Consider the following 144,179-nt stretch of genomic DNA (forward strand, 5'->3'; position numbering starts at 1 on the left):
ATACCCAAGAGATGCCCTAACATACTACAAAAGCATTTGTTCAACTATGTTCATAGCAGCATTATTTGTAATAGCCAGAACCTGGAAACAACCTAGGTGCCCCTCAATAGAAGAATGGTTAAAAAGGGTGTGGAACATATACACATTAGAGCTTTACTCAGCGGTAAAATACAATGACATCTTGAATTTTGCATGCAAATAGATGGAAATAGAAAACGCTTTACTGAGTGAGGTAAGCCAGACCCAAAAAGAGGAATATGGTATGTATTCACTCATAAGTGGATTCTAACCATAATTAAAGGTCTTTGAGCCTATTATTCGTGGTCCTAGAGAAGCTAAATAAGAAGGTGAACCTGATGAAAATCATGTAGCTATCCTCCTGGAGATTGGAAATAGACAAGAGTCCCAGGTAACCTCGGGTGCATGGGGGGGGGTGGGAGGGTTGTTGGAAGGGGAGAGGGTTAGAGAGAAGGGAGTAGGGGAGGAATGGGGAAAGCTCGGTGAACTGGGGATGGGGGGGGAGGGAGGAAGGATGGATATGGGATCAGGGAAGAATATATTTCAACTAAGGGAGTCATTTTAGGGTTTACAGGAGACTTGTTTATAAATGGGATCCCAGGTCCAAGGAGAGATCCCCCAGATTGTTCTCTAGACAGAGGAGATGGTGCCTGAACCGGCCTTGGCCCATAACCATACTGATGAATATTTTGCTTATCACCATAGAACCTTCATCTGGCGATGGATGGAGATAGAGACAGAGACCCACATTGGAACACTGGACTTAACTTCCTAGGTCCAAATGAGAAGCAGAAGGAAAGAGAACGTGAGCAAAGAAGGCAAGACCAGAGGGAACCTTCATCCGACGATGGATGGCGAAACAGACGGAGACCCACATTGAAGCACCGGACTGAGCCCCCCAAGGTCCAAATGAGGAGCAGAAGGAGGAAGAAAATGAAAAAGAAAATCAGGACTGCGAGGGATGCGATCACCCACTGAAACAAGGGGATGGATCTAATGAGAGTTTACCAAGGCCCGTTGGACTGGGACTGAACGAGGACACAATCCAACCAGATTCTCTGAATGTGGCCGGATTCTCTCTAAATGTGGCTGGCCCGGAGTCTTTCTGAAAAGCCATTGACAATGACACTGGGACTTGTTTCCTCTGCATATACTGGATTTTGGGGCTCCAGTCTGTCTGGACACTCACCTTCCTGGACCTGGAGGGAGGGGGGAGGAACTTGAACTTCCCACAGGGCAGGAAACCCTGACTGCTCTTAGGGATGGAGAGGGAGGAGGAGAGGGAGTGGGGGGAGAGGGAGGGTGTTGGGAGGAGGGGCGGAAATGGAAACTTTTATAATTTAATAAAATTACTTTCTAAAAAAAATAAAATAAATCATGCTGGACTGAGAAAAAAGAGGTAAATTATTTAAAAAATAAAGCAAAGTCTTTAAAGAGACAGAGTAAACTTGTAGAAAAAGTAATAGAGTAAGAAAAATAAGCAATGCAAAGATGGAAAATACACAGAGAGTCTGGATTACATATAGTATTGTGTTTTCTATGAATTTTTGACTGTGAATGAGCTAATACAAAGAGACATTTCACTGTACAGACTGTTAAACTAAAACCACACTATATACTCTAAAGGTATATTGACTTCTAAGTTTGGGTCTAAAGATATGTTGCCTTATAAAAGAAGTTCTTCTTTTGTTTCTACAGAGGATGAGAACTTGTGGAATCCTTCCAGACTAATGTGGTTTAATGGACCAAGACCCCTGAAAGGTCACCCTGAACACCCCTCAAAATTTACTTCACCCAATAAACAGCAGGAAGCAGTTTGGAGAGCACTAAGCCTATATTCACAAATATTGTTTATAAATGTTTGTTTACATTTAAAGGGGGATATGCTATAGACATGAATAATTTGTATTGGTATTGATCTTTGTATGTTGATACACATTTAAGATCAATTTTGTTATACAATGTATATGTGTTTCTGATCTCACTTAAGGTATTGTGTTTCTCCAGCTTATTTTAAAATGTAATGTATAATTAAGAAGTATAGGTTAATAGATAACAATCTATAATAGTCAAGCTTGTAGTCCTGTTAGTTAGGTTTTCTAGGTATATAGAGATATATTTCAGCTAGATAGGGATTCTTCAAATCTTTCAAAAACCTTCAGAAGAAGACATTTATTAGGACTTTTCATGACAGTGAGACACATCTTTTCCTGGCAGCACCAACTACTTCAAGAGGATGATGGGCATCAAAGAGGCTGCTCATAAAGTTTGCTAGCCATTTGGGCAAGAAACTGCTCTTACCTGGACTGCCTGATGCTGTGCTGTATGAACTTGACATACAGGACCCACGTGGACATGCTCAATCCTTCTGGGTTCTTGTTTCATGAAAGAGTCTGCTAGACATTCTGCAGGACACAGAAAAATGTGACAGACAAACTGCCAATATAGGTGGAACTGTCTTTGAAATGTCCTGCTTCATGGAAAAGTCTGCTGGATACTATGGGCCTGTAGGCTGAAGATGATGTTCCAACAATACAGAAGAACTTTGGGTGACTGTCCAGGCAGCAAGATGTCTCTGTCAATTCTAGAGTTTTGGAAGTTGCTTACAGTGTACTTCCTGTTTACTTAGGTAAAATTATATCCTTCTGGAGTCTTTGATGGAATTGAAGAATAGATAGTCATAATTATAGTTTTCTTTAGTTATAATAAAAGATAAAGTAGATATAAATATTGTAACTATAATTCTTGCTTGATACCTGTTTTGTTATATGTAATTTTACTATGTTAAATCCTTCCTATTTATTTGAACAAAAAAAGGAAAATAGTGTGGGAAGTCCTTCTGTCTATCTGTTGCATTTATTGGTTAATGAATAAGGAAGTTATATTGGCCAGTGATTTAGCAGAATAGAGCTAGGTGGGGAAAACTAAACTGAATGCTGGGAGAAAGAAGGCAGAGTCAAGAGAGAAGCCATGTAGCCCCACTGGAGACAGATGCCAGATCTTTAGCTGGTAAGCCACAGGCTCATTGCAATACACAGATTAAGGGAGATGGGTTAATTTAAGATATAAGTTAGCCAGAAATACACTTTAGCTATTGGTAAAACATTATTGCAAATAATGTGGTTTCTGTGTGGTCATTTTGGGGCTGAGCAGTTAGGAACAAACAAGTGACCTTCTTACAACAGGAATTGGGCAGGTGTAATTAGTGTGACTTTTTGTGTGCTGAGTACCTAAGTGAAGTTGAGTTTAAAGGTAATGGACTGAATTGTTTGTCAGAGAAATGCTCAAGATAGGACAGTGTTCAGATTGATGCTGAAGAAGCAGCTATAATTGATGTTGTTGGAGTCAGTATGGCCTTGTTGAAGGAAGTGTGCCACTGTGTGGCGGGTTTTGAAGTTTCCTATGCTCAGGATACTTCCCAGGTTATCAGTTAACTTCCTGTTGCCTACAAGATGTAGGACTCTTGGCTACATCTCCAGTACGATGTCTGCTTGCATACTGCCATGCTACCCTCATAATGATAATGGACTGAACCTCTGAAACTTTAAGCAAGCCCCCAATTAAATGTTTTCTTTATAAGAGTTGCCATTGCCATGGTATCTTTTCATAGCAACAGAACCACTAACTTATACAATAAGCCATAATATGACACTGTGGACTAAAATAATCCATTATTCTCCTATGTGATTTTGCTGTTTTTCAGAATATTTTATAAAAGGAACTCAGAAAGAACCAAGATGAATACTAACATGATGTGTACAGAAAAGCTAAAATGCTCTCCTTAAAAAAAAATTGCTAAAAGTTAAATGTGATGGTTCATCCCAATAAGTGTAGGTCTTGGGAGGTTGAAGAATATGTCATGAATTTGAGGCCAGAATCACCTAATGAGACTTGTCTCAACAAAGCAGAACAAACAACCATATAGAAGTCTTCATATCTCTGACAAAAACAGTTTTTATTGTGAATGGCTTGACAGTGTTAAAAGCATGTTAAGCATGGTTCTTGATCTTTGAACTCTCTATTGACCAGCACTAGACACACTAAAGCTCTATCTGTCCAGTCTGCATTCAGCTGTTTGCAACAGAAAATCACTAATAACAGCTTACTACAATGAGGTTGTGTTTTTTTGTTTGTTTGTTTTTGTTTTATTTTCTGTTTTGTTTTGTTTTGGTGGTGGTGGTGGTGGTATGTGTGTATGTTAAAAGTTGTTGAGAAAAATGGAAGGTGGCACCTAAATGATGCCATTAGAGTCTAGTTTGTTCAAATGAATTGTGCCAGCTTTCATCTCCATGCTGGTTGACCCATCGTCACAAAATAACTACTTCAGTGCCAGCTACTCAGCCTCATTCCAAATGGAAGGAAGAAGGAAGTGGATAGTGCTAGAGATGTGGTTATGAAATCTCATAACAGCTTTGAGACCCTCTTCATTAGGGCTCTTCTTTTTGTTTGCAACACTGTCAGTTCAAATGGCTTTCCTAATGTGGCCAAGTACATTACAGTTAGAACAAGTCCCTTAGTCACCAGGTTGATGTCATTCCTGTTACACACACAACTTTCTGGAAACTAGGGTTGTCTTGTGGAATAACAGTAACAGCAGGAGACCTGGACACAAACTGGAGAAGAAAGGCTAGGAAGGACTGGGTGAGACTCACAGGAACCAGATAACGGACACAGGCTGAGAAGGTGTGGTCCTCTTCTATGGCCCCATCCTTCGAACCCCTCAAACCTCTCAGCTTCTTAAGAGCAGAAGAGCAGAGCATTGAGATGTGGGGAGACAGTGTTGCACTCACCGTTCAGTGACTGTCTGTGGTGGTAAAGACAGATGGGATGGTGTGCGTGAGAGAGGGAAGTGAGAGATTAAGGAACAGGGCAGTTTGACTGGCTTAGAAGGCTGAGATTCTTGGCATCAAGTTTCTCAACTTTGTAAACAGTATCCAAATATCGAGACAAATGCACAGGTCTCAGCTGACATCCTGTTATTATATAACAGAAGGGAAAGGCCATGGTTATTATGAAATTACATAGGAGCCAGTGCTCTAACCAGTAGCAAGCAGATGAAGTACATGCGGTCTCACCAAGACAGACTCTGAATTTTTGTTAGCAAAATATTTGGGTCATGGATCTAAGCAGGATGAGTCTGTGCTGGGTAGTTTTACAGACTTTCTGCTTGAAAAGAATGCTGAACCACATCCCACTCCGTAACAGCAGATGGCCTCAGCATGCCTTCATGCTTGGTCAGATGTTATTAATCTATGACCAAAAGAGCAGGTGGCAAGAAGAGCCCGCACCATTTCCCTCTGAAGTCACTGAACTTCAGAGAAGCATGACTTGTCTAGACATGCTAGAGTTCCCATTGTACTTATTTTTAATAATTATACTTTTTAAGCAAATTGGGAAAATGGGACTGACATTTTCTCTCCATTTTTCTTGCTTCGATGAAATATTCCATTGAGTATGTGAGTGATCAGCCACTTAAATACTCACTGGACAAAAGTAATTCTAAAATAGGGCATTAACTCCAGATTTAAGGAAAAATTCATTAAACCTGAGTAGTTCATTATCATGAAATGCATTTGATTATATTTTATAGCTTGAATCTGAGTTTCCCCAGTAACAAAGCGTTCAGCCGAGTGCTTTTCAGATTACATTGCATTATGAATGTAAATTATTCTACGCCAAAGGCCATTTGCTTCCTGCTCACTTCCATTTGGTTCTGGGATGCTATCCACTCTAAGATGGTGCTGGTGGGTCAGCACCTCTGCGAGTACCCCTGGAGAGAAGTTTCTAACAGGCATCATCAGTTCACAGAAGCCAGCAAATACTAGCCCAACAAATTAAATCCTTAAATGTATTACCTGCAGTTATTTAAATGCCACAGTTAGACACTATCCAGCATTGCCCAAATAGCTTTCTCTTTATATTATTACTTGTATTAGTGAAAGCCATTTAAAAATAAAATCCCATTTCCATTTATCTTTGTGTTTATATTGTTTTTCTAGCCTGGGAAGAAAAGAACGGAGGAAAAAAGCCCTCTAATCCCTTTACAAATGAAAATTGCCTTCTTGTGTTCTCAACTAATTTAATCTAAATTGTTAACTCTGCAGAAGGTGGGTTCTGAGGGGAGGCATCTCCTCCCCAGGGCTAGGGCAATAGCAGGTTTATCTTACTTTGGCATCTGGTGCCCTAATTCATGAGGACTCCAAAACTCTGCACTTGCAGCTCCCAGCTCCCAGCGAGCTGCAGGCACCTTTATGCAATAAATTCTGCAGTGGCAAAGCAATAAGATAGTAAGCTCAATCCCATGGAGTGCCCAAGATAAATGCCGAGTTATGACATAAACCGTCAGGAACTGGAGAGGAGCAGCTGTCTGCTATCACGGGACTGCCTGAAGTTGACGCTTGAGAGGCGGGAGGAAGAGACGGAGAGAGGAAAACCTCATTTGGCCCCTCAGACAGAGAGAAAAGACAGCATTTCACAGCAACCACTCTGAATAACTAGGAGAAGGGTCCTCCATGTGAATGGTGCCCAAACTCTGCTTAAGTGTGTGTACCAGACTCGCGTCTATAAAAATATACACATCGATATTAAGGCTTTACATTTGAAGCAAAATATTGGATGGTCTGAAATGTCCCACTTCAAGGTCTGGTTCTTCCTTTTGTTCCACTTTTAGATCTGTTTCTTCATGTTGTATCACAGAAAGGCCACCACTCAGTTCCCACCTTCAGGTAGAGTAGCATCATATTTAGAATTTAGAAACAAGGTACAGACAGGCATTTTAAACATCACACACACACACACCTGATGTGGGGAATTAGTTCTCTGCCAATCTTCTTTCTTAAGCTGAGCCCAGGATACAGACAATTGGAAAACCCCATTTTACCAGATGGTGGGAGACAGATTCCATTGTCATTTGCTTTCTCGTTTCAGTTGGACTGAAGGAGGACACATGGAGGTCATTGCTAATGCTTTTCCTAATTCCAGATCTTGAGTGAAGCATTCTAGACCAGTTATTTCTGCCAGAATGTTTCATTGCCCTCACAAAACTTCTGCCAGAGTAAAGCTGGTTGACAACTCGTGGTTAAGAGCCCTAGGAAGCTCCATTCTAACAGCAATTACAGTATCTACTAAATATAATTTACAGAGCACCACAGAGAGCATGCATGAAGGTGAACAGTTTGGATGCTTCCGCCTCCTGTAGGCAAGATAAACAACTTATCAGTGTGCTTGATGAATCCAACAAAAATACCGAGTTCTTGGCCAATACTGCAGCAGCCTGGAAGTGAGATAAGAAGATACTCAATATATGAAGCCAGCATCTGCTGTTTTGCTTTCTAAGGCAGGCCCCATTCACCTTAGATCTCAATGCAGTCATTGTCTGGTATGATGGCCTCACTCTGGCCTGTTACAGGATGCTTATATTTAAAGAAGTTTCAGCAAAAAAAAAAAAAAATTGCAGGAGCTGATGCAGTTCTTGTTCATTCGCAGTGGACCCCGTGATGGAGAGCACACCCACTGCTAACATGTGAAGGGCAAGGCTGGAAATATTATGTGACATGGCTCCTGGTCATCAGATCTGCTAAAGCCCCTGATACTTAAGTCTAGGAAGTCATATTGGATGCGAATTTAAGATCCTTGACACAGTTACATCTATGAAAAGTGGACAATACCCAGAAGTCAGTTGTCTGGAGTAAACCAGTTGGATGACAAATGGTACTACATTCATGCAGGGTGCTTCACCACCCTTTCCTCTGAGGTCTCCTCTGTTCCTGACCCTGTGTTAGACTGAAAATGGGCTCTCAGCCGTCTACCACCATGTGAGTCTCTGGGATTAGTACATGTGACTTTGTTTGCAAACAATGTCCCGATAGATTAAATTAGAGTTTAAGAAGAGTTGAATTTCGGTTATCTAGATGAAACACAATCCCAATAGCAGATGCCTCTAAAACAGAGACTTATAATTCACCATCCATATTCATATACTAAAATAATAACCCTAAGGTAATGGCTACTAAGAACTTGGTCTTCAGGAAGGAATTGTGTCATGGAAATGGAGTCTGCAGGAATAGAATGATCATCCATAGGAGCCTAAGAAAAAAAAACATAGATGTCTTTTCTGGGAGTCAAATGATGGCATATTGAAAAGACAACTTCCTGTGTACCAGAAAGGTCTTACCAGACATTGAGCCTGCTAATACTTAGATGTTCTGACTTCCAGAATGGAAGGAATGGTGTGGTTTAAGCCAACAATGTTTCATAGCTTGTTAAAGCAGCCACAACTAACAGATGGGGAGCAGGAGAAAACACGTAGAGGAAAAGATGACATTGATCACAGAGGCAGATACCAAAAGTTTGTGTAGTCAAGGAATGTTCAAAGAGGCAAAATACACATCTTAGTTAGGGTTACTACCACTGTAATAAAACACCATGACCAAAAGTAAGTTAGGGAGGAAAGGAGTTATTTGGCTCACATTTTCACATCATAGTCCATCACTTTAAGACATAGAGACAGAAAGTCAAATAGAGCAGGAGCCTGGAGGCAGGAGCCAATGCAGAGGTCATAGAGATGGGATGCTTGCTGTTCATGGCTTGCTCAGCTTGGTTTTTTATAGAACCTAGATCCATCAGCCTAGGTATGGAACCACCCAAAATGCTCTGGGTCCTCCACTATCAATCACTAATTAAGAAAATCTGCTACAGCTGGATTTTATGGAGGCATTTTTCTCAATAGATGTTTCCTCCTTTCAGATGACTCTAGTTTGTGTCGACATAAAACTAGCAAGGACAGCAGAACCTGAAGACACAAGGAGAGGCCCTGAAGACATCTAATTTTTGTCCCAGGGAAGCTATTTTAGATTTAGCCTAGAGAACTGTGAAAGTATTTGCTGTTTTAAACCAAGTAGTTTGTTGCAATTTTTTACATAATTCACATGAAATTAATACGCTCCCAAAGTTCATCAGTGTTAGACATCACAACTTAATAACAACTGCCTGCCGTTCAAGGTCAATAACATTCCTGTTGACCATTGTGTTCTGATTTCTTCCCCAAGACACATACCATAAAAGTTGTGCTTTACCCCTTCCTTTCAAATTCACATCAAAGTAAATCACTGATTATATAAACAAGAGGCTGGGGTACAAGTCCTGATAATTGAGCAGCAGTCAGTGATTATACTTACTTACTGTCTTGTGTTATTTATCTAATTGTGTGGACTATGCTTATACATTGTAAAATAAAAAGGTTGTATTTTTAATTGAATATTTCATAGATGCATAGAATATGTTTTGATCAAACCCACCATCATCCCTTCCCCTCTAACTCCTCCACTACCCACTCCACCACTTTTTCCAACCTTTTCTTCCCAACTTTATCTTTTTTAAAATATTTATTTATTTATCTATTTATTTATTTGGTTTGGGTTTTTTTTGAGACAGAGTTTCTTTGTGTAGCCCTGACTGTCTTGGAACTCACTCTTTAGACCAGACTGGCCTAGAACTCAGATAACCACTTGCCTCTGGCTCCTGAGTGTTGGTATTAAAGGTGTGAGCCACCAGTACCTTGCTATCTGTTTGCTTTTAAATATACTGAGTTCATTTAACACTTCCAGCATGCACATAGGGGTAGGACCATCTATTGGAGCGTGAGTAGCCTCTCAGGGACAACATATTTCAAGAAAATGACTCCTATCCTCCCCAACGGCCATCAACTGTGAATAACTCCTCAACTAAGGGTGAGAATTCATGATCCCCTCCTCCATCCACACTGAGATTATGATAGGTCTAATCTTGTTCAGGTCTTGTACATGCAGTCATGGCAGCTATGAGTTCATATGAGCAACAGACATGTCATGTCCATAAATGATGGATTTTGTCTCTTCTGAGACTTTCATTCCCTATTCTACAATCATCTTTGAGCTTGTGGGGAAGGTATGTGATATAGATATCCCATTTGGGGATGAGCATTCCATAAACTCTTATTCTCTGCATGTTGACTAGTTTATTAATTATATTAATTGTCTTATGTTGCAAAAAGAAGCTTCTAAGATGAGGATTGAGAGAGATGCACTAATTTATGAGTATAAAGTTAAGTACCTGGAAGTAATTTAATGTCATATTAATTTAGTAGAATAATACCTGCTAAATGTAATTTTACTATGTTAAAGCCTTCCTTTTTGTTTAAACAGAAAAGAGGAAATGGTGTAGGAGATCCTTCTGTCTATGTGTTGCTTTCACTGGTTAATAAAGAAACTACCTTTGCCTGTTGATAGGGAAGAATTTAGGTAGGTGGGGGAAACTGGACTGAATGCTGGGAGGAAGAAGGGCAGAGTCAGAGAGACACCATGAATCTGCTGAAGACAGACACTGGGAATTTTACCCGGTAAGCCACTGCCATGTGACAATATACAGATTAATAGAAATGGGTTAAATCAAGATGTGAGAGTTAGCCAATAAGAGGCTAGAGCTAATGGGCCAAGCAGTGATTTAATTAATACAATTTCTGTGTGGTTATTTTAGGATTAAGCTAGCTGGGTGACTGGGATGAACAAGTGGGCCCTGCTTGCAACAGTAGTAGATTATTTCCTGGAGTCTATGACCTACCCAGCCATGAGTTGTTTGCCCAGTTAACAGTACTAGGCATGAATTTTGTCTTGTGGAGTAGACATTAAATCCAATCAGAAAATAGCTGATAATTCCAATAGCATTTGTGCCACCATTGCACCAGTGAGCATATCCTGACACCAAAGTTGTTACTGTAGTTCACAGAGCTAACAGCTGAGTAAGACTGTTGACTACTTCCCACTCCATACAGAATGCACAGACTCATCCAGTGCTGTGAAAGTTAGCCATCAGAAATGAAGCTTCCAGGTCAGTCCCAGGTTGATTTCTCCATGTCTTACAACTCATGTGTGTGGTGTATTCAGCAATAGATTCTTGTCATCCCATTCGAAAGAGCAACCATAACCATAGCAAAAGTCTATAATGTTTTTGAAGCTTTATTTGGCACCTCAGTGATCAACAACTTAAAAAGAGGTAACTTATACCTGACACCAGGTGTTTTGTTGGAAGAATCATTGCCTCTACTTTAGGTTAAACTACATGTGCTCCTTTTATCTCCTTTTCTCTTCTTACTGCTCTAGCTAAGGCTTCAAGCACTATATTTAACAGGAATTGAGAGTGTATTTGGTTGTTTTACTCTTTACTGTTTTGGGGGGTCCATTACCCAACTCCCAGATAAATCACACACAGAGGTGTATACTTTCTTGTAAATGCCCAGTCTTAGCTTGGTTTGTTTCTTGTCAGCTTTTCTTAACTTTTGCCTCTGGGCTTTTTCCTTTCTCTTATTTCTGAATAGCTTACTTTCACTCTTACTCCATGACTGGCTGGGTGATTAGGTGTTGACAGAGGTTTCTGTCCCACCCAGTCCCACAGATATTCAGTCCCCCCCCCAGAAAAAAAGCACACAGAGGTCTACATTAATTATAAACTGTTTGGCCTAGTAGTTCAGGCTTTTTTATTAACTAATTCTTACAACTTGAATTAACCCATAATTCTTGTCTGTGTTAGTCTCGTGGCTTGATACATTTATCAGTGAGGCATTCTCATCTTGCTTCCTCTGCATCTGGGTGATGACTGCATACAGAGCCTTTCCTCTTCTCAGAATTCTCCTGTTCTGATCACCCCAACTATACTTCCTGCCTGGCTACTGGCCAATCAGCATTTTATTAAAGTAATACAAGTGACAAATCTTTACAGGGTACAAGACCATTGTCCCACAGTAATTAGGTGGCTGGCTCCTTCTTTTTTCATTCCTCTTTTTGTTCCTCCTGCCAGTCCCACCTATCCTTTCTCCTGACTTGTTATTGGCCATTCAGTTCTTTATTAGACCAATCGGGTGTTTTAGACAGGTAAAGTAACACAACTCCACAGAATCAAATAATTGTAACATAAGAGAATGCAGCACATCTTTGCATCATTAAAGAAATATTCTACAGTATAAGTAAATGTAACACATCTAAAAATAATATTCCACAACTGTAGAGTATCTTAGTTACTTTTCTATTGTTGGAATAAGACGTCATGAGCAAGGTCACCTATAAAAGAGAGTTTATTTGAGGCTTCCAGTTTCAGAGGGTGAGAACCCCATGGACACCATGGCTGGTAACACTGGACCAGAAATATAGGCATGGTGCTCGAACTATAGCTGAGAATTTACGTCTTCAGACATAACCAGGAAGCAGAGAAAGAGTACTGACTAGAAATGGCTTGGAATTTTGAAACCTCAAAACTAGCCTCCACTAACACATCTTCTCCAACTAGACCATACCCCCTAATCTCAAACAGTTCTACCAACTGAGGATCAAGTACTCAATTATATGAGTCTTCAAACCACCACAGAGAACACAGCATTCTTGTCTTTTTCCTGATCAGAATGTAAATGACCTGAATTTTCATCCACTTAGTGCAAGGTTGTCTGTGAACTTGGTGTATATTACTTGTATTGTGTTGAGATATGTTCTCTGTCTATCTAGTCTTCCCAGGACCCTTATCAAGATGAAATATTTAATTTTAACAATAGCCTTTTCTGAATTTAGTGAGATAATCATGTAGTTTCTTTCCTTCCACCTGTTTATATGGTAGATTATGTTTACTGACTTATATTTGCTGAACCATCCCTGCATCTCTGAGATGGAGCTGACTTGATCATGGTGGGTAATTTTTTTGATGTGCTCTTCAATTTAAAAATCTCGATAAAATAGCTGCAAACAAAACTGAAGAGCGCATCAAAAAAATTACCCACCACAGTGAATAAAGAAAATTGTAGACCTATTATCCTAATTATTCACTGTGTCTTTAAAAGGTTTGTGTATCAATATAACTGGCATCATAAAGAGAATTTTGAAACGTATATTATTCTTCTATCTTATAAAATAGTTTGAGAAGCATACATTTTACTTTCTCTTTAATGATCTGGAAAAATTCTCTAACATATCCATCTGGGCTTGACTGATTTTCAGTCAGGAGTTTTTTTATTTTTGTTTCACATGTTTGCTAATAATGGATCAGTTTTAATTTTTCACATTTCACATTTTCTTAACTTTGCTATGTCATATGCACTAAGAAATTCATCTATTCATTTTAAGTTTTCTTATTTAATAAAGTAAAGGCTTTAATGTTTACCCTTGTAATCATTTACATTTCATAGGTGTCTTTTATAGTGTTTCCTAATTCTTCTCTAAATTTGTTAATTTAAATTTTGTTTGTCCTCTTTGTTAACTCGGCTAAAAGTTCATCAGTCTTGTTAACCACTGCAAAAAACTAAGACTTCATTTCATTGAATTGTTGCATTTTTTCTTTTTCATTTACACTTCATTAATTTCTGATCTTTTTCAGATATTGTTTATTCTTATATTCCCAAAGCATTAAAACACATCACTAAGATGTTTATTTGGATCTCTCTAAATATTTTTATGTTGGCATTTAGAGCAATAAACTTTCCTCTTAGGTATATCCCATCAACTTTGATATGTTGTCTTTTCACTTTTATTCAATTCTAATACATTTTTTTGAAAGTAATTTTATTAAATTATAAAAGTTTCCATTTACGCCCCTCCTCCCACCACCCTCCCACTCCCCCCACTCCCTCTCCTCCTCCCTCTCCATCCCTAAGAGCAATCAGGGTTTCCTGCCCTGTGGGAAGTTCAAGTTCCTCCCCCCTCCCTCCATTAAAAATTACATTTTTAATTTCCTACTTTTTGTTTATCTTCAGTGACCTGTTCATCATTCAGTAGTCTATTCTTCAGTTTCTGTGTCTGTATGTTTTCTGAGGTTTCTGTTGCTGTTGATATCATCTTATCAGATAAGATACAAGGGTTTATTTAAGTTTTCTTGTATATATTGAGAGCTTTCTGACCCAGTGTGAGGTCTGCTTTAGCGAAGGTCCTATGGGCTGCTGAGAAGACTGTACTTGAAAATGTTTGGGTGGAATATATTGTAGGTATTAGTTGTATCCACTTGATATATGATGTCTTTTAGTTCTATAATTTCTCCTCATTTTCTGACTTGATAATGTGTCCATTGCTGAAAATAAAGTATTCAAGTCACCTATTTTTTATGTGTTGGGGTTAATCTGTTGCTCTATGTCTAGAAGCACTGATTTTATGAACCTGGGTATACCCGTTTGGTGCATGTATGTTTAGAATTGTAATTATGTTGATTAGTATGAAGTGACCTCATCTCTTTTGATTACTTCTGGTTTGCAGTCTACATTGTCTATTGGAATACCAATTCCTGCTTGTGTATAAGATATTTGATTACACTATGTAATAAAATGTTATTGTGATTGTTTTAATAAAAAGTTAAATGTCCAAGTCCAATAGCTAAGCAGGAGGGACAGCAGAGACTTCTAGGGACAGAGAGGTCTGGGAGAAGAAGAAAGGTGGGTCACCAGTAAGACACATAGGGGGCAAGACATGTACGAGGAGAAGTAAATGCTACAAACCATATGGCAACATGTAGGTGAATAGAAATGGGTTAATTTAAGTTATAATAGCTAGTGCGACAACTCTAAGTTATAGGCTGAGCTTCCATAATTAACAAGAAGTCACCAGGTCATTTTGTGTGAACTGGCGGCTCAAAGAAAAATCTACATATAAGCTTGTTTCCTGGTTCCACTTACTTAGAATAGCTTTGCCCGTCCTTTCACTCTGAGGCAGTGTCTATCTTTTGCGGTGAGTTGTGTTTCTTGAAGGCAGCGGAATGGTGGATTCTATATTTTTTTAACCGAGTCCATGTTTTTTGACTGAGTCATTCCGACCATTGATAACTTTCTTACTGAAAGGTATGGATTGTCCCTGTGATTTTGTTGATTCTACAGTTGGATGCATTTATCCTTTTCTGCAGTCGTTAGTATTCTATTCAGCAGTCTGTGTAAGGCTGAACCATAATCCACCTACTTGTCAGTTGGGATAGCCCATCGCCTCTCTCCCACTTTATCCAATCAGTGCCCCACAGTGCTCGGCAGCCATTCGCTGCTGCAGCCATCATGTCTCTTCGGTGTCTGCAATAGGCATCCTCTCAGGTGATCAGATCTAATTGCCACTCCTCATCACCTGTGGCCTTAGGAGAGCCCTGCAATACCACTGTGGTTGGGCTCTTCTCAGAACAGGAAAAGATAATCCCAACATGACCCCACACACACACACTCAGTGTTCTGGGGTTTATTTTAAGTACTGTGAGTGTCTGGTGCACATAAGCACTCATAAGCACGTGTCACTATTGTTATTGTTGCTATAGGAAGGTATTTAGCCAGAGAGCTTTCCACACCTCCCACAGGAATTATGTGAGAACATCTGGATTTTATTTATATCACACTAGAGGATCCACATTTCCACTGTAACCTTTCCAGCTGCACTGTGGGGTTATTCAGTTGTCACTGGCTCAGCCTCACAGAATGACAGAAATCAGCAAGCTCCTAGATCACAAGCCAGGCCAAGCAAAATCTCCAACCACATTCTTTCATCCCTCACCTTCCACTTCTTCCTCCCTCCATCTTTCCAGACCTATTTTCAGTTTGGGGTTTTTTTTTCCTCTTTCCTTACTGTCTTCCGACCCAGGGTCACATCTCCCAGAGTCCAGCTTTGTAGGTTGGTCTGCTGTGGTGGACAGAGCTGAAGAGAACATACTAGCAAGGAGATGTGAACAGAAAAGATTTCAAAACCACCTCATTCCTTGCCTTAGTTTACAATCTTAAAACAAACAAACAGAAGAAAAACCATATGTGTCAGTAATGAGAGTTAGCTCCACTGGGAAGGCCAGAGCAGGAGAGGGCAGGAATCTAGCACTTCACTCAAGGAACGACCTCCTCAAGGAGAAACCTGTTCTCTTTTACAGTTAGAAACTGAGCTCTCATCCAAGGTTAACAATGGAGAAAGCTCAGCTGGGAAAATCCCGTGTAGGAGGATGGATCGCTTAAAACTGAACAAATCAAGAAACACGGCACCATATAAGCATCAGACTGAAGTCCTCACAAACATTTTCTACAGGGAATGCCAGCTTACAGAACTCAGGACCAAAACACATTTGACTAAACAGAGACAAAAAAAAGGGCCACCGACTCAGCAGAGACTTCCTGTGATCTACCGTAGCACATTCTTAAGTCCAAGATCTTCCTGCTCTACACCGAGTCAATATCTGGGAGCAAAGTCTGAGGTCTTGAAAGTTAGGAGATGTGCCCAGGACACTCTACTAAAAAAAATCAACAGTCTCATCCAGAGAACGCATAAATGTAGTGGTCCACACCTCGGAAGGATGGCTCTGCCTCGCGGTGAGAAGCCTCTGCTCACACAGCGCACCATCTCCCAAGCAGACATCAGACACGGGTGCGAGCTGCACTGGCCCTGGTAGTAGCAATGCCACCACACGACGTTATCTCACATGGCAGAGGCTTTGTGTGTGTCCATTTGATGATAAAAACTCACGCAGGCTGGGAGTCAGGAAGGATCCTTTGGCGTCTCTGAGGGCGCTGCCCTTCTCTGCCTCCAAGGTCAGCAGAAGGCATTCAGTGGAAGAGGCAGGCCTAACTCATTAAAGTCATTGGTGTTTCCTAAATGTAAATGGTCGCGTTACAGATGATGAGAAGAAAAAACTCTGGGAGCATGTGGAAATTCACTAAAAGAAAAAAATCACCCTGAATTTGTAACCTTGTAAGTAAATAAAAATAATGATGCCTGTCCCTAATGTGTGAGACCAAAAAAAAAAAAAAAATGGTACCAGCTTACTTGATTATATGCAGTTACAGTGTAAAAGTGGGAAGTGACGGGATCCTGTCCATTTAGACTAGGAAGAGCTATTGTAGAGCACTTCATCCAGGCCATCTAGATTTCCCCTTCCAGCCATCCGTGCTCCTCTCCCAACACTCATTCCATAGACAAAGATCAAATGAAGCAACTTAGCCTAAGAAAAATTAAGTTCCTCTTTATAGATTATATATTAAAATATTGTAACTGAAAGTCAATTTTCATTCAAAACAAAATCAAAAGGGCCAAAGAAATTCTTCAGTAAATGATAAACTAAAACATTATTTTGTGATATAAGATGAAGCATCTAATATATAAAGAATTGCTTACCAGTCAATGAAAACGTCAAGCACCCCAATGATTAAGAAAGTGGCAGTTTATAATTACATTTATTTATTCATTTAAAATTGTTTATGGGGGCAGGTCTTGTGTAGCTTGTCATGGTGTATTTTGAGAACACTTGAAGAAGGTGATTCTCTTCTTCCTCTGTGTCTGTCCAGGGGGTTGAACTCTGCTCCCTGGAGTTGTTGGCAAGTGTTTTTACAAGCTGAGCCATCTTGGTAGTTCTAAGTGGCATATTTTTCAATTCCTAAGAATTCTTGGTAAACTCTCACTCTAACTTTAAAGAAAAGAAATGTAATTTGAGGCAACAAGATCCATGCTTACTCATTGACAAAATGTTTAAAAGGTTACTTACTATTCAGGGATGTGGGAGGCTGGAGAAGGGAGTCCTTATGGGTTCTGCTGTACTCATACCAGTTTCTGAACATCAGTCTATCAATATGCCGAAAGCCTTGGAGCATGTGTCCTTTACTGTGCTACAAAACTGAAGAAGAATTGGTCTAAATGCTCACAAGTAGGGGTGAGAAAAATACATTTCTGCACTTGTATTAATTGAGGATGACCTGGTCATGCTGCAACTAGTGTAGACTGGTCCTTGAAAACTGAGTGGGTCACAAGGGAATAAACAAGAAACAAACACACTTACCAAAAAGCTGGGATCAAATGGGAGGTGCTCTCTCCGATGGGGCAGCACCAGCTGTAGCAAGCCAGGCTGGAGCCTCACGTTGCAGTCATCCAGGAGAAGGAAGCTGTGGCTGCTGGTTTCTGCACGTACTGCCAACATTGGCACTAGGACCAGAGGGAGGCTGTGCCACCTTGCTGAGCATTACCCAGACTGGGGAAGACATTGGCTTTTCCGTGAATTTGAGGCATCTGGATCCTCGTGTCAAATAATACACCGTCCTTCAAGGTTTCCTCCACTCCACACACAACGAGCTACATGATAACATAAATTTAAGGCCACAAAAAAATGTTGATAAAGTATCAAGTGGTAGAAAAACTGCTACAGCATAATTTAATAACAAAACTGAAATCCTTGTAAATAAAACACTGTGACAGCAACGTCATGGTTAATTTCCATCATTATTTTCTGTTTCAAAACTTTTGACAATGAATAGGTATTAGCTAAACATATAATGTATCTGATTTACATGAAGAAGTGTCCGCTGGGATAAATCTGACTTGTCAGTGTGGAGGAGGAAATGTCTATATTGAAGAAGTTTTCAGTGCCTCGTCCCTCACCCCCAGGATTTCTTCTTTAAGCCTTCCAACAGGCAGCTTCTACTCACTAAATGCCACTCCTATGAAAATAGAACAAATGATGAAAATAAAGCAAGCCACCAAGCCAAACTAACAGGGATTTCTTACCAGTCAGGAGAACACATCAGGGGTTCTTTCCACTCTTAAGCATCCCTTTGTGACTTGCGCTACTGAAGCAGGGTCACTGGTCTAAAAGCTGTTAGTGCCTGATTAATTAGTAATCAGGACAGGGTTGATGGTTTTTCTTCTTCAGAGCCAGTAATTATCATTCTTGACACAGAATTCAACATTTGGTAAGCAGCAGACACACCGCTGTCACCATTATTTTCTGCTCCGTGCTCCAAATCTATTTAAAGGCTATAGTTGGAAAGAACCCTTGCAGAGATGACGTTACCCTCAGCAGCCCCTTCCTGGACTCCTTTATATGACTGTTTCCTTGTATTCTCTGGGGATGTGGCTGACTACAGGAAAGAGCAGAGAACGGAGGGATGCAAGTATGTGGCTCTGACAGGTTAAAAACTCATCTGTGGTTACACAAAAGGAAAGAGAGGGACTATGAAGGGCTATTGTGTTATAAAGAAAGATTGCACATGCTAGCATGGAAACATTTAAAGAATTGACCTCCACCTTTTCAATTTTGAGCAGTGTGTCTGCAAAGAAACATATGTACACAATGGTCTAAAGCTGCGGTCTATCTAGGACCCATTAATAAAAGCTACTGTATGGAAAACACTTGTAATAACAACTTCCCCGTCATACAAGTTTGGCAAGTGAGTAAGCAAATTGCAACTACCCATGTTTCCATTCTCAATGCTAGAGGTTACCAAGCACACAAAGAAATCAGTGAATGGGTAAATGAACAAGTGAACGAGATGACAACGACAGTACAAGCTATCTCACAACCTGAGATGATTCAGCTGTGTATCCCTGAATACACACCGCAGACGCTGTCCTGTGGGAGCAAGAAGGCATGAATATCCCTGGCCCTGGTACGTTCCCACAGTGAGGGGTCATTCCCATCAGAGACCCACAACTTAAGACCAACCAGAGGTCTTAATGAGCCTGGGTTCATAATGCCTTCCAAGTCAACATTCGATCAGAAAAGCTTGATTGGCACCAAGGCAGAGTGACTTCTGCAATGCTACTGGCCATGTACCTACAGATATCACCTGAAACGTAACTGATTTTTAAGACTATTGTAGACATGTCAAACTTCATACCTAATACATGACAGTTTCCCACTTCTTCATAAGTTAATATGTTAAGAAAAAAAGCTAACTTGCATAAGCTTGGCTTGTACTTTTCAGACTTTTTTCCAAGAGATCATGTTTTAAAATGTGAATGAATCATTAAAAAGATCTTTACAATTATAATAAAATTATAATGAAAAATATTAACTGCTTGAATTTTAAAATATAAGATAGATATATTGTTAAACTAGTAGTACTGTTATAGACAGACTTTTCTACACACTGGGTCCTTTCAATGGAAAACGAATTTGGAAACAGGCTGTGACAGTCCACACCAGCATCCTAGCGCTCAGGAGGCTGAGGCTGAGGCTGAGGCTCAAATGGTAAACTTGTGACCATCCTGGGCTACATACTAAAACCTTGTCTCCACTGAAGCTCAGTTTAAGAATTGAGTCAATACTATGCACAGCTCAATATTTAGGAGTAAAATAGATTGACATCCGCCACCTACTTTGAAACGCATAATAAAAATAAGCGAGTCACTGGAAGGACACAGGACGGGTACATGAGATGTTTGACAAAGCCAAGTAGGATACTTATCAAGATGACAACAGTAGAATTTACATGTTACATATATGATTTTTCCCTAGGATTCTTCAACTTTTCTGTGTAACTTTAAATTTTCACATTAACATGTTATGAAAAATATGTCTGACCAGCCTTTGCACTGAGTGATTAGTTTCATCAGCTCTCATCCTCTCAAAAGTCATGTTTCATCAGGTACAGCTTTCATGTCTGCATTCATCACTTTCTCCATACTGGATCTTTTTACCTTTTCCCATGAAAATAGTGTGTGCATTCTGGGTTGGAGAGGGAAGATATATATGTGTTTGATGGAAAGAGAAATAATTTTAGTTAGACTTAAGAGAGAGATTTGTACTACTCACAGTTTGCAGACTGCAGAAGCCTAACTCGCTCTGACTTAAGCCAAATAGAGAACTCAGTTCAGTTCTCTCAAAGTCCAGCTATAGCAGTAGGGAGGTTCAAGCTTGATTAGATCCAAGAGCTCTAATGAGTTTGTCAATAGTCTACTTTCTTTATTTCTCTGTGCTTCTTGCATTATGCTGCTATTTTTAAGCTATCCTAAGAACATTTGAGAAGCAATTATGTGAATGGTAAGTTCACAGCATCAGGGTATATATTAATTGTTGAATCCTATTTTTAAAAATTCTATCTCTAAGTCTGTGACCCATTCTGACAACCATACTATTACTCACCAAACAATTCAAAAGGTTCCTGACAAGAGCTTCCCTTTCTTTCTCCTTGTTGCCTCACTCTGAGGTTCTCTGAAGTTTTGGACTCATTCTCACCACTAGCCTAGCACTCATTGTGCAAAAGTAACCAGTGACTTTCATATGAATGAAGGTGGAAGGTGGAAGAGGCCTTCCATTGCCATCTCACACACTCTCTTTGCAGCTTTTGACAACACTGACCATTCACTTCTCCCCTCTGAACAGCGGATTAGCTTAAAATATTTGACTTGAGAGATAATCTCTAGTAGCTTAAGTGAGGAAGTTAAAAATAGGAGACGAGGATGAGAGAGATGCCATAAAATACATTAATCAATGATGTGGGATATTCTTCTGTATATGTGTTGATTTTATTGGTTAATGAATAAAGGTGTTTTGGCTGATGGGTTAGCAGAGCAAAGCCAGAAGGAAACTCCAAAGAGAATTGTAGAGAGAGAGAGTAGGCGGAGTTAAAAAGACGCCATGTAGCTGTAGAAGGAGACAGACACTGGAAAATCTTACCCGGTAAGCCACAGCCTCGTGGTGAAACACAGATTAATAGAAATGGGCTAATTTAAGATATAAGAGTTATCCAGGAATATGCCAAAGCTATTGGTCAAGCAGTATTGTAATTAATACAGTTTCTGTGTAATTGTTCAGTTCTGAACAGCTAGGAGAAGAATGAGCAGTCTCCTCTTACAAATCAATAGGACCCTCTTCAGCTTCCAGATGGCTCAGGCTCTTAATGTGACACCTTAAAGCTCCCCATGCCCCCACCTTGCTTAGCTTCAGCAGTAGTTCCCACCATTTAACCCTTATATGCCTTTCTTGTCACTTTGTACCCTCCTCTCTACCTGCAATTGGGGACTCTGGTATTCAGTGACTATGTCATTCACCACTGGGCCCAGCTGCTTCTCCTCCTCCTACAGCATAATGAACAAATTTTTAGATTGGTACCATTTACTATTATTATATCAACATGAACTTTTCCCTTTCCCATCACTCATGAAAGACTACAAGGACCTAAAAGTTAAATACCATTCAATATTCCATAAGCACTTAATAAGAGTGAAGTTAAAATACTAAGGTACCATTATACATATCTTCCAACTTAAGCACACAGAATTAACTCTATGTAGTCATGGAGAATGAGGACAAGTCACAAAAGCTTTTGTTAAGGAATGGTGGAAGGAGGAGAAGCATAGAAGTCTGTTTCACTCAGCATACTGGTAAGCTAGTTCTGGCTGAGTGCCCCAGGCATAAGTTCCTGGATCCAGAGAAGAAAAGAGAGGCCAGATAGCCCATGCATGTTCCTTGGTGAAATGCAAGGGTTTCCAGAATCAAGAATTGACTTCTGTTGCTAAGCTAAAGATCTCCCTTTATCACGAGGTGCTGGGAGTTCACTGTGCTATTGCTCTTTCCTGCCTTAGCCAGCTATAAACTCACACCAGAAAATCAGTTACTTGAGGTCACACCTTCAGAATCTCAAAATAATTATAAGTAAACATATTTTAAACATTTATCATCTATGCATTCAACTAATGTTTTTTAATGTTTTAATAATAAAACATATATGAATAAATATGAAATTGTAAAAGGATGTGGATCAGTGTCCCATCAAATAGCATTCTATGTAGTGGAAATACTCTGTAGTCCTGTTATCAAGTGTTGTCTTCCAAACCTTAAATGTGGCTATTGATTCCGAAGACTAGATTTTTTTTTTATTTTCTATAGTTAGAGTTTAGTTGAATTTAAGAATCTATGTGTGGCTAGTTAGCAATGTATTAGCACAGGATAGTTAGAAAAAAACTATTTCCTTTTGTTCTGCAATTGATTTCTTTTGCTCAGAAAAGTCTACTCCTAAGAGACTTTTAATCATCTTCCTGACCATATTCTACACACTTACAGTATCTATGTTACCTACATGCACAAACAGTAATAACCAAGCTGCAGGATACACTTCGAAACTAATTTACTTTTTAAAATTTAGTTTTGTATCTTCATCTCTAAGTATAGGATGACCCCACAAAAGAAAATGTTGAAGTATACATCTGAATGTGTCATTTTTACATGAATGTTTTGAATGATATAACATTTTCCTGGGAAAGGAATTGTAATGAATGTCTAGAAGGTCCCAGGTCATTCATATATCCTTTGATTCTTTAGAAGGTGAAGAAACTCAGGAAATAACTATTCTAGCTTGGAAGGTTTAGTACAGCAAAAGGAAGCATACCAGTTAGTAAGAGAAAGATACCCATGCATGTGGGTCTTCTTCCTCCCATCTGAAAGCACATGCAGTTTGCGCTTCTGTTCAATGTTCCCGCCCAAGGTAATGTACTAGAAACTTTGGACTCAAACGTCAATCTAGGTAGTCCCTGTCAGGCAACCATCAAAATTCCAAATGAAGGAAGTTCTGTTCCCAAGTGAGAGGACAACTTTATCACTTAGAGGAAGTTTCCTAACAGTACAGGGAGTCATTTACCAGCCAGCTCCTAAATAACAGCAAGGCAGCAGCCGATATATTGATATAGATATATAGATATAGATAAATAATATAGCAATATAGGCTTGCTATACAAACTCCTTTAGTGCACAGATACTCTTGTGACGTTTTTCACATGTGCAAGCAAAGGTACTAGATACCTAGATGAGGAAATGCAGCTATTAAAAGTTAAGAAAGGTGCAAAGTGATTCTTTGGGACAACATTGCCCTGCCTTTATTATTCTAAGATTTTCAGAGATATAGTGGCTCAGGCCTGCAGTCGCAGCACTGGAGAGGCTGAGGCAGATGGATTACCATGAGCTCCAAGTCAGCAGCCTTCAGCACATAGTAGATTCCAGATAAGCCTGAGTTACGGAATGAGACCCTTTCTCAATATATCAATCAATAATAAATGTTCAGAATCTTAATCTGAGGTTCAGATCAAATTAATTCTAATATTTACATCTGGGGGAGAGCAGAGGTGGCGGGGAGCTGGGAGGAGCACAGGGAGGAGAAACTATGGTTGGGATGTATTGTATGAGAGAAGAATCTATTTTCAATTAAAAGAGAAAGAATGGGAGGGAGGGAGAGAAAGAAAGAGAGAGGGGGGCAGATGGATTACCATGAGCTCCAGGTCAGCAGCCTTCAGTACATAGTAGATTCCACATAAGCCTGAGTTACAGAATGAGACCCTTTCTCAATATATCAATCAATAATAAATGTTCAGAATCTTAATCTGAGGTTCAGATCAAATTAATTCTAATATTTACATCTGGGGGAGAGCAGAGGTGGCGGGGAGCTGGGAGGAGCACAGGGAGGAGAAACTATGGTTGGGATGTATTGTATGAGAGAAGAATCTATTTTCAATTAAAAGAGAAAGAATGGGAGGGAGGGAGAGAAAGAAAGAGAGAGGGGGGAAGGAAGAAGGGAGAGAGAGAGGAAAAAAGGAAGGAAGGAAGGAAGGAAGGAAGAAGGAAGGACAGAAGGAAAGAAAAAAGAAAGAAAGAAAGAAAGAAAGAAAGAAAGAAAGAAAGAAAGAAAGAAGGAAAGAAAGAAAGAAAGAAAGAAAGAAACATTTTGTCTGTGGTATATCTGCTAACTTAGGCTTCTCAGAGATCCTAAGCTCCTAAGAACCAAAAGGTAGGGTCTGGTCCACATTCAAAACCTGTGAGATAATACAGCTAAGATGCTGAAGAACTGGAGAAAAGCTTGAATTCTGTGAATAGAGGGACTCTATTAATTGTCAACTGTACTGGAACTTTTACCTCTTCATCCAGCAATCCCTCCCTTTGAAGAGTAGGATGTAAAGGTTTCTGACTCCCAGAAATGGCTTGAAAGCAGCCTAATTGTGTTTTACATAAGTTTATATTCTATCAAAATAGTGACATAGCAATAATCTGAGTGTTCATTTTCCTTCAAATGGTAGGAAGTAGAAAATAAGTGGAAATGTTGCACAGCCTTCAAAATAGACAGGTCCCCAAGTTGTACAAATAATGATATGTAAAACAAAGAAAACGAGAGTTGGCTGTAAGTACACAAGGATTTTTCAGGTTATGCAAATTGAATTTCTTTTTAAAATTGCTTTTCTTGAAGAATGCTTGTTAGAATAAGTGTATTCAAGCTTTGTTGTTGACTTTGAAATGCATAGAGATCTTCATTTGAAAAGAAAAAATGGCCATTCTCCCCTTCAGGTTGCAATATCTTTTCATCTGAAGTCTTCTTATTTAGTTCAAGGACCAGGTGCTGCAACAAACAAGGATTAAACCTTTCCATGAAAATACAATAGTTACTTAAAAGATATTGGCCTGGAAACAGTGTGCTCCGCTCAGCCATCTTGCAAGATCTAAATATAAAGCTGGGTCAGCCTCTTCAGGTCACTAAATAGAACTGTTGGCAAAGGCAGACAATTACTCTTTGTGCTGGCTACCCCCTGAATATTTTCACCACCTGTTTTCACGTCTGACCTCTCCAGTCGTTTCAAGCAGTTCACAAAGGGAAGAAGAAGAAAACCTGGCAAGCCCATATGCCAAACTAAATCATATCCAGAAGACCTAGAATGCCTTCTGAATCCAAAAAAAAGGACCTGTAATTAGTGATTAAAACTGGGAGTATTTTGTTTCCAATCTAACCTTACACTCCGCTCTGCTTTATCCATTCTAACACTTAATGTGATGCAATACAGCTCTAACATGTGAGAAATATACTAACAATTATCATGGCAAATGTGCTCCTCAATTTATGTATGGTTTGCCTCATCTATTTAGTGAGCAATTTTTCTTTGAAATGAGATGAGACTTCCGTCTTTCCTGGTTAACTATCAAAAATCTGAGAAATATTTCATCATGTAGAAATTGCGAGATAGATTAAAAATGAGAAGTAATGTTAACTAGTGTTGCTATTTCTGACACATTTCAGCAGAAATAATGCTATTTCAGGAAATGGTGTTCAAGCGGGGAAAACAGAACTGGGCTCACTAAATTACTGAAAGATTTAAAAGCTATAAGGTAGGTAACATTAGATTACAAATGTGCCTACCATGAATTAACCTAAATGTCTACCAAATAAGGAGCTCCTAATTTGCTTAATGGAAATTGACAGACTATAAACAGACAGTTCATTTTTTCATAGAAAATTCTGACCAGAAGCATTGTTTAAAGACCCCTTGTAAGAACTTCAATTAACACTTGTAGATACACTCTCAAGGAGAGAAAGCAGACCTTCCCACTCCTTAACCGTGCAGCGTGCATACTGAATTCTTTTCTAAATGTATCCCACATAGGGAAAGAAAAAACTATAACTTTCTGGCAGAGAAAGCTGACAGGCACTACCTTAGTCAGATATCAAGGTCAATGTGAAAAGCCATAAATCATGTTGACAATGTAGGCCCTCGATACAACATGATGGGAATGGCAGTTCTCCTCTGGAGAGTCTCCAAAATCCATAACCCCAGTGCAACCATGGGAATACAGCAGAGAAATCCCAACAGAGGGGTCCCCTGCAAAATTCCTAACTAGTATTCCTCAAAACTACTACATTAATCACGGTGATAAAGCATAAAAAATTGTCACAGCCAAAAAGATCCTAAGATTATATGATCAAATGCAATGATTTAGTTCACCAAATTAATAAAAATATTAGAAAGTCTTAAGTATTTCTATAATATATTATATACTATTATACACTATATTATTTTACAATAAAATATTAAATGTTATTTACAGTAATAAAATAATAAATTTATGTTATAATAAAAATAATTAAAACGCATTATATATATGAATGTATATATGATAAAAGAACTAAGGTTTACTAGTGGTTAAAGCTAGAAGAGAACTTTGATAGTTTAGCTTTGCCTATGAAGCAACCATAAATAAAGGAAACATGTTGATAGCAGCCTGTCAGGAATCGGGCACTGAGTTAATTAAAGGTGGGGCATTCAGTGAAAGTTTGCCTCGAAGTGGAAGCAAATACAAATGAGACAACAAGATTGGTCCACCTTGTCCAAAGTCACTCAAGCCTCAACAACAAAACCGGATTTAATCCATGGGTGCCTAATTTATTAGTCCATGTCTGCACCTCCAAGTACAAGACCAGAGGGTTTAGCTTGGAAATGCAATCCTTCCGTGTACGTGCCAGGCTATTGACTTGATCTAGAAGTGTCACAAAAACAAATACATAAGACAGGATTCAAATTCAAGCCTCCTGTGATTAAAAAATAATAATAATTTCTTTAAAAAGCTTAGTTCCAGATTACCTAAAGTTTAATGACAAACATCTATTAAAGAATTTGCAGAATTGGATGCATAACATTTATAACATAAGTGGGCTTTATGTTAGAGTGTATTCTTAATCCTTTTGTTGCAATGAACAAAGAATAAACAGAGAATACTGCAGAACTGAGGAAATTATAAATATATTCATCTCAATCAAAGAATTCACAGCTGAACTGTCTTTGCGCCTTTAATTCATAGTAGCAGCACTATCTAATGTTTAATCTGCTCGCTAAAATGTGGAATGAGTCCTGCCTAATTTCTGTTTACATAGCCTCTAGGAGATTAGTTTTTATTACAAGTTGATGAGTAAACAGCTGATAGAACCTTGTGGCGACCTCATCAAGGGAAGGAATCCAAAAGACCTTAGAAGCTTGCTTTGGTCAGACAGCCTCCCTGGAGAGGTCACAGGCTTCTAGTTAAACAGAGCAGCAGTGTGCACCAGGCTGAAACAGGAAAGAGGAGGGAGGGGGAGAGAGGGTCAGAGGGAGGGACAGAGGGAGGGAGGGAGGATAGATCACATATACATATTGTCCATTTAGAGATTATTTCACTCCCCATCTCCCATAGCAGTATCCTCCAGATACATCACATGGTCTTGGCGACTAAGGATCCAGGCGTGGGCTTCAAGGCCAAACAATGCCCCTTCCCACCTGTTGGATGACGTTATCCCTAACACATGGATGGTTTTCACTATCTCTGACAACAAGTGAGTTTAATATGTGGAGCAATACTTTTAATCTTTGGAGAATGAAATTTTCCTTCGGTATGCAAGTCCTAACTATTGAATATGAGGATGAAAGCTGCCTGGCACAAACAGATGAAAATGATGACACCAACGTGGTGCCCAAGGCTCCAAAGATGGACTTGAGAACTCCAGGAAAGTTTACCAAAGCCACTGCCCTTGTCCAAAGAGGCTTGATACTCAGTGAACAATGCATAGGCACATATGTCAAAGGGGGCATCTGTTGTTGGAGTGATTTGTTGTTTCTTGTTTGGGGGGGTTGATTTTTTTGTTTGTTTATTTGTTTGGTTGCAGTGGGAGGAAGAATATGCAAAATAATGATTCCTAATTTTTGTACAAATAAATTATAAAATTATTAAGTATGATGACTCTCAGATAGCATTCCTACTTCACTTGCCACAAGAAAGTGAACAAAAATATAGGAGAAGTATAGCTGGCAGAATTTTAAGCAATTTGAGAATTTAAAAACTCTTATTTTTAATATTGCCCACAGTAACGGGCTGGGCACATATTTTTTTTCTTACTAGGTAATCAAAAAGCTAACTCTGGGCACAACATTCTGGCAATTTGCCCACCCTGGACAAGGGTGGGAAAGGCAAGTTTTCAAGGGCTGGGAAAAGGCATCGCCAAGGAAACCCCTCTCTGTTGACACTGCTTGAGAGAATGTGCAATGGCAAGGCTCATCCCGTGTCCTAGCAGGTGACAGACAGAAACCACTTTCAGAGTCCCTAAGCCCCTCCCAGGAGAATGCTCTGGGCAGTCATTAGCTCATTAGGATGCTCTGATAATTGGATGTCTGTGTAGCTGCCCAGCCACATGCTACCATGAGAAATGAAGTCTCTGGGAATTCAGCCCTTGGATTTAATAGTCAACAGAGGAAAAATGGCCAAAAAAAGGGCTTGTGGTGAGAAAAAGGGCAGAACCAGTTGCAGAAAAAGTGGGAGAGAACTACTGTCTGAAGGGAAAGAGGAAGAAAGAAAGAAAGAAAAAAGAAAGAAAGAAAGAAAGAAGGAAAGAAAGGGAACTCGAGTTTAATACACAGTGCTTCCAATTAAATTTGGATTATTTGAAACCGATCCCCTTTTCTGTCACAAATTGCTTTATAAAAGATTAAACACAATGCTAAAGAAGAGACCCGGCTTCACAAATGAACGAATAAGCCATGCCCCTCTGCTACCATAGACACAGTCTGAGCCAAGGTCACAGTACAGAAAGCCTGGGAAATGTACACACTGTCCTTCTGCATAGTTGGAATTAGATTTATAGAAATGAGGTAGATGAAAGGACAGGCAGGAGCATGAATATGAGTGTGTGCTTGGATCTCACTAAAGAAATCTACTATAAGCTCCTTGAGAACCAATTTAAAATAAAGATTAAAGAGAAAAGATTAAGATTCAGTCCTTTGTTGTAAGCATGGTAACGGGAGCTGAGGGAAGGATGCAGGCTAAGTGATTAGAAGCCATTTGGAGAGCTTCATGGATGAGGTAAATTTGAAATAAACTATGCAAAGAAAAGAACACTGACCTTTGATAGATGAAGATGGAGAAAAATGGAGCCCAGGAAACAGGACAATGGCTAGTGATGATAATAGTAGTGCCATAGAGGTAAGTTAAGTTTTAGACCTGGGGAACTACTGATTGGTTTGAAGCAGTGGTGACCAAAGTGTGGTCCCTGAAGCAGAGGCATCAGCAGCATCAAGTTTGAAGGCAAATCTTTAAGGCCCTCCCCAGACCCATGAAATCTGGCACTATAAAAGTAAACCTTGTAATCAAGGTTAGCTTGTTATAGTAATTCCATGGATGAATCTGATGCTTATTTGAGCTTGAGACAACTGGCTTAGAGAGAGTGCTGGACAGTGAGAAAAATCCCTTCTGAGAAAGCAAGTGGAAAGACATCATGAGTTTCCGGGTATCTTCTGATGGCTTCTGAAACAGAGAAACTGACCTCTGTACTCCCTCAAAGCCACTCTATTTTCACAGCAGTCTGTGTTCGCAAAACTCAACAAAGTAGGAGCAGTGGACATCTGTACCATGTAGCACAGAGTGCAGAGTGTTGACAGACACCTTCAAAAGGCTATAAAGTTCTCACCACCACGATTCATTCACTAATAAAATGTCCTTAAAATGGACATGTGACAATGACCCAGAATAAACCATAAGCAACAGTATTTCAATAACCCAGTGTGGGTCTGTTATTCAAGCCTACAGGCTGAGAAATCAGCACTTTTGAGAGGTGTGCTAACAGGAATATCCTTCACATATTTATCTCATTTATAACTTTTGAATCTTACAGTATAAACATCTGCAGATGAAAAACATTCTTTGCATGGAGACCATTCAGAACTCTCATCTTAGGGCTTAGGTATAGTATACTCCAAAGCAAGGAACAGGCAATTTTAGGAGCTGACATGGAGACCATTCAGAACACTCATCTTAGGGCTTAGGTATAGTATACTCCAAAGCAAGGAACAGGCAATTTTAGGAGCTGATAGGGAAGTGGGACAGTGAGCAGTCTTCAGGCTTGGAGGTAGAGAAGGAGCTGGGTTGGAAGTAAAGTCCATACACCCCAGCAAATGTGGGTTTATGTGTTACATAGATCTCTGCCTCTGTTTGCAAAGAAGCAAAATTTCCTTCACCTAATGCATTTATGAAGAAGGATTCTATAGGCTGGTAAATTTCTTTAGCATTCTATTTGTTCAGATCGTTGTGGTGGTGACTGAGATATAAGTGGTAAGAACAGTTGATGTGGATGTTTATTGTTCTTGTTGCTTGTTTTTTCATAATCTATCAGCAACATGCTGTTTGGGAGGTAGCGAGGCTCATCACTATACCACTAATGCTGTGCCAGGTCATACTGTGAGGATATCAATGTTGCCTGTTTTGTTTTTGTTACTCTTGCTGTTGTTGTTTGTATCACATTTCCACTTAGGCAAATCATGGTAGAGAAGTGGATTAATCCTGATTAAATACATTAGAGAAATGACACACAATATTTATGGTAACTTCTCTAGGACCAAGTAGGCATATATTTAAGTATAGTTGCTGTTTCAGTGTTTTCTTTTTTACTTTTTGGGGGTCCGACCACCTAGCTCCCAAATAAATATGTAAGGAGACTGTGCATTAGTTTCCCAATCACCCAGACCCCGAATAATCACACAGAAACTGTCCGGGTCTGATGCCCCAACATAAACTACATTTCCCTCTCTGGATCGACATGGAGGCAGGAAAAAATGAGACACAGTTAACACAGCAACACTGGAAGGGAGTCTCAGGCTTCATTCATTCCTGAAGACCACCTGCGTTTATTATTCAAACACCTTTTATTCCCTGGTGTAGGAGGTACTTCTGTATTTGTGTTGCTTTTATTGATTAAATAAAGAAACTGCCTTGGCCTTTTGATAGGGCAGACTTAGATAGGTGGGAAGACAGGATTGAATGCTAGAAGGAAGAAAGGAGAGAGAGAGAGAGAGAGCCACCATGGAGTCGCCAGAGTCAGACATGCTAAATCTTTCCAGATAAACCATGACCTCGTGGTGTTACACAAAATGGTAGAAATGGGTTAGATCAGGATATGAGAGTTGGCCAAGAAGAGGCTAGATATAATGGGTCAGGCAGTAATTTAATTACTACAATTTCTGTGTGGTTATTTCAGGGGTTAAGCTAGCCAGGCAGTGGCGAGACGCAGCCCACTTCCACATACTACAGATTGGTGTCTCACCGTGGTTGACTGAGTCCATATAAAATCTGAGAAAACATCAAAAAGAATATAGAGTTTAACATAGCTTTTTGTTGTTTGCTGGCCGTGTGCTGGAGAGATTTTCCTGATTCAGGTGTAGGGGGGGTGGGGGAGCCATGCAGTTTTAAGGTGAAATCTTATTAATATTCTCTTTCCAGTGGAAGTGGGACTGCAGTCACATCTGGCCACTAGCTTGGAATTCACATCTCTTCCCAGGCGATCTACATAATAATAAAAGAAAAGGAGCAGTATATCCTGAGCCTTTTGTTAGGTAGCAACAGCTTCTCTAGAGGGATTGCATTGGAAACCAAAGATGGCCGGAGAACTCTTTCACACCCTGTAGAAAATATGGGCCTATAAGAAACTATATTAATTGCAACACTGTTTGACCTGTTAGCTCAGGCTTCTTATTAAGTAACTCTTACATATTAAATTAACTCATTTCTATAAATCAATGTATCACCATGAGATTATGGCCTACAGTAAGCTTCTGGTGTCTTTCTTCTTCAGCAACTACAGGGCATCTACCTGACTCCACCTTCTTTCCTCCTCTATCTCTGCTTGGACTTCCTGCCTTGCTATATTCTTCCCTGGTATAAGCCAAAGCAGCCTATTTATTTACCAGTGGTAATAAAACATATTCATAGCATACAGAGGGGAATCCCACATCATAAATATACACATGGAATCTTACTCTTATTTATGAATGCCCAGCCTTAGCTTGGCTTGTTTCTAGTCAGCTTTTCTTAACTTAAATTATCCCATCTACCTTTTGCCTCTGAACTTTTGCCTTTCTCTATTTCTGTATATCTTTTCTTTCCTTCTTATTCCCATATATGGCTGTGTGACTGGATGGCTGGGCAGTTAGCCCCTTCTTGTTCCTCTACCCTTTTCCCCCCATATTTCTCCACCCATTTATTTTGTCTGCCTGACAGCCCTGCCTATCCTTTCTCCTACATTTTACTATTGGCCATTTAGATCTTTATTAGATCAATTAGGTGTTTTAGACATGCAAAGTTACACAGAATTAAACAAATGCAGCATAAAAGAATGCAACACATCCTTGCATCATTAAACAAATGTTCCACACTATAAATAAGTATAACACATCTTAAAATAATATTCCACAACATCTAAGATTCTTTTTTAGCAGTATATACTTGAATATATGGTGTCATATCTGGGGAGGTAGCCCTCTAGAGGGACACAAAGAAGGCATTCCAAGGGCCACAATCAGCCACGAGAAAGGCTGTCTATTTATGTTATAACACTTCCAGGAAAGTACCTAGTATGGTTTCTGCTTTCCTAAATAATGAGAAATAATTGTGGAAGGAATGACTAAATTCTTCTTCTGACACAGGACAAACTTTTTACCTTTCTACCTTGATATCCAAGACTATACATAGGTAACATTCAGTTTCCTGTGTACTCAGGTTTACAATATTTTATACTCTGGATGAGATTATTGCTTCCCGTCTTAAGCTTCAGAACAGGGGTCCTAGAAAGAAAAAGACATGTTCGAATTCATTGTGTGTCTCAAATAATGCAGAGAAATAAAGGTAGAACCAGAAGTAGAGGGCTTGTGTTGTTTCATGCGTGAAAGTAGAACGGGGGTGAGAAGGTTGGTGTTTTCATCAGCTACTGTTGCAACACATCTGCAAAACCAGCTACCCCACATTAATATAAACACAACATATTTTTTTCTTGTACCCAGTCAACAATTTGGCTGGAGTGATTGCTGCAACACAAAGTAAATTGGGACCAGGTTCACCACAAATGTCCTCCAAATTCCTTAAGGAGTTCAGTGCTTTCTGGTACTTTGGGCATGGTACACCGGGACACTACAACAAATTATCAATCTAATGTGTTAAGCAGTCAGGGCTTCTTAACAGTCTTTAAGAACAAGGGAAAAAGAAAGTCTGCAACCTGGGCAGATTTGTATCATACATCAAAGCCCTGGCACCACATGCTGCTCCTTCCCTCTGGAGTTCTTCTATCTTCAGGAGTTATTCTATCTCCCTCATATCTACCGGCAACTGGTTCCGTGTAGAACCTCAAAGCATTTAACATTAGTGGAAAGCATTAAACAAAGTGGGGGAAAGGTCACAAATGCCTACTGCCGTCGTGTACAGTGCACGTTGTCTCTCCTACAGAATAGAATTGTGAACGTAAACAATAATGACATCCTACAAACAATAAAGCAATTTCCAAAGTTGTGAGTGCTTTGCCGAGAGAAATTTTGGGAGCAAATAAGCTTAGCAACATGTTCTCCTCCGGTAAAAGACGCCGCTGTGGAGGTCTCTATAGACAAACTCTAAGCTCCCAAAGATAAAGCTATCACACATCAACAGAACTCTAAAGAGAGAAAGACTGTTTTGGTTTGAAGGTTTCCACTCCAAATAATAATTGTACATGACAGAATGGTAGGACTAGACCTACAACACTACTGCTGCCTATGTAAACTTGGAAAACATACAACACAATGCCATGTACTACCTATGGGTGTATGTGTGTACATACAAGAATGGAGAAAGCTGCGAATAAAGCCATCTGCAATAAAATTTTGACAAAAGTCACTCATTTGAAACTCAAAGGGCAGAATGTACTGAAACTATATTATTTTTAATAATAGTAAGTAAGAAGAATGAAACTAGGAAAACAAGAAAAGTATCATGGTAGGTCCTCGAAGTTCCTTCTGCTATTCTATGTACTAGCTGATTGTGGTTTAAGTACTTCCCAATAAAAATCATTTAGAATTTACTAGTAGAATGTAACTTTCAAACTGCCTCTGTCACAGAAGTGATTATCTGATGCAAAATAGCCATGCTTGAACATACCCCTGAACTGTGAAGTGGGGGTTGGGAGACAGCTCAGTGTGCCAAATCCTTGCCACACAATCATGAGGATCTAAGATAAGCCCCCAGAACACATATTTAAAAAAAGAAAGAAAGAAAGAAAAGTCAAGCGGGCTGTCACAGGCTTGTAACTCCAGCACTGGGGAAGAGGAGAAAGAGAGAGATTGTTGCAGCTGACTTGCCACTCTTTCTCGTGGAATTGGTGAGTACTGAGCTATGTGAGAAACCCTATCTCAACAAACAAGGTGGGTGGTAGCTGAGGAACAACACCCAAGGCTGACGACTGGACTTCACATGTACGCACACACACACACACATACGGACACAAAGTGATTTAGTGAAACAATTTCCAGTTAATGCACTCTGCACATCAACTTTAATTTCTATTATGTGCAGTTCCTGCTAAATGCTATACACTGTTGATTCTTAGAAAATTCTTATGTTGATATTAATTTTAAAACGTGTTAGTGGGCAGAAATTGCTAAGGGAAGAGCTAGATATCCAAAGTGTTAAAGCCGCCAGAGGAAAACCACAGCTAATTCTTTTAATAAAACTTTATAGCGTGCACTCATCTTCTTTGTGTGTACATTACTCTAATTGACATAATACGTAATATAAGCTTGCTCGTGGTCTCTAGGTATGTGTTCTATGAATTTAAAACACTGACATTTTCAACTTTGGAATATTTAAAATTATATGGTGATAAAAAGAAGTTTCAATAAAACTTATCTCTCTCTCTCTCTCCTTTTCCTTTATTCTCTTAGAAAGATAATGTGTTAATTCTTAGAGAATTTCATACAGAGAATTTCGATCAGTCATCCACCCCTCTCCCAACTCCTTTAAGACACACCCCCACCTTCCTACCACACAACTTCAGGCCCTTATACCTTGTAAGTATATGTAAATGTTTCAACTTAGGATGCATTAACACTGTATGTGCACACGCACACACACACACACACACACACACAGAGTTATGGAAAATTATGACTTCCCTCACCAATAGAGGAAAAACAGTATGGAGTGAGATGACTTAGATGCCATTCTGAGTTCCACAACTAGCTCCATGTGTGACTGGACCAGTTTTCCTCCTCCTTGGCTTCAACCCATTAGCTGCTAGGCTCTAGGGAAGCATACTGCTTTATGGGTGAGAGCTAGATGACACTCTTGTGCATGCTGTAAACAGCAGTTGTACCAAAGTCAACAGCAAACCGGAGCTGTTATTAACTGCTTTATTATAACAGAGTGTACATGGCAACCCATGCTTGAATCAGAAGCCACAGCGATGCTACCCAAGTGAAAGGGGTTATTAAGTCATTGAAAGTCAGGGTTTTCAAGCGACCTCTATAGCATTTTGAGTACTGGGGAAAACGTAAAGTTGTCACTCTGCGGGATTCCTGATTTTGAGCAACTCTGCTATGGTTTGAATGTTTGTGTCCCTCCGACTTCAGTGTTGAAACTTAGACTCAGGATAAGGGGCTAGCTGAAAAGTATTCAAATGAGGAGAGCTATGGAATTACAACTGTCAGGAATGCCTCACAAAGGAGACTCAGAGAGCTACCTAACTTCAGTCTCTACGGGTGAATGAGGAAAACACCATCCATGACAGTCGAGACACCATGTCTGCTGAGACTTCTCAACTGAGGCTTCTCAGCACCAGAACTGTGAGAAAGGAATTTATTTTGTTTGTAAATTATCCAGTCCGTGATATTTGTCATAGGAGCAGAAACAGAGGAAGGTTCTCTTATTCATAAATAGATATGCTCATCGGTAAATGGAGCAAAGCTGGAGCATCGATCAAAAGACTGAAGAAAACCAGATGTTTTAAGAGATTCACTCACCTTTTTCCATGACCATAGTAACTACACATAGTAGTAGGGCATCAGATCACACTAGTTAGCATTTCCCTCTCTCTGTCCTGTATGTTTGGGCTCAGTTCCTTTCTTCCAGGTCTTCCTTATATCACCAGAACTTATTTCTTCTGTACAGTCTTTTCAGTATTTGTTATCCAACTGCCCTTATCTCCCTGTTCAACACTACCCTACTCCTCCCTGTTTCTAGTATAGCAGTTGTCAACCTTTGGGCCGTGACCTCTGGAGTCAAATGATTCTTTCACAGAGGTCATAAATCAGATATCCTGCATATCAGATACTTGCATTACAATTCATAAGAGTAGCAGAATTGTAGTTATGAAGTAGCAATAAAAATTCTATGGTAGGGGGTGTCATCACCACTCTATTTAAGGGTTGTGGCATTAGGAAGGTTGAGAAGCACTGATCTAGGACAATACACTACAGTGTGATCCATCCTTTATCTTTCCCATATGAAAAGTTTTGTGTTTGTCTTCCTGTGACTGGCTTATTTCACTTTTATATATGTCCTCCAGTTCCATATACTTTGCTAAGAATAGCAGGATCATATTCATCCTTATGACTGAGAAATCCGTTATGCATACCACATAGCTATCTTCATTGTTAAGACTCCGTTCTCTACAAGCACATCTTGTAGAGATGTTATATCACAATTGCTATGATCAACATCTGTTGGAGGCAGAGACAAGAAATCTCCAGAGCAAACCACTAGCCAGCCTAGTCAATGAGAGAAGGTCTGGGTTCAACAAGAGACTCTGCCTCAATGCAGAAGGTAGAGAGACACGGAAGAAAACATCCAAAGTCAACTTCACGCACACATCCATGTGCGCCTGCAGGCACATGTGTATCCACACAATTACAAACACATGTACACAGATGCTTGAATAGATGACAAATATATACATAAAGTTTAAACCAGACACACTTAATGAAAAGATAAATTCTGGAGGAAGAAATACAGATAATTCTAAAATGTGTGAAAATGACTTCACCTCAGCCAAAAGGAGAGAAATGTACAAGTCAGCTATGTTTAGAAGTCCCATACAAATGTGAGGGAGAGCAAAGATATGAACGATGGCCAGCAAGTTGGCTCAGGAGGTACGATATCTGCTGTCAAGCCCAGAGAACTGAGTTCAATTCTTGGCGGAAGGAGAGAACCCACTCCTGTTTGTCCTCTAAGCTCCACAATACACTGTGGCATGTACTCATAGACAAAAGTGTACAAAATAAATAAAAACGTAATAAAGACTGAGATGCTGTATTAATTGGGAAGTATACCAGAGCACAGTATAAATTAATACACATAGTGTGATGCTATTTACCCAAGAAAGGTAGGAAAATAAATATTAACATTTGCTTGGTAAAGTAAGATAAATATCTCATAAAGGATACCATAGAAACTGATTATATTCCCATTGGGGAAGGGATCTGGGCAATAGGGAAAAAGATGAGAATTTTATTTTATCCCTGTAATTGTGGAAAAACATATTCTGAGTACTTAACTATATGAATACATTGATCATTAATAGTTAATTACAAATTTAAATGTTAATACTAAATGCTTTATAAATTAAAGAGGTTGTTTCAACATGTCTCAAAAAAGTTAAGATAATTATAAGTAGGAAAGGCATCCCTTACATTCTATCCAGTAACAAATACATTTTATTAATGTTTAAAAATATGTAAGTGTACCTTTCGACTTAAAACTGTTTTTTGCATCAAGGCATGGTGGCATACACCTTTAATTCCAGCCCTTGGGAGGCAGGTGCAGGCGAATCTCTGAGCCTGATCTATAAAGTAAGTTCTAGGACAGTCAAAACTACTAAGAGAAACTATGCCTTTTAAAAAGCCCTATATTTAGCTACTTAATTATTTACTATTCCTATGGATGGTACGTGTGAAATGGCTAATGCTGGTCATGACTACGAAAATTGATTGGGTATAAGAATTGTCTTAGGTTTCTATTACTGTGATAAAACACCATGATCAAAAGCAGTTTGGGAAGGAAAGGATTTATTTTAGCATACAGTTCCACATCACAGTCCATCAACAAAAAAAGCAAGGGCAGGAATTCAAGATAGGAACGTGGAGGCAGGAACTGAAGCAGAGGCCATGTAGAAATGCTGTGTGCTGCCTCGTTCCCCATGGCTTGCTCAGTCTGCTTTCTTTTACATCTCAGGGTCACCTACTTGGGCATTACAACCCACAGTGAGTGTGTGCCTCCCACATGAATCAAGACAATGGCTGACAGATTTGCCTATAGGTCAATCTTAAGGAGGCATTTTCTCAACTGAGAGTTCCTTTTCCCAAATGACACTGGCTTGTGTCAAATTGATATAACCTTAACTAACACAGTAATTAAAAGTGAATCTGTTGCAGCAGCTACATTCCCAAGAACTACTTTGCTGTCAGGAACTCAGTCTCCTGCTTTCCTGCTTCTCTGTTTCCCTGCTTCCCTGCTTCATTCACCACAAAGTAGGAAACACAACTAGACCCAGGACAATCTCTGATGAAGGCTTCAGTTCACTCTGGAGACTGAATGTGCGTAAGGATGCAAATCAGTATCACAGTTCAGCCGTGTGTGTGTGTGTGTGTGTGTGTGTGTGTGTGTGTGTGTGTGTGTTTGTGTGTAGAGGGTGGATTCTAGAAGAGTCTGGCCTGGCATTGCTGCAAACAGAATACCTCTACACATTTCCAATTGCATCCTAACCCTACAGTCCAATTGCTGACTTTTTCTGTCCCCTCTGCATGACTAGCTATTAACTTTAACACTCTGTCTCCATGTTCTTGTTTATTGGTAAATTATAAAAATTGTGAAAAGTGTGTAAGAAATGGTTGTTTTTAAAGATGAAGGGAAAGTGAAAAATAAATAACAGTTGCAGTCCATACTTCGCAGCCTGCATCTCACACACTGCCTGTGCTGTACACAATTTAAGACAGAAAGCGCAAATTCTCCAGAACCGTCTCAGAGTTTTCACACCATTAGACTTTGTGGTGTAAGAATTATATTTGAAACCTTTACCTAAACAGAAACATTATACAAAAATTACTTCGTGATCTTGAAATACACAGAAGGCTGTGCTCTGCAAACTTCTAATGAAAAAGAACTAAGAGCTACGTGTCCTTGCCCTCAGATACATGGACTGAGTATTCTGAAATCTGTATCATCTGAAATAATGACTACAGGGCACTCAAGTGTTTGGGGGTTTAGAAGACAGAACAAAGGTCATCTGAGCAGGACACTTCCGAAAGGGTGGAGTAAAGAGACTGGTGTTGGCAGAGGCTGCTTGTTCGTTCCTGGCCTCCCAGATACAAAATAATCACACAGAAACTGTATTAATTAAAACACTGCTCAGCCTATTAGCTTAGGCTTCTTGTTCACTAACTCTTACATCTTAAATTAACCCATTTCTATTATTTTATATTTTACCATGAGACTTGAGGTTTACCAGGAAGGTTTTGGCTGGCAGTTCACGTCTTTCTTCTTCGAAGGCTACATGGTGTCTCCTTGACTGTGCCTACTCTCTCTCTCTACATCTGTTTGGATATCTTGCCTGCCTTTACTCTGTTAAGCCATTGGCCGAAAACAGCTTCTTTATGAACCAATGGCAATAAAACATATTCACAGCATACAGAGGGGAATCCCACATCAGGCAGGGTTACATCTTGGCTTTGACCCATGAGAAGCTTCTCATCTAATAGATGAGGAGTGTGAGGAGTAGGGTGAGACGAAGTGCAGTCTGCTTGAGGACAACTGCTGGAGCCAAAGCAAGGAAAATAGCAAGGAGCATTCAGTGGGTCAGGAGAGAAAAACTGGAGACATAGAGAAGGGTGAAGGTGAGCAGGGCTTTGAATCACTAGTGAGGACTTTGGTGTTTAAAACTGGGCATGGTGGCTCATGCATGTAATCCCAACTACAAAGCATAAGGTAGGTGGATTGAAAGTGTGAGGTTAACCTGCATTATACAGTGAGATGCTATAAAAAAGAAAAGAAAAGAAAAGAAAAGAAAAGAAAAGAAAAGAAAAGAAAACTGGTGCACATCAATAATTTCAGCATTCAGGTGGCTGAGACAGGAGAAACACTCTAAGTTTGAGTCAGTCTGGGCTGCATAGCAAGACTCATTCCAAACAGAACAAAACACTTGCAAGTCCATGTATTTGAGTTATGAATGAGGAGTAAGAAACATTCACAGGGACATGCCTGTAGAAGCAAGTCCATTCTCCCTCTTCCTCTAGGTCTTTGCATATTTATTTTATTTGCATATTTGCACATGTGACAGGAAAATATACTTGGACAAGAGAAAATTCAAGAGGAGAAAAGGAAAACATCAGGATAGACATCTGGTCTGCATTTCAGGACTTACTGTTAATTAGTTTCATCAGGTACCTGAACTGTCACTTGAGTTTTAATTATATGCTTTAATACAAGTTGCTGGTAGCATCATATCCCTCAACTGCTGCAAAAAGTTCTATCAAATAGAAGAGTCTTTGGCTGAAAATGTGGCAGTCTTATTAAGTCCAGAATTAAGTAACCTAATTTGTTAGGTCAACTATAATCAAAGTACATTGACAAAGTAAGTAAATTGGTTGTTTCTACTCAGAGAGGCACATCCTTAGGCAGACACTAACTGTAATTAGGCTGGAGTAAAATACAGGGCTAACCCGACAGGTGTAAGATCCCAGGATTGCATCATAATCGCTTAGTATTTTCCATCTTGGCCCTGAATGTAAACTGACTACATTACACAGAGTGTCCTGAGACACCCATGACTCCATGGTAGGAACTCTTCTGGAGTCACCTGGATGTAGACAGAAGCTTGTGACACATAATTTCACAGGCCAAGAGACTAATGGATAGTGCAGAATCAAAAGGGAGAGTTATCTCTGCCTGTCATTTGGTGGAAGGCAACTCAGACATGAGTGCCCATCTATAATCTTGTAGCCTGATGGAAAAGACTCACTTGGTCACCTAGATGGCTGGCCAACATCTGAAGCACCGGAAGTGATGCCCAACTTCTGAAGCACTGGAAGTGATGCTCAGCTCCATAGGAAAGTAGCCTAAAGCAATTCCACAAAAAAACTACTGTGCCTCAGGGAGCTTTTCAGTTTCCACTTGTGATCTCTCATACCCAAGGAGCACACGTTTTGGAACTCTACGGACAAGGTTGAGATCCTACTACCAATGTTTGCCATCTCTATGTGAATAGTTCCCCCATCTGTACAAAATGGAACATCCCCAGCTGGTGCGGTGGCTCACACTAATAGCCCTAGTACTTAGCAGGTGAAAACAGGAGTTCCAGATCTATCTGGTTGCCCTCATTTTCCTTTGGCTGACGTCATAGAACACTGAAAAAACTACCCTGGAAGAGTAAAGCGGTATTCGATCTTGATCTTACAGATAACAATCAGTAACTGCAAGAAATCAGAGCAGGAACTCAAACAGAACGAGTTACTAGCTCACTTCCCCTGACTTGCTCAATTACACTTCTTATAGAGCAAAGTTTAGGTCCTTTCTGAACTGGTTTGGTCCTGTTTAGGCCAGTCTGAACCGGTTTGGTCTGGTCTAAAGCGTTTTAAGCCAGTCTGAACCTGTTTTGGTCTGGTTTAGACCAGTCTGACGGTCTGGTTCAGTCGAAACCGGCCTAAACCGGTCTGCTCTGGCCTAGAGCGGTTCGAACCGGTTTGAGCCAGGCTGAACCGGTTTGAACCAGTCTAAATTGGCATGAACTGGTTAAGTCCAATCTGAACCGGTTTGATCTGATCTGAACCAGTTTGGACCGGCCCAAACCGGTTTGATCCGGTCTAACCAGTTTGATTGGGTCTGAACCAGTTTGATCCAGTCTGGTCTGGTTTGAATCGGTTCAGTCTGATCTGAACCAGTTTGAGCCGGTCTGAAGTGGTTTGATCTGATCTGAGCCAGTCCGAGCCAGTTTGACCCAGCCCGAACCAGTCTAAGCTGATTTTATCCGGTCTGGACCGGCTTGAACTGACTTGAGCTGGTCTAAACCAGTTTGATCCAGTCTGGACCGGTTTGAGCTGGTCTGAACTGGTTTGGCCCGGTTTAAGCCAGTTTGAGCCGGTTTGGGCAGGTCTGGACAGGCTTGATCTGGTCTGGTCCGGTCTGGGCTGGTCTGAACCAGTTTGAGCCAGTTTAATCCGGCCTAAACCGGTTTGATCCGGTCAAAGCCGGTTTGGTCTGGCTTGAACCAGTCTAAGCCGGTTTGATTCAGTCTAAACTGGTTTGGTCCGTTTTGAGCCGGTCTAAGCCAGTTTGATCCAGTCTGAGCTGGTTTGATCCAGTTTGATCCGGTCTGAAATGGACCAAACTGGTTTGATCTGGTCTGAACCGGTTTGAACCAGTTTTGACCAGTCTGAGCTGGTTTGATCTGGTCTGAGCAGGTGTGATCCAGTCTAGGCCGGTTTGAGCTGGTCTAATCTGGTCTGAGCCGGTTTGGTCCAGTTTGAGCCGGTTTGGACTGGTCTCTTAACCGGTTTGGTCCAGTCTGAGCCAGTTTGGTCCGGTTTGAGCCTGTCTGAGCCAGTCTTAACTGATCCGAGCCGGTTTGATCTGGCCTGAACTGGTTTGGTCCGGTTTTATCCGATTTGAACTGGTTTGGTTCGGTCTGAGCCGGTTTGAGCCTGTCTGAACTGGTTCGACCCGGTTTGATTTGGTCTGGGCTGGTCTAAGCTGGTTTGGTCTGGTCTGAACTGGTTTGAGCCGGTTTTGAGCTGCTCTTAACTGGTTTGATCTGGTCTGAACCAGTTTGGTCGGGCTTGATTCGGTCTGAACGAATTTGGTCTGGTCTGGACTGGTTGAAACTGGTTTGACCTTTTTTGGCCTGGTCTAAGCCGGTCTGGTCCGGTCTAAGCCGGTCTGGTCCGGTCTAAACCGGTCTGGACTGGTCTGATCCATTTTGAACCAGTTTGTTCCAGTCTGAGCCATTCTGTGCCAGTCTAGTCTGGTCTGGGCCGATCTAGACCAGTCTTGTCCAGTCTGAACTGGTTTTGTCTGGTCTGAGCCATTCTGGACCAATCTAGTCTGGTCTTGACCGGTCTAAACTGGTCTGGTCCGGTCTGGTCTGGTCTTGACTCCTAGACTCTTCATTCACCATATTGATGCTTCAAGAAGAGAAGGTAATGTAAGATTCTGTCTGATGGAAGCAGGCCCAAGACCCAAAGAGTGAAGCTTTGGTTCAAGAGCAAAGACTGGAAAAGATAAGTAAACCCACTTAAGCCTTCTTACTTACAGAGAATTCAACACTTTTGTTCTATCCAGCCTTTCAACTGTTTTGAAAGTAGCAAGTCATATTGATTGAAAATTAATATAATCCCAAAACACAGACACAAAAGGAATAATGCTTGATCAAAGATATGGGATCCCTGTGACTCAAAAATATTTATGTGGGAAACAAACTATCTCAGTTCAAGGAATTTATTCTGCTGGCATGTCTTAGTTACTTTTCTATTGTTGTGACAGAACACTATGAACAAGGTAACTTATAAAATCAATCATTTAATTGGGCTTCTGGTTTCAGAGTATTAGAGTTCACAGTGCCAGAGCAAAGGCATGGGAGCAAGAACAGCTCATAACTCACATCACCAAAAGCAAACAGGAGGCAGAAAGCACACTTGGAATGGAGGCTTTTGACAATTCAAAACCTGCCCCTGGTGGCACACTTCCTCCTACAAGGCTACATCACCTAATCTTATTCAAACTACTGTGCCAAGTAGGAACCAAGTATTCAAACATAAGAGCTTATGGAGCAACATTCTCAATCAGACCACCAGACTGGACTTGTTACTAGCTGAGGTATGGGCTCAAGACAGTGGCTGAGATGCAAGAAGGCAGGCTAAAAAGCACAAGTCATAAGAGCATTTACTTATTTCATGATAGCTAACATTCTATTAGATAAAGCAAGACACATGGTCGGGCCAACATCTGCATACTTAGCTCTAGCAGGAGAAATCATTAAGCCACAGAGCCAAAGACTCAGAGACAAAAATAGAATAATTAGAAACAGTGATGTAATTTTCCATGATAACACAATACCTCACACAGACTACCTCAGCAAGAAATTGTACTTCTGTTTATTTCCCTCTTCTTGAACAACTTAACTTATCCTTATCCAAGAATTTTCCTAGTCATATTTGCAATGCTGTATTCTGAGCACACTTATATTTTTAATAATTAAGATAATGATTTTAATAAGAAAATGAAGACAAGTGAGATAGGTCATTGGGGAAAGGTGCTTGCTACCAAGCCTGATGACCTAAGCTTGAACCCCATGGCCTACAGGATGGCAAGAGAGAACTGATCTCCGAAAGTTGTCTTCTGACCTCTACATATGTGCACTGTGACACACATGCACACATACACACACAATAAGTAGGAGAGAGAGAGAGAGAGAGAGAGAGAGAGAGAGAGAGAGAGAGAGAGAGAAGCATTAGGTGAGAATGCTCTGAAGAGCTCCACAGACCAGGCAAGCTGCTGTTTCCACTGTGCCATAATTTATGTTAGTTCATTTCTCTTTAGGGGATCACACTCAATTAGGAATGTACAATGTGTGCAAGTAATTCACATCGAAGTCTTCAGTGTGCCCCACTGACCTAGGATGAGTCTCATCTGCCGCTACTTTGCCCAATTAACTACCATTGTTCCACAATTACCCAATCTATACAGTATGATCTGGGAGCCTCAAAAGATCATTCCTCATCTTTGCCCTGCCTAAGTAATTTATCATGTGGCACGTTAATGGGCATGCCATTCAGCCCTGCTTGTCAGAGAGTTCTTAGAGAACAGGAGCCTCTCAAAGCCCCCTGTTGAAGGTAAGATTGTTGCACAGTTAGTTTCTTTTCGTGCTGTGGCTTGCCTTTTTCTCTTCTTGCTTTATTAGCCTCTCGACTCATTTGAATCCATAATGTGATTGCACATGTAATCACAGCGGTGCCAGTTTCTTTGTGTTCTTCTTGATGGAATATGTGAAGATCATATCATGATCAAACAGTGAATACCTCAAGGCAACGTGAAAAATCACTCATAGATAATTGAAGAGCTTGAATGGAATTTTAATCCTTAGAAGTCGATATCTACCATTAGGATGTGTGCTTAACCATTAAGATGTCTTATTACAAAAGAAGATCACTAATATCTCTTCTTGCCTTTTCTAGGATGTGGTAGGCAGTGGGCAGACATGTTCAGACAATGTATTTCCCTGTTACCACAGCCTTATCTCATTGCTACTATTCTGTTCACTTCGCAGGTGAAGAAACCGGAGAACAATGAGAGCAGCAGACATGATCAGGGTTGTTCCCAGAGACAACCCAGGCCTCAGAGCTGTGAGCCTAACAAGGGCTATTCCAGCATCCTCTTTCCACTAGACTTCTTCATAACCATTGCTCATTCTTTTTAGTTCTGTGACTCAATGGTAAGTAAAACTCCTTACTATTCCATGATAATATTAAACATTAAGTATATTTTTTAAAAAACATAGGATAAAATACCGTCTTTCAAACTATCTTTCGTTAAACGAAAAACATATTTTTTAATAATGAAATTTCCTCTCCCATTTTAAGACTCAGAACTTTATAGCATTCAAATCCGTCCATGGCACCTCTCCTCCCAGGATATTCATATATTTATTCTCTGTCTCTCTGTCTCTCTGTCTGTCTGTCTCTCTCTCTCTCTCTGTCATGTCTCTAAAATAGAATCTCCACACATCTTCATAAGTGAAAGAGTTTTGCATCTGTGGCTCCAAGGTTAGCTTATTATCTCACAAATAACTTACAGGGCTACTATGATCTTTAGGCTGAAATTTCCATAAAACTAGTGTTACTTTTCTTAGGGAAGAAAAATTCCTGCAAGAGCTCATATCCACTCCTCCATACTAGTGTGGGTGGGAGACAGTTAGAAGCCACTACTGAAAGACAAGCTCCTGAGACCTCGACAATCTCATCTGCCTGTCACACTGAAAGACCTAGCACAGACACCGAAGATTCTGGGCATGCAACTGAGAATCATTAGGTAGATAATAAATTACAAGTGGCTGCTGCATGTTTTAGAGAAGACAATGGAGTCCTTTGTGTATTTCTCCTAACTCTAGGACAGTATCATTTACCATACACACATTCGAGCTGAACTGTTTTGGTTAACAACGAGAATTTACCCATTAAATGAGCCTACCTCACTGCCACAGCACTTAAATTTTGGCTTCTGGAATGGAATGGATCTAAGAATGCTGAAGTCAGAAATCTCAGTTGGTATTTTAGGTCCTTCACTGACTAGAATATACATCCTTCTGCCCTCTGTATTCCTTGGGTATTATCTATTAGAGAAGGTTATATACATTCTTATGACCTTTTGGCTAGTTTATTCTAAGTAAGAGGTTGCTTGAGGGTTGACTTTGTCATTGTGGATAATTTTACAGCTTTCTCAATAGAAATAAGAGGTTACTTGTTATTTTTTTCATAGACATGCTTTATGCACTTTGGGACTTTTTATAAGCATCTTGAAAAATTATTTGAACCAGTCTAAGAGTCTAGAAGACAGTAAAAATTTAATGCAAAGATCCACATTTTCTGTTCTGAATGCCTAGTCTAACTTTATAGAAGTTAAATGTTGTATAGACTTTGAATCTGGTTCATCTTGGTGTATAATGCTTTTATTTGCAAGTATTTTTTATAAGAAAGTTTATAAGATTAAAAAAATCCTGTAACTATCTTCTCCACTGCATATTTCTTAGTAAATAAGCCTATGATGCCCAGAGGTGTGGAAGGACTAGCTTGCTTGTTATTCTGCTAAGCCTAAAATGTGTATTTGTAAATTCTCTCCATATAAGCCCATTGTCTATAAACCTAAATCGTACCCTTTATAAATGCTGCCCTTTTGGTAGACTCCAAAGACAATTAAATCACAGCTAATGGGTGATGCAGCATGAGTCACAGACACACATTACCTTGCTCTGTTAATTTTTGGTCAGGGAAGGGATGGATCTTGATAAAATTTGTAGAAATTCTACTATAAGTAAAAGACAAAGAAGTGAAACAGTCAGAGAAGGACAGCCTCTCAGCAGCTGAAATTTTCCATTTTAGAGAAAGCATTGTTTATTTATATAACTATATATACATAGTTATATCACCTATAAACCATTCTGCTCGACATATTGTGTCTGGAACCCGCCTTGTAGGCTTTTCAGCGTGCTCGAATATGCCAGAGACTCCACGGATAGAGATGGCTGACATAAGCTCTGCCACCAACGGTCGTTTTCGCTGGAGAACTGCCCTTTCCCTCCTGCTTGGCATCCATTTGTCTTACAGGAAGTAAGTGTGAAAAGGGAAGAGCGGAAATACCCCAGAGTCCCCAAAAGCCAGCTGTGACCTTCCAATATTTATCATTGTGGGGAACCACGGCTCACATACAAAGGCAAAATCAAAACAGGTTATATTAGCATATATTTAACAGGTTTTTTTCTCTCTTTTTAAAATGGTTTCCTCAAGGAAACTTCACATGTACCCCGTAAGGAGTACTGTCTCTAGACAACCCCTGAGAGATGAGCTGACTTGGGAATGGATGCCTGGTTTGAATGCCGCAGCCTCCACAGAACAAGCCTGCTGGTTTTCTTCATATTTTGCCAGAGGCCTTTTCACTCGTGACATAGAACCTAGAGCAAGGAGTCCCCAGAGTGAGCATCGTCTGAGCACCCTCTGTGGGCGAGAGGCTCTCAATGGGAATACACCACACTGTCACCTTTCACAGCTTGAGAAAGAATGCACAGAAAAATCAAATAATTGTCCCCAAACCTAACAGCTGGCAGGTAACATCTTAAAAGTCTCTGTATTTGGAAGCAAACTGCAGATGTTCCAGGCCCCTTTTCAGTTTACAGAGGGAGAATGAGACACACTCTTAAGTAGACCCTTCTGTCATTCCATAAAGATTAATACCTGCTACTGACATGACTTTGGAAGCATTCTTTAATATTTAAAAATAAAACAACTGCTTTTCTCCCTTCTATAACTAATCCTAACAAACGCACCATTCCATATATGCATCCAGTGTGCGTGAAGATGAGCGAAAGTTAGCTATCCGTCAAGCCTAACAGTGGCTTTTTCTCACAGACTTAGCATGCTCCTGAACCCACCAGCTCATGTCTTACAACTTCCTTGAAAACATAATCATCACCTATTACCAGTTGCAGCTTCCAAAGATGGCCATTTCTAACCCAGTTTACCCCCCCCCCAAGCAATAGGGGTGAAAGATGGGTCTTTCATTGCCTTGGCCTCAGCAAAGACCTTTCTTTGGTAAAGCACAGGCAGTGTGTAAAGGCCCTGCCTGCATCTAAGTCTCAGCCATGTCTACAGTCCGTCTCTGTCCACAGACATGTGGCTCTCCATTTGCTGACGCTGTTGGCTGTTCCCTGACCCCCATCAGTTTTCCTCAGAGTTAGGGCAGATTCCAGAGCCACAATCAAGTGTCTCCATTATCCTTACCACATGCTTTGCATACTTTGTGAATGGATACACATATAGCAGTTCCCGTTTTATATAGTCAACAAGACATAGATAGATAGCAGTGTGTCTTTCCTTCCTAAAGCCTAGTGACTGAGCAAGCCCAGGCAAGAAGAATTTAGCAATTTGTTCTGGGATTCTACAAGCTTTGAATTTCCCACAGTTTTATTTCTCTAAAAACTTGTAAAATGTCACAATCATAGACACACACAACATATACTGTCCATGTCTTTAAACATGAGTAGATAGTAATTAGACTCTGCATTTGATACTGAAATTAGCCTCAGGGGGTTTCATGTTTACTCATCTCAGGCAACATGTCCTTACTTGGCTCACATATAAATTTCCATGGCACTTAATAGCTATTTGCTGCCAAAAGAAAGTGATCCATGTGTTTCAAACAATGAAACAGCACTAAGACCTCCACAAAACACACAACTGTGGACCCTGTGTTTTGGTTCAGAGTGTTCTAGACTGGATACCACATTATGATGTCCTAATGTCCATATTTACTCATGTGCCACCTGGTTAGCAAACCTTTGTTCAGGCAGCGTGTGAGAAAGGGTGTCTTTCACCACCTTCACCACCCCGCAGACCACACAGCTGCAGAGTTCCCACACCCATGCCAGCTCATCCAGGGCTGTTCGGTCCCAATAAAAGCTCCCTCTGGCAACTTGCCAGTAAAACTCTTCCTGCGCTTGTAGAGGATTCTTGGAGAAAGGGATGAAATCCAAATTAGAAATGAGATTCAAAACTGGGTCTCCAGCTTCTCTCGTCAACGAGAACCAAGTGACTTGAGAGTATCTGCCATCTCTCTTTCTGACACATAGTGGATTAGGACATCAAAGAAAAGTCTGCACAGAGTCTGCGCAAGAAGATGGCGAAATATGTTTCTGTAATTATTACCAGGTTCACTTGGGGACAATCAGCAACTCCACCCTAGATGTAAAACCAGGTTGGGCAGGTGCCTGTCGGGGTTTCTTAAAACCTGTGGTATTCCGTCCCTAGCACCTCTGCAGCCAAAGCACAGGATATAGACATATACAACAAGAATATGTTGTCTCCTACATATGAAGGCAGGGCATACAAAACCAAGGTTGCTTGGCCCCATTTGTTATTCTGAGACCTGAGGGGCTGTAGGAATACTTCCAGGCCTCCCTCCTTGGCTTGTAGATAGCTGTATTTTCTCCCCGTCTCCTCACTAAAATTTTACTCCCCTTTGTATGAATAAGTTTATGAAAAGGAAAGTCAGATTAGGTCATGGCTCACACTCATGGCCTCATTTTAAGTTGATTACCTCCACAAGGATTGCGCCTTCTGGTTCAGAGCGCACCAGCATGCTTCCTCCTAACTGCAGTCATTCTCTGGGGCTGGGCTCCACCTTTCTGAAGTGTCCCAAGGGATACAATAAACTTCACAGAGTCAGTGACCACACTGGGCAAGGACTGGTATTGACCGCACCTAGAGGACTGTGAGAAACTCTAAAGATGCTCCCTTCCAGGGCCGTACTGAGCATCAATACAAGCCCCACTGTAAACCTCCCTGCTCGTCAGTCATGTTCACACCCAAAGGCTTTGGGCAAGGTGGGTCTGAGCTCCACACATTTGAGTAGAACAGGTTGGGGAAACCCTCCCTTCCCGCTCAGGTACAGACCAGTCCTTCCCCAAGACAGCAGGAGTTGCCTGTGGGCCCAATTCCCCCTGTAAACCCCAGTTCTTGGCAAGGAAGGGTACTGTCTCCTTAAACGTAACCTGAGGCGCTACCACATGTGACAGATTTCAATCCAAAATAAAATGTCACTACCTAAGGATCATGGAAAACATTTTAAAAAATTATACTGTATTTATGCAGTAAGCTAGTATATTTCACCAAATGTTACTAAGGGCCTGGTGCAGACACAGCAGTCACTAAAAGGACCTAATCTGATTGAGCCACTAGACACACACACACACACACACACACACACACACACACAATAAATGACAAAAGGCAAGATAAAATTTATAAATTGAGCTACTCCATTTCAAATCTTTTTTTTTAAGTTTTTCAAGACAGGGTTTCTCTGTGTAGCTTTGGTGAATGTTCTGGAACTAGATCTTTAAGACTAGGTTGGCCTCGAACTCACAGAAATCTGTTTGCCTCTGCCTCTTGAGTTCTGGGATTAAAACCGTGTGTCACTACCACCCAACCTTAAATCTGACTTATTTTTAAACAACACTTTTAGCCATAACTAAATTAGTATCTGAGAACAAATAGAAAACCTACCTGGTCTTGCTTTAGACACAACAGACAAGTGCTTAGGGCTCACTGTATCAACAGGACGTTTGCTTTTGGCTCTTTTGCTCTGGGTGATGGGTCCTATCTTGTGCTGGAAGTTAATGAAACGTTGAGCTGCCATACAGGTTTGGCTTAGTTTTCACAACACTAAGACAAGTATTTCATATTTATACAGAAGGACACTGAAGCTCAGGGCCCACAGACGACCTGACCAAGCTTACATCACTCTTGGCAGTGAAGACAAGGTTTTAACTTAGAAGCTTTCAATATCTATTCACTAAACTGTCTCTTGTAAAGTAGAGGTAAGGAGAGAGAACCTCCACGGACACAAGCTTGCTTTGTGTGCCGTTTCTCAGCCAACATGTCCCTACGTTAGGCAGCTGTTTCATCAACATGTTTTGTGGGCCGCAGGACCTACCAGTGAAAGGCTGTAGATACCTTACTAGAAACAACTCAAAATGAATGCTTGTCCAGCTTAAATTGGGTCAGGAACTAGTCAGCTAGCTTCTTCCATAAAAGAAAATGTAGTTATAAATTCTATTATAGCCATAGCAAACAAGAACTATACTTCCAAGTTTACAAATTGGCTGTAGTTCCACACGTTTCTATCACAGGTTTTCCTACAGACCGTGTTAAGGACTAGAGTTGGTGATGCGGAGGAGGAAAATCGCTACCATAGAGCATTGGAGGGTTGAGCTTTCATACCACGAGTCTTACAGCTGAGCAGCCCATGCTCTTAGACATAATCACCTGACATGGCCGACTGTGCCACCAGATCACAGCAATAGCCTTTTATTTCCCCGCCCTCCCCTTCCACCAGTGTCCTCTTTATTAGAAATCAGCCTCTGGGATAGGGAGGCGATGCAACAGTTAACTGTGTACTGATCTTGAAGAGGACTTGAGTTTGAGTCCAGTGACCATGTCAGGCAGCCCACAACCACCTGGAACATCAGCTCCAAGGAATCCAATGCTTTTTGCAGGTATTTGCAGGTATCTGCACACACATGTACACAAGAGCACACAAGAGGGGGGGGTCGATTTTAAAGTCTTTAAATTTTGAAAGTACTTAAAAAGAAACAAGATGGAGAAGAGGGAGTCTATCTCCCTTCCACTTGAAATTGGCCTGACTCTGTGACCTCTTTGACCTTAATACTCCTTGAATTTTAGATCTAGATCTTGAAAAAGTTCCACACTTTCACTGCTGGTCTCTTGAAAGTCAAACAGCCATGTGGAATCATAATTAGAACACATAATGAGGAATGATCACATGTGGAGAGCATGCTCCCAGTCTTCCAGACATACCCATCAAGCTTCCCACCCCCATTCCAGCACAGGTTTGGGTGAGGCTATCACGAGGTTCCTCACCCAGTCACTTAACAGGTAAATTCAGATCCTGAATGAGCCCTGACCATAGCCAAAAAGCCGATGTTATACTTACAGATAGCAACCATGGAACAAGTCAGCTTGCGGAAGGCAGTAATGTAAGAACATCAAACTACAGCCCAGCATTGATGTCAAAAACTGAGAATTATAGCTTGAAAGAAGCATTTACAATACTCACATGCAAAAACAAACAACCTCATTAGAACATAGGCAAATGACTTGAGTAAGTATCTCTCCAAAGAAGATAAATAGATGCCAATGAGCCCATGAATTAATACTTAACATCACTAATAACTGAGGTAATAAAAATCAAAACCATAGTGAAATAACACCTAATGCCTATTGAAGTGATTGATATCAAAATAAATAACAGAAAACAAAAATTGATTAATACATGCTACTTAGTTTCAACTGTCAAGTTAGCAATACCTAGAATCATCCCAGACAGAAGTCTCAATCAAGGATTGTCTCGATCAAATTGGCCTGTAGACATGTCTGTTGGGAAATTGTCTTGAGTATTCATTGAAGTAAGAGGAAGACATATTCTGAATGTGGGCAAAATTGTTTATCATGTGGGCTAGACCCCAAACTGTATAAAGTAAAGCTATTCAGCTGAGATACACACGCAGCAAGCAAGCAAAGATGATTATACTGTCTTTGCTTTTGACTCTGTGATATGATGAGCTCCCGTCTTCATAAGCCTTTTCCTCTTCAGTTGATTTTGGTCGTGGCATTTTGTTGGAACAGAAACGAGGCTGAGACAGGCTGTCTCTATGCAGAAGTATGGCATTTCCTCAAAACACTGACATGGGGAGAATAAGAGAAGGCCGTGTAGTGAATGTGATCCCAAAGTGTTGTGCACAAGTATAAAATTGTCAAAATGTTTCAACTAATTAAAAGGTAAAATAGAAAAAAATTGAACATAGAATTTTCTCAAAAATCTAGCAATTTCTTTAGATACACACTCCAAAAATAATGAAAGTAGAGGCTTGCAAAAGTGTTTGTAGTGCTCATAAGAGTTTTTATTCAGAATAGACACCAGATATAAGGCCCAGGTGTTGATCTGTGGAAGAACAGTGAATATACAAAACATATGCAAACAATAGAAACTCTGCTTTAGACACCAAATCCAGGCAAATTCTCAGAAACCGATAAGGGTGGTGGTCACAGGGGGTTGGGCAAGGGGAACAGGCAGGTGCTAAATGGCTATGAAATTTCAGTTGTGGAATCAGTTCCAGAGATGGTGTGTTGGTTTGAATGAGAATACTCTCCACAGGCTCATGTGTTTGAACACCTGGTCCCCAGAGCAGGGTCCTGTTGGGAAGGCAGTGCAACCTTGCTGGAGGAAGCACAGAACTGGCGGCAGGTTATGAGTTCCTATAGCCTTGTCCCATGTCTGGTTCATGCTCTGCTTTGTGTTTGTGACTGAAGATGAGCTCCCTGAGCCTCATACTCTGGCTGCCTGTTGCCACGCCTCACTGCCATTATAGATTCTCCTTCTGGAACCATACATAATTTCAGGAAATTTTCTCTTCTGTAAGTCCCTTTTGGTCATGATGTTTAACCACAGCAACAGAATGTGATGGTATAGATGGATGGTTGTGACAGGTATGAAACAATTCATAATAGTCAATTACGTAAGCGTAGTTAATATCAATGAACTCAGCCCTCTACACCTAAGACAATTACGGAACATTTACACTATGTTTATTATATTTTTATATAATAAAGTATTGGATTTAGGGAGAAAGAGTCATAGCCTGGTGATATAACAGATGTTCAACACACAAGAGGTCCTGGATTCAACCCTCAGCACCAAAACCAAAGTTAAAAAAATTATTTGTATACTCACATAATCTGGGGAAGTCTATTAAAAAAAATCCCAACATCCTGGACTAGACAGGTCAATATTTCTAGGGTGGAGTACAGGCCTAAGGATCTTTTCAAATATTCCCAGGTGATTGGCATGTGCAGCCAGGGTTGAAAGATGCTACTTGAGAATCTTGGAATTACTTTATCTGCTCTATCAATTAGCATGCCTCCAATACTAAAGCTGATGCCATCAGTTAAGACACTGAGATGCTCACTGCAATCCCAAGATCATATTTACATTCCTGAGGATTTTCAAGTCCCTGAAGTCCTAATTAGAGTGAAGTTCTGTGAAAATGCTACTGATAGCTGAGGCCCCTTCAGTCATGTGTGTATTCATTCATCTGGGTTTGGGATCATTGTAGGAATGAAATTGTACAGAAATTTTCTGTGATTGCATAGCTTTTTGTACATGTGTAATTAAAGTCACCCTCACACCCTCACCCCAAAGTCGTGTCTCTAGCTCTGGACTATCTTCCACGTCAATATTCAAGAGTTTGATCCTCTGTATCCTGGGTAGGGCACCCTACTCCTGCATAATCTACTGAGTCTCACTGTCCTTCATCCAGGTCTTATCTCTGCCATATTCAAATCTGAGCCAAAGTTTATTATTTTATCAGTCCTTCTGGAGCCTTTGGGTCTCAATACTCCTCACAGCCCTGCCCAGCTGCCACGTGGGCATACATAGAAAGATGGAAGTTTGATGTGGGATTCCCCCCTCTGTATGCTGTGATTACCATTGATTAAAAAAGAAACTGCTTTGAGTCTACAGCAAGGCAGAGCAGAGCTAGGTGGGGGAAACTTAGCTGAATGCTGGGACAAAGAAAGCGGAGTTAGAGAGATGCCATGTAGCTGCTGCCAGGGACAGATGTGCCAGAACCTTGCCAGTAAGCCACAGCCACGTGGTGATATACAGATGAATAGAAATTGGTTAATTTAAGATACAAGAGTAAGCCAGAAATATGATTAAGCTATTGGCCAAACAGTATTACAAAGAACATACTTTCTGTGTGGTTATTTCAGGTCTGAATGGCTGGGAATGAGTGAGCGGTCCCCCACAACAGAGGATCTGGTTGTGCTTCCTGGCATTTTCATATTCCTTGTCTTTTCCCACAGCCACCAGCACATGGGATGCACAGGAATGTTATCATTCACTGAAAATTCAAGGAAGCAGAACTGGCAGCAGTGCAGCCCTCCCTAAGAGTGACCAGGAAAACAGCAAGCATTGCTGCTCGCTGAAGCCTTCAGGATGGAGCCCTGGACATCCCCTTCATTGCTAATAAAAATCAAGTTGGTAATGTCCCTTTGGAAAAGAACTCACTCAGACATTTTCTATAATTATATTATGATGAGACTCAAAACCTTGTTCCAAAATACTTATGGATGAGAAAGTATAACCATGTTCACATAAAAATCTATTGATGGACATATTAGTTTCTTTCCTACCGCGTGATAAAATGCCAGGACCAATTTACAGAAGAAAGGGTTTATTTTGGCATCTAGTGCCAAAAGGTGAGAGTTTGTAATGGTGGGACAGTGTCACAGCAGGTGGCAGACATGGCAGCTGGAGCTGGCAGCTGGGACCTGATGGCTCACATATCTAACTGCAAGCAGGAATCAAAGAAAGCAAACTGGGGTTGATGATAGGATGAGGCCTGCACTTTTGAAAGTCCACTACAAGTGCATACTTCCTCCAGTGAGGCCACCTGAACTTGCCAAAAACAGTGCCAGCCATCTGGGGACCAACTATTCAAATATCTGAGCCTGTGGAAGACATATTCAATCAAGGCACAACAATGGTTATTCTGGATTTCCAAAATTGCAGTGTCCTTTCACTGATAGGTTGGTAAACAAGCTATAGTACATCTGAGTAGAATAAAAAGGAACGAACTGTTGACCTGCAGCACAAAATGTTTCCTCTCAAAATATCACCCTGAGTAAATGAGACCAGGCCACAGAGATCTTGTGATTCTTGATAAAATACAACAAATCAATAATGGTCAGGAACAGACCATGTAAGAAAAACAGGTACTAGGAACAGCAGAAGCTATTGGCGAGAATAATGACAGAGCTATGAATCTTGACTTTAGTGATAATTACATTAAAAATGTCTCATAACTCCACTGAAACGGTGAGTTTCATTTTATGAAAAGTGTGTCTCGATATGAAAACAACAACTTTCCAACTAAACACTAAAATAGCATAATGCACTGTATATCCTCACTGTTTATCACTATAACATAGTTCAATTAAAACCACACCCACTTCACCCCTCCCTACAGCAGAAGGGCCCTCTGATTACTTTCCAGTGCATTGTCCTGCACTTCCCTTGTCTTCTCTACTCCACTCTTCTTGTCTCTCCTTCCCAACTTCTGTTTTCAGTTGTGCTGGGCTCTTACCTACTTCACTTTTTCCTCTCTTTGTTACCCACATTGTTTTAAACCATACCCAGCAAAGAGTAAGAAGTCAAGACATGTTTCTGAAGCAAGGGAGGCAGGAAAGAAGAAACATAGAGGAGAAAGGGACATCATTTTCTGTCCTTTTTCTCAGAATCATTTTTATGAAGTTTAATAGATTTGTCTTTGCTTTTAGCCCTCCATACTAACTTCTCTTCAGAATAAGAAAGCACGGTACTGTTAGTAACCTCTCTCTCTATTCACGTGCACACAAGCATTAGTGTATATATGATATGGTGTATACAGTGTATATGTGTAATGCAGCCTATACATGTATACCTCTGTACTCAAATCCCATTTGTGATGAGGAAACTTCCTACCAAACGGAACAAAGGATGAAATTAAAGTATGCTCCATTCAGTTGGGAAGTAGTCTATTATCAGAGACAAGAAAATTAGATAAAAGACAAGAATAAACAAATTGTCGACTCCACCCTCAAACGTTTGACTTATGGTGTAGAGGAGATGATTCAGTCATTAAAGCTCTTGCCACAAAGTTTGAGGACTCGAGTTAGAATTTCTAGAACCCACATATAGTGTTTGTCTGAAATCCCAGTGCTGGGAAGGCAAAGGCACAAGGATACCGAATACCTTACTAGGTAGTCAGTGTGCATGAATGAATAAGGTCTGTCTGGCTTTAATGTGAGCACATTTCTCAAAGAAAATAGAGATGAATTTTAAAAAGACAAACATGTAAAGTTGACCTCTGACTTACATTAGCACCCATATATACGCATTCATGTTCATGCACAGGCATGTGTATGCACACACAAACACACAGCTCAAACCAATAAATGGTGATTGACTATGCAATATATGGAGTAACATTTATTTGTACGGAACAATATTGGAAATCTGAAAAGGAAAAGAATGGGTAGAATCAAAGATAGAGCAAGAGAAGAGGTGGTATCTTCATTGTTTGTCTTTATTTTTAAGCAGATTCTCACAGCATAGACCAGGACAGTCTTGAACTCACAGACTTGGAGTGTGGAGACTGAAGATTCATCCTATGACACCATGCTGAGTTTTATTTTCTGCTAAGTTATCAGACAAACGCAATTTAAAGCAAGTAGGTATTACTCCCTACTCACACAGATGATGGGAAACTAACAAATATTAGAAGGATGTGGAGAAATGGAAACATGCATTCATTGCTTTTAGGAATTGTGAACAGTGTTTATGCTCTTTAGACAGTTTGATGGTTCCTCAAAATGTTACTCATAGACTTACCACGTGACACAGCAACCCAGCCTACACAAAGGGAAATGTAAAAATGCCTGCACAGAAACCGGAACGTGGAGATTTGTAATACCCGCAACTGGAAAGGACCCATCCGTCCACACGTACAGCAACTGATGAACGAATAAACAAATGTGGTATGTCTGTTCAACAAAGTGCTGATGTGACAACATAGAGTTCTAACGTACCACAAAATGGATGAGCCTTGAAAATTTTATGCCAATGGGAAAAAGCAACAAGAGGTCACTTGCTTTGTGATTTATATGAGCCAATCAAAGATATAAATCTATATAGACAGACAGTGTATTTATTGTTGTGAAAATCTTGGGGGAGGAGTGCATGAACAGAGAATAGTTATTAATTAATGGAAACGTTTTAGCACAATAAAAAATGTGGAAAATTGAACATTTGAAATGGGTGAGATTTATTGTGTAAATTACATTTCATTGTAACTGTAAAAAGTTTCTGGTAAATGGAATAATAAACAAATATTTCTTAATTCTTACATGAGTGGGTAATGAGTTCCCATTCCTCAAATGCTGTCCACAAAGGGAGACACGGGAAGACCATGCTACTCTGAGGCAGTAGTGAAAGCCCAGAGATTCTGACAGTTATGGAGTGGGGAGGGCTGGGAAGACATTTGCTGCCTTGATTAAGGAATTCTGAATTTGTCCTGAAAGTAACTGATAACCCTCCAAAATCTTTAAACAACAGAGTGAATTAGATCTTAGAAACAGGACCGTGGAGTGTAGAGTAAGTCCTTGAGATGTCCGAAATTACAGGAAGCAAGACCAGTCAAAGCACCATGCTAACGGTCCGTGTCAGACCCTTCAGAGACTGGCATGATGCAGTAGGGATGAATAAGAGGGAACTCAATTGAAAACTGCTTAAGAAAAAACGTCAAAGAGAGGCTGGCAGGATGGCGGGTAAAAGCGTTTGCGGAGAAAACATAAAGACATGAGTAAAATCTCTGGGACCCGCGTAAAAGTTAAAAGGAAAGAACCAGCTGCACAAAGTTGTTCTTTGACCTTCTCATATGTGCCAAGGTGGGAATGTATGTGCAAGCTCACAACACACACACACACACACACACACACCAATAATAGTAAATAAATTAAGCATATGCCAAGAAAAAGTGAGAAGATTTGAACAGTCACTTAGTATGCTGAGCTGCTAGGTAGGGAGAAGGGGCATGCAGTGGTACCTGCTTAAACTTTCCTAAAAGAAACCGGGGAAAAGGCACATTCCTACATCACTCTGCGATACACGTGCCGCTGAAATGTGATGAGCCAAGTGGAGCAGTGCTATGAACCTGCCGCTGTCTTTACAGCACGGCAAGCCCAGCCAGGCTGCTCTCAGTTAATGACTCTGCAAAACGTGGGAATCCTGGGATGAAAGACTCTGCTGTCATTTTTAGTGCTGCGACAACATAGCCAATAACAAGCATGTTTAGGGTTAAAGGGTTCGTTGGGGTTCACAGTTTGAGGGTACATGCTTCATAGAAGAAAAGTATGGCAGCAGGTATGTGAAGTGGCTAGTCACACTGCATACACGGTCAGGATGCAAACACACGCACTCGCGCTCGCACGCGCGCGCACACACACACACATGCACACATGCACACATGCTCACTCAGGTGCTCAGTGGCCTTAAGCTATATATTTTTTTTTGCTATTGCTTTTTCTTTCATTGATTTTTTAAAATTTATTTTACATACCAACCACAGTATCCCTTCCTTCCTCTCTTTGGGTTTTTCCCTCCATCTCTTGTCTATCACTGCTCCCATTTACTCCCCCCTCAACTTCAGAGGCAGGCCTCCCATGGGAGTAAAAAATCATGTCACATCACGACAAGGCAGGACCAAGCTTCTCCCCCTGCATCAAGGCTGGGCGAGGCATTCCTGCATAGGGAATAGGTTCCAAAAAGCCAGTTCCTGCTCCAGGGACAGGTCCTGATCCCAAGGTTAGGGGTACCACAAACAGACCTACATGCAGAGGCCCTAGGTAGGTCCCATGCAGGTTCCCTGACTATTGATCCAGAGTCCATGAGCTCCCATTATCTCAGGTCAGCTGTCTTTGTGGGTTCTCCCATCAAGGTCTTAAATCCCTTACTCACAAATCTCTCTGCTTGCCTGTGGGAGCCCTCTCCACTATTGTTACGAGTATTAGCTGGGGTCATCCTAGTAGATTCCTGCGAGTTTCTCTGGCACTAGGTTTCTCTCTAACCCAAAAATGGCCCCCGTATCAAGATATCGCTTTCATTACCCTCCACCCTTGTCCGGTCCCCAACTCGACCAACCCTCTCCCTCATGTTCCCATCCCCCATCTCCTCTCCATTTTTCTCTTCAATTCCTGCATGTTTTTCACCTTAAACCTTTTTTGTTCAGTCTGGGGTCCCAGCCCATGTGACGGTGCCATGCATAACTAGGATGGGTCTTCTCCCTTTAATAACTAGGATGGGATGAGTCTTCTCCCTTCAGTTCAGCATCTTTGGAAACACAAGTTCACCCAAAGGTGTGGCTCCTAAGTAGTTCTAAACATTGTCTAGCTGATAATGAAGATTTATCTTCAGAGACTTTGCCGCTGGAATTTCTTAGAATCTGACTTACAGTTTGAGATTTCCTGCGCCCCCTTCCCTTTCCTGCCCTCTCCCCTCACAGAACTCAGACTGCAAGAGTCTCGTAGCTACCCAGCCTGTTCCAGACCCCCTGCTTCCCTCGTATTGCTGTTTCATATGATTTTTATATGTGTGGAGGCTGTAGTTCCGTGTTTGGATCTCCTTTGTGCTGCGTTCAAAATAACAAACCAAGAAAAATTGGGTAAAGATAATGATCTTTTTATTTTTAGCTTTTGGGGATTTTATACACTGAAATTTGACATTTGCTGAGCAAACATTTTGAGGGCATGTATGTATACAATCATTCACATAACAACTGACATGGAATAACCACGAGGAATTTCTTGGCCCTAGTTGTTCTCCGAGAGTCTGAGGTTTTCTTTGACCTTAGTCACGCCTGGCCTTGGCTCTGTAGCCTTCATGTTGTAGGTAAACATCAGTTACCACCTGCAAAAGAAGCACTGTGCATTCTAGAACCCTAGAGGCTGCAGGCTGTCTCTGGAGTTTTAACCACATTTGCGCACAAGAGAGAAAAGACCAAGAAACAGCAGAGAGATGAACTGTGATCAGTGTGTTGGGAGTCGTAAGTTATTTCCCATGTTTGTTTTCATAATTAGACATTTCTAAATTCTTTAAAACTTCTGCAGTAAACACTTCAGTAGTAAAAAGAATTATTATTGTGTTACAGTACAGTAAGAGTTAAATTCTTTGAAGAAGCTAAGAAAAGGTTATATTTTAATTTCGGGGACTTGTCTAGACTCCTTTAGTGTGTTGCCATGGGAATGAAAATAAAAATAAGAACCGCTATAATTTTTTTAAAAACCTAGAAAGATCCATATGTAGTGTTTATCTCCTAGACTGTCGAAATTTTCCCTCTGTTGTTTAATTATGAAACGCTTTCATACATTTTTCTATTAAAACCAGGTCTGAGCTCTCACCCCTACAAACTGAGCTACACGCCAGGAGAAAGCACCCTTTTTAATGCAGGATTCAATGTACCGCTGTGCCCGTTAACACTGAGAAGGTGTTTAAATGGAGCATAACTCCAGGAAGACAAAACTGAAGGGCAGTGGTGTCTGTGTCTGAGATGTGTTTCCAGCCCCTCCAACCCTTCATTTATATTTATATTTGAAGGTTTTTTTTTTTCTGTATAAATCTACGCTTTCACCCTACCTCACTTCTTGCCTACGGCAGAAAAGTCAGAAGGTACAGTGTGTACTTTAAAGACAGAAAGCAAAGAATGGCATAATGTACCTTGGGAGGTTTCATTTATCTGGCTGCACTCTGTCTGCAGCAAGCTAGTCATCTGACATTAGTGCCATTTGGTTTCTCAGCCAGAAGCCAGTCAGGACTAATATGTGGATTCCTCCTAAGGCTTGCTAATACCCGGAACTCCAGATGAAAAGACCCACCAGAAACAGAAATGGATGTTAGCATTCAAGGACTTTGGAGCCACAAAAGCATTAAAGCACATGATAAAATAACATTATTAAATCGCAGAATCATCATGCTTTCTTTAAGAAAACTAATTTTATTTTTTAGAAAAGATTCTTCAGTTTTTAGTGTGGAGCTGAGAGCCAAAGCCTTTCGCACGGGCCTCTCCCCATAGACTTGAAGGCAACTCCACGCCAGGGGGTAGCTGCCCATCAACAGTGACAGGGTGTAACTTCATATCTGAGAGGGAAATAAATTTGGAAAATACCGAGTCTATCCTGGAGTGACCAGAGGTGTTGTTTAAGCATTGCTATGAATTTGACTAGTGTTTCCAATCTCAAACAGTTATAGTTTTTGACAAGCAAATGATTCAATATTTAAAAAAAAATCAATAAGGCCTGAACGGCAAACAATCTGACAACGTAGTCTAAGCCCATCCGTCATGCAAGGCTCACCTTTAATCACTCACACATAACAGAGTGGAATAAGATCAATCATTTCAAATGATGAGACCGATCATTTCAGACCCTCAAAGGCAATGGTCAGCTGCTTGCCTGCATGTATGTCTGTGGGAGGCTGTCAGATCTTGGAGTTACAGACAGTTGGGAGCTGCCATGTGGGTGCTGGAAATTGAACCCAGGTCCCCTGCAAGAACAGTCAGTGCTCCCGCCCACTGAGCCATCTCTCAGGTGGTTAGTTTTGACTGTCAGCTTGCTAGGATTCAAAATCGCTAACAGAGATTAGTGATGGAGTTCCTACATTGGGTTGATGGAGGGTAAACCAGTCCTAGATGTGGAGAGCACCCCGCAGTGGCCTGGGGACCTAGACTGAGTGACAGCTGAGGCCCTGGGTCATCACTGTCTGCTTCTTGACAGCAAATGCACTATAACCAACTGCTTCCCACTCTTACTGTCACACCTGCCCAGCCAGGACAGACTGGACCCTCAAACTGCCAGGCAAAGGAAACCCATCCTTGTTTACACTGTTTATGTTGGGTGTTTTTATCACTGCTGCAACAAAATGAGTTAAAACCCCCAACTAGACTCTCAGCCCCACCCTCTGCTAGCTCCTCAGGGCCTTGACTACATTAGCCTTCCCTAGCACTGTGCTCCCCTCACCTCTACCCACCCCACACCCCATGCAGCTTTAGTTTAAAATACTGATCACTCTTTTTAAATGTAAATTCTCCACTGGCACTTCCTAAGAAGATGATGTGACATTTAAGAGCAAATAAAAGATATTCTTTAATCAATCAAAACCATCTAACCTTTCTATACTCCTATTCTTTAATAATAGTTCAAGGAATAAAATCTTACTTTATCTTAAATATACATATATAAGCAAAATGATAAAAATATAACCTTGCAAAAGGATAAAAGTATAACCTTGCAATATCATTAAGCAAGGAAAAGTTTGTATGATAAAATTAAAACATGCTCTTTTAAAACTTAAACATAAAAAATAGGTGTATGATGTCATATAGACATAAAAAACTTCTAAACACAAAAGGATTAAGCAGAAAGATAAATCATTATGAAAACTTAACAATAAAAGTTATAGTGACACACATCTGTATTTCCATCACTCAGGAGGCTGATGTAGAAGGATCATGGGAGCCTAGAAGTTTGAAGTCAGCTTGGACAGCAGAGCATGACCCTGTCTCGGTCAATTAATCAATCAATTAATGAGGCAAACCGGGAAATCTCTCTTATAGGTTAAAGAAAAGGAAGACATTATTCTCAACACCGTTAAAGAATGCAAAGGCAGACTTTCTTAGGGAGGTGCTGCTAACTGGGTGGTACTATGGTGAGAGGAGAGCTCAGCCCTCAGCTAAGGGCAACAGAGGCCAAGAGCACAGACAACCAGGCAGCAGGACAGAGGCTGATGTATCAGGAAAATTTCTTACGGGAAAGACATGGGGGTAAGAGGAAGTCTGGCTAAACGACTTGATGGGATTACACCTTAAGGGGATAGTTGACAGCCACTGAGAATTGAGGAGGATAGAGGGCGCTGGAAGACTCTTTACTGAGTTGACTCAGCAGAATTCTTGCACTGATGACACCAACCAAGTAGAAGGTAGAACCACCAGGCAAAGGTAAAACGCCTAAAGTTGGGAAAGTCAGAGAAAGGACTTACAGTCTGGTTCAAACTAGTCAAAAGGGGGCCTGTCAGGTGTTGGAGAAAGACCAGTGATCGTCACATGTAAGCAACTCAGCACTGATTAATGTGGTAAATATTCCCACAGACTATTTGAGAGAACACAATTCACTAAAGAATATTTGACTAATAAACATGTCTTTAGATGATCAATTATCACATTGGGGAAAAAAAGGTTTAAAACTTAAAAAAAAATCACCCTAATGACTTAGACATGATGAGAAACAACCCTGTCTATCTGGAGCCCAGCAAATACTGACCCTGTCCATAACCCATCCAACCTTCCTTTAGTTTGCTTTGTCTCAAAACTAGACAGGGGAGTTAGACATATTTGTCACTCTGAAACAAGTTAGACACTGAGGTAAACATTCTGATTCAGCTAATTAAGACTTCCTTTGATTGCAAAACAATCTCCAATGTAAATTACCTCCTCCTACAAGACATCTAAGACAAAACAACCCCGTCAAGACATTCTGCTATTCAGATCGGTGTTTTCATTTCAAAGGCCTGCTTAACTTCCATCCCTCTGGTCACGTTTCTCTTTGGCATGAGACATCTCGCTGGCTGGGAGAAAGAAAAGAGAAATCTCAAAGCCATTTTCAACATAGAATTCAGTACCTGACAAGCAAACCTCCGAAGTAGAAGGCAATAAGGAGATCAAGTTGGAATACGCTTGGTGTGATGTGCCTGCAAACACTACAAGATGGAAAAGAGAAGAAATATACCAGAAGTGATTGGAAGCTGGAGTCCTAACCCAGAGGTAGAGTACTTGCTAACTAGCATGCATAGGGGCCCTGGGTTTAATGCCCAGTAAGTACCACACAATCCGGAGAAGGAATAGATTTTAGATGTAGTGTACATCATCAACAGTTTGCCCTTAGAAAGGCAGTAAAATTGATTAAGAAAAGAGAAAAGGGTGTTGCTGTGGAAATTGCTGCATTAGTTGATAAGAAATAAGTTCTGTTTAAAGTCAGATATCACAAGTGTGGAGTGTCCCTGGGGTTCTGTAGCCAGGAGTCATAGGCATTGCACTGAGAACACGTGGCTAGCACGCTACGTCAGAAAGACACATTCGCGTCTTCCTACAATGTCGGAATTTATTAAATAGCAATAATTTCACAAGCTTCCTAAGTTCTGTTGGCTGGCTGCAATTCATGAAGCAGTCCTGGTGCTGGCGAAAGTTGCTGAGGCAAGCATTTCAATTTTAATTTCAAATTCGCCTCTCAGATAATACATGACACCTCACAGTAAATGAATGTATCACTGTATATGCAAGGAGGAGGGCTGTCAAGTGGCTACAAAAGGGTTAAATGGGCCACAGAAGTTCTCTGGAAGTTCCAAAGAGGCCTTAGTGGAAGCAGGAGGCTGCTAGCTATTAAAGGTCTCACTCAGTTGGAGGTTCTGATCACTGGTCAAGTCACAGGGTCAAGCCACGCTGGAGGATCATCAGTGAGTCGAGCATCACAGTCTAATCACTCTTCTAGGCAGGGTGTGGAACCATAGAGGCAAAGGGCAGGATTGCTTCCAGGCTGACAAACTGTCAGACAGAAGGACAGGCTGATAGTATTGGGAGTAGGCTGTGTCAACAGTGGTGGCAGCCAAGTTTAAGTTCCTGGGATAATTTGGAGTTTTCTGCCTGTCAGTCCCTTGATGGACATTCTGGGTCACCAGAAATCAAGTTAGTGGAGATTAATGAAGACCACCACTGTCACCACGTTAGATTTCCAGCCCTCATTGGGGTCCAAGTTGGGGTTAAGAACTCTTTCCTCCGTTTGATGTGTCCAATGAGTTTTGAGGCCCGTTTTTCTGATAAGATTGTAGTATGTCTTATGTGCTAAACTGGTCCCAATTGACTTTGAAAACCCTATAGGGTGGGTCCCGCTTTACCTTTAGGAATAAGCTTTCAGTCTGTGGGTCTTGGTTGATAACAGACAGATGGCATTATTTGTATGCCCAGCAAGGTGCAAACTTGTTCTGCCTCTGTGTTTGCTCTCAAAACGAACTCAAAGGCAGCTTGTAAAATGAAATTACCCAGGGCAAGTCTCTAGCCCCATAACCGCCGTCTGATAGGTGAAGGAACTTAGAGCAGGACACACAGCCTGGCCACAGCACTTCACTTCTAGGAATACAGTCTAAGCAAATGTTTGGCGGCACTGAAAACATTGGATGAAAAGATTCCACAGAACTGTGACAGGAGGACAAGGGAAACCATCAAGATGACTGAGATCTGCGGTTAATTACATTATGCATCTTCCTAAGAGGAATGCTATTCATTTGTTTACAATGGCCTTTTTGTTTGGCTGGTCGGCTGGTTGGTTTGGTTTTCACCATGCTGTAGGTTTAACCCGGGCCCTTCCATGCTAGGCAAGCACTCTATACCACTGAACTGCATTTCCAGTTCACATGCTGTGGAAATCTGCAGGAAAAAATTTCATGGTAAAACAGTTTTGGTTTTGCTGTTGTCTTGGCTCCTTTGAGATGGGAGCTTATTCTGTAACCCCGGTTAGCATCAAATTTGCAATGATCTGGTGATCTTTGTTTACCAAAAGCAAGGCTTATAAGCATGTGCCACCACACTTGACTGAAACCTTGACTAAAATAAATATCAAGATATAGCCAGGTGGTAGTGGTGTATGCCCTTAATCCCAACACTCGGGAGGCAGAGGCAGACAGATCTCTGTGAGAAGGCCAGCCTGGTCTACACGAGCTAGTTCCAGGACAGGCTCCAAAACTACAGGGAAACTGTGTTTTAACCCCCACACACACAAAAAAAAGAATCAAGATATAAAACTAAGTGGAATAATTTAAATAATTTTTATAAAATAAATTTTATAAAGACCACATAGTTTGAAGAGACTATATTAAAATTTTTCCAAGTAAAGATACAGTTTCTATTATGTTTTTATAAAAGCTTTTCAATATTTCTACTATGCCTATATATCACTTTAATAGAAAAAACTATAAATGCCATAGGCTCCCCATCAACACTAACATTTTTAATACATTAAAACCAATTTCACTATTCAAATATATTTGGACAATCCAAGATGCCTTTCAGTGATAAATGTGGGGAAATGTTGATTTTTTTCAAACATAAAATAACCCTAGATTATAAAGAAAGAGACTCTAATGAATAATCCACTGAAAAAAAATCAAGAAGAAAGGTTAGAAAAGAAAGAGTTCTAAGATTTCTATTGAGCTGAGCCTAGTCACAGGGAGGCCATGCCTTGACTCTGAATCATTGGGGATGTGTTGAGTGATTGCCATCTGCCGAGTCCACCCACCTGCCTCTCTGGACTTTCTGCTCATTCTGCGATGAAAACGGTAGCTGGGGAGAGAGGAAACTTCACGGTTACCCCTCGCAGATAATTTTCTGAGTCTCTTTCTTTCAGAAGTGCTATGAACAAAACTAATAACTTCAGAAATAAAAGAACAAAAATTGACGTGGGCGCCTGGTTTTAAAACTCAGTGTCCATGGCCACTACTTGAACTACAAGCTGAGAGGCCTACACAATGGCTTGCAGCTAGGAAACAAAGGAACGGCAACTGGGGAAGTTTAGAATGGGTCCTTGAGTCTCTAGCCCAGGGCAAGCCATTCTCTCACTAAAAGAAAATCTGCTGCTTACAGTGTTCCTCACTTCCAAGACAAGGACTGAGGGCTCGACAGAAAAAACAATATCTAGTTGATAAAGGAAGTATGTGAAAATGGTTATAGAAAATAAAAATCTTCACTCATTTCTACCCTGCCCCCATTCTAGACACCCACTACACATGCCTCCAGGGAATGAAGAAACAGAATACCTACCGCAGGTGTACAAAGACAAATTTTAAAATTAAAAATAAAAAGCAGCTTTGTTTCTAGGATTTAAAAATGCTTTTATTAGGAATCAACACAACACTTTGCAAGCACATTCAAAAGCATTCTGTCTTTTACATCCAGTGACACGCCTTCTGATTTTCTCTAGCGTAACCTACCACAATAGAAATGTTATGGTTCTCCTCCAGTCTCCCTTATATGTCATCCGTGTCTGAAAGGTCCCCTGTAGGCTCAAGTGCTTGAACACTTGGTCCCCAGCTAGTGGCACTTGGAGACCGTGGGACATTTAGGAATTTGGACCTATCTGGAGGAAATAAGTCACCTGCGGGTAGGGGGCAAGCTTGTGGGGCTACTATCTGGCACTACTTCCTCCTGGGCTCAGTTTGCTTCCTGATCAGTACCATGTAACAAGCAACTGCCCTGATGGAGACTCCCAGCAGCGCGGATCAACTGGATCAACAGATCTACCATACACTCCCAGCAGCACGGATCAACTGGGTCAACGGATCTACCATACACTCCCAGTCAGGATAGACTCAAGCCCCAGACAGCAAACTAAACTCCATTTTCCTCCTATAAGTTGCTTCTAACAGATATGTAGTAAGAAAAGCAGCAACTATTACAAGCTAAGATTATCCTGTTGTTTTCCTCTTTTGTTGTTGTCCTTTTAGTTTTGAGGCAGAGTCTCCCTATGTAGCCCAGGATGACCTCAAATGTTCTATTCCTGTTCCTCAAACGCTGGAGTGCTGGGCTTACAGGCACACACCAGTCCATTCAGCTGGCTTATACTCTCCAATCTTTGATTTCCTGACATGAAAGTGAAACGGAAACTGACTGCTCTAGCAGAATAAAAAGACCACCGGGTAGGGAACAAGGAAAGGAAAGGGTGCATGGGGGAGAATATGCTCATATTACACTATACACTTGCTTGGAAAGAGACTTGAACAAGACAGTTTAATAAAACTTTAAAAGTTAGAACACTCCCAATGAAACACAAAGGTGCAAACAATTCATAGTTATGAGTTCAGATGCTTTACAACTTTGACCATGAAGGTAAAGGGAGCACTTCCATATGAAATGACACATGGATGTATGTGCACCCGTGTAAGAGAAACCGAAAGTTAACACAACTGATTGTCATGTGCAAAATTATCTGTTTAGAAATCCTACTTCCTCCTCTACTGAAAGCCAGTCTTTTGTTATGTTTGACTTCTGCATCCTTGCCTACTTTTAGGTTTTCAGAAGCCTTTACTGGCGTGGCTAATAGAACTCTGAGTAGATACCATCCACGACACTTTTTTTCCTATTGGTTCAGTGGTCAATAGAACTCAAAAAATGTAACTGCAAGGTTTCTCATTGTCTGTTAATGACTCTGTCTGAGCTCAGCTCTACAAGACAGGTCAGTGAGTTTTCAGACTTGTGATGATTTTAAAGCCACAATGTCCCTTTAAATATTATTAAAGAATTAATCGGTAATTAAAAACTTTAGCTGTCAAAGAGGGAGACTCTTTCATTCCTGATTTAGTTTTACATGTTCTACTGGACTAGGATTCCCAAGAGCAAACATCCTCCGAGTCAAAGCAGACAGGAATAAGATCTTTGTTGTGCAGCCTGTGAGGTACAGGCGAACCAAAGAAGGAAGCTACTACTGGATAAATGTTGAAGTAAAACCAGTCTCTGAGAAACCAAAAATGCTGGGTTTCAGATGTAATTCTCCAAACTTATATATGAATCACAATGTTTAAATGAAAGGCTTTGAAATTTAAATGAAGCCGCAGGAGACCACCCTATGAAGTAGCTAAGGGCTCATCTGCTTCTATGCTCCTGAATTTCCCATACTCGCTCCCTAAATGAGGCTACCTAAATTGAAGTCTGACATCTGACTGGGAAAAAAAAATAGATATCGTTATTCTCCATACTACTTCATTTTGTATACTTAAAAATAGCCCCCAAAGGAATAAGAATGAACCAGAGCCTGGTTTTGAGAATAGAGATGAAGGAGGAAGCTTGATTCAGAAAATTGCAGCAGGCTGGAGAGATGGATCGGCAGTTAGGAGCACTGAGTGTTCTTTCAGAGAGTCCAGGTTCAGTTCCCAGCATTAACATGGCAGCTCCCAACTATGTGAAATTCCAGCTCTTGGAGGCCTTGTGGGTACCAGGCATGGATCTAGTGCACATAATGTACATACAGGCAAACGCGTAAACATGCAGAATAAACATAAAAAAATCTTAAATCTCTTTTAAAGGACAATCATGGCACATTGTGTAGTGTCATTTAGTCTAGATGTGAATGCAGTCAGGGCTTTTCTCCCAGCAGCTTGGAAGGCTTTGAGGACCCACATGTTACAAGCGCAAAGCTCCATCTTTTTCTAAAGGCTGACAGAGGCCAGCTCAACACAAATGCTTCTACACAAGGAAGCCTAGCGTAGCCAAGCCCCCTCCATTAATCAACTGACTAAGCAGAATGCAGGGAAGAGTAACTAGCCATTATTTTCATCAATCAGGCCAAAATCAAACAGCCTGAAAACCTTTCAAATGCTTAAGAATCATATTGCTCAACGAACACCAAGTCTTGGCAACTCAGACACAACGAGGAATCCAAGCCGAAGAGAATCTAATAGGACAGCTGGTGTTTTCTGCAAGCCAAATTGTTTACAGGCATTGAAGAGCAAACTTGAAGGTTCTTGTAGTACTTCAACAAGTGCCAGAGACAGACGAATACAAAGCCAGCTTTCAAAGCATGTAGCCTAAGGACCATGGAACCCAAAGCTTCTCGACCCCACCCGTATTTTATCTGCCTGCTTTCACACTTTCGTTTCTGCTGGTAAAATGGAGTTCTTATGCTCCTTCATCAAGGACTGACCACAAGTTGCTTTGTTCTGTCGGTAATTGCCTTTACTTGAGCTGGAGACAAGGAAAAGATTGTACTCTTGTTGCTGTCTAGCAAGGCTGTACATATATAGTCTTCGAGGAGGCCCATGGATGGGTTTTCCCTAGCAGTCACCATGGTGACACCTTCAGTAGTTCTGAGGGAACATCTGCCTTCCCTTTCTGGCTCAGTTCCCGCCTGATCATGAAGAGCCTAAGGGTTAAGGGCGGGGATGCTGTTGAGTGGTACAGCTCGTATGTACCTACCAAGTCTGGAATCCTGAGACTGACTTTGAACCAAGCAAAAGGAGAAAATGGCTTTTCCTAGCAGAATCTGTCATCCACAGACTGCTTATCAGGTTTGCTTTTCATGCTTAGGTTGTCTCTAACGTGTTTTGGCATTTAAAATGATCTTTTATGAACTGGCTGTCCCTTCACTAATGCTAAGTTCCCTCCATCTACTATAAAACCTATGAAATAATGCCGCGTCCTAACATAACCGATATCCTAAAATTTCACTAAGATCAAGATTTAAACTCAGTGACTCTTACTTCTAAGTTTCCTAATGTTGCATGTTCTTACCTGTCCAAAACCATTACTTAACTATTGTGAACATATACTTGTCTTTCTAGCCATTCGAAGACAATGTGCTGGATAGTTTTGCCAGTTTCACACAAGCTAGCATTATCTGGGAACAAAGAAACTCATTTGAGAAAATACGCACACCAGACTGGTCTGTGGGCATGACTGTAGGGTACTGTATTGATTAATGATTGATGTGGGAGAGACCAGCCCACTGTAGATGCTGGCATTCCTGGACATGTGGTCCTTAGATGTATACGAAATCTGCCTGGGAAAGATTCAGAGAACAAGCCAGTAAGCAGTGTTCCCCCACAGCCCCTGCATCATTCTTGCCTCCAGGTTCCTGCCTTGAGTTCCTTCCTTGAGTTCTCTCAATGATAGAATGTGACCTAGTAGTTGCAAGCTGGAACAAATCCTTTCCTCCCTCCCCAAAATGCCTTTGATACTGGTGTTTTATCACAGCAATAGAAACCCTAAGACAGACACTCTCACCCATAGCAGTAGACCAGCCTTATTCTCCTTTGTCTGTTAAAATAGCTACTAAGTTAAGCGACATTCCTTAACTCTTAACTCAGTTCTCCGTTTGCCTAGTGACTCTGTACTACAGAGGGCGCCCTAGAGGTGGATCAAATGACCACCAGAGAAGACAGCAGCATTGTATTTCAACTGATCCTTAAGGAGAAAAAGCACATGCAGTGGTTCTAACCCCGGGAAAGTGCAGGTAGAAGGATCAGGGATTCCAGACAAGCCAACTCTACCGAGGAGGATCTCGTCTCGAAAGTGCAGTGCTTTGCAACCTCCGTGTGCTGTGGGACAATGGTTTGTACCCTGTCAATTGTATTTTACTAAAACATTGATTGGCCAGTAGCCAGGCAGGAAGTATAGGCAGGACAACCAGACAGAAAGTAGAGGCAGGACCACAAGAGAGAATTCTGGGAAGAGGAAAGCTTGGTCTGCAGTTGTGACCCAGTCACAGAAGAAGTAAGATGTGACTGTCTCGCTGAATAAGGTACCAAGCCATGTGGCTAGCATATACAAGAATAATGAGCTAATATAAGAGTTAATAAGAAGCCTGAGCTAATGGGCCAATCAATTTATAACTAATATAGACCTCTGTGTGATTTCTTTGGGACTTAATGATTGCAGGAACTGGGCAAGACAGAAACCCCGACAACCTCCATGTGCAGTTGAGTCACTTGGGATCTCTTTAAACAGTGGTACTGCCTCAGTGGGTCTGGATCTCGCAAAGGTGGTGATTATGGATGCACCAGCTACTGCTGCTCGGCCATGCTGTGCTCTAAGTGTGAAGACTACAGACTGCTAGCCTGGGAGCTCATCTCCTGACATTTTCTCACATAGTTCTTTTCCTCTACTTCATCTGTAATGTTTTGAAGGTGTTGTCTCCTGTAGTCTTGGGCATTTGAATACTTAGCTCCCAGTTGGTGACACTATTTGGGGAGACTTAGGAAGTGTAGCCTTGTTGGAGGAAATAAGTCACTGGGGGCTGGATTTGAGGTTCCAAAGCCTTGTACTCAGTTTGTTCTCTGCTCTGTGCTTGTGTTTTGAAGATGTGAGCCCTCAGCTTCTGGCTCTAGTCACCATGCCTTCTTCACTCTGTCATCCTCATGGACTCTTATCCCTTAAGCCCAAACAAATCTTTTTTCCCCATAACCTGCCTTGGTCATAGTGTTTCATCACAGCAATAGGAAAGTAAGTAATGCAGCATCCATCCATCTGCTACCCTTGCCCACACTGCAGTGACCTGCCCCAGCTTGCCTGCCTTTCATGCACTGCCTGCCTTGGCCTTTCATCATTCTCTGTCCATCCCACGATTCCCACCATGTCCTCTGCAGTCTGGACCCCAGTGGGAAAAACTAGATGACCCACTCACCAACAGTATTATCTGAATTTCTTTTTTCTTTTTTGCCCTGCCTTTCTGTATGGCTCCCTAATTACTATCCTGACAGTGAAAGAAAGCTTCTGAGGCAAAAGTGGAAGCTTTCTCCGAGCTGCTTCAACTTCACACGTTGGAGATACCTAATTCAGCTGATTCATGTTGGCTCCGAAGGTAATTGCACTGAAAATTTCCATTCTGCGGTGCCTCTCAAGTTCACCTGCCTGGCATGCCTATGATTCTCCTTCTCTTCGGCTAACCCCCAGGTTGAGATGCTGTGACAGCTTCCTCGGGAACAGAGACTGTTAAAAATGTTGAAGCACTTCTGAAATTCTATCAGCTTGATGCTATTACAGGAATGAATCAGACGCCAAGGAATGTTGAAATTCAGCTGAAATGAGAATGTCTTTATCTAAATTCCATTAGACCTGGCACCTTTCAGAGAGTTCCCCGACAGGAACAAAACTCAAACACAGTGTCTGCAAGCCGGCCAAGCTGTCTTTATCTGAACGACCTTCATCTTTGAGCTGCTCTGTATCACTGACGTTAGAAAATTATCAGTCATTCCTTTTTGGTTTCTTGAGTAATTTACGTTTTGTTATTGTCAAGTTCAAGTATCCTTTACAACCTAACATTAGGGCTTCCTGCCATCATTATGTTAATCTCCTAAGCATACCTGAGCATGGATGAAAAGAGAGATTATGAGTTGACAAAAACTGCCTCTTTTCCAATATGCAGGAATGACTTGTTCCTAAAGTGAACTGCGTGTGCTCCTGAGCAACGTTTTCAAGCCCCACTGAAGGTCTGCATCCTGTGAGCTGAACGGAGGCACTCACCTCCAGGTTAAACTTTAATAGAAGCAGGAACGGGTCAAGTCAACAAAACAGAAGCCGAATCATTAGGCACTGAAAAAAATGAGAGAATTACCAGAATGGGAATGAGAGAAAAGAGGCAGATTCGTCTAGAATTTCCTCCTTTGCATCTGCACAGCTCTGATTACAGGCCCTGCATTTGCCTCTTTAAACAAAGACTATCTTAATTACCAAAATGAGTTTTGTAACTATTACTTACCGAGGCATTGCCTCACTCTCCCAATTAAGCAAATAAACAGTCTGATTTTGCAAGACTGACAGGGCGAACTCAGCCCCGTCACTGGATTGGCAGCAGCGTGTGTTGGCAAGCACAGGCCACGGGCCTTCGTTCTCCAAGGCTCAAAGTCCATGAAATGCTTCCTAGTGTTTCACCGTTTCTTCTCTGAGTGAAAAAAAGACTTAGGAACTAAGACCCTTCAGCTTGATTTGAAGTCTCAGTCTCAAACGGCATACAGGGGGCAAGTCAGAGCATTGTGAGGGCCCTGGTTTCCAATGTGAGCCTGAAATTGACAAATCTTAAAAGCTAACATACTAGGTCTCACAAAAACTAGTCATTTATGTGACTTTGAATTATTAAGATATTTCTCAGCAGATGCCAAGGCTCTGACGTGGAAGGAAAAAAGTAAGAATACAGACTTACTTCAGTATGCTTGTGGGGGACAAAAAATATGCACAGATGCTCCAATCCCATATATCACATTAGGTATTTGGACAGAATGTATGCACATCCTTCTATGTACTTTAAATCAAGTCTTGGTGGCTTGTCATACCCAGAGTCACATAAATGCAGCCTAAGTAGATGCTACATTCTATTGTTTGGGGAGCAATGACAAGGAAAAAGATCTGTACAGGTTCAGTGCAGATACAATTTTCAGTTTTCCTAAACATTTTCAACCTGAGAATATCTGAATCCAAGAAAGGGGCTCCGACAGATATGAAAGATAATTATAATCAATTATGAATTATCAAAATGCAATTGTATGCTGGGAATTTATATAAATCCCACTGACTCTGACTCCTTAGATGCAATGCTCAGATGCTAAATAGCCCCAACCCAGAATTCTCCCTTAGGCATGAAAATTAGGAAGCCAGGGTTCAATGCTGCAAGTAAGCAATCCTCTGGGGCTAGGGTGTGGAGAGAAAGGGCAAGTGGAAGCCCTGGGAAGAGGTGTGACGTTCGGAAGCCGGTACCATAACCCCACAGTTCTGGATCTGCTCTTTGCGTGGCGTGCATGAGTTGCTTGTGGATGACCTGCATCATCTCTAGCAAGTGTGTCTGTTAGGTTTCTGTCCTGTCCAGGTCTCCTGTCAGATGGAAAGAAAGATGAGTACAATGACACTCTTGTCATGCCATCCCCTTGTGCACTTTACCTATAGATGTCACTCAACCCGTTGGCCAAGAGACACTCTTGGTTAGCATCTGTCCAGAGGGCACAAAGCCCAGAACAAAGAATGGAAGCTGTTCAATAGAGGTAAGAGCCAAAGGAATTATTTATGCCTTTTTTTAAAAAAAAAATTATAGCCAGAAGATGGTTCGGTGAATTTAGAACTAATGAAGTGACCATCAGTAGGAGCTAAATTTTAAAGACAGGAGATATACACCATTATGTAATATCGAAGATTTCCCTTTCCAAAAGTTACCAATTCATGAAAATATATTTTTTGAAGTTTTGAACATTAGAAAACTTGCATTTGTTCTCTATCCTTACGTTAATATAAAATCTGTCTCCTCTATCACAAAGCTCACTTACCAAAATGCAGCTTCATAAATATTACCCAGAACACATCTCCTAATGCCATCATTTCATCAAAGAAAAGGATGAGAGCAAAATGACAAAAGCTTCCTCAGCTCCTCACTCAGCAAAGCCATTATGTGCCTAAGGCAGGCGATTATTTGCCAGACTGACCCAGTGAAATATTTTATGACTTGAAGTCCATTGTCAACAGTATAATTTAAATATTTTAGAAAGCTTGATTATATAAGACCAGCTGACGAATGACTTGCTCAAAGTTTATACCGTTTGGTAAAATCTAATGTTGAGTAATAAAATAACAGGGGTAGATTAGACTTATTTAAAAAGCATCCTCATTATAAGACAAAGGATAGCTGTTGCTACTCTGGAATATTTGCTGTCTGATGCCTTCTGTCTAGTAATAAAATATTAACCAAACATATGAAAAATCATAGGCAAAATGAAGTTTGACAATGTTTTTTCTGTTAGAAAGCAAATACTGAATATTTTAGGCCTTGTGGGATAGAAGGGTTCAGTTATAAACCAAAGCAGTTAGAGACAACAAATAGGAGACAAATACAACTGTAAGCCAATAAAACTTTATTAACTAATGCAGACAATAAGCCAGACTGGACCATGAGCTATGACTTCCAACCTCTGTATAAGGCCAAAACCAAGGACAGCAGATCTAGTAATGTTTTTGAGATTTGCCAGGTAAAAATTTTAGGTTTTAAAGCTTATTTCAATCACTTTTTCAGTTACATTCATATTTTTACAAAAAGAGAATGGAAAGCCTATATTAAGCATGTAATCAACTTAGAAGTTTTACAGGACATGTTCATTACAGGAGCCTATGGCACAGGAAGATGTACTATTAGATGATACAGACAACTCAACCAAGAGCCAATGATGTTCTGCTAGCACAGCCTACGTGTGTTTCAGGACCTGACAGCAGGACTGAAATAGCAGTACAAATAACACTCGTGATATGGTCTTACTGAAGGATAATTGCCAGAAAGGTGAATCATGAGTCTTGAGCAAATATGAATTGAGCATATGTTAAAGATTTGGATGTGGTATTTAATGAATAAACCACCAAGTTCTCAAAACTGGTCCAAACACCCTTTGAAAAAAGTAGGCAACTGGACAAAGAAATGTCAGAATGGGACTGCTGGGTTAAACTTCCAACTAGTTACTGCCCAACAGAGCCATAAACTGACGTTACCTGTCCTCTATACAGAGATGATTGCACATTCACTCAGCAAAAGTCTTCAAGATAACCTCTGTTCTACTGAGTTGTAAATGGCTCAGCTGGCAGAAGCCCAGCCCTGCCAGAACGCCCAGCATTCCACCCAGCTGGCTTCCTTCTAAAGTATCTATTCTGAAAACATTGGCGCTGAGCCTATGTCTTCCACCTCGAGAACATGCTCTAAACATGTTTTCAATAACTAAACATTTGCGTGGTGTCTTGGGTTTTTTACTATGAAATTAGATGATAGAACTGGAAAATGAATGACTTCGTCTGCACCACAGCCTGATGGGGTCTCAAAGCAAGGTTAACAACCTTCACTCCAAGGTCTTCAGCACCAAACCTGAGGTTACAAAAGGTGGACATCTGTGTCTTAGACTTTAGCACTCTGAGTGCCTGTATTCAGAGCCAGCTTTGGACAGCTGAATTGGCAGCAATGAATTAGCTCCATAGAATTACCACAGTTGTTGCCATCTTATAGAAATACATTACTGGCATTAAAAAGTGTTCACACTACATACTTTAGTGAAAAAAAAATCATTCCTTTCTGTATGTAAATTTTCATGCATTATTTTATAATTGTTAGGGATTAAGAGTCTCTCCCCATCCCTTACTCATGGGCTGCATACAGTGGCCATCTTACAATGGGGATGGTATGGGAAGAGAGGAGTGGAGAAAACTGGCAAACAGTCTCAGCCAGACGACGAAGGTTGAGATTACACTGAAGATCTGTGTTCACAGTCTCTTCTTGACAGGACATAACAAGGTGGCGCTTAATCTCTCAGGCTTCCCTCCCAAATGCAAGAACCCAGTCTGATCATGAGAAAACCATGAGACAAATCTTGGTGAGAGGTATCTACAAGATGCCTGACATACCAAAGTGGTCATGGTCATCCAAAACAGAGACAGGTGTGAGAAATTATCACATCCAGGAGGAGTGTGTGGTATGGTGTTCTGAGACAGAGGAAGGAGACTAGATTAAAAACTAGGGAAATAGGGATGGAGCCTGGACTTCAGTTGTTGGTATTACCTTAAAAACGAATATTTAATCATAAAAATGTACCACCACATCTGCAAGATGATAGTAATGAAGAATAGAGATATGAGACATGTTGAAATTGTGTTATCTTTGTGCTTTTCCTAGGAATCTAGGAAAATATTTAAAATAAAATGTTTATGAAATATGTCTCTAGCTTTTCGATATATTTTTTAATCCATTTGTTTTGACTTCGTTATGATTTTTCGCTCACATGTTTTGCTCTCATAGACTGGTTCATGTGAAGGAAGCATATTACACAGATTTATACTTCTATGCTTTGAGAGCCACTTCTCAAATCTCCACTGCTTCTTTCTGCATTTCTATGCTTCACACAAACTCTCCCCGGTCTGCTCTTAACACTCCCCTTTAAGAGAATTCTCTTCGCGAATGTGAAAGATTGTAACTTCAGTTTAATGAGATTTAAAATTCTTTGCAGGATTTTCACATGATTGATTTCTTATCATATAAACTATCTTCTGTAATAACATTTTACTTTATGAATACTACCCCAATGCCCAAGCTAACTCAATGCAGCTTGATTGGTAATGAGAAAAATTGTGAAGATATTAAACACAGACCCTGATTTATAAACATGCCAATAGGTTCTGGTGTGAAAACTGAGTTTAGCAGGAAACTCTGCTACCAGAGTTGATTTGTGCCCTAAACATCAGTCCACACTTGCTAAGTAGTCATATTATCTCCACACTGAGTTACTTTAAGGATAAACACTGTGGTGTAGGCATGCATTAACTTTATTCTGTGTCCAAAAGATGCTTACTAGTATTAGAAGGCTAAGTCAGAAATATAGATTGCATAAGTGTCTGAGAAGCCCTTGCACTCTTTAAAGAGATCATCCCTAGAACATTCACTAACTAATATAAATGATGTTTAGAAAATAATTTTCATTGGTGAAGCAAGCTGTGCCAAATGAAGATTTATCAGGACTAAAATTATTAGATACATTCTAGAAATTACCACCCTGGAGTCAGCAGGGGACACAGTCAGCCCATTGCTCCACTCAATTCAAAAAGTTCCACACCCTCCAACTGTCCATCATCTCAGGGCCCCAGTGCTGCAGGGTTAGGGAGCATTATTTGTATCCTTACCAAAGCAGAGCTTTAAAGCCAAGCCTTTTAGTTCCTCCTGTAATCCCAGAACAGAGGCAGGAGGATCCTGAAGTTTAGGCCAGGTTGGAGTACACACCAAGGATCAGGACTGTCTCAACACACACCAAACCAAACAGTGAACTTTCAAGGTGGGAAGGGCAATTTATTGATCATTACTGTGTGTATGGCTCTTACTCTGAGCTTCCAACATGTAGAAACACATGTAGTCTCCTTGTAGCCAAGATGTGCAGAACAAGGTGTCACCGATGGGGAAAGGTAGCCCAGAAGTGTGGCAGAGAAAGGTGATGTGGGTGGCCTCGCTGCCAGGTGATGCTGGTGAGAGATGCCCTCCCTCCCTCCCTCACAGCACTTTGGTTATGTGTGCTGAGCATTCCAAAGTCAGAGGCTCCATAACAAAACCATCATAAGATTTAGTAAACGCCTGGAGTAAACGCCACAGCTCTGCTTCTCCAGCACCTCCTTCTCCTCTCATGAAGAAATGTGACTCCTTTTTATTTAACATGTTTGTCTGATTAGCGGTGCCTTCATTTTTCATGAAGATTTAAATCTCTTCTCAAATGCGAAGGACCCCATCCAGAATTTTTATTTTTTATCTCACTATATTTTCCAAAGAAACATTTGAATGCTCTTAAATTAACATGTTGAAAACTTTTGTCCCAGGACTATGGATGGTGTAGTCAACCCCAACATTTAAGTCTATGACAAATGTCATACCTGCCCCTCGCACCATGAAGTGGTGTGGTATTGGCTAGAGTTGGAACAGAATAGTCCCTGGAAAAGAAAAGAAGGGGGAATAAAGAGGAGAGAGGAAAGGAAGTGTAAGGATGGAAGGAAAGAGAGGTGGAGGTGGGAGGGGGAAGAACAGACAAGCTGGGACAGTGGATGTCCTCCATCACATAAGCAAAGCATCACAATGTTGTCCAGAAAGTCTTCCCTGAGCAGGTTTTAGTTTGTGCATTTTCATCATTTTATTCAAGATCACACTAAATGAACCTCTCTTTTGACTACTTAGTCTTCTCTTTGTTCCCTACTAATTTTCGTCCTCCCAACTACGTATTTTCTATAAGAATCTCATTAATAATCTGTTTTAACTATGCCATTTTCTTCCTGTGTATCTCTGGTTCTTTTTTTTTTTCTGGATAGCCTTCAGTCCAACAACCAGAAAAATAATCCCGTCATTGTTCAATTATTGTCAAGAGTGTTAAGAGTGCCATTTCGAACAACTGGGCATCAGAGATCACTCAGGACCCTTGATAGATTCTAGTACCATCATAGACATCTAAGAAGAAAATTGAAGTACATTTTTCTAGGTCAGAGTATGGAACTTGCCAGATAGACTCTGGTATCAATGGAATATGGGCGGGAAGGAGATAAAAGAAAACCAAGCCTTAATTCTCTCAAATGCCTATGAAAGCCTGAAATCTCACTGGAGACAGAAAGAGGGGACGGGAAGGAGAGGGGAGGGATGAGTAAAGGGTCAAGAAGGAAGAGAGAGAGAGAGAGAGAGAGAGAGAGAGAGAGAGAGAGAGAGAGAGAGAGAGGAGGGTAACACTAAAGGACAAATCTTATAGAAGCATCTGTAAAAGCAAACCCTAACCCTCATACTCAGCATCCAGGCCCAGGTACCAAGCTCCACAAAGAAAAAAAAAGCATCTTTAAGAAGCACTCAGGAGCAATATAGACTTCTATAACCTTCACACTAAACTCACAACCTTGAGCCCCCACAGGTTCCTACGTCTCCCCTCTTAAGGCATGCCCGGAAGGTTTTTGTGAAATTACTTCAATGTATCATTAAGCATCTCCAACATTCCTAGAAGTGTGCAAGCTTGTGCAGGTCACATCCTAGAAACAGTGGCCGTGATGGGCAGCCTATCAGGTAATGAGTGAATCAAAATAGGAGAAGTGTTAGCCAAGCAGAAAGTAGTGATTTGATGCTGAAATGGGAAACAGGCAGAAATGTGAGGCATGCTCCTTCAGGGTTTAAAGCAATCTTTTTTTTTCACACATTAAAGAATGTGTTATCCTAAAAAGTAAAATAAGAATCAGCTTGGATAAGTACAAAAATACCATAATCTTATTGAGTAACAAACAGTGTTGAAAATCGCTTTAGTATCTTAGGAACTGCTGCTTGGAGAAGAATTCTCAAATATGTTTTCCACATAAAATCTACATCTTTAAATATATATGGTTAAAAAGGATACAGTATGTCAAGTCTATATTATTTGCTTTTATTTATCCAATTTCAGAAAAGTTTTCACGGTGTCATCAAGATGGGCTTCGAACTCCTGAACCTAAGTGATCCTTTTTCACATCATCCCTAGTAAATGGTACTAAATTTTGCCACCAGGTTGTTTTTAATAGAAACTTGAGATATACTGAAAGTCTGTATGTGAACTAAACATATAAAGTGATTCATTTGTTACATATTAGAGTACTTAAATGTAAGGAGGTGACCTTCTCACTGTCTGCTAAAGACCATCTATAGGCAAGGAACTAATGACGGCCCCAGGCCAGGCTTGGAAAGTGAGTAAGAGTCAGTAAGGGGTAGGAAAGAAGAAATGGTGTCAGTTAAAAAGCTGCAAACCTTTCAGTTCTAGAAAATCAGATAAGAGGGCAATCTCTTTTTTTCTCTTTCTTAATTACATATTCATATTTTATCTAATTTTTATTTCCAAAAATAATGCAAGCTTAAGGATTATTTTATCTTATTTCTAGTTAAGAACCTTTGATGGAAAGGAAGTCTTATCCACAGTGGTTCTAGGCCTCCTCTCATAGCAAGACCTGCAGATGTCTATAGGATGGCACAGCCTTCAGATCATCAGCCTCTCACTCTCTCTTGCATTGTGTCAGCCCCAGATTGCTTATAATAGCAAGCCCAGTACAGGTGACACACGAGAGTTGCTGTGTTTAAGTGTAATTGTCTTGGCGGATTTCACATATTTGGAGAGAGATCAAAAAATTTTAACCTTTGGTTGGCTGACTCTACAGAGCCAGCTTTTGCAGCTAAGAGGACTGTTTCTATGAGCCTACAATGTGACAGGATGACAGGGTTTCTATCTCCCTAGGACCCAGGTCCGGAAGTACATCCAACACAAGATAAAGAAGGCTTCACTGAGTGGTCAACAGATGGTGAAGGGGTAGCTGTGTTGTAACACAGTTCTCCTCTAGGGTGGGAGGTGGACAGGTACAGGGCCGAAATAATGAGAAAGAAAGAGAAAGAGAGGCTAGTAGAAGGAAAGGCTTACTTCTGTCTTTTCTGGTGATGACCAAAGATCGTCTAGGAAGTCAAATACCACTTCTTCCCATTGTTTTCATGGTCTGGTGTTTCTGTTCATGGTGGCCATTAGTTGACTTTTTAACTTGAAGGGGATGTAAGGGAAAGAACAATCAAGTTTAGGTCGAGTTAGCCTTCTAATACAGTGTGTGACAAAACAGTTCTCAGTTGCTCAACAGGTAACATGCAAAACTGAGTCGGATTTGACACAAAGGTTTGGGACTCAAAAGGAACAGCTCAACAAGAAGGCAGAATTGCCAGATCTTTCCATCCTGCTCTAGGCACCTACCAGGCATTGTTGGTCCCCAGTGAGTGAATGTTTACAGCAGAAGTGTTGTCCAATCCGTAGGAAGCACCCAGCCAATTGCTACCATAATGCAAACGGTAGTACTGTTAGTGCAACTAAGCTACTGGGGACATAATTTGTGACTTTCCAATCACTAAGGAGGTAGTGGAGCCAGAGTTGATTGAGGTTTCCCTAGGCAACCCTTCCACTGCCTTCTGGGAACACTGCTAATGGTCAGCTGACTAGGACACCTGCCATTGCTTGACAGTTTACTATGACTGGAGTCATGATTAGACTCTTGTGCTGTCAATGTGCAGAATATTGACAGTTTACAAATCATTTTGACCTGGTGGAATTACAAACAGCCACCTCCCTATAGGAAAAATAAACAGGGCCAAAGAAATGACTCAGAACTTAAACGTAGCTCTCACTCTTGCAGAGGACCCAGGGTTAGGCCCCAGCACGCATGTCAGGAGGTTCACAATCACCTGACACTCCAGTTCCAAGGACTCCAACACCCTCTTCTCCCTTCCACAGGCTCCAGACACACAGGATGTACACACACATCCATGCAGGCATTCATGCATACATAAAATAACATAAACAGATTGTAATCCCTATGGGGAAGACATTAGTTTTCTGTTTTGTACGTAAATTATAATTCTATATTCAGCCTTCTTTTTAGAATCCTCTTTTAATTCAATGTGTCCTCTTGTTGGTGCCTTCAATAATAAATCAAATAAATTCTGCCTTGTTATATATTAATGTAAGATATTTAGATGTTTTTAATGATTTGGATCTTATGTTTTGACAACTTTAAATTTCAACTAACAATTAAACATTAAGTAACAATAATATAAGTTTGTTGGGGGACAGGTTCTTTTCTCTTTTTGAGGCAAAGATTTACCATGTAGTACAGTTTGGCCAGATATTCGGCATGTATCCCAGGCTAGACTCAATTGGTGTGGGAGAATTGTCTATAACCTGTCAATCATGTTTTAAATAAACGCTGATTGGCCAGGCAGGAGGTATAGGCAGGAAAACCAGATAGGAAGTGGAAATGATGCAAGGATTGCAGGAGAATTCTGGGGAGGAGGAAGTTGATTCCTCCCACTCCTGCCCAGATCACCAAAGCAGCAGGATGTAAGCTGCCCCACTGAAAAAGATACTGAACCACATGGCTAACATAGATCAGAAAAATGGGTTAATCAACATGAGAGAGTTAGCTAATAAGTAGACTGACCTAAAGGGCCAATCAGCTTTATAACTTACGGAGTCATCTGTATGGATGATTTTCTCTGGGACTAAATAGCTGGGGGGCTGGACAGGACAGAAAACTCCCAACAAGCAGGCCCCCTCATGTTACACTCAATTACAAGATTCTCCTGACTCGGCCTCCCAAGAGCTGAAAATCAGGAATGAGCCATCATGCCTGGCTTTATATTGCTTTTGATTGCGAAGCAATAAGAAGACATATACATAAGGTGCAAAATCCTATTTCCATATGTCGATACATGAACTCCTTATAGTAGTACCTCAAATATTTAATGCTTTTTTGTAGTGAGAAAGCTGGAAATCCTTTCTTCCAGTTATTTTCAGGTTCATAGTGTACTCTCTAACTGTAGTCTCTAATTACTATGGGACATGAAATGGAAGCCTCAAGTACAGCATGTTTGTTTCCCGTCAAGAATTTGAATTTCTGCTCTAAAACTAAAGAGCTAACACTTTATGTAAATGTCACGTAGAACATGACATTTCCTTTCATGTGAGATGAATTGCAATTGAAATGTGTTGTAATTGTAAACCTGGGTGTCCTTTGTGAATATCATTCTAACACGACTCTCATAATCTGAAAATTACATGAATCCATAGAAAAGTGCCCACTCCATTTCTCAGGTGTCAAGGGGCAGAATTACAACAATTTAGTTTAATGATCTTAATTGGCTTTATATTCAGTTCTGGAATAGGCAATACTTCATTCTGTAAAACAGAATAATGTTCAGATTGGCATAATAGAGACTGGTTTTTAAAGATTGAAAGACATCCAAAGAAAGCCAAAACAAGTGAACCGGTCATTTTGGAAAAAAAAATAAAAAATAAAAACTGTCTTTGCAGGGTAGGGTCAGGCAGCCAGAATAACAGGAAAATACTGATTGTCTAACATCAGATTACTTTAGGTTAAAAACCTTTTGCCTAAATTGGCCTACTGGCCTATTTGGGAAGCCCAGTTATTTCTCAATTCTTCTGATTTCTGGAAAGGTCACATAACTTATTTCCAGTTGGTAACTTCAACTTTCACAGGGCTAACTCTATTCTGCCTTTTAATCTGGTGCCTTAGAGCTCAATAAAGATCCCCGTCCTAAACAATTGAGTCATTTCATTTGAAGTGAATACACAATCATGCACATTTCCAGAAATTGTATAAAATGCTAATGGAATTTATAGGTCAGAATCCATTGCTGAGCATGGCAGCACACACCTACACGCCTAGCATGAGTGCCATAGAGGCGGAGTAGTCAGGAACTCAGTGATACTTAGCTACATAGTGAGTTCCAAGCTACATGAGACCTTGTCTCAAAAACAAACAAACAAAAATAAGAAAATGAGTCAGGACTTGTAAGATCTGAGGTAACACCCATTTAAAATTATTCAAAAATCTCTGAAAGGGTGCTTTGTTCATTAGACTTTTTTTATTAAAGTAAAGGTTCTAAGGTATAAGAAACAAGTCTACATTGATCCAGCATTCCAACAAAGCTTCAAGAACATGTGTTCACATGCTTTATTCTTAGACATACAAATGATAACAACCAAGAGAATTACCCTGCAATCCCTGAAGCAAATTTAAAGACTTTGGCAGTGAATCCCTTAGTCATAACTAGACAAAATAGCTATGGTTCTATATACTTCAGATTATTCAGCAACGTTGAGTCCTGACATGTTGAGTTTTTGTTGTTGTTGTTTTTGTTAGGGGTACTGGCATCCTAGGTATTTTGCATGCTAAGTAAGTGCTACATTCTGTGGGTGCCATAATCACTAAGCTATATCCCTATGCCTTTTACATTTTTTTTTTAATTTTGAGACATGGTCTCACTAACTGTCTAGACTGATCTTGATCTCCATGCTGTTCAGGGAATGATACAAGACAGCTGTATGTTGAGTTTCAAATAAGTGAATTAAGCATGCAGCAAGAAAATAAATGAACAAATTAAAAGTAGCATGTAGTATTGAACTGGGAGCCATGACATCCGGTAGAGCCTAGCTGAGGCAGTCAGCTAGTTAGTTAGTATTGAGTCCAGAATGCAGCAAATTGGTCTCCCTTCTGGCGAGGTTGCCATGTGAACAAACACATAAGTGAAGCAAGATTAATAAAAACTCAGGGTCAGAAATTGGGGTCCAACCTGAAGATCCAAAAAGCAAAACAGCCAGTCAGTCACTGGTTTCAGTCTGAAATGGCAATCCTGCCTCCTGAAATCTCAGAAGGAGACTGCATCTGAGAGCTGTCTCGCCCTGTCTTATATTCCTCTCTGGGGCTGGGATCAAAGATGTGCACCACTGGGATTAAGGGCATACATCAGCCGATTTCTATGACAACTAGGGTGATTACGGGGATTAAAGGTGCATGTTATTGTGGCTACTAGGATTAAAGGCGTGTGTTACAATAATCTGGTTAGTAAGGCTGACCAGTGGGAATATTTTACTCTCAGATCTTCAGGCAGTCTTTATTTATTAGAATATAATTGAAACGCCACTGCACATGAGCAACAGCTTGATGCAAAACATCATCAGATTGGGAGCTCTTCTCCTCTTCTATGTTAGAGAGTCAGGGGTTCCCTGCCCCAAGTCAAGCAGTCTCTTTTTGGAAGACACTTAAGATAAACATAATTGAGTTTGAGACAAGGGAACCCATCTTGGTCTTACAATCTTTTCTCAAAAAAGTACAAATAGTGGGATGACCATCTGTTCACATCCTTTATATTTTAAGCTTAGTATATAATCCAGGAAGGACTTGAACTTGTGATCCTCCTGACTCAGTCTCCCAACTAGGCATGATTAGATGCTGAATTCTTAAGAAGATGATTTATATTATAATTTTAAAAATATCTTGTGAATTAGAAAATATATCAAAATTAACTCAAAAGCTTGAAAGATTAGAAGATGAGTTGGCTGATTATCAAGTATATGTAGTGAAATATACAAAATATCGAGATTCTGCTGTTGCTAAATTTCAATGAACTTAATGCATGCCATTTCAATGAATATTGCAAATATGTAGTCATAATACACGGCATTATTAGGGATGATGTTTTACAGATAATGTGAAGAATTTTGAAAATCGGGCCATTTGCTTTTTATTTTAGTCTCTGAAAAAAACAGATCTTTCTTCTGATAATTGATGATGGCCACCAAGAAAAACTAACAGCTAAAGCCAAGTCGCTTATGAACTTAAATTATCAGTGGATGGAATGCCAAGCCCTGAAACCGAAGCTGATGGAAACAACTGGACCAAACTATCTATCACTAAGCAATTACTCAGCAACACACAGACTACAGAGTTTCTAGAACAAATTCATTTGCAAATCCCCAGAGTGATGCAGCTTGAAACAAGAGGAAATATACAGAACCATTTGGATGCTAAGCTAGGGGCTTTATTGTTTGCATTGTCTTGTTTTTATCTTGGCACTGCGTTACTATTACTGAAGTAAACACGCTGTTATGTTGGTTGAGTTGGGAATTGACCCTCCTCAAAAATATAAATTTTCTACTATAATATATCATTATAGTAGAAATGAAAGAATTTTTGGTTTTGTTTTCTTTGGGTTTCGAGACAAGATCTTGATTTGTAGCTTGGGGTGATGCAAACTCCAGATTCTCCCACCTCTGTGTTCAGAGAGCTGAGATAACAGGCACCTAGCACTCCTGGCATAGGTGATAATATTTTAAATTGAAGTTGGGATATCTCACTAACAGGCTAGCATAGGAAATTTCACATGGGATGTATGCCATTGAAGTTCAAATTCTTAGTGAAATTTTAAAAAAATGGAACAAAATAAGCAAGCAAGCAAAAGATACATTTTTTATTACATGTAGTTTAAGTTTATTTTACTTATGTGTATGTAGTGGAGGAGTCTAAGGGGGGAGGTGCCTATGTACTGTAGGAGGTCAAAGGACAACACTGGACAGTAAGTTCTCACTGTCCACTACATGGATCCTGGGTTCCAAATTAGGTCATCAGGCTTGCAGACAAGCTCCTGAGCCATTGCCCATTCTCCAAATGACACACTGTCTCTCTCCATAGACCGAATGTCTTAGAAACTCCTTTATTCTCATTTCACCCAACACATCTGGTTAGAGACACGGTGCTGTGTTAGGGATGAGGTGGCAGAAGGTGACTATAGGCTATCGGCGAATCAATCCCACACCAGTTATGTTTTAAGGGGTTATTTATTTTGGGGGGTAAAACTTACATACACCATAAACTGTCAGGAAGGGAGCCTAGTCGCTGGAGCAGGAGCCAGGAGCAGGAGCCAGGAGCAGAAGCGGGGAGCAGGAGCCGGGACCAAGCACCGGAACCAAGAGGGCCTGTTCCGGATCTGCTTCTCTTTTTAAAAGAGAAATATACCACGCCCCAGTGGGCTGGTATTTTAGCAGCTATTGGCTGATGGAGCGGAAGTCGCTCCCCGCTGCACTGTGGGCTCGTATTTCAGCTACTATTGGTTAAGGCAGCGGAAGTTACTCCCACAACACCAGGCACACAAGGTGCCAAAAACAAGAAAGCTTTCGGGGTTTTCAATTTCATCTCAAAATTATACAGTCTAATTAAATGGGCTTTAAAATCTAGAAGAACATCTAGAAGCAATCAAATTACCTACAACGCAAGCCAGGAAAGCTATTGGCCTATGGTGGCCACAGGATCTATCCCATCTTGACCTCTTGGATAGATGCAGTCTGCTGCTTAAGCCAAAAATCCTTCTTACCCATTTCTCAGGTGTGTCTAAGTGTTCAGTAGTAATGTTTAGAAAGGCAGGGCCAAGAATAAAATTATATATAATCATGTATATCTAAATGTGTGAATTTCAATATCTGAAGAGTAATAAAATCAGTTCCTGTATAACCAAGAAAATTTAATAGTACATTCTTCCCAAATTTAATTCTCAATTACTATTTAGAGCCCGTCAGTCACATTCTCTGGAATGAACTTCATGTCCCATCAATATCACATTGTTCTTCGTCTTTCTAAAATACAGCAATGCCATTAGCCCGCCATTTTCTCAATATATACCTGACGTTTTCAGATGCATACTTAGTCTGCTTTTGATGCTCTCTTAGCCACTGTCCTATTTCTGTGACAAGACACCACGACCAAGGCAACTTAAGAAAGAAAACATTTACTCGGGAGCTTGCTTACAATCTCAGAGGGCTGGCCCCTGCCTGTCATGGCACTTCATTCAGATTTCAGTGGCTGTCACTATCATTCCTTTCCATCAGAGTAGACTATCAGGTACCAAACCAGAAAATATACGACTATGCTTCAAAAGCTAAAAATTAAAAACTAGCGAGACTATAGCTGTCAACTTTTTTTCTACCAAAGTTCAACTCAGACACCCTCCTCCTTGAGGGATGATACATATTTTATAAGCATTCCCGATGCCGTCTGGAGTCTACTCCCGATGCCGTCTGTATTCTAGGCACAGCTCTTAGCTATTTAAAAATAGCTTCATTTAATCCACAACTTCCTACAAAGTAAATATCATTACAATTCTTCTTTAACAGGTGGAGAGACCAAGGCCAAAGCCACATAATTTGTCCACAACCATCGAGGCAGTGAAGTTGCAGAACTAAAATGAAACCTATCGGTACAGCACAACTCTGTCTCTACCAAGAAAGCAAAGGGAGCCTTGGCGAAACTTCTGCTGGTTGCTTATGCTTCTTTTTTTAGCAACTAGAAGCAAAATCACCTGAGGGATGCCATGAGCTATCTGAAGATCTCTGTTGTTTCTTGTGAAATGATAACGTATTTAAAATCTTTACACCGTTTATAAAATCGCAAGGTTTTAAGCCTAGCTCCAGAGGTAATGCTAACTACAAACACATGTTTAGAAGGTACAAGGTACAAAGTTCAGGGGTAAAGACAGAGGTTCTGAAGCTGGACTTCATCACGCTTCAATACTGAAGCTCTTGACAAGATCTTGTAATTGGAAGCTACAGTATTAAGGTCAAAAAATGATTTTTGTGATTCCCTCATTCCAGCTGCTGCATCATTTCCTAGCGATTCAGGTCTCCAAAGCTTCATTTATCTGTTCCACATGAGAGAAGAGAAAATGAGCAGAAAGCAAAATGATGCCTCTCAGATGGTGCGATCTTTCTAGCCTATTGTCTTCCCTTTCCTTAATCGGAAAGTGCTAACTTTCCCCGCACACAGAATGCAAAGATGCCCCTTCCCACACAGCTACCCTGAGGGGAAACTGCTGCTTGGGTATCTACTGCCGTACTAACAATGGATCTCCTCCCCAGCTGGTTGCTTCCAGCAGCAATTTCATGTTACCTGTATTTCAGCAAGGCAATCTTCAGAAGCCATGCCTTGGCTCTACTGTGAACACGTAGTAGCAATGAGCAGTTTCAGTCACATCACAGTACACACATGCTCACTGCATGCCCAGCCCTGTGCTCATCAGAGGAGACCAAGAACCCCGATGTAAAAGAGGTCTCACGGCAGGGTAGAAACAGCCAGAGGACTAACAGTGTACTTCCCGGGCTGACAAGGGCTTCTGGAACACTGTGGAAACTCTGCAGGTGAACAGCTCTGTCATCCAGGGAACCATTAATGAGATGACCTTTAGTTTTGCCTTGAAGGGCAGTAGAATTGTAACGGGTTGGAGATGGGAGACAGAAGGTGTCACTATTCCAGGAGGAGGAGCAGCGTGAGAAAGGACGCAGATGAATGGAAGACAATTATTTGTTTGTGGGATTTAGTGCCTGAAGTCCCCCCATGGGAGGAGTCTGGGGAGAAATGGGGCTGGTGGAAGAACCAGACAGCTCCTGTGGAATCTGACCAGGCATTTTAAGGAGTACAGAGTTTTGTTTTGTTTTAATTTATTTTGTTTTGTCTTTGTTTTAATTAAAAGTAAGGCAATGCCCATGTTTAAATGGTTTTAAAAGTTCTCAGTGTGCAGCTGAGGGAGGCAGTTTATGCCTGGAACCTCAGCAATTGGGAGACTGAGGCAGGATTACAGATACAAGGCAGTGCACCCCACATATTGGGATTGAGCCTCAAGCAATCAAACAAATAAGAAAAACCATAATAAAAGCCACTGTTGTAGTGTGGAAGTCAGAGAAAAGGAAGGACTCAGAGACAGGAAGAGTGCTGAAAAAGTACTAAAGGAGAAGCTGAGGAGACCAAGGTGGGGCATTTGGAACACTATATCTCCTCCAGGAGAGATGGGGCCATTGGGTGCTGAAATGAGAGGAAAAGACAACTCCCAGCTAGGAGGCTGTGTTACTGAAGCACCATCTGGGCAAAGAGTACCCAAAGAGAGCAATGGAGAACACGGAATAAACCAAACAGAGTACTCTAGTTCTGCAAGGAAGACCAGGGAGGAGGTTAAGGACGCTGAAGTCTCTGGGGAAGGTGGCTGAAAGCACAGCCCACAGAGAGACAGCAGTGGGCAGCAGAACCTGAGACGAAATGATGCCCAGAATGAGAAGAAATAACAAGCATGAATCTAGAAAACCACGAAGTTTCAGAAACCACAGGGTATCAAATACCACAAGGGCAAAAGAAGAGCTCAGAGAAGCAATCATGGAGAGGTGAGAGCCATGGGAGCAGACAAGGTGTTTGTCTCATGGGTGCAGCTAGATGGACCCTCCACAAGAGAAAAGCACGCGGCTTCCTCAGCTTCCTGGGGCCCAACTGCCCTGCCCCAGCGGGTCCTCATCCCACATCCGGCTGCTCCAGGTCTCCCAGGACTGCGAAGAGCTCTGAGGTTCCTCCTTGTCCCCTGTACTGGAACAGAAACTTATTCGCTTTAGTTTTAGCATTTTAAATGTCTTTGTACTGATTTATTTGCTTGTTATTGAAACTTGAAATTTATCATGAATAAAGACACCTAACCTAGTATTTTTACCTTCAACCCATGGCTTTGGATTTGCTCTCCAAGTGCCCCAAAGATTTGACATCCTCTATATTATGTCACATAAGTGCTGGGGACGTCTTAAAAATTAATTTCTGGAACAGCTTGTGCACTTGTCTTGGAAATTTCATGATCATATAAGTGTATGTTTAATGCCAAAGAAATTGCCGAAGGTCAAAGCTACCCTTCAGACTGCATGGGGTTTACTCATTTCTAACTTTCCGTAAATTCTATTGCCTTTACTTCCTGTATTAAGTCACAAATAGCTGTAATCTCCAGGGTTTCCTTTGAATTTAGGTTAACAAAGAACTTGGTATAGGGAAACAGAGAGTAGATGTCATGGCTTCTTCAGCAAGTAACACAGGAAATAAGAAAAGGGCACACCATCCACAGACTAAAGCAAGCTTAATCCCACACTAATCATGTCTGAACTGCTTTTTAAAAAGTAAGTCAATGCAAATAAAAATTTAAGTAAATGCAAATTAATGTTAGACTTAGAAAATATTCAAAAGCTTATATGCTAGCTGGATTTTATGAAAAGAAAGAATATTGTTAATTGCATTTGTTTTTTGATAATTCTTTATGAATATGTTTTAGAAAAATCCTCATCATTTAGATACACATGCAATAAACATGAATTACTTCAAAATAGAGCAAAACAAAATATAGGTAAGGACGTGGATGGTCAAAGATGATTACTGTTGAAACTGGGTATGGGAATGCTTATTGCTATTGCTACTTTTCTGCTTGTTTTTAAGCAGAAAATCACTAAGGATGACTGGTGAGATGGTTCACAAGCCTAACATCCCAAGTTCAATACCTGGGACCCACATAAAAGGAAGGAATCAAATTCTGAAAGTTGTTGCTTGACCTCCATGCATTGCCCTGGTACACATATGCCCACATTCACACCACACACACACACACACACACACACACACAGAGAGAGAGAGAGAGAGAGAGAGAGAGAGTAAATATTTTTTAAATCAGTAAGAAATTTGAGCACCTTCATTTTCTAAGCCTTGATTATATTTTTTAAGGTTAATTTATTTATTTTTAAAGATTTATTTATATATTTATTATGTATACAACATTCTGCTTCCATGTATTCCCACATGCCAGAAGAGGGCACCAGATCTCATTACGGATGGTTGTGAGTCACCATGTGGTTGCTGGGAATTGAATTCAGGACCTCAGGAAGAGCAGCCAGTGCTCTTAACCATTGAGCCATCTCTCCAGCCCCGCCTTGATTATATTTTAAGAAGTACCATATGGGGTCAAATGTCTTCCTCTGTATGTCTGTGAATTCTTTTGTATGTATGTGTGTTTATCTCTATCTCTATGTGTTGTGTTTATGTTACATTGTAACATGTAGGGCTGGCTTGCTTGGGGTATCTGTCCCGCTCAGTAACCCAGAGCCGGCAAGCCCCAAAGAAAATCACACACAGGACTCCATAAGATTATAAACTGATTGGCCCATTAGCTCAGTCTTCTTATTAACTAATTCTTACATCTTGCAGTAACCCATAATTCTTGTCTGTGTTAGCCATGTGGCTCAGTACCTTTTCCAGCGGGGCAGGTTACATCTTGCTTCTCTGTGGTCTGGGCAGGAGTGGGAGGAATCAACTTCCTCCTTCCCAGAATTCTCCTGTTCTCATTGCATCATTTCTACTTCCTGTCTAGTTTTCCCACCTACACCTCCTGCCTGGCCAATCAGCGTTTATTTAAAACATGATTGACAGAATACAGACAATTCTCCTGCACCATTACATGATGTATGTGTATATTATATACAAATAATTGTTGACTGAGGTTTCTCTCCTGTCCAGTTCCTGCAGTCATTACGTCCCAAAGAAATGCATAGATGTCAACATTATTTATAAACTGATTTGTCTAATAGCTCAGGCTTCTTATTAACTCTTATACTATATATTAGCCCATAAAACTTGTCTGCGTTAGCCACATGGCTTGATACATTTTTTGGAGAGGCAGTTACATCTTGTTTGCTCTGTCTGTATCTGGCTTCCTCTGTGTCTGGGTGATATCTTTCCAGATTTTTCCCTTTTTCATTGTCCCACCTCTATTTCCTGCCTGGTCATCCCGCCTATACTTCCTGCCTGGCTACTGGCCAATCAGAAATTTATTAAAAAATAATACAAGTGACAGGGTACAGACCATTGTCCCACAGCAAATACTGTTGGGAACAATGTGCCAACTGTCATTCCTGACCATGATGGACCCCTAGAGAACAGGACCCATATGTTGTGTCATAATCCCTTTCCTCTTGCACAAATACTCTACCCACCATTCCCAAATGATCCTAGTGCTTAAAGTACAGCAGATGAATCAGTAGCTTCCCCTGAACTGAAACACATACATTGAGAATGACTGAGGCAATCAGACTGCTCACTACCAAATGCTCCCATATTCTCTGTTACACTGAACATGATAGTATTGTTACAATTACTTCTAAGTTTTCACATTCTTCATTATTTGCTCTAAACTTACTAACTTCTGAAAAGTCCAATTCTACAACTTCAGCCCAAATAAATATTTTGCCTTCCATTTCACATTTCAGGAACCAAGTAGATCCTTCAGTCAAGTGCAATTCCATAGGTTTTTGAGCATCTGTTCTATTTAAGACATTTGTTGAGCAATATAGGAAAATAAAAAGAACAGTATATGTCTTCTTTTTCTCTACAGACATACAAAAAGTGCTTTGTGAGCGTCTGCAGAGATGTTTTATTTTATATAGTAAGGGTATATGATACATAATTTTTGAGAGTAAAAATAGGACAAGAACAACTATAAATACAATGCAATTTGAATATACATGAGAGATATTAAATAATTGACACAACAGAGGAATTAATTCTCCTGATGAGATTCTCATAGAGTTTGTATGATGTTGGAGATACATGCATTGGGCCTTAAAAGGCAGGGCACTGGAGGTGGTTTCACCCATCAAAGAGAAGGGTGAGAAGTCCAACCATATAAGGTTCATTGGTCTTAAAAGAAGGCTAAGCCTGGAGTGGGATAGATTGGGATCACACCTAGGTACCTGAGATGCCATGCTGACACCTCTGCGTGGAGATATCAAGGACTTCTAATCAGGGTGTTGCTTGAATTCTGGCAGCAGCAAGATTGGACTGAAGGGAAATGTGAAATTGCAGTAAGACTCATTAAGCAATTATCCCAAAACCTGGCGACTAATACCGTGCCAGAAGAGATGAGAGGAAAGCATAAGAGAAAGCATTTTCCCACCTCTCGAGAAGGCAGACCATGGGTGGCCCTAAGAGTGTGGTATCACCACTTCTTGGCATGGTAGTTATACAAGGCAGAGGAAAAGATGTATGTGAGAATGTTAGGGTGCCCCCCAGGGAAGCTTCAGGTACACACCAGCAGTTGAAATGTAGAGACAGAACCAGGAGTGTGTGGGAAGCCAAAATGAGAATGTAGACATGACCTTAAAAGCTGGGGAAGATGTGGAATGGCCAGAGAAATACAAAGGAAATTGTATGCGTACATGGGCCATTCATTTCATTCTCACACACATAGACAAATACTCTTAAACAGCACCTTGTTACAGAGATTTTATAGTTAAGTCAAATGGAGCAAAGCCAAAGGAGGGCAGGCAGGAACGGTTCCTTAAACTTCTCTCTCCATTTCAATCCCAAGAACATAATCAGGTTAGTGAACGATCAAGGGGATAGTTAGGTTTTTTTGTCATCTAGGAAGAGGGAACCACAATTGAGAAAATGCCTCCGTAAGAGCAACTTGCAGGCAAGTCTGGGGGCGTTTTCTTGATTAATGATTGATAGGAAAGACCGGGTGCACTGTGGGTGATGCTATCCTTGTGCAGGTGGTCCTGGGTTGTCTAAGAATGCCAACAGAGGAAGTCATGAGGAACAAGCCAGTAAGCAGTTTTTTCCATGACCTCTGCTTCAGGTTCCTGCCGTGAGTTCCTGCTTTGACAATCCTTCATAACAGACTGTGACCACTAAGATAAAATAAACCTTTCCTCTCCAAGTTGCTTTAGTCATGGTGTTTATCAGAGCAACAAAGAAGAAACTGATAGGACTAAGGAGTCTAAAGGTTCAGACATCTGCACATAGTCTTCCCTCTTTCCCTTTGGTCTGCTCAAAGGCTTTTCACTCAATGCACGTATGAATTACCGTGCAGGACCATTTTCATATAAAGCCACATGTGTTCCTTTATATAGGCCATTAAGAGATCAAAAGGACAATTTTGACTGAAATTTTGCCTACTTGCTGATTATAGAATGTAATTTCCCTGTCAGATGCAATATTGAATGGACAACAGGAACATAGCACTATATGCACAGCTTAAGGAAATGCAGCCAAATCTAACCGTTGTACCAATGCACTTTTACTAAGGCCCTAACAGTTTCCAGTGAGCTGTCTGTCAAATGACTACAATTAATTATATAGAAATGGTACTAAAGTGAGTCCCTTGGACATCCTGGTAAGGCCCAATGTTCTAAAAAGACATTTTTTATTGAGACTGTCACTGTTGTTAGATGGTACGGACTTGCATGTGTCTTTAGGAAGCAGCTAAGGTAAGGGGAAGGATACAGATTCTGTCACAGAAAATCCCTCGAGCTCCCTGTGGTGCATGCTCTGTCACTCGGGACTCGCGATGTTCTCCCACTTCCTGTAGCATATCCCTCCCCTGCCTATCTGGCAAATGTGGCCTCTGGAGCGAGTCCTTCCTTTTCTTTTTCTTTACATTTCCAGTGTTGGGGATTGAACCTAGAGCCTTGCACTCACTATTTCACCGAGCTACAAGTCTCTGTTTTGAAAAGTTTCCCTAAATTTCCTAGGATGGTTCTGGACGTGCCTCTCTTGCCTCAGTCTCTGGAGCAGCTCTGACAGAAGTCTTTAACCACCTGGCCGGGCTTGTTCGGTGTTTGTTCGGGCACTTGCTTCCCTGACCTCTAGGCCCACAGCGCTACATCCACACTGGGACTCCCTGCATTTGTCGGGTAATAGAAGACTTGGAAAAAAACGATATTCTGACACATTTTAATAACGAAGCCTTTGTCTCCAGGTACACATGAAAAGGAATTATTCTTTCTCTATGGACATAACGTTTATATTCCAGCTCACTTGACGAACATTAGTTCAGTCAGGACCCATTATCACAAAGCCCAGAGGAGACAGGAAAGCTCAGTACAGCGCTGTCACGAGAGAGCTGAAACAAGGCACGGGCCACTGTCTGTCTGCACTCATCGCTCAGCCAGCAGACCCAACCCTGGGGCCCAACAGCAAAGCCCCAAGTGAGAACTTGATGATCAACAGGTTTCCAGCACGCGGCCTTTTACAAAGAAGCCTTAGGCAGCGGTGCGGGTAACCATGAACGAAAACAAGGGGCAGTTTTAAAATAAAACCCAATGTCAGGCATAAGAAACTCATTTTTCTTACTTTACTCTGAAAGAATGCACCAGGGAGCGATTCAGCAAATAAAACCTGTTGAAAATATGAACATTCTTGCAGGCTTGCTTCCAGAGGGAGATTATCATGGGCTCGCGGTAATACCTCTATTAATGAAGAGACTGTGTGCCTACGACACATGTATTCGTCAGATTTTTATAAGCAAGGCAGAAAAATACAGAGGTGCTAGCTTCAGAATTTCATACAGGATGTTAAGAAACAACGCATATGTTATAAAAACATGACAAAATAGTAAGAAAGGTAGCATTAAATCTACTATAAAATAAAACAATAGGACCCCTAATATTTAGCATAAATGTTAATGAGAGGAAATCATACTAAATAATATTATAGCAGACAAACAATATTCATGCTCTGCCATCAAGAGATGTGGGAGTGTGGGGATTGTTGGTTGGGAAGGTTCCCTACTCATAACGGTAGCATGGGCACATAAGGGTAGCATATAGCTCATAAGGGTAACATGGGCACATAAGGGTAGCATGGACATCAGTGAGACCTTGTATGAAACTCTTAGCCTCTGGCACACCAGCCACTGCTGTAGCTGCTACCATTGTGGACCCAGAAAACTGTAGGATGGGCTGGATGGAGCATTCTTGAAAGAAAGACTAAATCATCCCTTTTCATTCCCACCTCACCCTGGTCTTCGGACAGAGTCAGAGCCTCATGCATGCTGGGGTTGTGCTCTGCTACCGAGCTACACATCTGCTTCGCTCTCATTGTTTTGATAGGTGTAATTCAACTTAATTGCCATGGTCTTGAAGGTAATGGCTTGAGTTTCTTATATACCCTTCCAAGGTCTAATAGTGTTTTAAGAAGAAACCAAATATCCCCCTCCATTATTGGAAGACTGGGCCATGGCACAAATGTGAGGTTGTAGACAGAAGTGCTGTGTGTGTAAGACAGCCTTTCAATACACTCAAGAGGCTAAATCTCAATCGAGAGCCAAGGACTCAAAGGTCACAGGAGTCAGCTGGTAACACCAGTAAAGTTATCGAGAAGGGGAGTAAAATTCCATTAACTACAGAGGACATGCAGGCCTTGTTTGCACAGAACAGGCCATGGCCAGCTTCACCTGAGGGAAAGCCTGGACAGTTATGAATGCTGAAAGTGCTTCTTGTATTTCCAAGGGACACACAGAGCCTGGTTTTTACACTTAAAAACATGTTTTTAAAGGTTGGTAATTCATTAAAGCAGACAGAAGGAAATTGTGAGAACAAAAAGAACAGTTTTGCCATCCAAACGCCACCCAGACCAATATCTTATAAGCCCCACAAAAGGCATTTCTGCCAGTAGGAGCTGCCAGGGCCACCTCTGTTCCTACAAAGTTGAATGTAAAGTGAACGAGAAGGCACTAGCTTAAGGAGAGTAAAGGCCGAAAGGAGGTAAGGTGTATTTTGAAGGCCTCACATTATGCCTCATGCAGCCCTGTCAACCATTATTTAGCCAGGACATGGAGAAGCTTTGAGGAGACTTAAGCCTGACCGCAGACGAAGCATTACTTCCCTCAGTCTCAACACAACTGACTTAATCATAAAAAATTGTCATAGCTGTCACCATCAAGGTATCACACAGTGTGTTTCTTGGAGCAAAGACTGTTTATGAATCACGTTAAGTTCTGACAACATTGATGACTTTTCCGAGACATGGCAGACTGAGTGTGGTTTTGGAGTCTTCAGCCCAAACATCAACAAGAACCTGAGAATGCTGGTGTTTCTCTAAGGAACTCAACCGTCGCCTGCAACGCAGCCGCAATTTATTGCAGTGCTTTGGCCACAGCCTGTTGCAAGCTGTCAGTCTGAAATGTTACGAATGCATCAAGCTGTCAAGGTCACCGGAAGATACTCCAGAAGTTTCTTTCACTATTCTGTGGTAGGGAAAACCAGATGCCATTCTATTGCTTTCAGAAAAAAAAATAACATTTGCTATCAGCTGATTTAAAAACAGCAGCCTTTGGGGGATTTTTGTCACTTTCATTAGATGGCAAGAAACCTCCACCATGACATTTCAAAGTGTTCATGTACCTGTGCATAAAAGTGTGTGCGTGTGTGCGTTTCCAGGCTGGTGCACAAGGCTTTTCTAGTGTGTCCACAGAGAGAGCATTTTCCTGAAGAAACAGGACATATCCTATGGCCTCACTGTGAAATTTTAAAGCGGGTAATGCTCGTTTACATGCTTTTTGCACTCTGCTGTAAATTTATTTTCCATATAAATAAATATTATCTCATTACTAACCATCTCCACTAGAATCTAGCAGACCATGAAATAGGCTTCTGAAGATCGCACAATACACTTAGGCCCAGAAAAAAAAATACCATTTTGGCTTCTTGTTTAAGAACTCATGGAAAAAAATAAAAATTTTACATAACAGCTTGGAGAACATACACTATATAATCCTTTCCAGCCAGAGGCGGTTCTGGAAAGGAAGACAGACTGCTAATAACACTGGAAACCAAGTCACTCTCCACTTTTGCTCCCTCTTTGTCTACCTTTATAATATTTTGAGATCTTGCATTTTTTCAATAATGCAAAAGAATTTACTTAATTGCCAAAGCAGTCCAAGGAGCCATCCTGAGCCTTAAATCTACTTAGTTAACTATGAAGTAATGATCAATCCACACAGACACTTATTCTGTATACATAACAACATGCAAGTATCACGTCAGCTAAGAGCATTACAAAACACAAGAGCAACCTCCTAAATTCCTGTTGAAACATCACTAAAATATCAAAGAGATGGGCATCTACTCCATTAATCAGGGGAGTGATACCCAATTACCCAATAATAACCACAGCAAATGCACACAATCAAGATTAGTTAAAGACATTCATTTACATTTGTCTTTTACTTACGGCAAGTAAATTATAGTTGCTTTTTCTAAAAATATTTCAAAAAGTTGACGTGTCCAGAGACCAAAGTTTGAATGGAACATTTAAGAACCTTCCCAAAGAACCATGAAAGCATCATATTTTTGCCAGAATTTCAACTGAGTGGGATGTGTATTAACACAGTACTAATCCCACTGCCTGGTTTAGGAACTGGCAGATACCCAAATACTGATGCTGGAGCCTGGCACAGCATGACTGGTCAGTTTTGATTGGCAGAAGGCACAGTTTGGGAGGCACAGCAGAGCACACAAAGGCACACTTGTCTTCCATGTCTCGATAGCCCCAGAAAAGAGGCAGTGTGAGTGTCTCTGGCGCTTACACAGCAAAACCATCAAAGCTCTCCAGCATGAAGGAACTATGCCGAAACTTGAATTTATCAGAACATGAAAGCTGGAAAAGAACTTTGAGCTCGCACTTGAGGGAAAAAATAATCATCAGTTAGTTAATGTAGCTTGTTTTGATATGGTGTTTCTGCTACTCATTACAGGATGTTTATTTTAGGCAGTCCTATTCCAAAATTGAGGGTATCCTTAGCTATGCGAAGAATTTTGAAAACTCTGTGTGTGTGTGTGTGTGTGTGTGTGTGTGTGTGTGTGTGTATGTGTATGTGTTTGAATTTATAGAGTGAAGTCAGAAGAGTGATGGTTGTTACACCCCAGCTTCTGGTTGGTGGAAGAGCATCACCACAGAGACTGCTGGTGGGAGGGAAACTTTGAGGAAGGCCCAGTAGAGCCACTTCCCCTTTGGAGCTGTGTTCTCACAACAGTGCGGGACAAATTGTTACCAAGCAGGTGGCTCCGTTCCCCAGTCACTCCCAAAATATTCCACCAGAACCTAACATCCCAAAGAGTGAACATCCGCTTTGCAATAAACAGGATGTAGGAACATTAAAGCAGTCTCACCAGGAAACAAAGAAGTTACAGCGACAAGTTTGTATCCAAAAGAGAGAAGCACTGTCTGGGAAAGCTGGTCAAGCAAAGCCATTGCCTAGCATGCGCCGGGACTTGAGTTCCATTCCCAGTCAGGGGAGTCAGGGGAGTCAGGGGAGTCAGGGGAGTCAGGGGAGTCAGGGGAGTCAGGGGAGTCAGGGGAGTCAGGGGAGTCAGGGGAGTCAGGGATAGGGGGTTGGCTCGAGACTGAAACCGTTCACATCACAGCTAAGTGCAGTAGGCATCCTGGTTCATTGGGAGCCTCAAACAAACACACGTGATATACGTGTGTATACATTTGGGGGATATACGTGATATACATTTGGGGGAATAATACAAAATTTAAATGTGGATTAGATACTAGATAGAATAAAACAATTTTTAATGTATTTCAGTATTGGTAGTAGAACTGTACTTCTAAAGAAAATGTCTCTGTTTTATGAGATTCACCCTCAAGTACTCAGAAATATCAGTTATAGCATGTTCATTTATCTTTTTAAACTTCAGGAAGTTCCTGACCACTGTGAAATATAAGTGCTGAGTGTATAAGTGGTCAGAACCTGTAGTCACTTCATTTCGTGATGTGCTTGGAGGTTTTAATAAAACTGAATACAAACAAACAAGAAAAAAGTAGTAAAATTTTAAAATTGATGTTATATTCTATTTATTCAAAGAAAAGAACCTCTGTATTATATGTATTTATTTTCCTATCTGATGAGTCAAGAATAACTCTTGGTCTCATACTTACATTTTTTATTTTTAGAGACAGTTTCTTGTAGCCCAGGCTGACCTTGTACTTGAGATGCAGCTGGAGATGACCTTGAATTCCTGATGTTCCTGCTTCTGCCTTTCAGGTTCTGGGATTACAGTGCTATGCTACCAGAACATTTTAACCAAGGCTTCGCACCTACTTGGCCAACAGTCTATCATCTTACCTCTGCCCTGTCCATGATTATACTTCATTTTTAATGTTGTTCTAAAAGAAGCCTGTGTTTCCCTTGAGTCAGCCTTAATTCAGTTTTGGTAGAACGTTCATAAAATTATTTTCTACTCCACTTATGTGCATGTTAATCATGCGGCCTGAATTTCCCTTAAAAATGTTTTAATTTCTTAAACAATGGGTATTAAGTAGGGCTTTGTTTGCATTACACTCTACTTCTTACACTGGGCAATGTATCCTGAGATTGCTACTACACGATGTTCAGGCGTTTTCATTAAGTAGATGAAGATCATTTCTACAGAGATAATATGCAATTTCTGTTTTATTTTCCTACCACTCCCAGCATTCCCAGTTGATGCCCCCCCCCTTTTTGAGGTTCTTTTTCCACCAATAATTGATCATTATTTTTGACAGTAAATCTTTAAGGTAGATTATCAGAGAAGGAATTGCTAAATTTCTGAAGAATTTAATACAATAAAAAGCAGAAACAAATTGAAATCCACAAGTGCTATTCTTATGCAATCACAGGTAGTCACCTTGAGACAGAAGGCAAGGAAAGGCCACTTCCTGTAGGCGGCGGGGTCCCATCAGCAGGGGGCTGGCTAACTTAGCACAGAAGTGTAAGTCGGCCTCTTTATGTCCCTGGCCCTGGTACTGACCTAAGAGCAGGAAGAAGATTCAAAAGAAATATTTTGAAATTAAGTTTTCTTTTGATTGTTACTATACACATAAACTGTGTTCACAACAGCTGTTTTGAAGAACACTGCAATGCACCATGAAGTCAGCAAGACACTTCAAACATCACCATCCAAAATGACCACCAATGTCCACATCTCATTCTTGCTTGAATTGAGCACATACATTTTGATGCACTCAAGATGTTTTATATGCAGATTTTCTTCTCTTTTCTTTATGTTGTAACAGAACCCAGATGTTATAGTTTCTTTCTAAATTGCCCTATTTTTCCATCCACAGGATGTAGTAAACAAATGCCATGAATTTGAGAATAAGGAAGAGTTTCAAGTAAATACCTAATGATCTTCATTATTATTATTATTATTATTATTATTATTATTACTATTCCACATTAGTCATGTTTGGAAAGTCACAAAGAGAAAAAAACATATTTAGTAAAGAGCCAGCAAGTTGAATTATGAATAGAATCATGACTTCTATACTCCCCAATGCCTGGGTCTAGACAGAAATGGCACCAAAAGGTCCTGGACTTCCAAACTACATAATGTTGATATACATTTTATAACTTCACTTAGTTGGGGAACTAACTAGCAACAACTTAGGCTGTGTATGGCCAAGTAGAGAGGAAAACCTTGGTACTTGGCTGGGTGGTTTAAGGTTCTGGGCCACGTAAGCAACTGAATTGGAATAGCTAGAAGTACACCTGGGGCTAAGGACTAGCTGGACCCGGAAGTAGATAAGACACAGAATTGGGGTGAGAGTAGGGGAGAAGATATAGATGTAATTGGAGGGGCTGAGGTGATGAAGGATCCGGAAGTGGTACAACAATGGGAATGTGTCTGCTGCACAGCAGCACAGACCGACCTAGACTAGTGAGGAGTTAATCTGAGTAGAACTGAAGGCTGAGGATATGACTCATTTGCTAAAGCATTCACGTCCACATGAGCAAAAGGACCTGAGTCCAGATCCCCAGCACCCACATAAGAAGTCAGGCACAACAGCACACCCTTCCGAGCTACTGAATGCAGATGTACATTTTGCAGCTTCACTCAGCCGAGGAACTAGCAGCAACTTAGCTTGTGTATGTACGGCCAAGCAGAGAGGAAAACCTTGGTACTTGGCTGAGTGATTTAAGGTTCTGATTTAAATCCCAGAATGCAGGATGTTAAGTCTGATAAAATATATTGTAGACTTTTCAAAAAAAAAAAATCTCCATCTGAGCAATCACTGGCAGGCAGTCTAAGTGAAGCAGAGTTCTCGATAAGGAACCCAACACTGAACTCTGACCGTGCACTTTTGACTTCTGGCTTCCTGCACACCTGCATGAACACCACTAGTACACACAAACACACACACACACACACACACACACCACACACACACACACACACACACACACACACATGTCAGAGACCAGTTTCGACAAGTATACCACTTGCCAGAGTAGGGGCATGGGAATTAGAGAAGTTAGTAATGAGAACAAAGATGCAGGTGAAAATAATAAAACAGAAACATAGGATAGGACTGGGAGGGAGTTCCAGCGAATACTGAAATTCTCCTGCGTTTAATTTTTCATGCACTCTTATATCCCAATACAACGGGGGGGGGGGGGGGGAGACAAAAGATTACTTTAACATGATACAACAAACAATTAGAACAGTTCCTTGCTTCTGTACTTGAGACATCAAGCCATCAATTCAAAAAAAAAGCATTCTGTTGTTTAGGCAGTGAACCCACCCTAGACCAAGTATCCTGAAGACAGCTGCTCCCTAGGTCAAACCTCCTACTTCAAAAAAGGAACAGGAGTATGCTAAACTCTCTGACCTTTGGTCAGGGCAGGATGGACCTACCTGTACGGGCCATCTTAATGTCCCAAACACCAAGTAACCATACCCTACGTCAGGGTGTGTAGCCACAGTTGTTGTCAACAACTTTGAATAAGTTAAAACTCTCTGACCTTCAGACAAAGTGGAAATAGAATCTCATTTTTGGGCCCACACACACACACACACACACACACACACACACACACACAATTTTTTTTATAAGTGCCGTGAAGCAAATGCTAAAAGACTCTGAAAAAACAGCCGGATTCAACTGAATTTCAAACTTTAAAAACGACATAACTAGTGTGAGTTTTCAAGTGAAATAAACTAACATAATAAGAAGGCATCATTTAAACCCATGTATGTCCTGTAGTTTGAATTGGGTAAAAATAAACTCTCTAAAGAAAGTTGCACATCTGTAACCACAAAAGAGCTGAGGTCTGTTACCATCAGACACACACACACACATAAACACACACACAGTAAACAGAAGTCCATAGATAATGGTAGGAGAGGCAAGGCTGGGGAGAAAGTCCAACAAGAAATAAGGCTGCTTTCTTTCGTGGCCGGAAGAATGTTCCACTGCCAAATGGAAAAACCGAGGAAGAGATGAGGAAAAGACCAGATAAGAGGGGAGGTTTAATGTGGGGAATCCACACTTGAGCTAGTGGGGAACTTCTGTAGACAACTGGGAAGATGAGCGTGGTATCAAAGTACTCAGTGAAATCTGACAAGCTTGGGTCCATGCATGTAGAACGCCCTAACTGACTTGTAGAACTCCCTGTACTAACCAACGGAAACACATGATGTGGGACATGGCTTAAACATCTGCGGAAAGGAGGATGGAAACCATCTTCATTTCTGTGATAGGTACACGTTTGCGTTCATCCTGATTGACAGCCTGCTCTTCCTCTTTAGCGATGGCATTCTGATGTTATTTTATTAAGAAGAGCTTACTTCCATGGTCAAAGACCCTGGAATTCAATCTGGAATAACTGGAGGAGGCATGCTATGCTTCTGAATATTGGAAATGACTTACTTTGAAAAGTCAAGACAGGTTGTTTAAACATCATGGAAAGTATTAATATGATTTTTGTCTCCACAGTCTGATAACACATTGCAAACTTGAGGGAAAAAAAATACTTGTTCCCATGATCAGTGACATCATATGTCCTTGGGAAGAATTTACTGGCATTATTTTCCTATATAGTCATGATGTCAGCCTGCCTTCTAAATTGTGAGAATTACAGCCACAGGCGTGTGCTGCTCCCAACTTTGCTCAGAGAAACTTCTTTTTCGCAGTGAGTGATGGTTAATGCAAAGATGCATTCCTGCTCAAAGTGCTGAGAATGAGTGGTTGTGATCTGGGGTTTTGTTTATTTATAGTTTTGGACAGGTTCTTGTTTCCTTTTTAGCAAAACAGGCTTAATTACTTTCGTCTTTAAATGCCATTGCATCTAGACTTAATTGTGTTAAACCTAAATGTAGCCCACCCCTAAGTCACCCTAACGCTGTGACTGCCAGGGTTGGGCCACTCCTGTCGCTTACAGTTTGAGTAAGTTCAGCTGGGCCTGCTCAAGCTGCCTCATACACTTGTGCATGCTGTTTCTGCTGCATCTCTAACTTGGATGGGGATGCAATCATGCGACAACTCACAAAACTGTCACAGAAAAAAAGTGAATCAGGAGATGCCAGCGTAATGATGCGCGTCAGCAGACGAGCCAGTGGCCTTTGCAGAGCTTTTTCCCAGGGTTTCAGATTCTTGCTTTCCTTTTATCCCGGGCCACAGTCATAAATGTCTTACCATATCTTTGTTAACATTTTTGTGCACAGTGTCAATAAAAGTCAACAAGACGGGAATACTATTTTTAGCGGCTCATTAGCTGGCTGATAGGAGCTGGAACACTATCTGCTGGATACAATGGAAAGACACAAACAAGAGCACGGAGAACGGATGGCTCAGAAGAGGATGTGCATTGACTCGTGCAGCTAGAAGCGAAGAGACAACCTTACTCCAGTTCAGAAGAAGGTGACTCCACCAGCCCCATTTCTCTAGAAGTTCTTACGACGCGTCCTTGACTCTATTAACATTGTCCTTGGCGTAGCTTCCTTGTGACAGAAAGAGAGCTGAGGTAGTTTTGAGGTTGGCATCTGCAGCTCCACAAGCAGCAGACGGGCAGAGGGTGAACTTTCCAGTGGCATTTCCCTCAAAGCACGGCTAAGTCCTCCCCAGAACCCTGCAGCAAACCTCCTCACATATCTCATCTCTGCCACGCATGTCCCCAGAAAGCATTCACTGTGGCAATGAAGAAAGATTATCTTACCTCAGCAACGCCAGTCCCTTTTAAAGTGGGGAGAGAGGTCTTCTTCCTCAGAAGTCCATTGACCTGGAGGGGAGAGAGGACACGGGATAAGAAAGGGAGGGCCAGAGGGGAGGAATGGGTGCTGTATAGATCGAGAAGCCCTTCCGTTTGACTTTCGGTTGCTTTTTAAGGGGGCGGGATCTTCAGTGCATGGGTAAGGATGAAGTGGAAAGGAAGCTGTTTGATTCTGTCTGTCTGCTCCTTTCATAGTTCTCAAAATGCCTTTTGTCAGCCAGGCAGGGGTGGCACACGCCTTTAATTTCAGCACTCAGGAGGCAGAGGCAGGTGGATCTCTGTGAGTGTGAGGCCAGCCTGGTCTACAAGAGCTAATTCCAGGACAGGCTCCAAAGCTAGAGAGAAACCCTGTCTTGAAAAAAACAACAACTAAAAAAAAACAACAAAAAACCCACTATGGTAGCAGCTTATATCTTCCTAGTAAGTTGTTTTCACTTGCTCACTTGCATATACTATTTAGTAAGAAAATCCATCAAGAAATTCAGGTCTTGCCAGGCAATGGTAGCACACTTGGAGGCAGAGGCAAGCCGATACCTGTGAATTCAAGCCTGCTTTACAAAGCGAGTTCAAAAGTTCTAGGACAGCTAGGCCTGTTACATAGAGAAACCCTGTCTTTAAAAATCAAAAAAAAAAAGGGAAGGCAGGAAAGAAGGAAGATAGCAAGGAAGGGAGGAAGGAAGAAGGATGGAAGGATGGAGGAAGGATGGAAGAAAGATAGCTCTCTGCAGATCATGTCTACATTGTTTTAAAAGGATAAGCACATGTGAGGTGCTTTTAAATAGCATCAGTTTGTCTAAGGGGGTGTTGTATTTTTAGTGCTGGAGAAATGGGTGTACTTTTTGAACATTGTGTGCTGGAATCGGCCAAATTAAATCTCCTGTCTTTTACTGCTCATCTGTCAACACCAAACAGTCATCAGCCCTTGGGAGTCTGCCAGTGATGGGCCCACCTCCTGCTCTCTCTGGCATAAAGGACCAATTCATTCCAGAAACCTGGAACATAATACTAGTAATAATAACTGGGCTATTATTGAGAGTTATTGAGTGTTATTACCGGACTATCCTCCCAAGTAAAACAAGTGCCATCTTCGGAGTTCAACTCTGCCACTTACAAACGATCACCCCAGCTGAGTTGACGACGGACATGCCACCATTGAGGGGTGGGTAGAGAGGGTTAAGAAACCTCACCTGAGTATCTAGACATTCTATACCATCTAGTGTATGCAACTCTGCCCTAATTGAATGTGGCCTCTGGGAGGAGCTAGACCAGGAAAGAATAGAGTAGGGTTATGAGAAAGCCATCGTCAGCACTGGGTAAGACTCTCCCTGGTGCAGGCGTCTACAGGGAGCACCCACACTTCAGTAAGTCACCCCTCACCTATGGTCGGCATTGGTTCCCCAGAGTGAACTTCAATGGACTTGTACCTGTGGGTTTCCCATCTAGCACTGAAGGCAAAGAGAACAGAAGAGGGGAGCAGGGTTTGGATGTCCCTCTCTTTCTCCCTTGTTCTCTCATTCCTCTTTCACTTGAGCCTAGAATTCTCCTCCTAAATTCTCCTATTTATTTTCTCTACATGCCAGCCCCACCTATCCTTTCTCTGCCTAGCTACTGGCCATTCAGCTCTTTATTAGACCAATCAGGTACCTTAGGCAGGCAAGGTGAAGCAAATGCAACACATCTCTACATAAGTAAACAGATACATCACAAACAAATGTACCACATCTTTGCCTGGTTAAAATGATACTCCACAACACACAGCATCTCTTAGGTTCAGTATCCCACAACACAGTGGTGTATTCATTACAGGATATGGACTGACATCAGTAACATTATCGATCAAGTCCATAGTTTATATGAGGGCTCACTCTTGGTGTTGCACAGTCTGAGAATGGATGACGTAAAAGACAATGATCCACCCCTGTACTGTCTCATACACTAATGTTACTGCCTTAAAAATCCCATTTTCTGCCTGTTTACTTCTTGCTCCTCCCTAACTCCTTACAAACATGTTTTCATTTTTTTTTTCACTATGACCAAAGCTTTGCCTTTCCAATGCCATACAGTTGAAGTCGTTCAACTTACTTCACCCTTTCTGATCTCTGGCCATCCTCCCACATCCCCCTTAGAGTGCTGGAATTACAGGTGGGTGGCACCGCAGCCAGGGGGTTGTAGCCTTTCCAGGGAAGCTTTTCACTTGGTGACCACCATCTAAGTCCTCTGTCTTTCATGACTCATCTGTTCACTGTCGAAGGACATCTTTGTGTTTTCTAATAACTTTTCTCAATTATGGACAAAATTTCTATCACCCACATAAGATTTCATGTGGACCTGTGTTTTCAAAGTCGCCCCAATTTCCAGTGACTTTCAACCTCTACAAGGTCTGAAAAAAATTACAAAGGGGTCCAAAGGTTTACTCTCAAGAGTTTCTTCTCAATGGAGTTTCCTAAGGGACATAAAGAATTCTCTCAAATAGAACAGAGACATCTTAGAAACACAGATTCACACTTAATATTTTATTACATAGTTTATATGAATGTTATGCAACTGCTTCCTATGGGTGTCTTGGCACAAATGAAATTCCTGAACCGTGATAAGGATGCAACTGGAGTAGTACCAATCAAGATTGGTTTTCACTATTCTTCAGCTGATAAGAAATGAAAAGTTTCAATTGCAAATAAAAATGAGAAGGGGGTTGTTTTCTAGGACTCTCGTCCTCCAAACGTCTCCATCTCAGGCACATATCTTAGTGCGCACACATAATCAAAGGAGAAGGTTGTGCAGCAAAGTGCAAGAACCTCATGGGCGCAAAGTCCTGCACTCCCACGTGAAGGTCAAGGCTTGACGTATGCAGAACTAGCAAGCAGCACACTTAATTCCCAGCCATAAATTCTCTGCAGACACTCTGTCCAGTGTGGGCCAAGGCAACTATTTTCAAACATGGACCCAGAAAATAAACTCCATTGTTCACAGCTTGAGGAGTTTATTTTGAACCGCATGAATCATGTTTAACATTTATATGAATTTTTATTTATGTACTGAGTGTTACTTCACATCATTTCTTCCCTTGTAACCAGAAGAGATAGAGACAAAAGTAGTCTACAGGAAAAGAAGCATTCAACCAACCCCAACGGCATCAGCAGCACGGTGACTGAAGGGACAGGCAAGGAGGGAGGAAGGGAGGGGAACTCGCCTTATTCCACACAAAGTGAAACAGAGAGCAATAGCAGGAGCCGCTGGGAAAAGCCAGTTTGTCCTTGTGGCCTTGGCGCAGACATCACTCCTGTTACTTAATCCTTTTCAAGGCTCAGGCAGGGAAAATGGCCAAGTGAAGCTGGTACCTACTCCTCAGCTCTGGGCAGCTGTGACCACACAGAACGGTGACCCAGCAGAGTCAGATTTCATTCTGCTTTGTGGGCATCAAGAACAATGAAATGTTTGCACAAGGTCATACTATTTAAAATTCTATGGGACCAATTTGCATATCTAATTCAGTTCTTGTGGTGCCATCTTACAACCGATTCTGTGCACTTTGCTAAGGTGAGGATTACTGACTAACTAACCAAAGAGTCAACGAAGACTAAGACGCTGTGAAAATCAGTGTTGAGATCTCTTTCTTCTTAGTTGAAGTGCATACTTGCAAATAGTCACAGTCTGCGATTTGTTAAGCTCTAGCGTTCATGCAGCTCTGAAGCCATATTAACAATGAAGATAGAACGAACACACCCTTGAGGAGGAAGCCCCACCTGCCTGCCCTCAGGGTCACTCACAGTTTTCTCATCCTAGTAGAAGATGCTTAGAAGGAAGCAGAAGTTCTTGCTTCCCGTCACCTTGAGGACGTACTCCCCCAAATCTCTGCGTTTGAACCTTCAGAAGAGACTCCCAGGGACACAAAAAATGGCAGGTGCAAGTATGGTCATGTCAGATTGGGGGGGGGGTTATGATCTCTAACTTTCAGGAGTCCCATAGCCGTGCCGTCATCTCATGGGTGTTTAGAATGAGTCCTTCTTCTTTGCCCCAGCCTATTATGAGGTGTCTCACCTTAATATGGAATAATTGACAAGCAATGAACTAACTGACCAAAAAAAAAAAAAAAAAAAAAAAAAAAACAGATTATCAAATTAGATACCCAAACTTAATTTTCTGTATTTTGAGATAGTCCAACAGCTCTAAGAGTAACAGCGTGATCAGAGAACCCACTTTCAATCCCACAAGTCTCTTTGCGTAAAGGCTGGAGGAGCTGAAGAAAAGTGTATTTGGAACAGAAATGCCAGAATTCTTTCTGTATCTGTCCATCACCTAGTAATGTGATTTCCCTCACTCCAAATCTAGAGAAGGGAATTCAAGGAGCAGTTGTGAGAGTCAGACTCACCCTAAGACTGGGGCACAGTGGACAGAGAGAGGCCTGAAAGATCAAGAAAGGGGGCTCTCTGCCAGAGTGTGGAGGAGCTGGCTACTTGAAGCTCATCGCGCTGGATGAGCAGCTGCTGGGTCAAGATCTCTGGGTCTCCTGGGAGCCACAGGAAGGAGAGACAATGCGGTAACATTTCATAATTTTCCAGGAAAAACCACCTGGGTAGGAGCATACGGACTCAATATGGAGGCCGGCAGGAATATACAGGAGCCTAAGCAGCATCCCAGCCCACTGCTAGTGATCAACGCCCCTTCCACCTCATGAGCTTCCCCTTATAAATCTCTGTATAAAGTGCCTTCCCAACCCAAACGATTGGGAAGTGTTCTGTGGGCAGAGCTGACACACACAAAGTAGTGCTTCCCACCTCCTGGCTTTCCTAAGGCTGTTCATCCTCCTGCTACTGGCGAGGGTAATCGTAGTAACTTTAATGTACTCTAGTTGACTTTCTGTCAACTCGCAATTAAAGAAAATTAGCTACATTGGCCTTTCCATTTTTCCACCCGTCATGTATTGTATTAAGTGCCAATTCTGGGCTGTGCCCAGGAGGTTCCTATGGCGAGGTAGGGCCATGCTTGCATGGTTTTCATATGGAGTTCTTCCTAAAGGTAGAGAAGCCAGGCAGGACAATATCCTTTCTTATACTTGAATGCCTTGTGCTGTGTTCCAAAAAGGACATGGAGAGCCATTTAGCTTCCAAGCCATCCAGCTGACATTTGCGTCACATCTCCCATCCAGTCATTGATTCAATAGGAATCTCTGTCATTCCCCTAGTCATGCCATGCTTACATGTTTTCTTAGTATTCACTTGGACATTAGATATTCTGACAAGACTGTTTATAATATTTGAGTTGATATAATCAAAAGCTCCATTGGGTTCTACTGAAGCAAAACAACCATGTTCTATTCTTTGATCAGTAATAGTATGTGGAAGACATAACACATTTTCCTTCCTACCTATTAACTTAGTTCAATAAATTTAGTAGACTATTACAGAGGATGCCAATTTTAACATCCTATACAAATAATCTCATGATGAAAGCAAGCCAGCACAATCACTAAAAATTTGCAAGAAAAAGGCACTAGAAACTATTTCACAGAATTAATTTAGAGTGTGTTCTGAGAGACAAGAGGTTCCTTAAATCATGAATTCTGTTTTAATAGAGGCCGTTATCACTGTTATTTATGTAAAACAATTTCAGCAGAAGAAAGTTTTGATTGAAATAGGCAATTGTTAGAAGAAAGAAGATGCATATAAATATCTTTCCTACTATGAATAAATAATCCTGTCTTCTTATCTCTAAGATAATTTAATCATCCATCCACATTAATTTAAATTTGCCAATAAATATTTTAATTAAAAATAAATAAACAACCTTTAGGCAAGCATCTTCTAATGAAAATTCCAATTTCATAAAAGTAAAATGCAATTAGACACTAATTTCTTGGGTTGAAATTTCTGGTTATTTGCATGCTGGATAAAGAAGATTGTAACATGTTTGGAGCTTGCTTGTTTAGATGTTAAATAAAAAACAGCATATCATCTGAAATTCTAGAATTTATTCTCATCCATTCATTCAATAGTACTTCCGTGTCATTGCCTGGCAATATTGTAACCACCAAGTTAGCACAGTGTTGCAAACATCCCTACTTTGTGACATCACACACTGAGGAGTGTAACAAGTTTTTCTCTGTCCCTCAAGTCAGCTCCCAAACAACAACACAGAAACTTATTATTAATTATGAAAGCTTGGCCTCACCTTAGGCTTGTTGTTAACTAGCATTTATAGCTTAAACTAACCGGTTTCCATTCATCTACACTCTGTCCATACTGTCCAGTCTGCTTCTCCCATGTCTCCTGGCATCTCTCTTACACCTAGATTCAGCTTCTACTTCCTCTCTCTCCACCTGGAAGTCCCCCTTACACCTCCTGCCTTGCTATTGGCCATTCAGCTCTTTATTAAACTAATCACAGCAAATACATCTTCACACCATGTACAAATATTCCATAACAGAGAAGAGTTGAGAAGTGGCAATAAAAAAAATAAACAGCTAAGATATAGAGTACACAGAAACTCACCATGGAGAAAATTCAGTCTGGGGAGGTGCAGACTTATACTTAATGCCGTTTTTCCACAGCTGAGCATTTGTATCCAATTTCAGATGAAATTGCAATTTTGTTTTACAAATATTTAAAAGAAATATGACAGTAACTTAATGAATTTAAGACCTAGTAGAATGTAGAGTTATTTAAAGACTTCGAAGAACATTCAAAGGAGGGCGATTTCATAAAGCTATCCTAATAGCTCTTATAAATAAAAAGCTTTGCAAATTCTACAGAAGGGCACTTATTTTGCAACAAGGTCATCCTCCACACTCATTCCCATCATCTCCACACCCCACAGAGCACAGAGATACTGATAACTCAGCTCGGGAAAGGCAACAGAGAGATTGTGGTAAGTCGGTTTGGGGAAGGCAGCAAAGACGCTGGCGAATGGATGCAGATGGAACGTCAATGCAGAACAAATACATTTCCTGGTATTTCTTTTAAGGCCATGGTGACCACATGGAAATTTCGGTGAAATTTTTTGTTAAGGATCATTTCCTTACATCGTAGAAGGCACACAATCAGAATGATTTTTCTTAGTAGCAATGATATGAATGTTCTAAACATTCTCTTTCATTCAGCTCACTTCCCTTCTGACTACTGAAGAAACATGCACACTGATTTACAGAGCAGATGTGCAGAGGGAAGGCAGGGGAGCCAACATTTCCCAAAACTTTGAACAATGTGTTAAAACTGTATTTGAGATAGGAAAAGTATATTCAATAGTGAATCAAAGAAAAGTAAAGGCAAAATTCTATGAAAGTGTTAGCTGCCCTTGAGTTACTTATCATGTTACCTGGGAAAGACCAAGGTGGCATTCAAGTGAGTTTTCTCTAATGGCTCATATGGTGGTACTGGAGCGATGGCTCTGTGCTGAAGAGCACTGGCTACTCTTCCAGAAGTGCCGAATCAATTCCCAGCAACCACAGAACGCCTCACAATCATCTATAATGGGATCTGATGCCCTCACGCATGCAAACATGCAAACACAACACTCATTTTTTTAAAAAGCCTCCTATGGTGCTTTAGTCAAAGGTTTATTGGTTTATTGTACCTAATATATTATGACAAAAAAGTTACCACAATATGAATAAATGATTTACATCTGGAACGTGAGCCACCAAGCACTGAAACTGTAGCTAGCATGAAAGAGGTACTGAGTCCTAACAGTTTTTTAACTAATTAGCCTCATACATATCACCACTGATTTCGACACTCTGCAGCATTGTCTGTCTAAATGTGGTCACTCGACATTAGATGCCAAGGCGAGGATGCTGAGCTCTGCAGAACATGCTCCCGCCTCCCAAGGGGCAGCCTAACTGGCTACAGCTTCCACTTGGAATGCGCAGTCACTAGTGGACTAATGGTTACTATGGTGAGAAAACCCAAGCTTAACATGCTTTTATATGGTTTCAAAGTGGTAAAATAAACTTACTTTTCTGATGATTTGATAAATAAAACAGAGAAAAAAATGAATGAAGAGGCCTCTGTGGTCTTTCTTTCTTCTTCTTTTTTTAAATACTAGTCGTTTTATTCCTTTAAGAATGGTTTCTCAAATTTGGGGAGATGGTGCCTGAGAAGAAGTGCTTGCCGGAGAGCAAGAGGACTGAAGTTCAGCTCTCAGAAATTCAAATAAACGCTAGGTTGCTGAGGTAGCCTGTCTGTAACGCCAGCACATGGGAGCAAGCAAGGTAGCCCAGGGACGAACTGACTAGCAGACTAAATGGGCGAACTCAGGCTCAAAACTGGATCCTGCACAGTACATAGAAAGTCATTGAGAGAGACATCTGTCATCAGCCTCTGGTCTCCACATATAAGCACATGTGCGTGCTCACACAGACACATGAACTACACACACACACGCACGCACACACACACACACACACACAGAGAGAGAGAGAGAGAGAGAACGATTCTCCAAAACACTCTCATTTGCTAAGATGTTGAAAAGCTGGTCCAGTATTTGACCCTGATTCTGCTCGAGAAAGGTGATGAGTGTGTAAAGGATGAGTTCCTCTTGCTATGACGCTTCTTCTCTCCCAGTGTCCCATCTGCGTGACTCTAGGTACACTTAGCCACAAGCAGAGACTCCCTGTACAAAGGGAAGAACCTTGCAAACGAGGCAACACATACAAGAATGCATCTCACTCAGCTGAAGGCCTGCAAGAAGCCAAATTCTAAGAACCAACCAACCAACAAACAAGTAAAGAGAATGAAACATGGCAAGTGGGGAAGATCACCATCAGGGACACAGCCTTAAAAACATCACGTTGTTATAAACTTGCCAAGAGGAAATTAATACCACAGAGAAAAATAAAACCTTGCCAAAAATTTGAACAAAGTTAAAAGATCTGCAGACCCATAAAAAAACCTTTGGCCAGTAGCCCTAAATATAACCTGAGGTGACATATGAACCAAAAACGCTAACCTCATCTGATGGGTCATTTTCTAAAATGTGACTTAAAAGTGTATTTCTAAAAGAAAATATAAAACAGATACAAATATTGCCTTTATCTTTTATCAAATGCAAATTTAGAACTTTTATTAAAACCACACATAAGGAAGATTGAAAGCTGACGGCTCGGATCCGTGCTTTCCGTGCGACTCATTTCTCTATCACAAACCGCACAAAGAAGGGTGGTAGCATGATGTTTCTTAATTAAGACAGAGCTAGTTTTATAAAACACTTCGGAGGAAGAATGGGGATCTAAAATGGAATCCAAGCTAGTGAGCTATTTACTTAAAGTGGAGGAGGAGATTTCCTCTTCCAATGATATGACTTGAATCATTTTCTCTTCAGGGACCAAATTACCTAGATGTGTTTTTGACAGCCTGGACAGCTTGTCGGAATAACAAAAGCATTGCTGAGGTCTGGAGAGCTTAACAATTTTCCCCATGATTGCCAGGATTCATCTAGATCGCCGAGCTGGCAACGGCATATTACAATGCAGAGCTCAGATTTGTGAATTAAGAGCAGACAAAGGATTTTCTCCAAATCAGACTGAAGTCTGCGCTGAGAAAACTATGCATCTCAAAGGAAAATCAGAATCCTAAGAGAACTGAAGATGCTTATCTTCCAGCTTAGAATTTCATTGTGGTTAACATTACAAATACGTTTCTTTTTTAGATTTGAGTATTTCCTCACACATCCATTATATTTAATTCTTCTTTTAAAATATATGTCAGACCACCGTGAGGGATAGAAAAAGTATAAATACCTTAAGTAAACCCCAAGATAAGCAAAAAAAAAAAGGATTCTGAAATATTGGCCATAAGTAGCTAAGTTATAGAATTTTATCAAGAAGAGACTGAAAGAGAAGAAATATACAATAAAGGAAGCACCAAACAGGACAGGAATTCCAGAGTCCAGCTACTGCCACCAACTGCCTGAGTACATCGACTTTAACCTCTCTTTGTCTCTCTTCTCCTATCTTTACAGAATAAAATAAATTCAATGAACTTAATGATACACCACCACTAATTTGATCAACTAAGTTCTATTCACTTTCATTGGGAGTCACATGTAGTTACAGACACTCCGTGGCACAAATAATTCTAAAATGGCCTCATGGTTATATTTAGTAGTGTGTACTACTTGTCACCTAAGACAAATGTCCCCAGGATCCTTCACCAGGAAGCACTGTGTACAAAGAGGGCAATAGTAAATGCTTCCAAATCATTTAACGCATTTAGAAGTAACAACATCCTACCACATTCTACTGGCCCAAGCCAGTGCCAGGAACGATCTCAGGTCCAAATGTGAGAGGACAGAATCTACCTCTTCAGAAGACAAGGAGAGATGTTTTATTGCAAAAGATGTTGGCTAGCAGGCAGATAATATTCTATCTTCACAATTAACTACTATATATTTTGTGTATTCCCCCCCACACACACACATAGAATATCAATTACCAATGAAATAACATGGCATTTAGAGAAAACTGCACTGTCCTAAGTCACTTTGGAAAGCAGTGTTTTGACTGGAAATACGATAAAAGAAAGGTGCATAAATACCATGTAATGCAGGTACATATATAATTGTAAAGAAGCATAGGTACACATATACTTTGCTAGCTACTTTTCTTGCCACCATGACCAAATACCTGAGAGAAGCAACTTCAAAGGATTAATTGTGGCTTATGGCTTGAGATGGTACATGGTGGTTGGGCAGCTCTGCCCATGATGGAGGAAGCCTGGCAGCAATGCTTGCTAGGTCCCAGATAAGGCAACTGACAACTTAGCCAAAAGTGAAGGTAACCGATATCCCTCGGGTTCCATCCCTATTGCCCTCGGTCTACCAGCTACAGCCACGTCCAAAAGGTTCCCCAACTTCCCCAAAGAGCACCAGTAGCTGGGGACCTTGAGTTCAAATGCATGCTGTGCCTATGAGGGAAATTTCACACTCAAATCCTAACACACTCTAGTTTCCTTCTCTACTGCTATGATAGAACACCAACTAAAACCAATGGGGGATGAAGGAGGTGGTATTTGGCTTATAGGTTACAGTTTATTATTGAGGCAAGCCAGGGCAGAAGCTTCTGGCAGCACCCTGGAGGCTGACCGGCTGCAGAGAGCCCATGGAGGGTACTGCCTAATGGTTTTCTTCCAGCTTTCATGCTCAAAGCTACCCTTTTTATACAACCCAGGACCACCATCCCCAAGGCGGGACTGCCTCCAGTGAGTTGGACCACCCTCCATTAATTAGCAACCAAGAAAATGCCCCACAGACGTGCTCAAAGGCCAATCTGGGGGCGGCAATTCCTCAGTTGCGGTCCCTCTTCCCAGGGGCCTCCGAGTCAAGTTGACAAAAACTGAGCAGCATGTACACATAATCACCGCGTTACAGAAATGCAAAATGAAGATGAATATATCAAAACTAAAAATGCAACAGGTAACAGTTCTCTGCACAGCTCATTAGGCTGACTCTGATATGAATATATGGATATGCTTTATGCATTATGCATGTATTATTTTGTAAAACTAAAATGAAAGTTTTATAAGGCTTTCTGAAACCCACATTCTTCATAAAACATACCGCTGAAGCTTGTGTTTCAAAGTCCCATATAGGCCCCTTTAAAGTACTTGAAGACACTTTCCTCTCAAAGATGGTCCCTCAGTTATGGAAAATTCAGGGCCCACAGAACCTGGACTCAAGTGAACAAAAATAAAAATATGTATCTGTAATTCCTTCGTAGGCAGCAGCGAAAATTTGCTGCCTAGAAACTATCTTCCTATTTTAACCCTTAGATGGATACCTAGTTTTTTTCCTGATTATTTGGATTATTATCCATTCAATACTAAGTAGGAGTTTGGATATGGTTTGTTCTCCAAAGGCTGGAAGCTTGAGAGTAAGCAGAATCTGGGAGCAGGTGGAGGCTGGTAGGAAGCAAAGAGGTCAGAGGTCACAGAGAACTAGTCTCAGAGAAATGAATGTCCATCTCTCAGGACTGGGCTGGTTTGGGATCAGCTCTACCACAAGAGCAGGCTTATTTTACATTTCTATAGTAAGCACATATAAATTCTACACAATTATAGGTCTCGTCATTTTCCACACATCTAAATGTACTTTGCTCATACTTGCTCCTTATCACTCTCTTTTGTCCTCCAGACTCATGATGGGAGCAGCCCCACGTTTGGGTTCCTTTATACACACTGTAACCCCTCTCCTGCTCCTGCCACAAGGCATCAACCACCGTGCCACTGCGGCGCAAGGCCCTCTGTAGATAAGGATATCCAGTTTTGAATTTCTGTGTCAAAACCATGAAATAAAATTGGCTTCTTTTATTCATAAATGTCCAAGGCTCTGGTATTTTCCTTACATGAGTATTTATGCGGTGAGAAGTATCAGGGCCCACGTCACCCAGGGTAGAGACCAGAGGACAGCTTGTGAGAGTCAGCGCTCTCCCTCCAGCGTGTGGGTTCTGGGAACCAAACTCTCAAGCTTGGAATCTGGTGCCTTTACCTGCTGGCACATCCCATCAGTCCTGGGTGTTTTTTAATGAACAACACAAAACTGACTGAGACAGGATCACTCTGAGACATATTCTTGACACCCGGTGACCCTACAACTCAACACAAGAACCTTGGTACCTCGTCTCACTGTGGTTCTCTTAACCGCAAAGGGGCAGTTTGGGGCACGGGAAAATAAATGTTGGCTCCTGAGGAGGAAACTGTGAGCAAGTTGTGGGTCTGAGAAGGCCACGATTAAAAACAGTTTGTCAACAGTAAGTAGAGAGTGACTACATCTGCACTGAGCAAATGAAAGAAACTCTCAGAGCAGAAGGAGAAGGAGCAACAGCAAAGCATTGGCTTGGAAGCAGGAACCCCGGAGGCAGAAAGTTCCTTAGGCTGGATCTTAGGAGATGCAGTTGCTCTGAAATGAGGAATGAAAATATAAACAAAAAGGAAAACAATCCAAGCAGGGCATTGGCAGACATATTTTGTAAAAGTTTTCCTTACAATCTGGCTTCTCCCAACCCCGTCTTGGGAAAGCACAGGGGTCCTTAAGGAGCAGAGAATAGAGCTATTCCCAAAGAGGGTCAAGTCAGAGCTCAGCAGAGGTAAGCCATTCACTGATATATGCAGAGACTAGGCAGAGTGTAGGGAGAAAGAAGCGTAATTCCAGTTTCACAAGAGGCTAGATTAATAGCTTGGAATGATCAAAGGTAGGTATGTGCGTGCGTGCGTGCGTGTGTGCCTGCGCTCATGAAGTGCTACGGTGAAACTCACAATTCTGTAGACTATATATAATGCTTACAATAGTAGTAACATAAGGAGTTTGGGAATGAAGCTTTGTGCCCTTGAACTAGACTGGAGACTCTAGAGTTGTAGCACAGCCCTGGGCAGCCTCACTGTAGAACAGTGAACAGTCTCTACAGTGGACAAGGAAGAATGGAGATGAGAAGAAAGAAGTAAAAAAGAAAATCATGGAACTTCTGGGACTGGTGTGGCATGTGACTAGGACTGGCATATATGGTGATACGTGTGTGGACACCAAGAGCCGGAGGCTGGACTCAGATACCATCTTGGCAGCGCCCTTGTTCTGCTTGGGCAAGTCACTAACACAGCAGCCTGCTTTAAAGATTCGCAATACAGTACTTGGCACAATGCCTATCACTCGAAATGTGCGCGTGAGGAGCGAAGCTATTTAAAATTATGTTAACAAAACAAACGTCGTCTCTCCTGTTTCCTGACTCCTCGTCCCAGCGTCTTCCCTTTCCACGCAGCAATGGATCCCTGCGGTTCCCCTCTCTCTTCCCCTTCCCCCCACAGTGCCATCGAGCTGCTTCTTTCCCAAACCTTGCAAGGATGACATTCAGCAGCTCTAAGCCGATTCTTTAAATTCATTTGCAGTAATTAATTTCTTCGTTACTAGCAACACAACTAAAGAACCCAAGAAGCGTTTGCACTTCCGCAATTTAAGTCAATGTGGACACTGCTATAGATGGACAACGCCCAGTTCACTTGAAGTCACTGCCACCCTCTTTCTGGTTCTGGAACAAGAACAGACAACTCTGTACTTCTCCCCGAAGGCACCAGTCAGATGTGTTGAAAGATGTGTGGTAGTTTAATGGTTCACTGGTGCTTCAAAATATCAAAGGCTGAATTATAACAGGGCCTAACAATGATAGTCCTAGACATATATCCCAAAGGATTAAAAGTAGGGACTTAAACAGATACCTACGTGTACAATGGCTTTTGCTGTGGCATTATTTACAGTAGGCAAAAGCTGGAAACTCAAGTATAAACCAATAGATAAATGCATGAACACATGTGATCTATATATACAATGGGTATGAGCCAAAATGAGAAAATATTGACGTGAGAAAATATACAAGATGACGTGACTGACACCTGAAAACAGTAACGCTAAGTGAGAGGAGCCAGACACAAAGGGTAATTATTGTCCTGTGGGCCCACGGTAGATTATCTACAACAGGCCAATTGCTAGCTTGAAAATTACCAGCGCCAGAGGAAAGGGGAAATGAAGTTATTTCTAAGTTAGAAACATTTTTGAGATGATGAAACATTTTGAAAATAGTGAGGACAGTTGTACAGAACACTGCAAATATAATTTACGCTGTTGCAATGTGATTTTAAATGGTGAAAATTTGCTAATTTTGTTTTGTATGTTTTCCAAAAAGTTAGAAAAACATATCACACTAGAACAAAAAATCCACAGTCGATCAACTGTTACAAATAGTTCCCAAGATTTGGGTATCTAAAATCATGATTTGTTTTGTTTTGTAACCCAATGTCTAACACTGGCTAAGAGTTAGGCAGTAGCTATGGAGTGATATCATTGCCATACTAGCTTTAATTTGTTATTCCTGTAGTTACTGGATATAGAATACCTCTAAACATTTTGGTAAAAAATCTGTTGTGAGATTTTTTTTTTTTTGTATGCTGTGAATAAGTGTTACTCTCGTTGGTTGATAAATAAAGCTTCTTTGGCCAATGGCAAAGCAGAATAGAGGCAGGTGGGAAATCTAAGCAGAGATACAGAAGAAGAGCAGATTCTGAGAGATGCCAGTCAGCCGCTGAGGAAGCAAGACGTGTAAAAACTGAGGTAACAAACCACAAACCACATGGTCAGGCATATATATAGCTTAATTATAATGTAAGAACTAGCTAATAATAAGTGCAGGCCATCAGCCATACATTTATAAATAATATTAAGCCTCTGACTAGTTATTTGGGAACTGGTGGGCAGGAAAGAAACCTCCAATTACAAAATTTCGTTCATTAATCCCCGCATTTGGAAGGCAGAGGCAGATGGATCTCTGATTGCAGGGCCAGCCTAGCCTATGTACCAGTGTTCAGGACAGCCAAGGCTATAGGAGACTCTGTATCAAAAACAAACTATCCAAGAAACAACAGAGGCAAAATACAGATCCTAGTTTCTATGTTCTTGTCTGAAATCCAGTTGTATCTGCCAATACACTGCGAAAGCACCAAGACTTATAGAATTGATGGTATGGGTTGCAAAACACTGTGAAGACAGGACTGGGGCACTCTGGGAATTGTGGCTGCTGTTCTTGATGCCTGGGACGATCCAGTGTGGAAAGCGCATGTGCGGGGGAACGGGGCAGGTGAGCACCGAACAGAGAAAGCTTTGCATATACTGCAGCTAATCTATTTTCCTTGTTTTACCCTTTAGGTATAGACAAGAGTCTAAACAAACTCTCTCAAAATACACAAAAAGTCAAAATCCTAAGTTTCAAGGAATGATTGTGTCTCCATTTAGTATGAGCAAGGAAAAGAAAACAGATTATCCACACCCAAAACTACTACCTGGCTATTGAACTCACGGGCAAAACTAGGAGCCTCAGGTTGGAACCAGTGTAAGGGTAAGACCTGATCCCCTGACTCTCCAGCCTGTAGGTAGAAAGTGTGAGCATTCCTAACTTCCCTCCCTCCCCCTCCCCCCCCCTCCCCCCCCCCCCCCCCCGCCCTTGCCAATGACTCACCTACTGGTAACTATGGGGATAGACAACAGTGAACAGTGCCATTTTTTTTCCCACTTTCCCTTTCAAAAAAAAAAAAAACTGTCTCATGAATCACCAACGTTGTCAGCTTCCCTGTCTGTGTGACCCAAGGGGAGCTCTGTGCATGTGCTGACAAAGGACTCTGGTTTTCCAACCCCTGCCTGTGATAAGTGACAGTTGATGCTAATATGCCACACTGGGAAAGCCATTGTCACATCTTTGTCAACAGGCTGAGAGACATCCCCCTCCCTCTCAATTCTTGCATCTGTCTCTTATTCTAAATCACACAGGAAGGTAAAGTGCTAATGTTTTCTCAAGTCTCACAGACTAGTTACTAAGACATTGCAAAAAAAAAAAAAAAAAAAAAAGCATGGATAAAAGATTTTTATGCAGTAATATTAGTAAAAAGTAAAGGTAATTCAGTAAATGTTAATCTAGGTTTGGAGAGTAAGAAGCCCATTTTCATTTACTATTGGGGGGGGCAGTTTAAGAGAGATGAAGATCTCCACAGGACAGTTTCGGAACAAGTGGTAAGGGCCTCTGAATTGGCAGTTCGCCTTCTTACATGGTACTTATCCATGGACGGGTTGTTTGTGGAAGGATATTTCAAGCAGCCTGTTTAATGAATGTTGAATGTGATTAGACAGATGGCTAAGCAAAACACGGCATGTTTTGATACATAAATAGTTTACAGTGACATAGAAGAGAGTTTCACTATGGCCCATAGCCTGACTCCCACCTGTGTTGCTACAGCAGACATTATAAAAGTGTGGCACAGGCACAGGAGACTTTAAAAGGGGAAGAGGCACCCATGACTCTAGATCCACCCAGGTGTTTCTCCTCTCCTGCCAGCACTTCCCTACTTCCTCACCTAAGACTCCGCCATGCCAAGAGAACTCAGCCTCACTCTTTATGCTCTGTATTTGCTTTGCTTTCCTGGGGAGGAGCAAGGAAACAGTATGGATCTCATTTTGACGAGTTTGCATATTTAGTTATATTTTTACCATTTCTTTTAGAACCCCCTAATCCTTAAGTCACAGTTACTAATTTCATATAGTATTTAACCTGTTTTGGGGAGGGCAGGGTTTCACTATGTAACAGCCTAGATTAGCCTCAAACTTTTAATTTCCTTTCTTGGCCTCATGAGTTCTGGATTACAGGTGTGCACCACATGTACTAGACAAACTTAAGTGTTGAGTCTCCCACCATGAATAGAGATTGCTGTATCGATTTATTAAGTTATCTCTTCATTAAAGATGATCCTAAATGAATCCACAGTCTGGCAACAAGTAGTCACAGACAGTCATTGTAGATCTTTTACATTGATTTGGATATTTCAATAAAAACGAGAAAGCTAGTTCTATATGAGAGTTTTGAACTACCTACTTACTCTTCAAATATGTCCCCTCCCCCGCACAAATTATATTTTTTTCATAGCTGACTGTGAACATCCTGTGAAGTACATCTAGCTGCAAACTTGGAATCTTCATACTAAGTAGTAGCTTCGGCCATTTCCTGTGAACCACAGGGGAGCATTCTAAAAAGAAGAATCTGCTGGAAGCCTCTCCCCAGCTAAAGCTGGGAGGTAGAAGCCACAGGTGGCTGAGTGCCATCAACTAGCAAGAAGCCAGTTAATCCTGAGCGAAGTTCTGTATTTCTCTTTGGGCAAAGCATCAATGCTTGTTTGTTACTACAACATATGTGTAGCACTTTACAATTTCCAAAGTATTTTTCCATATATCATCCAGCCCTGCCCAATAATCTCATAATCGGAGGCAAATAGGCATTCTACAGCTTCAGACTGTGGGTACCTGTCTCACAGACATTTAATAGCTTATCCAAGTCACAATTGGATCAAACTCTCCACGGCTTTACACAGTTCAATGGCATACTAGCTTTTTTTAAAGTTGTATTTTCAATGGCAGAGAGACATCTTTTCCTTGGGAGCAAATGGGTATCAAGTGCTTGCGGTTTCTATTTATATTTTAACAGCAGGCAAAGATTTGTGTATGGGGCTGTGGAATATGGTTGGAGGTCACAGGACAATCTTTGGTGTCATTCTTGTCACTGTCACTTTACTTTTTAGACAGGGTCTCTCCCTGATCCGGAACCTGCCCATAAGTCAGGCTGACGGTCGAGGAAGCCCCCAGGTTGCCGCCTGTCTGCGCCTCCCCAGCACTGGCATCACATGAACATGCTGCTGTATCTGGCAACCTCCTTACTAACTGAGCTAGCTCCCTAGTCCAGACCACCAAGGATTTTTCAATAAAAACCAGTAGTGCTAGAGAAAGATAAAAACTACCCACAAAGCCTAATTACTTTTTAATTACAACATTGATGTCTCTGCTTTCCCAAGACAAAACTGCCTGCGACTTCTGATCCTTAGTCTATACTACTCCTCAAAATATTTGAAAATAATTTGCCTTAAAAAAAAATCACACAAGAACCACAATGTTTCCAACTAATAATGGGGAAATCAAAAATATGAGCACGGTTTAAAATATGAGCACTGTTTAAAGCTCCACAAGATATCCTTCAAGGATGGCTACTGAAACAATGGGAAACCCACGTTATAAGGCAAATCTCAGGAAATAGACAATCGTGGGCAGATGTTTTCATCACCCTTCTTTACTCTTTACCCACCCAAAATTAACAAGTCATTCTTCCAAAATGGAGATAACCCACATCCACAGTATAACTGAGTATAGCGACATAGTTATGATAGCTTAAAGATACATGGGTGGGACTGGAGAGACCCCCCAGTGGCTAAGAGCACTTGCTCCTGTGAGGACCCAGGTTCAGTTCCCAGCACTCACATAGTGGCTCACAACTATCTGTAAATCCAGTTTCAGGGAATCCAACCCGCTTTTCTGACATGCACACTGAGTCCATACACACATACAAGCAGAACACTCATAAAATACAACTTAAAACTTAAAAAAAAAACTAAAAATATGGGTGAAGGTATCTTACAAGAAACTACGTCTAATAGCCAATGTCCTTAAATACAAAGAGAAATTGGTGCGTTTAGTGATACTGCAGCTCCCACTGGTTTATTCACCTCTCGGTGCTATGAGATGCACAACGCAAAATAACACAAACACAGTAGCATTTGTAGTGATGTGCACCCTAAAGGGACAGACTTTAAGTCTATAATGTTTGTATTCTGGGGTCAAGGTACAGCCTATAGCTGCAAGACATGAAAGGAAAATAATTCTAAGGCAGCCTCCTAAAGACAGACTAAGTAAATGGATGCTGGGGCATCTATCTACCTAGAAATCTGGTGTCTCACGGTTTGAGGTCAAAGAGAACAAAGCCCTACCATTTCTTTAAGAACTGACGGTTCTTCTATTTTCTATCCCTTTACCTTTTTGTCTTTGGTACCTTGTCTGTTGGGATTCTTCTATCTCTATTTGTTACTATAAATTTTCCTTTCCTCAAATTTATAATTGGGAAAATGCATAATTTGTCCTTTTACAATATAATATGATCTTCATCCCACCATATGCTTCTAGCCCTAAAACTTGCAGACCATGGGACATTGGAAAAACTGTCCAGGCCCGTCAGCGACCAGTTAAAATACTGGGCCCAGCTCTTCTACCTATCTTTTGTAACTATGGGTAAGTAATCTTACAAAAGGAAAACGTTCTTGTTCAAATCTTAAACTTACAGTTAACACTATATATTAGTAATTTATAGCTTGCTTAGCATAAATTAGCATAATAGGTATTTTAGGGCTTCAACAAGTTCAAGTGGAAATGTGAAGTTGATGAGGTTACCCAGGTCATTCTGTTGTTTAAATTTTCAATTTTTAAAGACAGATTTTCCTCAAGCTGTAGAGCTGATTCTTTTGTGTTTCTTTTACCTCTTTTAATGCTATTGTTTTTCCATACAGCTTTTTGAAGAAAATTGTGTCATTTAGTGTTTGGAACTCAAAATATGAATTCTGACTATACCCAATGCTATCCTTTTATAAGTTTCCTGTTATGTGTACTTTCTATTAATGGATAGATTAGGGATGTGGCCAGATTCGACAGTTGGTTTTTGACATATGTGTCACTGGGCACTTGCCACGGAGTCTTACCAGAGCTGTCATCATAAGGTTGGACTGCAGGTCCAATAGTCATCCTGATCCATGAGTATGTTCCCTATCAGCTTTTCAATAAACAGTTTCAAAATGACCACCACGTAGATTTGCTAATGCATCAGGAATTGCAACCTTGTGCTAACACTCTATTAATTCGAATTCGAGATGTTCTGCAAAATTTCCTTGTATCATTAGATTTTTTCCAGAGATAAGGCAGGGTGCCTCTTTTTATTTCATCCACCAGTTTTCCTACAAACTTCAATATCTTCCCAAAGATGGCGTAACTGATGTGCTGGTGTGGGCTGCTGCTTCAGTATCACTCGACTTCAGAGACTGGCACCTAGAATGTGTCTCAATCCGCTCTGGCTACCTTCTCACTTGTCATGACGATGTTCCATCTATTCAGCCTGTGGTTCAGAATTCTTGTAGTTGAAGGGTTTATGAAAAACTTTCTGCTTTGGCAATACTGAGGCATTTCGTTCATTTTTGATTGGCTACACTGTGGCATTGTTGGAAGGTAACACACCTAAGGTGTACTCCTGAATCAAACGACAAAGCTAAATTTGCTTCAAGGAAATGTTTGGTAATATTGACAACTTTGGAAGTTAGTGTAATAGCCATGAACGTTACATAATTCTCTTTTGGGCATTCTAAAATTCCTAAGTTTCCTGTCCCCCCACCCCCACCCTAGATCTTAGTAGTAGGTTTTAAAAGGTCATTATTACAGAAAAACAGAACATACATTTTGAGCTCAGCTTACACCCAATCAAAAGTTTCCAAAGGCTGCAACAAAAGTGTTTGTAAGGGGACAGTAATAACTATTTTTTATTCAAGAAAAACTTGAATATTTGAAGACAGAGTCTGCAGAGTATGGTTCTTAAAGTATTCTTTATTAAGATCATTCAAAGTTGCAGAGACAACTTTATATTTTATAAAGGCACAGGGAGACAGTTCTGATAAAATAGTCAAATTAAACAGTAACGTACAGTACAAAAGACAATTTAAATGCACATACAAACCCCAAATGTTTGATTCAAAAATATTTTACCGCGTCTATTAATGGGCAATGATTAAAAATATAAATTGCTGCTGTATAATAAATATCTGAATGTGAACATCTTGATAGCAAAGAGAACAAAATATTTATTGCTTTTCACATACATATTTTTTTCCCTGTAATTTAAAATTCCTAATTCTTTTACTATCTTCTCAGTCTTCTCCAAAGATAAAAGAAATTCCACATACTTTCTAGTGGCGGTTATACCTGAAGTAGCCATCATTCCAGGAGCTTCTTCACTTCCCACTCTGTCATCACAACCGCAATCACTCACAAAAATAGGAAGATGTGTGTGGGACCACAGGTTGCTCCTGTGAGCTCCTGCCTCCATGTTATGAATATGTAGAAAATATAATGGTGTTCTGTTTTGAAATTGTATATTGTAGTGTAGCTCTAAGGAAGAAGCAAAGGAGTCTTGTTAGACGATTTCGCCTATTCCCCTCAAAAAGGTTTCCAAGTTGTAAAAAGTTAGCTTAGTAAAATCTTCAATGTTTCATTGAGAGCTATGCAATCTACTGATGTGTAAGAAGGAACACAATGCAATGCTTTATAATGGAGCTCTCTTACCCTTTGCCTTCCCATTTTTAAATGTGGATTAACTTTATTGCTGTCTTCATCCACTTTGGGTTAAGGAACTAATTTAAGATGGTACAAAGAGACTTTCCATCATGATAATCAAATAACATGGACGTGTCACCCCAAATAATGAGTCAACTTAAGTACTTTTGCTAACGCATTTCATGAAGTCCCTCGACCATATCATGCTTAGATAATACATAGCGACTGCGAGTGCACCTCGCACAGAGTGGATGATCAATAAATAGTTGCTGAATGAATGAAAAGGACAAGCTTGGCTTTGGTTGTGCATGCTTTAATCACTTTCTGTTTTCAGTAAGTCAGTCCAGAACCCTCTACTGCACACTACCCCAAACTTTACTGCAAACAAAAGCAACAATTTCAAACGGAAAACTATTGCCTGCGCTATTGAAAGTCAACTTTTACACAGAACAGTTTTTAAATAGACAAAAATTTTACACATTATTTTGTTAATCTTTCTACTCATGTATTTAAATTTGTTGTTCTGATATTTAGCAACTGGGTAAAGATCACAGTGGGCAGACAAGCTTTATAAAAATTATTAGTATATCAATAAGTAAAAGGTTCTGATACCTAATTAAATTCTAACAATGATTACCATGTTCATTTTGAAAAGCCTACCAATGAATACGATGGTAGAAGATCTTCTTTAAGTTATACATTTTTTTAAAGCAGTAGCTCAACTGTCAACATTAAAGAACAGGCAGATTTTAATTTAATAGTGACAGCTAAAATACTGAAGAGGGCTAAGAATTGATCAATTCTCAGTTCTAAACATGGAATGTGTCTAATATTTCTTTGGCATATGCATTACTATCTTGGACTAGTTAGCATTTAAAAACATTGAGTTTTATTGTTTCTTCAATCAAAGTTATCAAAGTGTAGACTGCTAGTGTATTCTTCTTAAAGCCTTTTAGCAAAGGATGCGGTGACATTTTGTAGCATATGTTGAACGGCATGTTCAGTGTATACTTAGAATTACTGGCATTGAGGGATTTAACTCTTAACTAACCTGAAATGATCTCATGCAATGATGAAGTACAGAAGGTTGAGGGGAGGTAAATTATTTACATAATGAAATACTAAGATCTCTGTAAAAACAGTAAACCTGGGAGTCCTGCTCTAATAGTTAAGTATGTACCGCACAGCACTGAATGAAAACTACTTATATTAAAATTTAAGCGAACACCGATAGTAACCTGGGTGTGTAAAACTTTTTAAAAATGGAAAATAATTTTACACATTAGAAGGAAAAGGCCTATAAAACAGGCCGATCTAACTTGACATTCAAAGTAAATGCAAGAGATTCACAAAATCATGAGAGAACACAAACTAAGTACCAAGTACCCTTTGATACACAAGTCATGTAACTATCAGACTCCTTTCCAATAGCTTAACAATGTCATTAATCCACTCAGGTATGGGATGGGAAAAGCAGTCAATGGTTCTCATGTCTCCAAAGTGAAGAACGGAGTCGCAGAAGCATCATGTGAACTTGGATGTAGAGTAATGTCTTATTTTGATGGATGTTAATGTAAGATCTATCAGAACAAGTTCCTCATCCTCTGGTATACTTCCACATTGTGTTTTTTCTAGGCAGTCTTTTGGTGATTTAGTTTTGTCAGTGCTATTTCAGCAAAGAAAATCACCATCTACTACCTCACGTTGTGACTTAATTGTGCTAGATATCCACGCAGTTCTTTCGCAGCCTGGAATCGGCCATAGCGCTTCTTGGGGTTGGCACACTCATCCAGCAAGGCCTCCAGTCGGCCATCTTTGGCAATTTCACTTGGTGGATCATGAAGGAGTCCTCCAGAAGTGCCACGCCAGGTGGCATGTCTAGATAGGAGGTTTTGACAAACAGCATAGTAATTGTGGTCCACAGTAACGCGAGCACAAAGAATTTCTTTAGAAAATGATAAGCAAGCCTCCTTGTCACAGTCATCGAACTTGCTTTCATACCATACATCCCAATTCTCAGGCTTATCTGCGAAGGAAAAATCAGAAAATTTATCTGAAAATCAACTTATTATTGTTCTCTAAACAGAATATCCAATTAGCATATATGTGTTCTACACTTTTATACATAAAACATTTGGTAGAGTTAATCAATATATTAACTCAAAAATTCATTAGTTAATATATTAATTCATAAAAACATCATTTATTGGGATCTCAAGTAGAAGGATCAAACAAGGCCCTGACCATTTTTCAGGTTCATCTAGGATTTTCTCTAACCTAAAAAGGATCACAAAGCATCACCTAATGCTACAAGACTGGAGATATCTAGATTTCTGCCTGGAGTATCAGAAGGCTGCACAGGAACACCTGTTTGGATCTGAAAAGATAACAGTCAAGCGATGAGAGAAAACAGCATTGCAGCTCATAGTACAGTACCTGCAAAGGGATGAGCACGGGGACATTGGTCCCCCAGGCCGAGGGGATAGCACTGCAGCTCCCTGTGGAAGGATTCTCAAACAACTCTTGGATTTGGTTGAGAAAAGATCTCCCTTTAGCCCAGGATGGCCACTAACTCAGCATGTACCCTACCCTAAGCTGGCCTCAAACTTGGGAGACTCCTGTTACCTGCTTAAGTGTTGAGATTCAGGTGAGAGTGTGGCTTCTCTAACATTTCTTTCTCTAGCCAAATTACTTCCAGAATACAGACTTTATTTATCTTTGACACTTTGAAATTCCTGTGATATCTGAATTTCAAAACATTTCCCATACTTTACCTAGCAATCACACAGAGAGCTCACAAAGAAACGGACAGCAAAGTCTGGACCGAGATGAAATAATCATAATGTTAGACTGCTGCAGTGCTAGACATCCAAGTTAAAAATAAGACAAAACTATCACTCTGGGGATCCCAGAGAAGGAAAAAAAAAACAAAACACAGAACATTCCTGTGAGACCCTATAGAGAAATGAAGCCTCCACTAAAGCTGACACTTGGATGAGCTGTAACAGCATAAACTTCCTTTTATATTAAACAAGGGCTTTGCAACTTCTTCCATACACAACCTCCTGTAGCTCAAGAACTGTCTATACAACTCTGAATGCATAGGAATATAAACCAAACATTTACTGAGAAGAAACCATAAAAGATTATTTTAAAACAATTATCTGATATATAGCTGTACCATTTATTAAAAGAAAATTTCACATTAATGACATGAATGTGTGTTTCTTTTTATATAAGAATTAGCTCTCAGTTGAGTATCTAATATTGCAGGACACAGAGTATCTCAACATTTTTCAGAGCTGATAGATATTTTGAATTTGTAATAATAGTCAATGTTGGGAATGTCACTGAGTAACATACCAGAAAATAGCAGAACTATGTTTAGAGCCATTTCAGAAACTGCTATCAATTTTGTCCCAATCCCACACCAAAACAGATTTTCTTAAATGAAAACTTAAACCAGCAAATCAAACAATAATTTTTAATATCAAATATTCTAACGTAATACAATCTAAAACTATACTAATTTGATATCTATATGCCAAGGAATGACTATAGGGAAATATTAAGTTTTCTGTAGTGCAACATTTCTATAGTTTATATGAATGGTTTGCAATTCCTAAGACACAGTAGTCTCGGGTCTATATCAGGGCATTGCAGGTAGCGATGACTGGAGCCGTGGGGGCTGATAGTGCGCCCTGCACTTTACACAGCACATACGGTGTTCAAGGCTGCAGTGAAATCACATGATACAACACAATCACTGGTATAATTAATTACCTCAGATTCATTATGTAATTAATTTTTGCTTCTTTCACAACTTAGAATCATTTGACTACTGCTGTATTTTTTCCACAACCAACACATTTGGTTCACAACCCCTGAGGTCATAATCCAGTTTAAGAAGTTGTGTCCTAAACCACAGAGCAGGAGTATGCAGAAGATGTGCATACATGTACACATACTTCCACAGACTCCACAAGGGATGGGGAAAGAGTCTTCATTCATTAAAACATGGGCATTTTACTAAATACAGAGAAATTCTAATTAGAAATATGACAAATATTTGTTGATCCTGGTTATACAACAAAATTTTAAAAAGACACAAGGTTGTTATCTCAAAAAGAAACTTAAGTTTTTATTATAAATATAACATTTAAACATAGAAAATGTACAAAAGACAAATCTGAAAATTAAATACTTACTTTGCCTAATTAATCTTTTGTCAGCAACTAAAACATTTTCAGCATCCACAATGATTACCTTCCCATCTCGAGGACCAACCGCAAAATTGTCAAAGCTGACATCCAGGAGGTAGAGTGCAAACTCAAAGTCATTGTTTGTAAGCTGTTCTGCTATTTCCATCAACTGCCAAGCAAGGTCAACTCTTTTCTCCCATGGTGCATTAAAGTAACTCCACAGTTCTTCTCCAACATAATTCACAGCCACCATTCTTCCACAAGCTCCAAGATATTTTGCAAATGGCCAACCTTCATCAGATGGAAAACTCTACAAAAGAATTATCTTAATATTATAAGGCAGTCTGATAAAGTTACCTCAGTCTCTCCCCAGATGCTCTCAGGAGATTCCTACTAGATACAGTCCATCAATTTAAACCCCATTTTCCCCCCCAACTCAGACCATTACTATGGACTATACTAATTTGTGTGAAAAACTTTGTTATTTGCAGTCTGTCAAGCATTACTTTTCAATATCTTAGAATACAATAAGGCATGAGATGTTGTCTTATTACCAATTCTAAAAAGACTTAGACTCTTTGTATCTTTTTGATTCTATAGATGGAAACAGTCAATGGTTTCTTTTGGACAGTCCTGAATACATACGACCCAGTAATTATTTACCTGATTTGGCACTGTGCTAAGCGGGCAATAAGGGGGTGAACTATCGAGGTTCTGTTTAGCCACAGGCTTTTATTTTAGAAGACCAGACACTGAACAAACTGTTCAGTGTTAGTTACTACAGTTTGTACAGTCCTAGAGGCTTAAGCAATACAGAAGTAGTCAAGAGCATGCTGGGAAGGAGTCTTGAACTTTTAACAATATCCAAGATGGGTAAGAATAACTGATCTTGGTTAACACAACCTCCATCCTGAGCATCTATGGTCTTGTATTAGTCTTATTTCCCTTTCCCCCTTGCACCAACTACAAAATTACTTTTTCACGTTAGTGAGGTTTTCAAATAGGCTCTTTAATTACTGGGAAGATTCTAGTTCTAAATCAAAAGTAATGCTTTTATTACCATAAATAGATCATTTTCAACTTAATTATCAACTAGATCTGCCCATAATCCCAGGCTGGATGAGACTCAAACTCAAGGTCCTATGCATGCCAAGCAAACACTCTACCATTGAGCAATACTCCCAGGCGCATTGAAGATACTTTCTACTGCTAAAATGTGTCTCTAAGAAGTGAACACTGGAGGAAAAAAGCATGCTAAGAGATTTAAATTTCCTATGTAGGATGATTAGGCCAGAGGCTGGTGTCATTCTTGTACCTCTTAGCTGGAGGGGAAAAAAAAACCCAAAAAACAAAAAACAGAGCTACAGGGGGAGTGAAGGTGAGCCAGGAGACAGTAAGTACAACTAACCTCATAGCACCAGAGAGAAACGACTAAACCCACTTCTACTACTGGAACCTGAATAATCTATGTACATTTAAAAGAGTCGGAGATGTGGTCCTCCTTGTTAGAAAGGAAGAGAGGGGGGAGGGAGGGAGGGAGGGAGGAGAAAAGAAATGCTAATTTTGTCAAGATCTTTAATTGTCCAAGCAAATTATCTTTACTTTAAAATTCCTATGCTAGAACAGAAACATCTTTAGAACAAAACCTCACCAGTTCTCACTTATGCTACTTTATAAGTAGACAGCAGTCATACTTTGCATATACAACTTTTACTTTCAAATTGAACTATATAATGACGAAATATTACTTACATTGAAAAACACCATGGATCTTAATATATATTATTAATATTATTAATATAGTAAATTAATGGATTCACTCTGGGAGGCAGAGTCAATGGCTACTTAGTCCTTAGAAATTAGAGATAAACAATGTTTTAAATCCTTAACCACATTTTTATTTCTTTTGGGCACTAAGAAAAGTGACAGATCACTCATGCAGAATGCACAGTGCAAAAAAAACTGTTCACAAACCACACACCATTTCAACTTCCCTCGCAATTTAAAATGTCTCATGACCTTGACATTTGGTTAGAGGAATGGCTACAACAGATCTAGCTATTTCTCAGACGTGTGAATGTATAAAGATCCTTATATGACAAAAATAGAGCACTAAAAATTTACTAAGAATGTGGAATTACATTATTTTGTCATGTAGAAAGCAAACCACCTCCATACACTGTTATTCACGCGCCATACTGTAGAACAGACACAAGCATATCTTTGTGAAAATAGAAAGGTCTTTGACAACAAGGGAAAAGGGATCCCTGCCAACATCTGCACATGTACAAATGCCTCCTTGTTTTTGGAGCCTTTCCAACTGGCAAACAACAGTCAAATGTACACTTCATTACCCGCGCCCCTCATACAGGAGGGTGAAATAGATGAACAAATGCCACACTGAATGACTCTGTATTAGCACAGTGATTTCTGGCGATTTTTACCTGAAATCTTATGCCTCGTGTTAAGAAGAGCACCACAATTATCTCATGTAGTTTGCTTGGTATCCAATCTTTTGGAAGAACTTTCATCAGTGAAGTCACACCATTTGTTCATAAGACAGTATTTGTTCACTGTAAAATCAAAATACTCTTCCTAATGAAAACTAATTTTTTTAAAACATACTGAAGTACAAAATAAAAAGGCTCAGGGTTGGAAGCCAAAATATTTGTGTAATTGCATTTAAAACAATTCTGGCTTAAAGCGAAATACCACACTCAAGCAGAGAAACATTTTTAATTTATTAGAGCTTGGATTTGGTAAATATGAAGCAGTATTAAAAATGAGCTGTTTCTTTCTGATTAGCAAACTCCTACGGGTGTCCAGCACAGTAACTTAGATAAGAAGTTTACTATGGAGGCCTATATTTCCTTACTTAAAACAGAAATCTGAAAACCAGATATTCAAATTGTCTAGAACTAGAGTGTTTCACTTAATATGAAATATGAAATTATATTATTGAGTTATTTACAACTGAAAAATGTGCAAATGCTTCTCAAGCGAAGGAGAGAATCTTCACTTAGAATAGTGCCAACTGCAACTCTAAGAGGGGCTCTCAATATTAATGTGTGTATAAAACATACAGCATCAATGTTATAAAAATAAAGACTGCACAGAGGCGCAACAGTTGTAAATCTACATGTTTACTTTTTCATTAGTGTACTTTACAAAATTAAATTAGTGACAGCACAAAGACATCTATATAATATTAATGTAAACATAGAAATTATTTTTATGTAGCATGTATTGCAGTAATAGAACATGTGTGTATACATTATGTGAGGCCCTGGAAAAGACTGAGATCCATAGAGTCAAACAGAACTTATTAAAAGAACTAATATAAGCATAGTTAATGGGTCTAAATATTTAAATGCCTTCAACATTAACTTGAAAAATAAAATATTTTGATCATGAAATATAATACAAATTATCACATCTAGGTATTTTGTTTATTCTTAGACGATAAAACCACAAACTATTGGAATATCACACAATTCAAGTGATGTCAAAAACAGCAATGGACACACTGACAATGTCGAAAAGCCAGTTTACTAAGGTTGCCTTCCATTATACAAAAAGCCCCCCCCAAAAAAACCCATGGAGCTCATATACCACTTACATGTCAAGATAATGGGAAAAGACAGGAAAATTCAGAGATGTTACACTTCTATAACATACAGTCTTCAACACAATTTCTACACTAAGACAAAAATACTGCACAGCATATAGAAATGATGGGTTTGAAATGATAAGGCTAGGCTCAACTGTCCACCTCAACTGCTACCTCTCACTACCTGAACATAATCCTTCTCACCCCACTCCAGACTCCAACAGTCAAGCTACTTCCTTCAATCATTTACTACAGCTTCATGGCATTTCTTTCCACTAAGAATACATTTCAAATGTTAACATAAGCCTGAGACCTATTTACCGCATCAACAGTCGGTCTAATAACACAGGCCTAAATAGAGATCATGTAGCGGAAATAATCTTAAGTTATTTTGTATCATAATAATTGCTTGTGGAATGCCGTTAGTAGCATATGAGAGTACCTTTATAAAATCTGAGAAAATTCTTAAAAGTAAAATACTGGATTAAAAACAGGTAGAAATCTGCCTTGAATGTATCTTGATGACTGCAAAAAGAATGACAGCTGGCCGTTTTGGTTGTTTGTTTTGGGTTTTTGTTTTTTTTTTTTACTTTTTACCCTTTTACTTGAGGTCAATTAATACTGTACTAATAACAATGAATTAATTTATAATTCACATAACCAACTCAATATATTTGAATCTCACTTTCTTTTGAGCACTAAAGCACAATAATTTTGTTTTGTACTTTGATAGTAATAGGTTAATGAAGCATTTGGAATTTGTTTTGTACATGTTACCAATTTTTAAAGTCATGTATTATTGGTACTTATGGATGCAGTATACATTTTCCTAACATCATATTTTTTAGAAAACTTGCTAAAAAACTTGTATAGTAAAAGCTCCTAGAGGGAACATGTTATTCATAGATGTCTTATAACATGTCTTAGCACATTTCTTGATAAATACGTGGATTTGGAAAAGCAGTTCTTTGGAAAGTTGGTTAAGCTCACAAAGCACATAGCCCTTTTCTTTTGGTTCTTGGGTTACCTGACTGAAGACAACAGTACAAATATCCTTCCGGTTTTACAGAGGAAGAAAACAGAGCTCTCGAATGATTTACTATTTTGCTATATGACATGAAACTAACAGATCAAAATGAGGTCAACTTATAAAGATTTGTGTTCTACTGTCTTTTTTTACTATATAACCAAAATTAGCTTTATATCCTAAATTTTAAATACCCAAATTCTAGTCATAGAAGAATTTGGAGCTCACTGCAGTCTACTGAAAGATACATAACTACAGTTCACAAGAAATATCAAATAAACACATGAGAAACGGTGTATTTAGGATTGATTTTTTTAAAAAGAGGGAATTCCGGAATTCCTAATATAAACTAACTTCAAAAAGCCTATCAATCATCAAAATATATAATCAGTTTTTGTATAACAAGCATTTCTGCACAAAAAATTCAAATTTAAGAACATTTTAAGAAAGCAAATATTATAAATAGCACAGAAATGTGTAAAGGTTTAATTTCAATCTTAGAATTATTTTAATAACCCAATCTGAACGAAATCCCAGTGTGGCAATACAAGTTGTAACAGCTGTTCATACAGATTAGTCAACTGTGCTGTGCTGGTGACAGACTAATGTGTTCACAGTTTTCCGAACTGTCTGGAGGGGGTATATAGTAAAGTTACTGGGATGATTTAATAGCTACCTAATTTTTGTTAGAATTTCTCCAAGATCTTAGCTTTTTAATTTATACTGGGAAGGAGTGGCCAAAAATATATCAAACTGCAGCAGACGCCTAATGAACTAAAGATATCTGAAGTCTCAAGATAAGCCTCATTTATCATGAAATCGTTTTTTGAATGCCATGTTCCACCCACCTTAAATTCCAACATTAACCAATGCTTTGAAAATAGCAAGGTGGTGTTATTCACTGAACAGCATGTCAAATGGCTGTATGCAAAATTGGAAACCAATGTCAAATACATTAACAACAAAAACTTATCTAAATTAAATAGAAATAAGTCATCTTGTAGAGCAGTTTTTTTTTAAAAAAATCTCCTCCCCAAACTCACTTGGCAAAGCTTTCTGCAACTAATCTCAACAGATCCTGCCTTACCTACTGCACAAACAGCAACTGTTACCCACATTTCTAACTTGAATGTGTAAGTCCAAATGCTACATGAAAACATTTGCTTCCAACAACAACAAAAAAAAAAAAAAAAATAAAGGAAGAAGAACAACAAGCTTCCTTAGCACCCGATAACCTAAGAATGTGATCTTACCTTAGTCAACACAGTACTGACTTCCTTGGTTCCAAAGCACAACCTTTCTTTAGGACAGGAAAACATCTGCTAACAGCAGTGTCTCCCACCATTAAAAACAAAACAAAACAAAACAAAACAAACAAACAAACAAAAAAAACCGTTGGGTGCTGGTTTACAGAGATTAGGATTCTGGTTATCTTGAATTTAAGATGAAACAAATTTCTCCCACTCGTTTCTTCTCTGTGCATTCTTACAATGGAATCTAATAGTAGATGCTAAGATAACACACTTCCCTTCCCATCTTAACTTAAAAGCCTGCCTTAAAGTTACTTCACTCTCTTCTTCCTTAAATGCATTCTCTAAAACTACTTCAAATTCTCTGCTGCTTTGAAGTTCATCCTGCATTGGTACCTTATACTTAACAACCCTTCTCTATTCTGGTGTCAGATCCCACTCAAGGCCCTGATTTCTTATCACCAGAGATCTTCCTTGTCCTCTTCATATGTAAAATTCAAACTTATCTTGTTCTTGTGCACTACCCAAGTTTAATGATCCAGAAAGCAGAAGCTGTGCAAACAGCATCCTGATCTGTCACTTCTGCTGTGAGCCAAGAACAGTTGCTGGCAGTATTCAGCAATGCCATAGGAACTCAGATGTAACTTCCCTATTTTATATCATTCATCAATGTCAGTGTACTGAATAAAATTATAATCAATAATTTACCAAGAAAAATAAATGATTTATTTTGGGTTTGTGATACTTATTCTACTCCACTTACCTCATATGGAAATGTCTAACGTCTCCCCATTTTAAATGACTGTTCGCAGTAAACTAGAACCTGAAGTAGTAGCTATGTAGATATGTAGAAAGTGTGTGTATGTGCATCACACACACAAACATATACATGGAAGTGGTACATGAATATCTGCCAAGGTAAAAACTGTATTCTGACACATATAACAGCATAATATACTAAAGGTATTTTTTAATTACTATAGCTGTCTGAAAACTAAAAAAAACTTATAAATAATATGCTGTAAAGTCTTACATTAATGAATTAAAGCTATTTTACATGTATTACTTGAACAGTTCAATCTCCTTTCATCTTTAAAACAACCCTGTTTGATAAGTACTAATTACATCTTCATTTTATTAATTAAACTTCAGGGTCTGAAGCATTTGAGTGACTTGTCCATGCCATCAAATAACTTTATGATATTACAGAATGTAGGTGGGCACAATTTCAGCACAGATCCCACCTTTCTACCACCTACTGTCTACCTCTGTACTGGAAAAATCCCACATCCTTTAGTATTCAATCCCAGTTCACTCCAGACCAGAAAATTGAACCAACAGCAAGCAGAGCAAGCAGTAACGATGATACAAAGATCTGCTCTGAAAGACAGGAATATACTCCTTTTATGATGGACCCAGGCACTCCACCCTAAATGAGACATCTGATGTGTATAGACTTTCACTTCTGGGCTTATATGTAATGATTGCAACTGGTAAGTATACATGTGAGTGTGTGTGTGTTCCCTATACACTAAGCTAGCTACTTGTGGTCCAGGGCAGTCTCTCTAATTATAAGACATTTGCCAAATGAAGAAGCAAAATTCAATTATTTTTGACTGCAATTCTGCAATTCTAATAAGCTCTGTAATATCTCACAGATAACTCCTCTTTGCATCCTATAAATTGGATAAATGATTTCAGAATATAACTTCTAAAACACTCTAAAGCCAGGCTTGGTGACTCATGCCTGTAATCTTAGGACTTGGGAGGTAGGACAGGAAGATCAAGAGTTCATGACCAAAAATAAAACTTTGCATGGTTTATAACGAGGATGAATAACTATCCTTCCTACCTTAGACTCATCGTTTTCAATCTTTAAGGTATTTCACAACCATTAAAAATTCACTATATGTGTAAGAAATGCAAGAACCTTATTAATTTACTACACAGGTGATGAGTGGAAGGTACAGGAATAAGTTGGCATTTTGTGAAAACTTAGAAGCAATCAATAACAGTAACATAGGCCAGAGCAGCCACAAGGTAGAAAAATTGAACAAAACCCAGCTTGATCATCCCCTGGAAAACTAACTGGCCATTCAAGACCAGAAAATCCAACCAACAGCAAGCAGAGCAAGCAGTAACAAAGATAAAAAGATCTCTATTCCCAGCGACAAGTGTAAGGAACGGAGACCAATCCCATGCAATAGAAATAGGAAAGGATGTTTCTTTAAGGATGTCTGTTCCACTGGCTTTCCTAACTTAAATAAGTAAATAAATAAATTCTCTGTTCATTTTCAGACTTAAAGTGTACCAAATTGGTTTTGCTATTTTTTATTTGTAGTTTCCTGAAGTTCAGTCAAGTGTCAAACATGTTGATGAAGCCTCAGATTCAAAAGCTTAGGAACTCTGATAAAAAGTGCTCCCTCTGCCCTGCAGGGTGTGAGACACACACAACTGCAAGACGAGCACCCAGAGCTGAAGCATCAAAAGAAAACAAAGTATCAACCTCTCATGTGTTTTGAAGCCTAAATGCAGGAATCCAATTATTAAAATCAGCTGCTAGAAGGAGCTCCACAGAGTACAGCCTGAAATCTCCAAAGGAGAAAACGCCCATTCTAGAAACTACCGCCAAACAACATGCTTGGCTCCATGGTTTTCTGCTCCTTAAATGGATTCTTGCTTTTGTTTTGAAGTCTGAAAGTCTGAAGTGTGTAAAATTTAGAGATAGGAAGAAAAGCTTCAAAGGTTCTTCTCTCTGGCCTCAAGCTCACACTGCAGCAGAGACCTAGTACCTTGGTCGTCCACCAATCCTCGTTTAGAAGAGATTAATTAAATCCATTAGTTAACAGTATTATCAAAGAATCTAACTCAACAGACTCATTTAGGAGAAAAGAAAGTTACTCATGTAAAATAACAAGACAACAACAACAAAAAACAATGCTTGTCAACTTACCCTAACTTTTATCTAAATGATCATAATCCTCTTTGTCTACTTATTGTCAATAAGGCACTTAGAAGTACATCCTCCTGAACACAGGTTGCTGCTGAGGCTAAAACACAACTGAATGCTGAATGCGTTCTACCAAATTCCCCAGGCTCTGTCAGACGGAAGAGCTCAGTAGAGCTGAGGGAGTCTGTCAGCATCCACATTTACACCGTACTTCCAGCAGCTGACCAAATGCACTAGGTGATTACAGTCACCCTCTGTCCTTACGCTAGCATTCACAGACTGTTTGCCATGCATCAAGCCCCACACAAATGCTCTGTATATATTTTGCCTTTTACTTACAAAAGCAAAGCTTAAAAGTCACAGCTTGAACAATGATAATTGCATGCTATAAAAATTAAGTCCTATTAAAACCATGATTCAGAAAATTTAAGGCATATAAAGTTCTACCAATATAATATAATTAAACAAATTCTTGGCTCTTCCTCTTAAAACAACCAAGGGCTTTCTTCCCTTGCCAGCACTCCTAGGTCAGTCACAGACAGTGGCTGAATTTCAGCCCCTCCAGACACTTCCCACCCTGATCTCCCCCTGTTCAAGAACAGTCAGTACAAACACCAACAGAAAAGTTACCAGTGGAACACCTTCCAAAGTTCTACTTCTATTTTCAATGATTCAAGATTGTTATTAGACATACAAAAAACCAACAAAACGGCCTCCCAGTATTTCTCTGCCCCCACTATCAGGTGAGGGCCTGCTAGGCAGGAGACTAAACCTCTTGATGGCTGAAAATACAAAGGGAACAGTTTCTGAGAGGACTGAGGTCCTGGGGACTGTCCTGTCTACTGCAGAACAGCCTTCCTAGAAGCCAGACTAACCGGTGAGACCAGTAAGAGCAAGAATACTGGTGCTTGGGCAGCACAGTCTACAGTTAAGAGGTGTGTGTGTGTCTTACAGACAACACTTTTCAATTCATTTTTCACTGTTTCTTAAAATCTGGAGAGTAATCTGTATTTTCATTTCTTTCACCATTGGAAATTCACCAAAGGAATTTCAAGTGACTAACTCATAAGCATTATTATTATGTTACTTTTGTAAAGAACAGTTTGATAACACAAGTTCAAAGGTTTCTTTCCCCTAGAATTTTAGACAATAGAAATAATTGGACAATAAGAAAAATCTAGTTTGTCATCCAGCATCCAAAAATTCATTAAGTGGCTCCCTCTCCTGGAAAAAACTGAAAGGTGAGTCTGTCTTTAAGTTGTAGAGCACTAGCTCCTTAAAGACCCGCTTTAAAACTGTAAAGAAGCAACTGTGACCTTCCTATCAGCACCGACGTCTTAACACTATCAAGACAGCGGGCTTCATAGAACCCGTATGCACTAAGTGTACAGAATGCACCGTTAACAAGGAACGCACATCACGATCTCATTGACCAGATAAAAACAGCTTTCTGGCCTAGCAGTGTGGATCTCCTTCCTAACATACTGACTGATGCCATCGACAATTCCCAGTCACACCACTCATACTTTCAAGCTCTTACAAAGATCAGGCATTTCTGTAAGGTAGGCAGATACTCCAGATCTCAGGTCAAACTTCACCCCTCTCAGGGAGAAGAAAACAAGAAAGAAAGAAAAGTCACACTAATTAAAACTCCAAATGTATCTTTTCCAAGTATGTAACATAATGAAGTATTTATTAGCATTATCCCTGGGAGCTGGGTTGTCTAAAGATGCAATTTAGGAAAACCAGGATCTAGTACAGCTTTCTCCCATGCATTTATCCTGAACTCTAGGTAACCTGGTTAGCCACCCAGCCACCCTGCCATTAGCTTTCAAATCAAGTGAGAAAAATGTCAACTTTTTGCCAAGTCATCACCTGAGATGTAAATAAGCAGTGTGGGGAAGTTAGTCAGGAAACAAGCCACAAGCTCACTTGACTATCTCAACTGCAAACCAAGAGGAAACACCAAGACGGTAAGGCACAAAAGAACTCTGGGAGAGAGTTTTGCTGTGTGAAAACTGCATGCCAAAGTTTCTCAAGTTCAGACGCCTATGTTTATAAAGAGGCAAACACAACGTTTCTGAGAGACTAATCTTAATATTAGTTGTTCCTAATACACTTTCACTCAGATTCAACTTGATAAAAATCGCTCCATA

The 144,179-nt window shown here is 40.4% G+C and overlaps 1 protein-coding gene and 1 long non-coding RNA gene across 4 annotated transcripts in view; both read right to left on the reverse strand.

Moving 5' to 3' along the window:
* Nucleotides 1-6,829: 6,829 nt before the first annotated feature.
* LOC125412050 (uncharacterized) lies at nt 6,830-107,377 on the reverse strand. Of its 3 annotated transcripts, none has more exons than XR_015001836.2 (4): nt 107,226-107,377; nt 17,800-18,089; nt 17,509-17,637; nt 6,830-7,291 (listed from the first exon to the last, which is right to left on the reverse strand). It is a non-coding gene; the product is annotated as an uncharacterized LOC125412050 (long non-coding RNA). The 3 variants fall into 3 exon arrangements; XR_007235461.3 differs by lacking the exon at nt 6,830-7,291 and adding an exon at nt 17,188-17,430; XR_015737689.1 differs by lacking the exons at nt 6,830-7,291; nt 107,226-107,377 and adding exons at nt 17,188-17,430; nt 18,522-18,652.
* Nucleotides 107,378-128,238: 20,861 nt separating this feature from the next.
* The window catches only part of Dipk2a (divergent protein kinase domain 2A), an 18,193-nt gene continuing 2,252 nt past the window's right edge, over nt 128,239-144,179 (reverse strand). The window contains exons 2-3 of the mRNA XM_048452508.3: nt 133,193-133,496; nt 128,239-131,010 (exon numbers count right to left, since the gene is read on the reverse strand). Of these exons, the coding sequence (XP_048308465.2) occupies nt 130,679-131,010; nt 133,193-133,496 (636 nt within the window). The 3' untranslated portion in view covers nt 128,239-130,678. The remainder of the gene's footprint in view (nt 131,011-133,192; nt 133,497-144,179) is intronic.

Source organism: Myodes glareolus, chromosome 4, assembly GCF_982192425.1.
Source record: "Myodes glareolus chromosome 4, mMyoGla1.1, whole genome shotgun sequence".
Classification (NCBI taxonomy): Eukaryota; Metazoa; Chordata; class Mammalia; order Rodentia; family Cricetidae; genus Myodes; species Myodes glareolus.